This window comes from Alnus glutinosa, chromosome 4 (assembly GCF_958979055.1).
Source record: "Alnus glutinosa chromosome 4, dhAlnGlut1.1, whole genome shotgun sequence".
Lineage (NCBI taxonomy): Eukaryota > Viridiplantae > Streptophyta > Magnoliopsida > Fagales > Betulaceae > Alnus > Alnus glutinosa.
Window position 1 is genome coordinate 16,769,862 of NC_084889.1, and position 111,390 is coordinate 16,881,251.

The window sequence follows — 111,390 nt, forward strand, 5'->3', positions numbered from 1 at the left end:
TTCAATTGTGTCAAGTTTGATTGATCATTTGATCGTATCACGATCGATTAGACTAATGCAATAGAATCGATAAGAGTAATATACCAGGATCGATTGGATAATTTTATTGATCCTATCATGATTGATCGGAGTAGTACTTAGGATCAATCGCACGTTAGATCGACCTTTCACTATGTTAAGTTTGATTGATCAAACTCTATCACTATCGATCAGACTAATGCACTATGATTGATTGGATGTTCGATATGATTGATTAGAGTAATACACTTGGATCGATCAGATCTTCTATCGATCCTATGATCCTGTTATGATCAGCTCTAGTTCGAGATTAACTATTTAATCAAGCTCAACTCATAAATGAGACAATCTTGAAATCTCAAAGCTCGACTCGTTTCGATTACAACCCTAAATACAACTTATGTATTGCTATATATCTATATATATATATATATATAGGGTTAGAGTTATTATAAATGAAGTCATTTTTATTTTTTAAAACGGTTCTAATTTGGCATATATATATATATATATATATATATATATATATATATATATATATTTGGTAAAATGGCTCCAATTAGATCCCAAAACGGCTCGAATTTGATATGTTTTCCAAAAACGGCTCTAATTTGAGCCGTTTTTATTAAAATGGCTCAAAATAAATTGGAGCCATTTTAACAAAAATGGCTCCAATTTGAGATGTTTTTCTAAAACGGCTCCAACTAAAACGGCTCAAAAAGCCTTTTTTTTTTTTTTTTTTTTTTTTTTTTTTTTTTTTTTTTGTAGTGACAGTCATCGCAAAGCAACTAGACAATCAATGACTATTGTTTTACTCTAGACAGATCTGGCAACAACCGTGAGAAATTTTTCGTCTACACCTAGGATTTCGCCAAGAGGGCCCTTGTTTGGTACCTTGATATAAGAGGCTCTTTTCCACTTGGAATTAGATAATTAAGTAGGATTGGTACTGAAGTATTTAAAGCTCTATTGTTCCTCTAGTTCACTTCCATACCAAATCTCGTTTTGAGCTCTCATCATCACTGTTGTTTGGGGGAAGTGGAGCTCCTCCTTCCTCCCTCACCTTCCATTTCTCCTTTTTAGCCTTTTTTCATCATTTCTTTTTCTTGGTTTTTTTGCAACTTGAAAGCCCGATTTGTAGTGTTTCATCTCCTCTCTCAACCCATGCGCCACCCATCCTCCCTCACCAGCCTCCTCTACCTCCGACAATAGTCTTTTCTTCCTTGCGTGCACGTCACATGCCACCTAGGTGCACTCGTTGTCACCTCAATCAAGCATCTTTTTGGCATGCGCCAGATTAGCGGCTTGGTCCTTACTTCTCCTCTGGATAGACCATAGCTACGGTGGTACCCTCTTTTTTTTGTCTATGGAGATTCCGAAATCTAGTTGAATTCTCAGATGAGATATTCCCCTTATCTTCATCGACGGGTACCTTTCTTTTTGGACACTCCAATGGTGCTCAGCTCAAGCAGCAGCTCGAATTTAGCTGGTTATAGTGCTCACCCTCCTGCTTTTGCTTTAAAGCGCAAGTGCTGATGCGGTTGGTGTTTCAACAAGCAAATCTAGCTAGCTTTGGTCTGATGCTTCAAACTGCCATTCAAGGCGGCCTAGGAGCGAAGTTTTAAATTGACCGAACCAATCTTTTGACTCATTCCCAATAATTCTTAGGTTCAGGTTCCACTAGAGTTAAGAATTTGATGAGAATTGTATTGCATTTGATAAAATTAGATTACCTTGACTTTAGGGATTTGATGATATTGAATCATCATAAATTAATGGATTTCATTAGGATTATATTTCATATATAAGCTCTATAAATAGAGCCTTTTGTATTGTAAACTAATCAAGCAATAAGAGCATAATGTAACCATTTGGACTTTATCTTGTAGATGTAGGTCATAGACCGACTGAACCACATAAACTCTCTTGTCTCCATTTTATTATTTCCATTATTGTGTTTATTTTTCTATGTAATTATCTTTTCTTTCATGGTATCAAAGCTATAGGCTAATGCCAGTTGTTTGATACTAGATTAAAAATTTTGTTTTTTTGTTTTCATCTTTGTTTCTGGTTGTTTTCTTTCACGCATAGTCACGAAACATTTTGTTTATGTTCTTGATTTCTCTTTGAGTTTATGTTTGTCCCAACACTACAAAAAATGCTGAAATTCGCCGCGTGTCTACAATAGCGGTTACTGTAGCTACGCGGCCAACTAGCCACGTGTCTTGATGACCACGTGGCAAGTTGCATATGAAAAACAAGTGGCCACGTGTATTTTTTACACGTGGCCATATGGCCGCGTGTAATAAATCCACGCGGCCACTTGGACACGTGTATTTTTTACACGCGTCGAATTGGCCGCGTGCATAAATATACGTGGCCAACTGTTTCTAATTTCCCCCCTCCCCCTTTAACTTTTAATTCCCCCCCCCCTTTTTTTTCCATTTCCCCGCCCTTTATCTTTTCATTTCTGCCTCTCTCTTTTTCATTTCCCCACGCCCCTTTGACTTTTCTTTTCATTTTCCTCTTCTTTTTTCATATTTTTTCTTCATTCTTTCCCTTTTTTCATTATCCTTCTCCTTTTTTTTCTTCATTTTCTTCACACAGTCACAGAGAGGGAGATGGAAGAGGGAGACCGAGAGAGGTGGAGAGAGAGATTCTGAGATAGATCCGGCGAATGACGACGGAGCTGGAGTCCGGAGGGTCACGGCCCGAGAGGTTGAGCTTGTGGTTGACCGACTCTCAGAGATGGAGGAGATCCGGCTGACTCATGCTCGCCGGCCGGTTTTTGGTTTTTTGGTGTTGGTTTTTCTTTTCCTGCTTTCCCTTTTTCCCAAGCTCGCCGTTCCTTTTTTTTTTTTTTTTTTTTTTTTTTTTTTTTTTCACACAGAGGGAGACCGATCGGAGAGCTGGAGCAATTCTGAGATAGATCCGTGTAGATGATGGCACTGGAGTCCGGAGGATCACAGCCGGAGAGGTAGAGATTGAGATCGACCGATTTTCAGAGATGGAGGAGATCCGGCAGACTCACGCTCGCCGGACAGATTTTGAATCTGATTTTGGGTTTTTCTTGTTTTGGTTTGATGATTTCCGGCGAGTGGTTGAGTGGGCGACTGGGTTTTTGTTGTTTAGGTTTAATGGCCGGCGATTGGTTTTTTTTTTTTTTCTTCTTTTTCTGGTTTGATTTCCGGCGACTGGATTGTTGTAGTTTTGGTTTATTGATTTCTATCGAATTGGTCCCGGCCTGGATGTACGCCGGATTGAAAGAAAAAAAAAGCCTGGCCTGGATGTACGCCGGATTGGGAGAAGAAGAAAGGAAAACAGAACAGAAATTCTGTTCTATTTTTCTTTTTCTTTTTTTTTTTTCTCTTTTTTTTTTTTTAAAAAAAAAAAATCAAAATTTTAGCCGTGTGGCTTTAATTACACGTGGCTAGAATTGCCTTTTTTTTTTTTTTTAAGAAAATGAAATAGCATTTAGCCACTTTGGGTGGCATGTGGCTAAACGTCTCATGGCTAAATAGCCGCATATATAAAGGGACACGTGGCTAAAGTTGCATTTAGTAACAATCAGATTTACTGCGTGTAACCCATGTAGCTAAATGCACGTGGCTAACAGTTAGCCATGTGTATGACCCCCACACACGTGGCTAACTGCAAGTGGCTAACAACAATATTTTTTGTAGTGCAAAAAAAAAAAAAAAAGAAAAAAAAAAAGAGAGCTTTTGGATCGTGTTTTCATCACTGTCTAGAGCCGGTCCCTATCAAATTGATCGGTTTGCATCTGAGCCCATGCAAGTCCTTGTGCTATGACTCCTCACCACGTGAGCTCCTCCCCTTCGACAAGAAGAACCATTGCCTTTGCCCCCCCAAACCAGACTTAATTATCAGGCTTCACTACTGCGCCAACCATACTGTTGCGTAAAACTCCTTGCCGATGTGAGGTCAGAGAAATGGAGTTTTGCTAAAAAAAAAAAGTTGGAAATCACTATGAAGGTAACGAGGATGGAACAAGCTAGACTTTTGAATTCCAAAGCCCATCTTCATTTCTGCTGAGATTGGTTTTGTGATTATTTTTGAAGTTATTTATTTCTGTGTTGCTTCGACTGTTATGGGTTCTTTAAAAATTTGATATTTAGCCACATATAGTTAGCCACGTGTATGAGGGTCATACGCGTTGCTAACTGCTGGCCACGTGCAGTTGGTCGCGTGGGTTCCGCGTGGTTGATTTGGATGTCACTAAATGTGCAGTTAGCAACGTGTATTTTATACACATGGCTATTTAGCCACGTGTATTTTATACACATGGCTATTTTAGCCACGTGTATTTTATACACATGGCTAAATGTATTATTATTATTATTTTTATTAAAAAAAAGGAATTTTTTTTTTTTTTTGCTACGTATTCTTAACACACGTCGCAATAATCAGTATTATTGCTTAAAAAAAAAAAGAAGAAAAAAAGAACAGATCGATCTGTTCTTTTCTTTTTTTTTTTTTTTTGTTTGTTTTTTCCTTCCTAATATTGTATACGATATACGTATACGGCAACGACGCCGTTGAGATCCGCCCAGTGTATCCGGCGACGATGCCGTCGAGATCCGACGAGAAAACCCACGCCACCGATCGACGAAAATACCCACGCCGGCCACCGATCGACGAAAATACCAACGCCGGCCACCGATCGACGAAAATACCCACTCCAAAAATACTCAGTTGGCCAAGAATGAGTAAAAAACACCAACTACTCCGGCGACTAACAAAAAGGACCCAAAAGAAAGGTAACAAAAATACCAAAAATCACCATCAAAAGGACCCATAAACGACCGGCCTCTTCTCCATCATCGACGACTTTTCTTCTTCTTCGATCCCTACATCACCGAAACATCAAGGGATAAGAAAGAGAGATCCTTACGAGAGAGAGAGAGAGAGAGAGAGAGAGAGAGAGAGAACTCACTGGATCTCAGGCGAGGGCCAGCGTATCCGGCTAGTTTCTCCGTCACCGACGACGAAAACGAGTTTCTCTGTACAGTTGAGGCCGGAACGCGCGGTGGTCGGTGGTGTTGTGACACAGAGAGAGAGAGAGAGAGAGAGAGAGAGAGAGAGAGAGAGTAGATCGGAAATGAGAGAGAGAAACGAGTTTCTCCGTCCAATATTTATCATTAATTTTTTAATTTTCTTTTTTTTCGAAATATGTGGCCAGTTGGTGCGCGGGAATTGTCCCGCGCGGAGCACCTGGGCCAGTTTTGGCGACGTGGCTCAAATGCCACGTCGCCATTTTTAATTTTTTTACAATTTTTTCAAAATATATATATATAAATTAATGTATAAAATAAAGGAAAATTTTATTTCTAGTGAAAAAAAATAAAAAAAAAAAACATTTTAGCCACGTGTAATTAGTACACATGACTAACTGGCCACGTGTATTAATACACGTGGCTAACTGGCCACGTGTATTAATTACACGTGGCTAACTGCCATCTAGCTACGTGGCTACAGTAACGGCTACTGTAGACACGTGGCTAGTTGCATTTTTTTTGTAGTGTTTGTTTGTAGTTTGGGAAAAAAAAATCTCTTTGAAAAGAAAAAAGAAAGAAAAAAAAAATCGGTTAAAAGAAAGGAAGAAAAGAAAAATTCTCGATTCAAAGAAAAAAAAATAGAAAGAGGCCAAGTTGCCACCTTTAGGACCTTTGTTGGCCAACTTATTTGGTCTTGTTGGTCTACACCCATTCTTTTGACCTTTGTGATATTCTTTAAAGACTCAGGCCCAGTCTTTGTGGTATTGTTTAAAACCCAAGCTCGTTTCAGCCTATAGTTGGCTTTAATTTCAACCCATAGTTAGTTCTTATTTCAGCTCATAATTGACCCTTCTGTTTTGGTGTTTGTGGTAGTGTTTAAAACTCATGCCAATTTTAGCCCATAGTTAGCTTTGATTTTGACCCATAATTGGCTTATTGAAATTTAAGTCGCATCTTCAACCACTGTCGCCGACCACCTCTAGTCATCGTCGTCAACTGTTGTCATCAAGAAGAATAATTTATTGCAAACTCAAGCTTCCAAAATCATTACGCATTGAGTTTGAGGGAGAATGTTAGAGTATATTTGGATTACCCTGAAGTTAAGGATTTGATGAGAATTGTATTGTATTTAATAAATATTAGATTACCTTGAGTTTAGGGATTTGATGATATTGAATTACCATAAATTTAGGGATTTAATTAAGATTATATTTTATATGTAAACTCTATAAATAGAGCATTTTACATTGTAAACTAATCAAGCAATAAGAGTATAATGTACTCATTTCACTACAAAAAAAAAGGCATTTATGGACGGTTTTTTTCTAGACAGTTTTTAAAACCGTCTAGAAAAAAAAATTTGCAGACGGTTTTTTCAAAATCGTCTGTAAAAAATTTATTATGGACGGTTTTATTAAACCGTCCATAAAATTGCAGACGGTTTTAACTAAACCGTCTGGAATTTAACATTTCTAGACGGTTTTGGATGGAACCGTCTAGAAATTTATAGACTGTTTCATCCAAAACCGTCTATAAATGTTATTCTTAAGGAATTTTATGGACGGTTTTTACCAAACCGTCCATGAAATTTCATTTCCAGACGGTTTCATTTAAAACCGTCTGGAAATTTTTTTTTCATGCCATATCATCAATCCGTGTGATGTCCTCAAATTTAACCACATCCATCCAAATTTTTTCCCAGCTAAAATCACAACCGCCCATTTCCTTTACAGCCAAAAAAAACATATGTATATAGAAAAATCGATCTGGCCTGAAACATCACAACCGGCCAGAAACCCTCCCACCCATGGCCACCACTTCTCTTCATTTCAGCGTCAACCTCAGCTCCTCCGAAACCCAAACACACGCACTCACGCAAACCCAACAAAGAAAAGAGAAAATGGCCTCGCTATCGCTAATCCTATCCCCAAATTTCTAATCCCTAATTTCCTGATACCGAACCACTTTTCTCTGTCTCTGAGACTGAAACCCCAAGAATCCGAAACCAGAAATGGCCACCACGACCACGAAGAGCGTCAATACAGGCGGAGAGGATCGAGTCCTTGCCACGGCGCAGCAGATCGTGAAGAGCCTCAATGTGCCGAATGTACCCCAGGGTCCATGCCGTACTTCCATGGCCCACTCTTCCCGGCCGTCCGCCGCATTCCCACGCCCCTCCAAGGCCTTTTGACCTCTGCGTGTTCATCACCGACGGCGACGGTCCCTCCTGGGCCCTATCCCGTTGAAACCCCCAAGCAGTGGAACCGAACAAAAAAGGAACCGAACCGTCCAGAGAATTTTCATTATATAATCAATTATATTAATAAAAAGTAAAAGGGAACAGAAAAAAAAAAGAAGAGTAAATTTGGACGGTTTAGGACCAAACCATCCATAATTTTCTGGACGGTTTGGTCCCAAACCGTCCAGAAATTTATTTAGCGACGTTATATCCTAGACGGTTTTAAACCGTCTAGAAAAAAACCGTCTGGAATTGATTTCAGACGATTTTTTCGCATTTCTGGACGGTTTTAAATCGTCAAGAATTTGTTTTTTTTTTTTTTTTTTTTTGTAGTTTTGGGCTTTATCCTGTAAACGTATGTCATTCATTGACCGAACCAGGTAAAATCTCTTGTCTTCGTTCTATTATTTTCGTTATTGTCTTTATTTTCCTATGTGATTTATTTATTTCCATATATGTATGGTAGCCCCACTTTCTTTTGTTTTGTGATGTATGATGTATTTCCTCTCTTTCGCTTCTCCCTTCGTACAAAGAAAGAAAAGAAAGGAAAGAAAAAAGGATAGGCTTTAGCAATAGTTTTCGAGAAACTTCCAGAAGACTTCCTCAAACTCTGACTTGTGAGAATTCCAAAAGCATAGTGAAATGGATCACTCAAACTTTCTCCAACATTCTTTTCTAAGCCTAGCGTCTAGTAGCAAGATTAATATTCTATCCAGCTCCAGAAATTTCAAGAAGCTAGCCTCCTTCCAATATATATATATAGCAACATCAACAACCACCTGATCATCACCAGGAAACAAGACAGAAAACCGTAAAGCTCTCTCTCAACACATAACAAGCGAAGTACTAAGATGTCCCTATTTCAATCCCTCTTAGATCCTTTCCAAGGCTTTTTCAATAACTCGGATATCCTCATGGACTGGAAGGAAACCCGTCACGCCAACATCTTTGAAATTGATCTTCCGGGTCTTACAAAAGAGGACGTGAAGCTTCAAGTGCATGAAAACAGAGTGCTTCATATAAGCGGGGAGAGGAAAGACGTGGCAGACGACGACAAGGCCGAAAAGTGGCACTGCAAGGAGAGAAGCAGTGGCAGCTTTTCGAGGCAGTTCCGTTTGCCAGAGAATGCAAAGGTTGATGAAATTAAGGCTTCAATGCGTGATGGGGTACTTACTGTAACTGTCCCTAAAGATGAGACCAAGAAGAAGCATAAACAGCATAAGGCGGTTGACATTTCTGGAGATGAAGGACGTGGGGATCCTCCTAAAGGACTTGGTCGTTTTGTTTGCTGCAAAGCTTAAAAAACCTTGATCCGGTACTTTTATCTGTTGCCTTTGTGGATTGGTTGATGTAATTTTCTTTCTGATTATCTTGCTTCGCTGTAAATATGGATGCTTGCTTCTTCTTTTTCTTATTTTATATTGTGATTGTTTATGTTTTGCCTGTGTTGGTTAAAGTTGTAAATTTGTACTAAATATTTGAATATCAAATAAGTACATTTATTAAGCATTCTTTGGCGGCGGAAGGCCCTCTCTCTCTCTCTCTCTCTCTCTCTCTCTCTCTCTCTCTCTCTCTTTATAAAATACCCCTCCCCCCTTAAAAATTGAAAAAAGCAATACAGTTTAACACAACACTAAAAGTCACTAACGAGCACAAGCACCAAAATAGCTAGCATGTAGCGCGCGCCCGCATTCGGTTAATGAAAGGCGGAAGTAAAAATTTTCAATTTTTCGTTAAGAATTATTATATGATATATGACAAATAACAATAATAGTTAAAAGTGCCACAAACGGCACATTAGTAACTACATATTAAGAGTACTTAATTAGAACATGTTTAATTATGGATGCACTCTAAAAGATAGACATATTCAGAATATTTCGCAACAAACTAATGCACAAGAAAATTTTATCCATAATATTCTAGCAGCATATGGACCATCTTAACCTTCTTATGTATATATGTATTAACATCTATGTGATTGTAGTGTTATCACATTTACATAGGGGATTAATGAATCTACAGTTTCAGTATGCATAAGAATTACAAGTGAATTCTAACACTTCTATAAGTAGCTAATTTCTTCATAGGGTATTGATCTAATTTCTTCATACGGTATTAATGTAACTCTTTTTAGTAGTAATGGTTTAAATTGTATTTTTTCTTTGGAATTTTCTGCATATGCATGATGGTTGTATAATTTAGAGGATTGCAACTTTTTTAATGTCGGTAATCTAAGTTTTAGCACCTTTTAATTTCAACCTTTCATTAAGATTTTTTATTAAATTCTGACAGATGATATCAAAATGTCTAAAATACTCATATTTTTATTTTTTATTTTTTAAAATAAAAAATAAAAATACCCCTGGTGACCCACAGTCAAGGGTAAATTTTGTTTTGTTTTTGTTTTTATTTTATTTTTTCCAAAAAAAATTATAAATTTTAGTGGAGTATATGGGATAGTTAACCCTAAACACTAATGAAAGGAGTGAAATGAAAATGAATTGAAATATGGGATACTGATATTACAAAAATAAATAATTCGAGATTATGATTACAAAATCGTGCTTGGTAGATAAGTAAAGTTTTCCCGTTAATTAATTATATATTATGAAGGTTTTGATGATGTTTTCCATTGCTCAAGAGTTTACTTTGCCTGAAGGTAAGAGAAGCATCGTGAAGGCTTCCCATAGGATCGATAATCAAAAATTTTGTGGAATCTTGAGCATGTCAGGTAAACTGGATTTTCCTCAATTTTCTGAATTGAACAACAGTGGGCCGGGGTTGGAGTCTCGGTTCGTAGTAGCACAGCCCTGTGGAATGATACTTAGTGCTTGCTGCCACCTCTCTTTGGCTTCCCCCACCACCTGATCAGAATGTCTTTAACTTCGGACTTCAGAGATGAGAGAATGCCATGAAACTAGCAAATTCATTTTGTTCATAGTTTATATTCTGAAGCAATATATGTAACTTAATAGTATATTTTCATTGTCCTCCAGTGGAGATCCAGCGCATGAGATTGCACACATTTCAAATATAGCTCATATGGGGAACTGTATTTCCATTATTCGGGTTGTTCTATTTTCTTTTTCTTCTCCGACGATGCAATTTTTTATTTTTATTTTTTTAAAAATATTGCGGAAACAAATTACAGAAACAGGATACATTGAAAGACAAAACAAAACCAAACTAACAACTCAATAACCCAACCAAGATAGGCTACAAGCACTTTAGAACTCAGAAGGAAAATTAGGAAAGTGAAAGTCACTTAGAAATGCAGCCTGTTAAAGCCACGGCCCACTAAAATGGATAAAACAATCTGGGGTAAGAAAATCCCTATAAATTTAGATCTAGTCCGGCTCCCAATTAAGAAACCGAACAGACTAAGAAAAGGAAACTTAGATCTATTATAGCTTCCAAGGAAACCGAACAGACTAAGAAGACAAAATATTGGAAAAGCGATCTCCTACATAGACAAAGATTTTGAAGCCCAAACGGTTTGGGTAAAGCTGAAAACAACATAACAACATCAAACAGAAAAGCACAAACTAACGGAAAAAATCTATAAAACAGCAGCTTCGGCTGAGGGCGAAGCAGAGGAAGGCGGTGTGAGGAAGCTGTCCAACGCGTGGCATCCACGCGCCGGTGCGTGGATGCCGGAGGAAGAAGCAGTTGATGGCATTGGGAAGATGGGACATTGCAGGCTGGAACTGGCGGAGAAGAGAATATCTTGTTTTGAAAAAACTAATCTTCGAAACTTCACAGATCCAACAGTCGACGCAATGGATAGGACGACTGGCGAGGTGGATGATGCGACTGGTGAGGGGAGGAGACAAAAGCTGCGGTTTTATGAGGGTCCGAGATAAATCGTCAAAAACAACAACCAATAGATCTATAGAAACCTCTATAGGGAAAATGGAGTTTCTCTCTCGGAGAAGAAAGAAACTTAGTAAAGGCAATGGCTGTTGAATGTGAAGACTTTGCAAAGTAAAGAACAGAGAAAACAGAGAAAGCAAAGAATAGAGAAAAGCTGTCGCTTTTGTATATTGAAATATCTGGAATAATAATGAATACCAGAACAAGTTTCTGGATACATACAGAAAAGAGTCGGCTAACTAGAGTTGGCAACTAGAGTCATCTAACTAACTATGACATCAGCAAAAACTATTACATCCTCCTTTAATTAACCCACGTGTATAATACAGAGGAACTGATTCTATTATTGCTAACACTCCCCCTCAAGATGAAGGGAAGAGATTAACAACATTCATCTTGGAAATCAGATGAAAGAAAGGACCATGACCCAAAGCTTTAGTGAATAAATCAGCCAATTGATGTTGAGTCTTGACATGCAAGGTCCGAATTAAACCAGCTTGAATCTTCTTGTGAACGAGGTGACAATCAACTTCAATGTGCTTTGTACGTTCATGATACACAGGGTTAGCGGCTATGTGGAGAGCAGCCTGACTATTACAAAACAATAGAGCAGATTGAGGATGAGAAATATGCAGATCCTTGAGCAAACTGAATAGCCAAATTATCTCACAAGTAGTAGTTGCCATGGAACGATACTCAGCTTTAGCTGAAGATCGAGAAACGGTGACTTGTTTCTTGGATTTCCAGGAAATCAAAGAGTCACCCAAGAACACACAAAAACCAGTAACAGACTTATGAGTATCGGGACAACCAGCCCAATTCGAGTCGCAAAAAGCCTTAAGATGTAAAAGGGAATCAACAGGATAAAATAAGCCTTGAGCAGGAACTGATTTTAAGTATCTGAGAACCCGAACAGCAGCATGCATGTGAGGTTGCCGATGAGCATCCATGAACTGGCTAAGAATCTAAACGGAAAATGAAATATCAGGTCTGGTAATGGTAAGATATAGCAAGCGGCCTACCAGTCTTCTATAAGAAGTAGGATCCGGCAGTAACTTCCCAGAGGTGTGGCTAAGTTTGAGGTTGGACTCCATGGGAAAAGAAGCCGGTTTTGATGCCAATAGACCAGCATCCTCCAGAATTTCCAGAGTGTATTTCCTTTGGCAAACAGAAATCCCTTTGGAACTGCTAGCAACTTCAAGGCCAAGAAAAAATCGTAATGGACCAAGGTCTTTAAGCTTGAATTGTGTGTTGAGAAATGCAGTGAGATGAGAAACTTCCGAATTATCATTACTAGCAATAATAATATCATCCACATATACCAAAAGAGCAACAAAAGTGTCACCTTTAACTCGAGTAAAGAGAGAGTAATCGGCCTTGGATTGATGAAATCCATGCTACAGCAAAGTGGTTGAAAACTTGGCAAACCATTGCCTAGAAGCTTGTTTGAGACCATATAAGGATTTGGTGAGTTTGCACACCCGATGCTCCCTCTTGCTAGCAAAACCGGGTGGTAAACTCATATAGACTTCTTCATCAAGTTCTCCATGAAGGAAAGCATTGTTGACATCAAGTTGGTGAAGAAACCAATTCTTGGATGCAGCAATAGCTAACAAACACCGAACGGTAGAAATCTTAGCAACGGGAGAAAATGTTTTATAATAGTCAAGGCCTTCACACTGTGTATAGCCCTTAGCAACCAAACGGGCTTTGTACCTCTCAATACTCCCATCAGCCTTGAATTTAATCTTGTAAACCCAACGACAGCCAATAGCCGTTTTATGTGGAGGTAGATCAGTAAGAATCCAGGTCTTGTTCTCCTCAAGAGCACGAATTTCATCACTCATAACTTGACGCCAATGCTGATGCTTAACAGTTTGATGGTAAAATTGGTGCTCAACATTTGTGGAAACAGAAAAACAGAATGATTTATATGAAGAAGAGAGTTTATCATAACCAAGGGAGGAAGACAAAGCAAAAGGAATACCTGATGAAGATGGATGATTGGATGAACCAACATGATCAGTAAGATTGCAATGATATTGATGCAAATAACCTGGCATACATCGAGTTCTAGTAGATTTTCTTAAAGGAGGAATAGAAGGAATAACATCAGAAGAGGAAGGAACATTAGAAGGAGTAGGAGAAATAGGAGATGGAGATGGGACAGGAGAAGGAAAATGAGGGGAAATAACACGAGAAGAATCAGTGTGAATGATATAGTTGTTATCATACTCAGGTGTGTCGGGAAAAGAAAGAGGTAAAGTAAAAACACCATCTATAGTAGGAAAAGAAGAGATAACAGAATCTGGTTTTGGGGGAAAAACAATAGAACCACGAGATTGATCAAAGGGAAAAATGTGTTCATGGACAATCACATCGCAAAAAACAAAATAGGAATGAGATTGTAGATCATAAAGTTTGTATCCTTTGTGATTAGGTGAATAACCTAAAAAAATGGAAGGGCGAGCACGAGAATCAAACTTAGACCTATGTCGGGTTAAAGTTGAAGCATAGCATAAGCAACCAAAAACCCGCAAATGAGTGTAACTAGGAGGTTTGGAAAACAACATTTCATAAGGGGATTTATTATTTAAGAGAGGAGATGGAATTCTATTTATGAGATAAGTTGCTGTAAGAATACAATCATCCCAAAAAGACAAAGGCAAATGAGATTGAAAACGAAGTGCACGAGCCACATTAAGAATATGTTGATGCTTACGTTCCACCACAACATTTTGTTGGGGAGTTTCTACACAACTAAGTTGATGTAGAACTCCTTTTGAAGAAAAGAATTTAGCCATGTGGAATTCAGATCCATTATCAGAATGTAGAGTTTTAATTTTGGTTTGAAATTGAGTTTCAACCAAATTGAAAAAATTCTGAATGAATGAAGCTGCTTGAGATTTAGATTGCAATAATCCAAGTAAAACGTGAGTAATCATCAACAATGGTAAGAAAGTAAGAACAACCATTTATTTATTGAGTCGACAAAGGACCCCAAATGTCACAATGAATCAAATCAAACATTGCAAGAGAATGTGACATGCTAACAGGAAAAACCAATCTCTTTTGTCTAGGTAGAGGACATATAGAACAAAGACTATCACTAGAATCACAAGAGATGGCAGAATTATTTGTGGCTAACAATTTTATCCTAGAAGAAGGTAAATGGCCTAATCGAAAATGCCAAGGATCTGTACAAATAGTTTTAATCGAAGCAGAAAAAGAAGGAGCAGACTTGGTCGTCTATGTAAAACTTGAAGATGTTGCTGGATTTTGCACCAAGTAATACAAGCCATCTTGTAGTTCACCCAATCCAATCGTCATCCAGGTGGTTAAACTCTGAATGAAACAAAAGTTAGCAAACAAAATGAAGCAACAAGGAATAGACCTAATGAGTCTGCTAACAGACAACAAGTTGAATGAAAAAGAAGGAACACACAATACATTGGTGAGGACAAGATGGGCTGAAATTTGGACTGTTCCATTATGGGTAACAGCAGCAAATTTCCCATTTGGAAGTTTAACAGTGGTGGAAACTTTGGCAGTAATTGAAGTAAAAAAAGAAATAGAGCAAATCATGTGATCGGTGGCTCCTGTATCAATTATCCATTTGGAGGAAATAGTTGATACAGGAGATACCGAATGTCATGAAGAAAAGACAGAAAGTTTAGGATCAAGATTAAACGGATGAAAATTGAGAAAAGAAGATGGAGATATACCAGACATGTGAGGAATCAACTAATCACGATTGTCAGTAGTAAGACCAACGTGATGAGCTAAAGGAGAAGGAGCATTCTCAAGAGATGGAGGCTTAAGCATTGCAAGAAGTGTTGGCATTGCTCTGGAGTAAACTGAGGCACAATTTGAGGAGTGAACTAGGACACAAGTTGAGGAGTGAACTGGGACACAAGTTGAGAAGAAGAACCATCATCATGTGTTTGAACTTGATGAGCAGAGGAGTCACCAGTAATTCGGCTCTTAGTGAACTTAAATCCAAGAGGAAATCCATGGATTTTGTAGCATTTCTCAATGGTATGTCCAACAATACCACAATGGCTACAAGTAGGTCGATCCCTTTTGTAAGGTTGCTTGAAATTACTCTTGAAATTCTGATTAGCATCTGGTGTAGCAGAAGACCGAGATACTAGGGCAGAACTGTTCTGAAAAACGTTCTGATGAGTTGAGGCAAATTTGATCATTCTCTTCCTTTCTTCTTGAATGATCAAAGTAAACACCTTGTTCATCGGGGGAAGAGGATCATTCAACAACAATTTACCAGAGATATGGGAATAGGAATCATTCAAACCCATTAGAAATTGTAGAATATAATCCCTTTCCCGATTTTCCATAATCGTCTTAACAATTCCACAGGTGCACTTACAACCACAAGTACACACTGGAATTGACTCAAAATTTGCCAATTCATCCCAAAGTGCTTTAAGAGAGGTATAATAGGTATTGACAGAATTATTTCCTTGATTCAAATTAGAGATAGCTTTCTTTAATTCGAAGATACGGGTACCATTACCTTGAGAGAAGCGGTCTTTCAAATCCTTCCACATAATCTCAGCATTTGTGATGTAGAGAATGCTGCTAGCAATTTCCTTCGTGACGGAATTCATGATCCAAGAGAGAACCATGTTATTATATCGAATCCAATTTCTGAAAATTGGATCATCAATAGATGGCTGAGGCAAAGAACCATCAATGAAAGCTATCTTATTTTTCGCAGTGAGTGCCATGATCATAGATCGGCTCCAGGCACTGTAATTATCTCCGGTCAGGGGTTGATCAACCATAAGCGAACCAGGACTATTGCCATGGTGTAGATACAGGGGATTTGATGAAATATCATCAGAAGCAATGGCAGAATTGATAGAAGAAAAAGAGGAAGACATGGGAGGAATTACGGACTCCATGAAAATTGTGAGAGAAAAAGCTTAGAAAAGCTCTGATACCATGTTGAATGTGAAGACTTTGCAAAGTAAAAAACAGAGAAAACAGAGAAAGCAAAGAATGGAGGAAAGCTGTCGCTTTTGTATATTGAAATATTTGGAATAATAATGAATACCAGAACAAGTTTCTAGATACATACAGAAAAGAGTCGGCTAACTAGAGTTGGCAACTTGAGTCATCTAACTAAGTATGACATCAGCGAAAACTATTACATCATCCTTTAATTAATCCACGTGTATAATACAGAGTAACTGATTCTATTATTGCTAACAATGGCAGTGGCCTTTTCTTGAGAGAGAGATCGAGAGAGAGAGAGAGAGAGAAGAGAGCGTTTTCAAAATGCTAGAGCCTCTTAAGAGGCAATTGAATGCTCTAGCTTGTTAAGTGCATTTTGCAGGTTAAGTGCTTGTGGGTCAAAGTTTAAAGGAGCCCGAATGTCCATGGGCTTGGAAGGCTGATGTGGGCTTTTTATCGGGCCAACGGTATTACCTATCACCATGATCCATTAAGAAGAATGAAGTTATTAGGAAAAAATTGGAAATGCCGGCCTCTAGGAGACCTATGAAGGATATATATTACGTATAAAGAATTCTAGAAAATCATGTTGGCGCTTACATGGTTTTGAGAAATATATAATCTAACGCTGTTGACACACATAGTCAGCACAGGAGGCTTTAAGCCTCTGGCCGGTGGGATCCTTCACCACTAAAACCCAAATTCTTTATGGGTTGAAATTAAATATATAATTATTATTCTTTGCCCTTGAGAGTTGAGACTTAGTTGCTAAATCTACATGTTTGCATGTCAACCATTTGTGTGGAGAGTGCTTCTCACGTTTTCACATTTCTTTAAACGCAAGCATCAATTATCAACAACCTATAAAAGAAGACAAATTAAGACATAATTTCTATAAACCCGCACGTCTTTCGTACTAGTGAAAGAAACTCTAAGAAACATGAAATTTCTCTACTTGGCTCTCTTTGTTCTCCTTGTTCATTTGGAGTACTTATCGGCCGCTGACCCACTACTACTTGCATCTGCTAAAAAGGCTGTTTCTCGAAATCCTGCAGATTACTTGTCTTTTGATTACTACCTTAACACATGTCCGGACGCTGAAGGCATCATCCAGCAAATAGTGGGAGCCTGGATTCAGAAGGATTTCACCTTGGCTCCTAGCCTCATTCGTTTGCACTTCCACGACTGTGCTGTTAGGGTAAGAGACAGTTTTTATAAAATTAAATCAAACTCAATATTGATGAAACTATAAATCCTTTCCTCGCTTCTTCTTCTTCTTCTTCTTCTTCTTTTTTTTTTTTTTTTTTTTTTTTTGAGTTATAATTTGAAAATCAACTAATATTGAAACTGAAGAAATCATGTCGAATCATAATAAACTAGATAATTGGCTAATATGATGTGATCTATGACATCAATTTTGGTTTATATAACTCCATTATTTGTTAAAAACAACTTATAAATGCAAATGTTTTTCCAAATGGCCGACTCCAGTGGTAAAATATCACTTGGTCTTGGTGCCTCATGGAGCATTAGGTCAAAGGCTCGACCTCTTTTAGTGCAAATAATTTCTTGAGCTCACGCTTTGCATGGTGTCCTAGGGACTGACGATATTAGTTTCCTCTAATCAATCAAAAGATATGTTAAGTTGGTATATCTTCTTAAGTTTCGTATGTGGTATTTGTAATTCTTACAAAAGAAGGTTGTGCATTATTGCAGGGATGTGATGCATCCATTTTGCTGAACTACAAAGGAAGCGAGAGGACAGCTTATGTGAGCAGTACTCTGAGAGGTTTCCCAGTGATAGACGACATTAAGAAGGCCCTCGAGAAGAGGTGCCCTAGAACTGTCTCTTGCGCTGACATTCTCACCGCCGCCGCTAGAGACGCCACCGTTTTTGCCGGAGGTCCGTTCTGGCAAGTCCCGTTTGGGCGCAAAGATGGGAGAATTTCTATTGACAAAGAAGCCGAAGTGGTCCCTCAAGGGCATGAAAATGTTACTACCTTGATTAATTATTTCAAAGCTAAAGGTTTAGATATACTTGATTTAGTCGCTCTCTCTGGAGCACACACCATTGGTAGAGCTACTTGTGGTGCATTTCTGAACAGGGTCTATAACTTCAACGGAACCACAAAGCCTGATCCCTCACTCAATACCTCTTACTTGAAACTGTTGAAGAAAAGATGTCAACGCTCAACGGATCTTGTTTATCTCGATGTAATAACTCCGAGGACCTTTGACACTGTTTACTACACAAATCTTCAGAAGAAGGCAGGATTGTTAACAACGGATCAAGAACTCTATTCAGATCAAAGAACGGCTCCCTTTGTAGAAGCAATGGCATCTCAGCCCTTTCTCTTCGAGAACCAGTTTTTGGTGTCTATGGTAAAGCTTGGGAACGTCGAAGTTCTTACTAGGAATCAAGGTGAAGTTCGCTTGGATTGCAGTTACGTCAATAGTCGCTGAAGGGTTTCCATGGTCCATGTTATTTTCCGAGTTTTTCGCATTCAATAAAATTGAAGCTTGGCCTTGTGTGTCCCAAAATGTTAGACGATTACTTCGATTGGCTCCATATATGTAAGCGAGATCTTTTGTAGTGGTGCAATATGGTAAACATTATTAATTCTATTCCACTTTTTGAAGGTAATATGATGTTACACTTCATAACAACTATTAATGTTAATTTTCGTTATTATTTATAAATTACCACTTATTCCAAAAGCTTAAACTAGCTCTCATCCATAAGACTACATATAAAACGCAAGAATAATAAAAGATAAAAGGAAAATTGAAAACAGTAGAATAAGATAGTGAATTATGTATATATACATTAACATCATACAAAATTAGGAATATTCTGAAAATATATGATAGAAAATCCAGAAGGAGAGAGATACGAAAAAGAGAACCTTAGACACCCCAAAGAAAATAAATATTTCATAAAAATGGCATGAAATAACTTAAAATTGGGTTTCAGATATGATCGAAAACGATAGATTTTGAGCCCGAAAATATGCTCATGCTAATGACCATGGTGTGCGTGCCGAAAGGGCTTTCCCAATTGTTATGCGCAATTCTACTATTTTTAGCAAAAGTTATGCTTGATTTACTGTCACATGCACAGAGAACCTTTTCGCTAGGATCTCGTTGGAACGAAGTTGTATTTGTTTGAACAAGAATGGTTCTCATTCGTACGAGACTACCACATGTCAATTTTTCCATGTCAGCATGTCACGCCATCACCATGTCAATGAACCATGTTCGATGCCACATGCACTACAAGAAATTGTGCCATTAGTGACCCAAACCTCCTTGCTAATAATGGCTTATTACTGTCGACTGTGAAAAGTTGCCGCTAATAAATAACTATATATTAACATCGACAAAAATGTTGATATTGGTGTTAAAAAGAAATTAAAATTAGTGTCGACAAAATTGTTAACACTAATATGTCACCACTAATAACTTGGGCAGTTATTTTTTCCCGTGCATCGGTTAAAGTGGAAGCTATTAGCAACAACATTCTTCCATCAGCAGCGACAAAAGTCGACCCTAATAATAAAATATCAGTGTCAACACCAATATCATTGTTGATGTTATATCAATTCTTTAATTCTTTTATTAAAAAAAATTAAAATAAAAAACACATTAGCATCAACATGATCATGACCTATTATCAGTGTTGCCATTCAAGAGTCAACGTTGATAATAGGTCAATAGCGTCAAATTTTTAGGTCGACGAGATTGACCCTAAACAAATAAATAAAAACACATCAGTGTTGACATAAAAGTTAACACTCATAACCTATTATCAGTGTAGTCTCTTGAATGTCGATGTTGATAATAGGGCAATAGTGTCAACTTTTTGGGTGAGTACTAGAATGAACCAAAATAAAAATTCAAAAAAAAAAAAAAAAATTAACTGCACCATATATGGTGGTCACAATATTGACAAGTTGAAAACTAGTACCAGTAAGGGCCAAACAACTTCTTGTCTCATAATTGAGAAAGGAAATATTTGGTTGTCTCTTTCACAGATACAACACAAAATCCAAACATTAAATACCTCTCCATGAGGGGTTCTTGTTCTATCTCACAATGTCTAGAGACCTCAAAATGTCATAGATTAAGACATTCAATAAGGGTGTACAATACTCAAATTACCAAAGTCCCTAACTAATTGATGGCTTTTCAAAGTACACTTCGTAGACATGTTATGTTTTCTTTCTTCTACAACATCATTGATTGAGATAATTTTTTGAGCATCCTCCGATTGGAGGAAAGGACAAGCCCCAAATCCTTGTCTCAAAACAATTGTGATCTTGTCTAATTCGATCGACCATGATAAGATTGAATGATCAATCGAACTCTATAGATTTTGTATTATCCTTGTGTACTAGCTTGATAGAATATTTGATCAAACGTCCGATTGGTCCTTGTGCATTAGTCCAATCAAATGATTGATCAAAATTGAAACGACTAAAGGTTCGATTGAAAGTTTGATAGATCCTAGTGCATTAGTCTGATCTATAGTGATACGATCAAATGATCAATCTAACATTTAATCTTGTCAAGTTCGATCGGTCATTTGATCTTATCATGATCGATTGGACTAATGCACAAGGATAATACAAAATTCATGATCGATTGGACTAGTGCACAAGGATAATACAAAATTCATAGAGTTCAATTTATCATTTGATCATATCACAATCGATACGACTAATGCACTAGGATCGAGTAAATGTTCGATCGAACCTTTAATTGTGTAAAGTTCAATTGATCATGTGATCGTATCAAGATTGATCATTCTAAAGGACTAGTATGATCATCGTTTGATCGAACCATCAATAGTGTCAAGTTTGATTGAACCTTCGATCTTATCATGATAGTGGTGCATAAAGATCGATCTTATCAAATGATCCAAATTACTGACTAATTGATGTACTTATTATAATACACTTTGCAAACATGTCATGTTTGCTTTCCTCTACAAGATCATTGATTGTGATAATTTCTTGAGAATCCTTCCATTAGAGGAAATGACAAGGCCCAAATTCTTGTATCAAAGCAACTGTGATCTTATATTGTCCGATCAGTCTTGATACAATGAAATGATCAATCAAATTTGACACAGTTGAAGGTTTGATCAAATGTCCGATCTATCATGAAAAGATCAAATGATCGATTGAGCTCTATGGATTTTTGTAGTATCGTTGTGCACTGTTCAATTGTGGTACAATTGAAGGATTGGTCCTAGTGCACTAGTATGAATGATCATGATAAGATCGAAAGATTGATCAAACTTGACACGATTGAAGGTTCGATCCAACGTCTGATTGATCCTAGTGCATGAGTCTGATCGATCATGACACAATCTAATTATCAATTGAACTCGTGAAGATTTTGTATTATCCTTATAAACTAGTTGGATCCAAAGATTTGATTGACCCTAAGATTGTATCAACGTCGATTGGACTATTGTGTTGAGATGATACAAAACCAAAGAGTTCGATCAATACTTCGATCTTATCACAATCAATCGGACTAGTACACAAGGATCGATCCTTCGATCATACCATGCTTGGACTAGTGCACAAGGATAATAAAAAAGAGGGTAAATGTATCATAAATCCCCGAGTCAACGAGTGATTTGAAACCGCTCCATCACTTTTTAAAAATCAATTTTTACTCAATTTTTTTTAAGGATTTGAAAGCGGTCCTTTCGTGTGTTTTTCGTCTAAAATTTTGACATTCATTAGTGCCACGTCAGCCCTTTTGCCACATCATCTTAAAATAATATATTTTAAGTGTTTTATAAATTAAAATTTGAAAAATTAAATCTAGAAAAAAGAAGAAGAAGTTAGGAGCATCCCACCATTGGCAGTGGCCTGTGGTGGGGTGCACCCCTATATCTCTCCCTCTCTCTCCATTTTTCTCTTATTTCCTGGCTCTCGCAGGCATGAGACCTGTGCGTTCTGGAGCAAGTCTCTACTATCAACTGCTCTTCTTTCACCGACTCTTCTATCCTCCTCGCCGAGCTCGAGTCATGTTTCCACAAACTCAAATCCTTCCCACTCACTAAGCCTAAACCCTCAGCCCCACCTCCCTACACAAACACCTACTTTAACAACACCAACCGTAACAACTCTGATAAGGCTGACACGCAGTCTGATCATTGTAATGAGGAAGATGTTCTAATTTTCTCATATTACAAACAAGACCCAGATGAGAAAATGTGTTCCGAGTCGAAATCACCTTTTGGGTATGCCTTGTCGCCTCTTGATCCTTCCGACTTCTCAATGGAAAAATGGGGCTTTCCCAGGTGAGATAACGGGTTTAGGGCTGAATTTGAAACATGGGTCAACTTCATCTCCTTTGAATTCTTTCAATTTGTTGCTGGAAAATATGATTTTGTTGACTTCCAAACAAAACCCAGATAAAAATTAAAATTGAAATCATGGTCGTTTTCTTCACCCTTGGGTTCATCGAATTCATTGATGCTTGATGGATTCCCCTTCTTTGCCAAAGAAGGCTAGTTGCTTCTATTGTTCTCCAAAGAAGGCGTCTCACAAGAATAGTAAGGAAAATTAGGATACGGGTATTAGACCATTGATGTCATGCATGACATGCTTTATGTCTTTGGCTGTAGGAAACTAAATGGAAAATATGCTTTAAATGGGCCATATTCATTATTCACCAATGGTGATCATCCATGGAAGATTCTAGACTTATGAGACATCTCATAAATCTCGAGTTGGGTTGAAAATTTTCAAATCTCTTCTTCCCTACTGCATTTCGCACCATGAGAGAGCCAGAAAATGAGAGAAAAATGGAGAGAGATGCAGGGGTGGCTTTTTTTTTTTCTAGATTTTTTTTTTGAAATTTTAATTCGTAAGGCACTTAAAATATATTATTTTAAGGTGATGTTGCAAAAAGGCTGACGTGTCATTAATGGATGTCAAAATTTTAGACAGCAAACTCACGAAAAGACCGCTTTCAAATTCGCAAAATAAATAAGGAGTAAAAATTGATTTTTAAAAAGTGAGGGAGTGATTTCAAATCGCTCGTTGACTCAAGGATTTATGATACATTTACCTTAAAAAATACATAGAGCTCGAATGACCATTTGAACATATCACAATTGATCATACTAATGCACTAGGATTGATCGGATGTTCGATAGAAACTTTAATTGTGTAAAGCTTGATTAATCATTTGATCGTATAGCGATCGATCATACTAATGCACTAGCATCGATTGGATGTTGGATCAAGCCTTCAATCGTGTATCTAGATAATGAAAACGTAATTCTAGACCTATGTCACCATGCCACATATACAATTATGACCGAATTGTTAGATATAGTAATTGAAAGCAAAAAATTCAGATGCTCCTAAAGTGTATTACAAAGTCACTTTCTCTTGATAAATTATTTGCCCCCACAAAAAATGGTAAGCAAAGGGTTACAACAAATATTTCTCCAGGATACAATGTAGCCCATTAATACTCTGTTGTTTAGTTACTTTTCGCACAAACGAAGCTAAACCTAAATCCCACAAATTTACTATTATAGCAAGAGACAGAGACATGAAATTTAAAGTACATAAGGTGTTAGCCAGAGATAGAAGAGAGAATTTTTTTGCGTTTGAAAAATGGACTGCAATAGACTATGTATAGTGATAAAAATAGCAGTTATTATGTCTGTTAACCAGCAATCACTTAGTTTCGAAATTAACTGTTAATCCAATAGTCACTAACTACTATCCTAACAGATTGATCCTAGCTCCGATGCTAAGTACCAAGTGTGTCATCAAGGCGCCACAAAAGTGCCACTAGCACCCTATAGCCCACATGTATGCGGGCGTGGAAGTGTGTACGTTCGGCGCTTCGCACCATACTAAAGTATACGCACAAGTGTATACACCCAAACATTACTTTAAAGCAAATTTTTGAAGTGGATTGCCTTTTAAATGCCAATTTGACTTTTTCTTTTTTCCATGTGAGACTCTCTTCATTCAATTATCTTTAATTCCTTCCATTTAAAACAATCCCAAACCACAAAATAAATATATACATATTAATTTTGAAAATTATCTAATAATCCCCCACCATTTTCAAAATCAAAACACAACTTGAATAGAATAGGAAAACTCATGTATAAATGAAGGTGTCTTAAGGACTCGAACCTTCACTTAGTGATAATATGCCAGAGCTAATCAGAATACCATGGTAGAAAAGCTTTGAACCAGCAATCCTTTTTGACTAGCTAGACATATCTCACACATGCTTTTTCCTTTCTTTGGGTAGTTCTATAAACTGACACGTGGATTGGCATTGTGTTAATATCCTGGCTTCATGATCGCTCTATAGACAAAAACTTAGTCTCATAAAAGGCATCACCATCTCTGACGCTCATATTGGTAGGCTTATCAGAAGTTCCCTGTAACTGATACACTTCAACATAAATCTGTTATAAGCCTATTAAGTGGATAAAACACAACCTCCACTATAACATTATAGGTTCCAATCACCTTAACCTTGGGATGTTTTATTAGTTTAAAAACTAATTCAATATGTGGTACTTGCGATTACAATATACAGTGTACTTTATCTCATTGGACTCAAGATCTTTAGTTGAGTTTCCACTATTGGTGATAAAGACTTTAATCCCATCGCCTTTGATGTTTTCCACACCAAATCCTTTGCATGTCCTTCAGTCAGGGAATCTGCCAAATTTTGAACATATCTCATAAAGTCAACTGTAATTACTCTATCAGTGAGTAATTGCCTTACATAACTATGCCTTAAACAATATGCTTTGATTTTCCATTATAAACATGACTATAAGCATATGACAGTGTTGCCTAACTATCACAATGTAGAGATACAGGAGGCATAGATTGAGGTCACAAAGGAACTTTCATTAATAAATTTCTTAAACATTCAGCTTCTTTGCTACAAGAACCCAATGCCACAAACTATGCCCCCACGGTAGAGTCTGTAATTAGGGATTTCTTAAAACTCTAGGAGATAGCTCCTCCACCAAGGGTGAATATCCACTCACTGGTTAATTTCTTTATCATCGTTATCCGTGGTCCAACTAGCATCTGTATATCCTTCCGATATTGTAGGATACTTGTTGTACCATATACCATAATTAATAGTTTTCTTTAAATATTTAAGAATTATTTGTACAACAATCCAATGAATATGACTAGGGTTACTAGTATATCTACTCATTTTACCAACTTCATATGCAATATCAGGTCTAATGTGTCTCATTGCACACATTAAACAACCAATAACTCTAGTATATTCTAATTGGTCTACAACTCTACCAGTATTAGGATATAGTTTCAATCTAGCATCAAAAGGGGTAATCATGTGACGACCCTTTTTTTTTAAAACATACATAAATGGATCTTCATAGTGGCACGATTACTTGTCGCTCAGCCAACACAAAGTGCATGTTCCATAACATGTACCAGATATTCAAAGTTACTTCTAACACAGCAGAATATAAATATCAATGTGCAGCGGAACACATATCAAAAGCGGAAATACAACTAATACATAACAGTTATCAACAACAAGAGCCATTTACATGTCTAATTGATTAAAGCTTATAAAACATTTTACTATAATTACATACCCAAAATACAGGCTTAAAAATATGTATACCACATAGGACACGAGCCATAAATAAAATACCCAAAATGCGGACTACCTATGAGTCCATGACTTATGACTGTCGCGATGTGCTCCAATCATAGCATCCCATACGCTAGGTGGAGAGTCAATATCTATATCCGCAGAACCTGCAACCAAAGAATCAATGTCTGCACGGTTGCGGGGGTTTCCACATCCACACAGATGGAATTATGAGCCCACCGTCTTAGCATAAATAATTACACTAAGACCTCAGAGGTATACTATTCACTGAGTTTTCGCAAAGAACCAACATTTCCATTTTAGTCATGCGTACGCTATAACAGCCACCAATTTTATAAACTTTTGTTTGAAAGCTCTCATAACTGATATAGCAAGCACCGACTAATAGAAAACATTTAAACATACTTGGTAGCTAAGATTATACATAGAAGTTCTATTATAGAAACAACTACGTACAACCTCACCTACAATAATACGTTGTGGTTTGTTTGCTTAGTTTTACATACACGAGAGGATATTTGCATGCACATAACCCATAAGCTTAAAAATGGCATTTGCTTATCGGTACTAAGACATCCACATTACTAGAAATAGGCAACACTAAGCCTAAAACCTCAAAGCCAATTCCCTTTGAACGTCAATGTGATCATGCGAGTATTAGAGTTAGACTCTAATATGCTAGCATGTCATAACCGAAGAACAACGACAACTCGCGAAGCTTTACATAGACGTTAGCATCCCATAATACCAGACCTAAACCTTCTAGCAAATTGCCTTTGAACGTTAATGTGTTGAAGAACAATGACAACTCGCGAGGCTTTACATAGACGCAAGTATCTCTACATCTAGACAATGCAATCATCCATGGACTCTCAACTCAATGCATTAAAATCATGCAACTAGAAATATATATATATCATAAAAACAGCACACACAAACACACCATGATATATGTATGCATATGCCAAGCGAACGGGGACTCGTATCCCAAAGAATAGGGACTCATATCCTAATAGAACGGGGACTCGTATCCCAATTGAACAGGGACCCGTATCCCAATAGTACAGAGACACGTATCTCAATGAACAGGGACACGTATCTCAAAGTTAACATAGGGTCTGTAACTCTAAGAGAACAGAGACAATATCCCATATTAACGTCTAGTCCGTAACTCCAGAGAACAAGGACAGTATCCCAAAGTTTGTGCCGTTAAGCACGCAATGCATTATGACCCAATTTTTATAACTCATTAAAAATCCCAATCATTTACAATGCAACTATAGTCTACAAAATTTTCCAACCACCACGTACAGTCACTCAAATCATTCAAACTCCACATATCATATTCATATTTTCAAACATCTATCATAATCTCAAGATATTCAAAAGTACTCAAAACAACCAAAACAATTATAATCAACATACAGTTGGTTCAGATTTATAAAACATCATATATTTTGCAATTCATTAATATATGAAAATATTAATTTCTCAATGAGTAGAATACTTACCTTGGCTGCGCGGATATTAAGTACTAGGTCTCCTAGACACCACCATGCAATGCATTACTGTAAAAACAATACATTGCACATTATTGATAACTTCTGATATTGGACTCACATTTAGCTCTTAAATTGCTCAAGAGCTAACCCATGGAAAACCCAAAATATTTTAAGGGTTCCAAACATCTACCCATAAATCCTAGATACTAACTAAAACTCAAACAATACTAACCCAAAGTATTTACTAAGGGTTAGATATTAAAATCACCATTTAATTATTTACTCATAATATTAATTACTAACCCGTAATTAATTTCACTAACCCGTGAATTATTTTCACTAACACTTTTATAATAATATTATCCCTAAAATTATATTCACTAATCTCTAAATAATTTCTCACTAACATTTTCTCAATATCATTAACTCTAATATTATGTTCATTAATCATTTTACAACAATTACTAACTTATTAACATAATTTAACGATCTAGATTTTAATCACTTAAAAACCCCCAAATTAATTTAACCCATCAAATTAAGGTTTCTAACTTTAAATCATAATTTATAAAATACTACCCCAAACACAATATTATTAACCCAATAGCTTTTACCAAGGGTTAATCACATAAAAATTCAATTAAAATTAAATACCCAAAAGTTAGGGTTTGAGGAAACTCACCAAAATTCCACCAAATGTAAATCCAACACTTGGAGAGTGTTTAGCAAGCTCCACACGACAAATCCTAAGAATACATAAAATCAAACTCATATATCTTTAGATTTAATTTAAAATCTCAAAGACCAAGAGTTTGCGAAAATACCTTAATCCAATCTGTAGAAACGTAAATCGGGCTTCGTAGATCACGCTACCGAAGTCGGATGGAAGATCGGACCGTTGGATCTTCGTCGATCAAGGATTTTCTATAAAAATTCTTAAGAGAAAAATAAGAAGAAGAGGCACTGCCTCTACGGGAAAAAGAAAAGAAAAGGCCATTCGGCCTTTTCTCTCAACAAGGAGCAGTGCGCCTTGTTTTAGTGAAGGGCCACTTGGCCTTTCATTTTTCTTTTCAGTATGTGGGGTGCAGGTCGCCCCACATGTTACATTTTTATTTTTTTACTTCTTTCTTCCTTTGACTTTTCTTTTCTTTTTTTTTTTTTTAAAAAAAATTTTAATTTTTCTTTTACTTTTCTTTTCTTTTTTTCTGAATCTCATTTTTTTTTTTTTCTAATTCCTCTTCTTTTCTCTTTTCTAATTCTTTTTTCTTTTATTTGGACTTTAACAACATTCTCTTGTATTTTATTTTCTTGGCTACCATTTACAAGTCCATAGGATAAAAATAAAACACTTTGTTTTATTTTACCACACTAAATAAACTTATTTTTATTTAATCTTGATAAACCCATTCTATAAACTTTGGTCTATTAAAAATATTATCTTGCATTTCAAATACATCTAATTAAGTTTAATCAATTATTTACTCAAATTTATACTTTAATTACTAAATAATTTTCCGGGCATTACATCATGGGCTTACAATCAAATTACTTATAACTTTTAATTAAGACCCTTTTCAATATAATGTGCCTGATTAAGAATTAATCCATCATTATTTCTAATAATTCTAATACCAAGAATCACATCAGCAACACCCATATCTAATATTTCTTATAGGTTCCACCATCTTATCATTAATAAATGAAATTAATGTGAACCAATTTTCATAAAATTCTACATCTATAGATTCTATCACAGTATTTACCTCAACAGATTTGTTATGTTCAACAACTAAGAACCTATAATCCGTACTTTGTTGAGCATAACTCAAGAAAATACATTCAATGGCTTTTCATCCCAATTTCCTAATTTTTGGTTTAGGTAATCTGACAATAACCCTACACCCCCACACCTTAAAATATTTAAGGTTGGGTTTTCTTTTCTTCCATAATTCATATGGAATAACTTGGATATCTTATTTGGTGTTTTGTTTAATATATAACACGCTCTAAGAATGGTTTCTCCCAAAAAACTTTTATTAAGTCCAGAATTACAAAGCAAGGCAATAACCAATTCAACTAAAGTTCTATTTTTTCTTTTTGCTACTCCATTTTGTTGTGGAGTATAAGCAATAGATGTTTCATGAACAATGCCTACATATTCACAATAGGAAGGAAAATGGTATTCTCCTACGTTGTCGGATCTAAGACATTTAATTCTAACATCACACTAATTTTCAACTACTATTTTGTAAACTTTAAAAAGTTTCAGAGCTTCATCTTTTGAAAACATAAGATAAATATAACAATATTTTGAAAAAATTTCAATGAAGTTTACAAAATACTTTTTGCCTCCTCTTGTAGGATTGTTATGCATATCACAAACATCACTTTGTACAAGTTGTAACAATGTAGAAGATCTATCAATCTTTGGAAAAGGTTTTTTAGTTATATTCGTTTGCATACATATTCTACACTTATCAACCATATTATTTTCAAATTTAGGAATTAAATTTAAAACAATCATATCATTCATTCTTCTAGTATTAATATGGCCTAATCTATTGATGAGGTTCAACTTAATTATCCTTTCATACAGATAACCCTTCCCAAAAAAAGCATCTCATTTGATCAGCACCAATTGATCTGACTCAAAGACAAACTTAACTCAAATTTATTAAGAAGATCTCCAAACACGAGGTTCTTCCTAATTTCTAGTACAAAATACACATCAGTTAAAGATAGAACTTTTCCATAAGTGAATTCAAGATTCAATGTTACTTTGCCTTTGATAACAGTGGTGGAAGAATTTCCCATAAAAATTTCACATCCATCGTCTATTGTTTCAAAGGTCTTAAAGAGACTCCTATCCTTGTAGGCATCCTTTGTCGCATAGGAGTTAATCCACCATGAACCATCTTCCTCAAGTATGAAGATCTCAAAAATCATTGCCACAAACTCTTGAGTTAGAAGCTTGCAGTTTCTTCATTAGAAAACTGCAGTCCTTCTTGAAGTGGCCTAGCTTGCCACAATGGTAGCAAGTACCCTTCTTTTTCTTCTCATGGTTCGCACTCTATTCTTATTGTTATTCCTCTTCTTCTGATTGTGCCTTTTGAATTGAAATGGCTGCTTTGAAAATGTCCCTTCCTCCACCATATGCACTTTCTGTTGGCCTAACTGATCAACAATTATTCCTCCTTCTTATGTTTTATAATTTTCCTCTATTCTTTCCTCGAGGGAGGAAGTTTTTCAATGATGGATGAGACAAAAAATTCCTCATCCATCTTCATGTTATGCTAACCAAATTGACTTAAAATATGCGGAATTTTGTTAAATTGCTTAACAATAGGCCTAGCAATAACCATAATGTAATTCAAAATTTAGAGGCCAAGAACTTCTTACTTGTAGCATCTTCTAAAAGATACTTAGCCTCGAGTGCATCCTAGACATCTTTGGCTGTTGGTTTGCTTTGGTAGATGTTGAACAAAGAATCCACCATAGCATTGTAGATGCAATCATCTGCTCCCAATTCATCCTTGCTCGAGTATCCGCAATTGTCTCGTTGTCATGTACTGCAGGTTTGGGGGTTGATGAAGTCAATAGCAAGTTCTTTCAGAAAATCCAAATGCTCCTAAGGTGCGTTATAAAGTCGCTTTCCTTAAGAATTTTTTTGCCCCCACCAAAAATGGTATGCAAAGATTTACAACAAATATTTCTCCAGGATATAATGAAGCTCATAAATCCTCTACTGTTTAGTTGAGTTTTGCACAAACAAAACTAATCTGAATACCCTTAGATTTACTATTATAGCAAGAGAAAAAGACTGAAAATTTAAAATACAAAAGGTGTTAGAGAGCATTAGAAGAAGAGAATTTTTTTGTGTTTGCAAAATGGATTGCAGTAGACTATGTATATTGTGAAAAATAGCAGTTATTATGTATGTTGAGCAATAATCACTTAGTTTTGAAATCAACTATTAATCTAACAGTCACTAACTGCTATTCTAACAATAACAATCTGCCAACTATTATAAACTTCTATTTCAACAGCAATAAACTGTTAATTTAATAAACATTTAATTCAGACCATCAGATCAAATGATTATTTAGTAATAACCATTATATCGTAATTCAAAGTTGATGTGACCATACAGTTTACTTTAGTGATGGTCCAGTAAATCCATTTGATCTACTTAAGAAGTATCCTATGGTCTAGATCAAACCACCAGATCGAATGATCCTGACTGTCCAAAATTTGAATGGTCTTGATCAGATAGCTCCAAGCACCGATGCTAAGTGCCAAGTGTGCCACAAAAACACCACTAACGCTTTACAGCCCGTGCGCATGCTTATGCATCTAATGTTTCACAGCATACTAGAGTATACACACAAGTACATATAGACAAGCATTACTATAAAGCAAATGCTTGAAGTGGGTTGGGCCTTTTAAATGCCAATTTGACTTTCTCCTTCTTCTTTTTTTTTTCTTTTTTTCATGTGGAACTCTCTTCGTTCAATGCTTTATTACCTTCCATTCAAAACAATCCTAAGCCACAAAATAAATATATACATATTAATTTTGAAAAATCTTTAACACGATTTTTTTTTTTAGAGAGAGAGCGGGTGGAGATTTGCAATGGGAGCAGACCCTCTAGACCCTCAGCCTCAGGGATGGCAGAGACTATAACACAACCCCAACACCTTTGTATAGTTGAGATCCACGTACTAGAGGAGTTGGCAGGGGTGGCTCCACCCTCATGTCACCTCATACTATTGCGGAGCTACAGGGGTGGACTTTCAACCTCCACTGCCTCTCTTTGCGGGTTTAGAGGGTAATGGGAAGGGTGGATCTCCACCTTTTATTTTTCAAGGCGTAGATATTGGAACTGGTGCCCAAAACTCCAATTGCATTAAGTTACTTTTCTATAAATTGTATAATATTGAACATTGGACATATATATATATATATATATATATATATATATATATATATATATATATATTATAGCTTTACATGTAGATTTATGTTTGAATATTTCATATGATATACATGTAAGGTCCTTAAGTTACATTGTATTTGACTAAGGTGTGAGTAATGAGATTATCACATAGAAGATCATAGTCATAGGTCCTTGTAATTTATAAAAGATTGTTCGTAGTCGTAAATGGAACAAGGAACTCCATCTAGACTATAACATGTCAACTTTAACGATCTATCTTGATTATGACTAGTAGGAAGGGCTTCAGGTTGATATGTTGGTGTAAGTGCAAGGTAGTGTCATGCACTGAATGGACAACTTGAGTCATCATTCTTTCAACACTGTGATTAAGAATGATGTATGTGCATGACGACTTATAACAGTTACCCTAAATCCTAAGAATATTGCGAACTCAGATGTGAAATGCAAGTCACTTTGATGTACAAGAATGAGATCAAATCATTGGTCAACACTTTTATGTGTTGGGTGATTGCATGTAGCATTGTGGGAACACCTTCTTCAAGAAGGAATCCAAATCATTTGTCCTGAAATAAAGCAATAAGGAATATTCCCCTTGATGTAGATTTGATGAGGTTGATTATCCTAAAGCTCAGGCCTGAGTGTTTCAGTGATATTTAATGAAACTTTATTTTGTGCAAGGTGAGATGAAAAACTCATAAGGTACAAAAAAAATATATTTAAATCAGGAGTATTAAGGAAAAAAGGTAGTGAACTAAGTAACAGTGTATTGACTTTGGTTCGACTATGAAATAAGTTCATGGAGGGGTAATACGTAATAAATAAGTATGTCGTAGGGATTGATTCATTAATTTGAAAATACATATTAGAGTGCAGTCATATTTGTTTAGTGGAATCAATTTGTGATTAAATAAGGTCATGTGATATTGTCATATACCTATTTAAAACTAATTGTATTTTTTTCCTTTAGGCCCTTCTTTGAGCTAATGTAAATTGACCAGATACTATAAGCCTCGGTTATGTATTTATTTATGTTGGATTGTTTTATTTAATAAAACATGAGACAAAAAAATTTGAGCCTGCAAATTCATAAGCAAAAACTTCTAGTTTCCATGTGACATTACTACATCAGAGATAAATTCTCGCAGCGGAATATATTTTTTTTTCTAAAGTCTTAGGAATTGATAGCATAACACAGTAGAGCTAACTGAAATACCTCGATACATTTATTAAAAGTTACTTAGTGAAAATAAAATATGACTTCTAAACAACCAAGTGTGTGTTCATGTGCAACAAAATATCTAAAGTGAGGAAAATAAAAGAGACAATATATTTGTTGATAAAGTGGAAACTCTATGAAAAGAAAAACCCCTCTGGGGCAGCCAAACTCAGGAAATTAACTATCTAAAGACAAAGCAAGTTACAAAGCACTCGTACTCACAAAACCTATTGCAGTAGTCATACCTTTAACTATAACACGAAGCCCATCGTGGATGCTTACCAACCAAGTCTCCTACTTGAAGGGGTCTTTGATGAATTCATTTACCTTAGGGCCGACCCCTAAGATAGACTTCACACAAACAATGGTAGCACACACCTGCAATAGCTAGAGAGCTAGCAGATCTTCAATTCTCCCTAAACACCCTCTCTAAGCACTATGGAATTCTATACTGAATTCTTATAAATAACAAGCTTAGAGGCCTTTTTATGTAGGCTTTAGAAAACCTAATTCTAGACAAATTTAGACTCTGGCTGTCGAGCGTCCGGATAGAAGATAGCCTTGTTCGGACGGTCTTCTGCAACCGCTTTTCCAAAATATCATGATTTTTCCCAAAACAGGACCATGTCCGAACGGTCTTCGCTGTAACTCCTTTCCGCGCTTGTAAAGGAAACCCAGAATATTCTGGAATGCTAGATATTGTTCGGACAAGTTGCCAAGTCGTCCGGACGTCTTGCAGAAACTCCCCAAATAAGTGTCGACTGAAATGCAACTCCGAGTAGAAATTAGAGAAGCTTGACCTAGAGTCTGGACAGTGTTGCCCTGACATCCGGACGTCTTCAACGCTGAAGCTTCTAGACACTGTGGGGCATTCGGACGCCTTAAAAAGGCCTGTCCGAACAGTTGCACAGGAACCGGCTAGCTGACTTGGAATTTGCATGGAATCTTCATTAACATCTTCTAGAAACTTGTGACAAGGTACATGGCTTGAAATAAACATTGTTCATAAAACTTGAAGATTCTAAATAAGACCGATTATCCTGTTAAAATAGCAACCATTACATAAAGTGTTTTTGTCATCTAGAATGTAGCCAACATAAAATACTAACACTTAGGTTTATCTTTACATGCCATATGCACACTAGGTGCATCAAAATTAGTGCCACAAACGGCACATAAGTATACAACATAGAACATGCCAAACATGGCATTGTTATAAATATTTACAGGCCATAAAATAAAACACACATAAATACAACTAGTAATTTCTAAGCTAGCATATAATAGTTTGATAATGGTTTCAAAAACCATCAAAACTCGCATATGGGTCCATGCCTTCATCGTCCAGATCTGCATCAGTAACTACGCATATAACACAGAAAAAAAAAAAAAAAAAAAAAACTAATGATTAGATTATTTTTTTAAAAAAAATAATAATATTATTATTACTATTTTTTTATGGTGTAATTAAAAGAAATTAAACTTTTGATACAAAAAAAAAGAAAAGAGAGCTTGCAAAATAGAGGGACCTGTGGCTGTGAGTTAGCTTCATATATTTTTTTCTCTTTTATTATGGACGTCCTTAATTCGCGTAACGTGCAAGTTAGTTGAGCCTTCTTCTTCAAGCCATGTTTACCCTGTGTTCTGATTTAAAGACACTGTGGTCTCTCTTCTTCTTCACCTTTCCACTTGACAAACAGAAGCCAATATAATCAGCAACAGGTATCTCCTTCTTTGCTTTCTTAAAATCTTTATACCATTTTAGGTTTAAAATTATCTCTACTGATATATATATATATACACACATTTGGGTTGGAACACCACACCCACATAAGTCAGGACACATCTATTTCTTTTCTTTTCTTTTAATTTTTCTCTCTTCTTCTTTTTCTTTCTTCCTTTTCTTTTTTCTTCTTCGTTTTTCTTCCTTTCTTTCCCTTACCACCTGATTATAGAGAGACAAGAGAGTTTGAGATGAGGGAGAGATTGGGAAGCAGAGAAGGGGGAAGGAGGGGGGAAGATCGACCGAGTGAGTGGGGGAGGGAGAAGACCCAGCCGGTGGGCTGGAACCGGACTGGGCGGACGACGCCGCCAGGCCGGCAGGCAACGGCCCTGCGTTGGTGACGTCACCAGAGGGCGTTTTCCGGGCGATTTGTCCGGTACCCATATAGTAGGAAGCTCATTTTCTCCATGGGTAAGTGAAAATCCTAGTTCTTTTATCATTTGGGTTGTTTTTTTGACAGATTTTTGGGACAATTTCCTTGGGTAAAGCATATGAGTAGAGAGAAAAAAATTCTAAGTTGAAGAGAAGTTTTATTTGGTGATTTTGGATGATTTTGTGGTGTAATTTCCGGTTGAGTTTCTGTTGAACGGAGCTGTGGGCTTTGGCGACTGGGTACTATGTTATTTTGATGAGTTTTACATGCGGGTTTGGTTGATGAATGACTCGGTTGAGAGTGTGCCCTGTATTTCCTGTTTTGTGGGTTTTGGCCAACCGTGTATTGATGTTGGGTGTGTTTTTGTTCTGGCTGTGAAGATCTTGACAGTGGGGTGATCTTAGTTGATATTTGTTGATCCTTTGAGCTGTTCAGTCACTAAGTGATTGAAGAAGGATCCGGTCATATTTATGTGATAGTTTGATTAGACAGTGTTTGAGTTGTGACTTTTGTTGATCAATTGTGATAAGAGATATTATTTGGATTAGTGTAAGTGTATGCTTGGTTATGTGTTACGTAGGGAATTATATATATATATATATATATATATATATATATTTAAGAACTATTTTTATATTCTCTAATTTAGATAAGAAATTTTATACATGTAAAAATTTACTAAATTTTAAGATTTATGGTTATTTGTGATAACAAATATATTATATATAGGGAAAACTTCAATTTACCCCTATAAAGTTGTCACCGATTTGCAATTCAACCACCAATGTTTCAATTTTGTTAATTGCACCCCATTAAGTTTCAAAAATTTTTAATCCACCCCATTCCGTCCAATTGAGCTGTCTGAAGAAACGGAAGTGGACCCACGTGAGTGGCACATGCGATTTTTTGTCCAAAGTTGACAAAAATACCCTTACTGAAACGACAGCGTTTTGCCAAAACACTACCGTTTTATTAAGGGCATTTTCGGTAAGTCAGGACAATTTCGTTAATTCAGACGGATCAATTGGACGGATTGGCTGAATTGAAATTTTTTGAAACTTTATGGGGTGCAATTGACGAAATTGAAACATTGGTGGTTGAATTGCAAATCGGTGACAACTTCATGGGGGTAAATTGAAGTTTTCCCTTATATATAGGGTACTTTTATTTAAACTTTTATCTAAAATTCATAATACCCCTCTAAATTTAACCTTGTGATTTGTATAGGTAGAAGGACATTCCAAACTTTGGTTCATCAAGGTAAGGGGATACAACACCGAAAAACCCCCAACAAGATTTTATTACAAATCTTTGAGAAAATGTTGGGGAATTTTACGAAGCATTTACTTACGTAATTTTTATTTATTTTGATACCAAGCTTTTACTACCCATATGCTATTATTCGATAATTTTGTGCATAAATTACAGTTATGATTAAGAGCATTTTTAAAGTTATGATTTATGCATAATTAAAGTAATGATTATGAATAAAACATTCTATAGTTTATGATTTATACATTAATACAATTTTGAATGAAAAGAGGATTTAAAGTTTAAATTCTGTACATGATTATAGTTATTAAATCGGCTCTTACAGTTTAAAGTAAAATGTACAGTTATAGCAGAGCCTATAGAATTTCAGAAAAAGTTCATGTGCAGTAATTGTTTAACCCTGAGGCACTATTACAGTTATGATCGGTACCATATAGGGTAGCATGGCAAGCACACCAAAAGACGGTGTGTGCTACCGGTCGGGGTTGACCTTCACCTAGGGAAGTTCCCCAACCCGGCGACTCTCCCCTGTGACGACAGGCTAAGTCTATAGGTCCTTGGGACAAAAGCCAACGTGTTCCGCTCACGGGTAATAGCGGTGTATAGTCTATAAAGGGGTAAACTACAGTTACAGTTTTTAAGAGAAAATAAATGAAAAGGGTTTACTGGATCATTATAAATTTCTTATGCTATTACACATGTTCCTCATTCACTTGCCCATAAATTCTGTTTAATTGTTCATTAAGTTATTTTCCACCAACTGTCATTATGCATGACTTTAAAAAAATTATTATTATGGCATGAAAATTTTATAGCATGTTATATTTCTTTGGTGTTGTGCTTTCCTTACTGAGTTGTCGAACTCAGCCCTTGTCCTATAACCCTTTTCAGATGAAGGTTTACATCATTGTCATGAGAGGGGGAGTTCCGGTGGGACTCCTCGTCGTTAGTGATCCACAGATATGGCCGTATCAATGGGAAACTTGGACCCACTGCTTAGTTTATTAGCAGAAGATGTAGCCATTTGTAAATAGTAGCGGTTTAGTTTCCTAGGGACACCACCGTTGGCATGGACTGTAGAGCTAAAAGATTAAAGTAGTACAGTTTTATTTTGTTATGGTAACTGTACACATTACCGTCCTTTAACTAGATAGGAGGCTATCTAGCAATTATGATTTTTAGCTTTTGTATTACCTCCTTACTTTTGAGATGTAAATAACTTTTACCCCAGTGTAATATTTTTTTGTTACTGTTAATGATGATAGTATAATTAGTTTTATTACTTGTGTCTTAGGACTCTTTGTCTTTATTTTTACATAGACTCACTTAGTTCGCGTTTTCCCTTATATCCTAAAATGGGAGCGTGACAACATGGTATCATAGCAGTTGACCTGCTAAGAACCTAGGAAACATGGAAACCCAGGTTTAGGTTATGATGCATTACTACGCTCGTAATTGAATAATTTTATAAGTAATTATATAGGAACTCTAACTTTGATCCGTTTTAGAATTATGACGGAAGGAGGCAAGGAATCTTCTCAAGGCTTCGGAACTGAGAATTTCCAAAATATGGCACAAATGTTTCAAGCTATGGCCAGAGAATTCGTTACGGCCATAACCGACCTTAGAAGAGATGCACCTCGTGAAGAAGAATGTGGATGTCCGTTCAAACACTTTGAGCGTCTTCAAATTCCCTCGGTCGATGGAAAACGGGATCCCATGGAATGCGAGAACTGGTTGATCGATGTGGAGGAAATTTTACGACTTGCTGGCTGCATAGAAGAACAAAAGGTGCAGTACACCACATATCGACTATCAGGCGAAGCCAAAAATTGGTGGGTTGCCAAGAAAATCCGGCTAATTCAAGAGCTGGGTAATGAAGAAGCAATTTCCTGGCAGCGGTTCCAGAAAGAATTCCTTCAACAATATTTTCCTGAAATTCTCAGAGATGCGAAAGCCCGGGAATTCATGGATCTCACTCAAGGAAATTTGACCGTCGCTTAGTATGCGGGCCGTTTTAATGAATTAGTGTGTTTCGTTCCCTACTTGGTAGCTGACGAAGAGAATCGAGTGAGGAAGTTTGAACAAGGTCTCAACCCCCGAATCCATGATCGAGTGGTTTGTCTAGAGATTCGCGACTTTGTGGAATTGGTGAACAAGGCCTCTTTGGCAGTGGAAAGTTTAAAGAGGAACACTATGGCGATGGTGGAATCTTGAAAAAGGACTGCACCCCCACTGCATCAAAACCAAGTCGGATGGAGACGAAGACCGAATGGTAATAATCAAGAAGTCAGACCAAAAGGGAATGGGTTGAGTCCCTCAACCCGCACCCCTTGCCCTAAATATCAACGCTTTCACTATGGACCGTGTTGTATGGGGACTCATAGGTGCTACAAATGTGGACAGCTCGGCCACATCGCACGAGACTGCTCAAAAGGAGGCGATGTACCGTCCCAGGCAATGGATAACCGCAGACCACCTACTCAAGCCAGAGTTTATGCACTCACGTCAGGCGAAGCAAAGACTGAAAATGAAGTAGTTACAGGTATTCTACCCCTTTTTACTGGCAAGGCTGTTGTTTTGTTCGATTCTGGTGCTACCCATTCGTTTATATCAGTTAAGTATGCTAGGAGGTTTCATGTTAGCATAGAACCAATGGAAGTAGGAGTGCTGGTAGCCAGCCTAGTAGGAAAAACTGTGATATGCAGGTAAATAGTTTTGAACTGTCCAATTTGTATTGAGGGGAGGAATCTCACGGCTAATTTAATAGTATTTGATATGGAGGGGTTCGATATCATTCTCGGGATGGATATGGAGGGGATCCCTTACAATACGTTTAGAACTTTGACTGAAATTCTTCTAGACATTCATTAAAAGTCCTTTAATTTCCTTTACACTAATTACAATGAAACACGCGTAACAAATGACACAAAAGCATACATGGAAAGTTTACTAAATACAAGTAAATTTCTAAACATGTTATTTACAAAAGAGTACAAATATTAATAATCACAAAGCAATGGAACCTAACAACATTAACTTTAGATCTCTTAAGCTAGCAGTTAATCCAATCCATAATCTTCAGAATTTGCACAATCATCTATGAGATAGTGGTTATTACCACAACCCCATAGTTACATAAGTGAGCAAACTGTTCTTCAACAATATAATGTATTATGCTTTATTTAAGGAGAGAGCTAATATAATGATGAGATGACAATTTTGTATGCAAAGTGTTAAACAGTTCAATATAATCATTGCACTCCACTCGTTCTGAGCCATTACTCGATTAGCGACTATCTTGGAGACGTTCCTCCTACATTACTTTTTATTAGCATATTTCCACACTAACAGAGTACGTTCCACGTCACTCTTCTAGCACTTTGAGAGACGGTCCTCCCAATATTAATTATTATTGTTTTTGGTTCAGGCAACATTCCCATCCTGAACCTCTGGGAGATGTTACTCCCAATATTAATAGGTTTATTATTCACAGTATGCAATAATCATTTACACACATCCAATTAAAATAAAACATAAACATAACATTATTGAAATCAGTACTAGCCTTAGTAAGTATTTTATACTTACAGCCCTTTTGTGCAGTCTCAGTTCATTATCTGCAATAAATACATATATATGTGCATACAAGGTCAATATCATTACTTTTAGAAATTCATGCCTAAACATGACCCTTAATCACACATAAATATATTTTCCACAAATCACAACCCATAATATTCAACCCTTTTCCATAAAACACCAAAACATAATTCATTTTACAAATATCAATTTATTATCATTCGGGTAAAACACAACATAATAAACATTTGATAATTGAACTAAAATCCCACACCTAAATCACTTACATACTCATATATTCTCCATAACCCAAAATCAGCCAACACACCCGAAACACTATAACATAAAACAATAAAATCCAACCACAATAATTAGTACACATATATACATCCGGATGACATAACAAAACAGGGGAAACTATGCTTTACATGGATTCGTTCAAACAGTATAACCCAAAGCACGGTTCAACACCATACACAATCCAATTGAAAACCCATCTAGAAAATCATAATCAACTAACCAAAACACTGCTAACAGGGAACTCTATACCAAAAATATAGCCATTGCTAACTTCTAGAAATTACAACACACACTTAACTTCATCCGGTTAAAAAGGAACCCAACAACGTATTAAAATCAGTGACTATACGACTAACAAAACTCAAATCCATAACTCACCATAACACTCAATAACTGATTAAAACAGGGAACAACTAACAGGCTAGCAAGACCCAAAATACCCACAATCAGTCCATCAAACATCTCTAGAACATCACAAGCAACACGAACTTGAAATGAAACTCAGCCAAGAATAATCAACACCAAAATAGGGAACAACCAAAATATCATACACAGCTAAACAGGGAATCCAAATCCACAATAACCCAAAATCAGAACACCCAACAATAATATCTCCCACCAATTTTCGGTCAAAACACCACAAAACAATCCACTGGCCAGAACAACACACGCACATACCCACTGAAATTCATCAACACTCAAAACAACGGATTACACAATCATAATTGGCCGATCAAGGCACCAAAAACCTAAAGGCCCGAATCAACACAATCAGAACAAGGGAACACAAGTAATCGGCCGATAAACCTGACTTGGCCGATCGAAACCCAACACCCATTTTTCAATCAACACCTAATCAACAAGAAAACTCATAAATCAAACTATTTTACAAGAAATTACTTACATAGGGGGTTTCCGTTCTTCATAGAAAACTCCATCGAAAATTTCTCCTAACCGCCAGAATCGCGTCTTCGGCTCCACTGGCGTTGACCCATGAAGAGTCAGGTCTCACGGGTCGGTCAGATTTCTGGGTTTCACGATCGGAGCTCCTCCCGGGTCTGATGGGTTCAGCTCACAGATCCATCGAATCCTCTATTCTCAGCCTCTCAATTCGTCGGTTGCAAGGCTCATCGAAGGATCGGGTCATCTGTTTGGTCTTCCTGCCTCTCTCGGTCTCTCTCGATCTCCATCTCCATCTCTCCCTCTCTCACGATCTCTTAATCTCTCCCTCTTTGATCTCCCTGAATCTCTCTCTCTCTCTCTTGCAGACTCTCTTTTTTCTCTCAATCTCTCTCATTCGGTCTATGACTCTCGAGTGAAACCGAGAAATGAAGAACAAAGAAGATAAAAGAAGAAAGGAGAAAAGAGGATGAAGAAAGAAAAATAAGAAAGAAGAGGGGATTAAGCATCCAGGTGTGCGTGTTTTCATAGGGGCGGAGGCTTGTTTTATAGAAGATAAGATGAGATATTTTTTTTTCTAAAAATTACTAATTAAGTTTAGCAAAATATCAATAGATATTTTCTATGAAAACTTGGTAGTTAAGTCTTGTAAGATATTTTCACATCGGGTCTTTACCATTTTAATCTAACTCATTAAGATTATAATATAAGTCCATTTTGAGTCTAGTTCGTTTTATTGTCAATATTATTATCTCAATAATATTATAACACCATAAATATATATATAACACAATAATATTATTTATCAATATTTTTATATCAATTAGTCCACTGAATAATTTAGTCTGTCTATTTAGTAATCCAGTAATATTATTAGAGTCTAATAATATTATTCATTATTTATAAAATCAATGTTTATAAATAATAAGACTAAGGAATATTTATTTTCATAAATATTCATATACCCTTACTAATTTATCGGGGATAAAATATTGTGTCTGAAGCCACGTATTTTATTAACTGCTGGATGTGAATGTTGTTTCCTACAGTATTAAGCTGTTCGAGCAATGAGTCTTATGGATCGAGCGTCAACTCTAGACTTGTCTATTTTACTCAGTCTTAAATTCTAATTTAAGATATTTTATTTTATGACTTAAAATCTGGGGCGCTACAGCAACTTAACATAAAAAGACATCTTAGAAATCACTTATGGAATACTTAAATACATAGAAAACTTACCGCACAATTTTTGAGCAAAGTTGTCTCTCAAAGTGGAAGTGGTCAAATGGTAGAGTTTTAGGGCTGATTGAGTTTCTGATTTTTATCTATACCTTATGCTGTGAAAGAGGAGGGAAAGGGATGATCTTAAGCCTTCTAAAGGTGCTGGACAGTAGCTTGAACCAAGGGGGATATCAGGTTAAGCGAAACAGAAAAGTTCCACTCTTTTTCTCAAGTTAGCCCTGTGACTCTCCTAGGAAGCATCTCTCTCAATTGCATGGATTTTTTGAGTTTTTGAAATAATGCAAGGAGGGCCAGCATGCTATCTATTTATAGAGGACCAAAAGTTGGAGTTTGGTGAAGAAATCAAGCCACGTAGAGTGCTAGAAAGGCTGCTGAAAATCAAGAAAATGTAGCCTCTACTGTTGACAAAAAATCTCTTTCACACTTAAAAGTCAAACTTTTCGTCTGACTAGACTTAACTTTTAATTAGATTGCCTAAACTAAATAAATATCAACTTGTCTAAGTTTTGGAGGCAGTTAGGGCCGGCTGGTCTAAAGATTTTAATTCATTTATGCTAAAAACTTGACAGTTGGATTAATTAGGCACCGATTTTGGACAAAAAGTCAACTGTCACCAAATTGAATTCTGACTTCACATGATTCAAGTATAAACTTTATATATACTATATTGAGTCTTTATAAGCCCTTAAAACATATTTATCATGTCCAAATTTAGAAGTCAAATGTTTAGTAAAAAGTGCCACTTGGCACCAAAATTGTGACGACCTTTTTTTTTTTTTTTTTTTTTTTAATACAAAACATTTGCATAAACATTAATCTCTTAAAATATAAACGGATCTTCACAGTGGCACGACGATATGTCGCAAAGCCAACATATGGTACATACCCCATAATATGTACCTGGTAAATCAGAGTATAACATCTATCTACTATGCAGCGGAAAACATAAACTTAACAGCGAATATCACATCTTAAACATCTATCATAAATTAATCGTAATCAAGAGCCAATATTACATCTATTTATTTAAGTCTTTCCTCAAGTTAAATACATAACATAAATGACTATATACAATAACAAGTGACACAGGCGTCACAAGTTATAAACAAAACCCATAAAACAGAGGAGGCCCATGGTCCCGCAATTACGACCGTCACGGCGAGCTTCGGTCATAATATCCCAAGTGCACATCTACAACACCATCAACTACGATTGGAGTACCTACAGCCAAATGAACATTGTCTATACGATTGTGGGGGTTTGCCACATCCATATAGGTGGAATTATGAGCTCACTGTCTTAGCATAAATAAATATACTAAGACCTCAAAAGTATACTATTCACTAAGTTTTCGCAAAGATCCAACTTTTACTTTTTAGTCATACGTACACTATAACAGCTACCGATTTTATAAACTTTTGTTTGAAAACCCCCATAGCTGATATAGCAAACACTGACTAATAGAAAATATTTAAACATACTAGGCAGCTAAGATTATACGTAGAAGTTCTGTTGTAGAAACAACTACGTACGACCTCACCTATGATAATACTTTGTGGTTTGTTTGCTCAGGTTTACTTAACCCTTAAGTTAGAAAACAATGGCATTTAAATCATGCAACCATTCGATAGAAATATACATAAGCTCTTTTCCATTGAGACTCTTATGCATACTAATACGTCTAGCAAAAAACTACAATATACATATCATGAAAACAGCACACAATTTAAACAATACTATGCATGCTCATGATAGTCTTTTTATTCATTGTGAGGCTTACCCTCTCTTTCATTATTATGAGGCTCACCATATCTTCCATTATTAGGAGGCTCACCCTCTCTTTTATTATATTATGAGGCTTACCCTCTCTTCTGTTAATGTGTTCATGCTTTATGCTTTACAATTCAAACTTTATAACCTACTCTTTGTAAATTATGTTTTCTTCAAACAATAAATCAATCAACATGCATTGTTATCATTCTAATTTATATACTTTAAATCCCAATCGCAGCACACATTCAAACACTTTAAATCAATTCAACTCCTTTCATTCATGCATCATTTCATAACATCATTGATATTATTTGAACATAATTGAAACTACTCAAATCAACCAAAACAGATATATTCAACATACAATTGGTTCGGACTTATAAAACAACATATATATTTTGCAATTCATTAATATATGACAATAATAGTTTCTCAGTGAGTAGAATACTCACCTTGGCTGCATTGGACTCATGACTCGAACATCCCACTGGATTCTAATCATATGGACACAACATTGGAGAACCAATTAAAGTCTCCAATGATGACACGAGCCTGCAAACATTTATGGCGTCAGACTAGCTATTGAATCCCATACTTTATGACACAAATACTACCCACGTGTTCACACGTCGCGTTACCGCTTCTAAGTCTAGTTAAGTATTCTTAACTATTATTAGGTTATCATTTAGGTTAGGTTCTTATGATATCTTTGTTTATTGATACAAATATGTATTTACTATAATTATTAGTTTATCTATTATTGTTATTAACTGTAAGTCTTATAGTTGTTTATTCATTTAAGCTAACTAAGTGTATTTGGCCTATATACATATATATGTATAAACATCTATGTATAAAATGCTTATTAAGCTAAACCTAGTCTCATAAAACACTTACATATTTCACAATACGCATATAGGCACATAAATCATAAAGTTCCAATACTATTTGACTTTAGAGTCTGTTTGGGTATTCCCATAATGCCACTATTTCATATTTGTTGTCATAAGGTTATTTAGACTATTTACCATTTTACGGCATCGACATTTTAACCTTATATTTAATACCTAATCCTTTCTTAAACTCTTTACTTAGTTACTTGGTCTCCCATTACTCAATTAGTACCAAGACTAAGACCTTATCATCTATCACCATAACCTAATACAATATCATAGACAAATGAACTCAATCCCTTCTATAAATGGAAATAGCATGTTCTCTACCAAAACCTCATTACACCAATCAATAACTTAGTTAAGTCAAAGCATCCCCAAGTGAGTCATAAAGTCTCCAACCCTTCCAAAAATCATAGGTCATAGACATAACCAAGTAATCCTACCAACACTCTAAACCACTTAGTAATGTTCACAAGTCAATACAAACCTATAAATAAGTCCATACTAAATTAAAGCCTCAAAACATACTTATAACATTCAAACAACTTCATTCAACCTAAACTTTTCCCAAACCAATAATTAACAATATATCTATAAATATCAAAGTTCACTTCTCTATTAGTCATAAAATCACAAAATCACCATCAAACCAACAATCCATAACATTTCAATACAACTAAAATTACATACTCATCAATATCAACAACAATGGCCAATACAAGAATCACCAAGTCCAAACTTCAAAACACAACCCATAAGCAAACCACACTCTAATCTCAAAATAAATACTCAAATCCCTAGATTTTAACAATTACAATATAGGATCGATCCTCCAACAAATAACCAAGGATTAACTATGATCATTTAACAAACCATACTTTTACCTTCTGTTGCCCAGATAAACAACCCTAGAGGGGGGGTGAATAGGATTGATGGCAAACTTTTGTTTTAATGAAAATTATACTGAATTAAAAAATTCAAACAATATAAGATGCAGTTTAATGTTAAGAATATAAATGTGAGAACAATAATGAAGAGATAGGGAGAGAGAGAGATTCAAACTCAGCGATTTATCGTGGTTCGGTCCACCTGACCTACGTCCACTCCCCAAGCACACCACTTGAGATTTCAATCCACTAAACCAAACTCCTTGCAGGTGGAGTTAAAACCTTTACACTTCAAGAAAACACTACTCTTCTTCACAAGGTGGAAAATCTCCTTCACACCTCACAAGGGTTACACCAACCCTCTTGATACAATTGATTGTGGACCGGGTTTGAGATTTCTCTCACAATGACAATTTTCCTTTTTGAGAACGATATACAAATAAAGCTTTTACAACAATATCTCTCTCACTATAACTCTTGTATGAAATGAACTTGAAGGCTCAAATGAACTTGAATATATGAATGAAAGAATGCTTTGAGTTCTAAGCTTGTTTGTTTCTCACTTGATTGATAATGTTGAAATGAGAACTAAGGTCATGTATTTATAGGTCTAGAAAGAACATAACCGTTGGAGAGAATTTGAATTTTGCTAGCTGATTTTCAAAGACAAAATAATTACTAGCAGAATTTTCAAACTTTAGAATTAAATATTCAAAGACAAAATTATTACTAGCAGAATTTTCAAACTTGAAATCAGATTTTCAAAGACAATATGATTACTAGCAGAATTTTCAAACCTGAAATCATATTTTCTAAGACAAAATAATTTCCAGCAGAATTTTCAAACTTGAAATCTAATTCCTACGTATTTTCGTATTTCAAAAATTCATGTATGTAATGTATGAAGGGTCCTAAGTTCATTCTAGAGTGAGGAGCCTCAGGAGTTCAATCATACAGGAGCTTTACAAGAATACCCTAATAAAATACGGATTCTTCAATCTTTGAGTTCTTCAGTGCTTAAGGGTTTCTTGCTTTGAATTTCAAATGCCTTTGATTCTTTTTGGTCCTTTGAGAAAGTGTGTTCGAATGTTTCTTGCAACTATCATACTTGAAGTATATACATTAGAGTAACAAGATAGAATTTGTTATTATCAAAATATTTGCGACATAATTGGATTGACGCCATAGGGCTAACACCTTCAAAATCCCATATACCACATAACCTAATTTCCGCCCAAGTCCATAACCCATTTCATTATTACACCTTAAAGATCAATGAATATCATATCCAAATAAATCCCTAAATCAGTAGGTATTAATAAATTCAACACAAAGCCAACCTAAACACAACCAATCCACTTAGCACTTCAAACCCACAAGTTCCACAAATAATCCCAAATCAGCCCCCATTCGGTTTTTCTTCCAAAATCACAACTAACAATCATACATTCCCTCAATCGGTAAACATAAAAATAGACGAACTAAATCATGCTTCAAAACCCACGAAATCCATACCCATTTCAGGTATAAACCAAAATAAGAGGGAACCCATAAATTTCCACCCAAAGATAACCCAAAATTTGGATCCATACAAAACTAATAACAGCCCATACAATTTTCTAGTTCTAAGATCAATGGTGTAACGCCCCCAAACCCACTAAGGGTTAGGTTCGTCCATTTATCTTAACTAATATGCTGATTCAAATAAATTAAAATTTTAAAACTCAAGGCTTCAATAAATGCGGAAACGATGATTTCGAAAATTTAATTTTTAGAGATTCAATAACTGAGAATTTAAAGAAAAGCTAAATTTGTTGTGCAAGTGCACCTGTTAAGGTAACATAATGCAATGTTCTAATGCATTCCTAGATCCCATCCCGGCCGCCTAGGTTGCTCTGCTCATAACCTGAAAACAAAAACAAATAAGGGGTGAGCAAAAAAAATGCTCAGTAAGGAAATCCTCAACCATAAAACAGTTGAGTTAAATTCTTTTCTTTAAAATCTCCAAAATAATTTAATTATCCGATGCAGTTCAAAGCATAAATATCACTTATCACTGTTTACAAAAGATAATCTTCTTTAAAAGAATTCTCTCTTAACACATGGAATCCGAAACAACTGTCCAAACTTCTTGTGTCATATCATTTATCAATTTGAAATTCAACTCTCAATAACCAGGTTAAAACCCATTATTTTATACACAAGATATAATATATGCTTGAAACCAATCATTTCTCATAATAGGGCCCCTGTACACCATTACGCCCTGTGTAAAAAGGGTTGCGCGGTCTTTGCTGTGACCTCGGGCAGGTAATACTGTTTACCTGTGGCCACAGGCCCTGCCCCCGTCAGCTAATTAATTGAAGTGCACTTAGCATGACATAGAGACGGATTACCGCTTTCTCAACGTTCTTCAGCGGGTGCGCTTCCATCTCAAGCAACGGTACCGAGCTTAATCTCTGTAAATCTCTATAACTATCTCTGGGGCCAAAATAATAATCTCCTCCACACATGTGCCTCATTTATAAAAATCTCATTCTCACAAATTATTCTTATTCCTTTGATAACTCTGGAGGCCACGTGTGGGGAGAGTTTTGCTCTTATTTTCTCATTCATTTCAAAAAGCTGTAATTTCCCGTCTCGGGGACATTTATATCAACAACTTTCATCTCAAAACTATTTTTAAAACAGTCCTTCATACATCAATATAACTTTGAAATATAGAATGAGAACCATTAATTGCAATTATACAAATAAAAAGATAAATAATAAGACATGAATTAATTTTAGAAGGGGTAGAGGATCCCTTACTTGGACTTTCCATTAGCATCGGGATCAAGCTTTTACCTAATAAAACACAAGGATGAATTTAGTGGAGCGTTCTGATATTTCAATTTAAGACTTAAACTAAATTATCTTATGTGTACATTCTACATGATGTGTGACTATAATTCTCCAAGTTGTACTGCTCATGAATATAAAATCTCTAACCCAATTCACTGCAGATATCTGAAATCACTAATTTATGACTTCTCTTGAAACTCAAAAATAATCTAACTAACGCCACAACCTTAGTGAACTAAATCCTCAATAATCAGTAATTTTAATCATAAAAAGTAAGAAATCATTCGACCTATTCACAGAAATTCCCAAAATGAACTTTCTTAAATCCTCAAATCCATAGCTCAACACTCCATAAATATACACCCAATCAACTGACAGTAGAACCCCCAAAATCATAATCCAACCAAACCCCATCATTAGTCAATAAAATCCCCTAATCAATCCATAGAAAACTCCCATAAATCATAAAATCCTAATTTCACAATAATCCAATCAATCCACAAAATAAACCATCATAGGTTGTTAGAAATTACCCCAAGGATCCTTCACCGGAAAAGCCACCGACTTCGTCGGAAAAGCCACCGGAAAACGTACAGGAAGAACCGGGTCTTCCTCTCGGGTCGTCGGGTCACCGGGTTGGGTTTTTGCCCGGGCCTGCTCGTCGACCCACCGGAATTCCAGCTTCTGATACGCCGGAAATCGGACTCTAGACCACCTCTGGCGACGACCCTGAAAGTCGGGTCTCCCTCGTTCACTGCTCGGTCTGGGTTGCACAGTTCAGTGGGTTCACGGGTTACGGGTAAACTCTCTCACAGCCTCTCGTTCACTCACTGATTTCTCCTTCTACTTCTCTCTACTTCTCTCAGTTCCTGCCCCCCTTTAGTACTCGGTCTTTATCGTTGAATATTCCCTCTCCTTCAGCTCACATCTCTCTTACTCAGTCTCACTTTCTCTGTGTCTCACTGAGCTTCGGTGAAGAAGAACAGCAGGAGAAAGAATATAAAGAAGAAAAATAATGAGAAGGGAGAAGGTGCTTAGGAAAAGAAATAATAAACTAAAGAAAAAGAAGGAAGACAAAATGATGATGACCACATCATCCGAAATCATGGAGGAACAAGTTGGTTACTACAATATAATTTTTTTATTATTAAAGAAGAGTGGGAGAGGATAAGAAAGAAATGGGAAGGAGGAAGGTGCGGGAAGATAAGAAAGAGGGGAGAAAAAGAATAACTAATTAAATAAAAGGTGAAGACAAAAGAAGAAAGAAAGGAAAAGAAATGAAGAAGGGAGAAGACAAGAAAAGAAAGAAAATAAATATAATAATAAAAAGGTAATCAACTTGCTTGCAAGTTGTTTACTTTTTTATATATTATTAATAAATTATATATATATATATATATATATAAATTGGGATATTACAATCTTCCCTCCTTAAAAGGATTCCGTCCTCGGAATTCAAAATCAACTATAAAGTTTCCCTAAACAAAGAAACTAAAGCATATTTCATATTATCTTCTATTGTTGAAATTCCATCTACTTCTTTCAGAAATAAACTTGTTATAGACGAAAACCTCGACCATGATAAGCGGCTGTTCTATTCCTTACAAAAAGGGTGTAAGAAAATAATGCTTTATATAGTACCATGATCTATCTTATGAGTCGATCTACCGACTAAGGTAGATGTACCAACCTTTACTCGATATTGTCTGGCAGATCTGCGTATACTTCTTCATATACCTTGTCGAAGAAACAAGAGAGTATACTCGTACTTGAGCGGTGTCACATACTCATAAAGTGTATTCATCCGATAAGGTCTCACCTAACTTAGATTCAGTCTTCTACCTTAAGAATACGTAACTCTGACCTTGCTATCCGATGTTCCCAAAGAAAAGTCTTTCATCTTGTGTTATTGAAATTCCACCTCCCAAAACTAGGGAAGAATCTTATTCAAAGTTCAACGTCTCGATAAAAGGCCGTGCTTACAAATCCTTAGGGGTTGAAATTCCTTTCCATTAGAAAATCCTTAAACGTTATTACTAAATCCAACTGTTCCTATCCTCAAGTAAGACAGTCTTAATTCTTCAAACCTCAAAACATATATCATATCATTCATAACTATCCTTAATATCATGACAAAGGTATAAAGGCTTAAGATCAGGTCTTGTAATCATGATTTCTTTTGACAACAAAAAGTGTGTAAGACACTATCATTTCAAATCTTTTCTCCAATCATAGGTAAACCTCAAATTATAAATCAGGCAATATCCTTGCATTCCATTGCAAGATTTAACCTCGAAGTATACATCAATTAATCATCAACGGTATACTTAATATCTATTAAAGATGCAGAAATTCTAAGATCGTCAAGTATGAACATCAAGTCTGTAAATCAGCAAATTTCAAAATCTAAGGCTTAACCTTAAATAACATAATCAGTTTCCTTAATCATATTAACTGATATATAATTGATTCCATTTGCTGCCATGTAGCATTTCTCACTTTTCTAAAATCAACTAGGCATCAATATCAGAAATGCATCGAAACCTAGTCTCCACATTTGACCTTACCAATCATCATGATTCTGGTCAGAAAGAATATTAACAGTATTATCCCATAAAAATTATTTTGGTCTAAATAAACCTCAAAATGGGATTTAATCATAACACATCGTTTTCCAACAATAATTATGCAAATCATATTCCTATAACACCAAAAATTCTTCCAATAACAAAATCATATATTGTCAGTTCCATGATTTAGAATCATCTTAAAATATAAACTTATCACCAAAATCCGTAATCACTGGCTGCTATCATGGAATTGATTATTAAACCTTTAAACCTCAAACTCATCCCATATTACTCAGATTGGAAATCTTTCTTTAGAATCCCGACAGTTCATCAAAATTTCAATATACTCAAAAGTACTCGAATCATCCAAAACATATCATATTCATTCTTCCAAACATCATTATGATTGAAAATCTAAACATCATTTAAGAAATTCTCATTACAGGAAAAACTTCTTGTATAACATTTCCCTTTTGTGATGATGCTTTCTGATAATCTTGGTGGAGAGCTTGCCAAATGAGAACATGGAAGCCTCAAAGGAGAGAAAGATGGGGAAAGATGAAGAAAGCAAAGAAGGCGAGGCAAGCAATCAGGAAAAGATATGAGTGCGGTACTCATATCGTAGTGCTCTCTCTCTTCTGTCACAGATCGCCATCACCGGATTGAGAGTAGATGCCAGAAAAGCTTATGGTGACGAGAAGGAAGAGAAGGTCTTGCATGATCAAGAATAATCTTGCTTCTGGATAGCATGATCAAGAATAGTCTTGCTTCTGTGTCTGTGAATCAGGTTGTGATGCTGCATTTTTCTTGATTTAGGCTTGAGGTGGTGATGCTACATCTTTCTTCTCAAGTAGTGATGATAGGCTCAAACCAGAAGAAAAATGAGAACATGGAAGCCTCAAAGGAGAGAAAGATGGGGAAAGATGAAGAAAGCAAAGAAGGCGAGGCAAGCAATCAGGAAAAGATATGAGTGCGGTACTCATATCGTAGTGCTCTCTCTCTTCTGTCACAGATCGCCATCACCGGATTGAGAGTAGATGCCAGAAAAGCTTATGGTGACGAGAAGGAAGAGAAGGTCTTGCATGATCAAGAATAATCTTGCTTCTGGATAGCATGATCAAGAATAGTCTTGCTTCTGTGTCTGTGAATCAGGTTGTGATGCTGCATTTTTCTTGATTTAGGCTTGAGGTGGTGATGCTACATCTTTCTTCTCAAGTAGTGATGATAGGCTCAAACCAGAAGAAAAATTTTGGCTTTCAAAGTGTGAAGGGTTGAGAGCTGAAAGGTGTGCTTTGCAAGGGAGAAGATGAGTGAATTTATAAAGGAGATTTGAGAGGAAATAGGTGCGAGTGATGCTGTCAGTGAGTCACATTTTCTCCATGCCTTTCTAGAAATGCTCCTCCGCATGCGCATGATGAGACAGGTGAGGCGAGTAATCCGGGAGAAGATATTGAGTGAAACCGGGATTCGAGAAAAGTGAAAGGTGAAAGTTTGAAAAAGAGGGAAAGAGCTCACCATTCGAGGACTGTCTGTCAGTGATAGTTGCGGCTACGCTCAAAATGACGACTTTTAGACTGTATCTTGTCCACTGAATATTTTCTCTTTCCTTTTCTGTTCGAATCCTCCAAGGAATAGCTCCATTTCTTTCCTTCCTCCATCAGAGTTCTTTGAAGAATATCTTCATTTTCTTAGTTTTTCCCAAAATGGCTTCTTCCTGTTCTCAAAATAATTTTGATCTGAATGCTGTGCCTGAAGTACAACCAGAAATTTGGCACCCATCATTCCTATCTCAAAAAGGTGATCTTACCACTAATGACTCTATGATGCTAGATGGTGCAATTGTTACATCAGTGGCTAAATGCATCATTACACCACGAGATGAAAAGTTATTGGCAGAAAAGACTGATGCTGAAGCCATTAATGACTCCATGGCATTTAGTATCCAGGGTACTGCTACAGTTTCCAATATGGCTCGACGTCTGCAAGTTAGAGGGAATGAGGTTCGAGCGCTAAGAACTCAAGTTTTGATTTTACAGCGTTTGTTGATAGACTCTAGGCGAAGGAATAAAGATCTTCAGCAAGAAAATAAAGAGCTGAAGAAAGTTGTAGATTCATATGCGAATGACTTGGGAAAGAGATATACCGATTTGGAGCAGAACACCAACCGTCTTCGAGAACAACACAAGGATCTCTTGCTTGAAGTCCAAAATCTTAGGGTTTTTCGCCCAGAAACTTAGCCAGGTATTCTATTTGATCTAGCAATTTATTCACAAAAATGAATAACTAACTGCAGTATTATGTAATACCTGTAGGTCTAAGCATACCAAACTCTCTACGGATGGTGCAGAAAGATCCTGTTGCAAGTCTACTGTATTCCTTCCATCAGATGCAATCGATCTTGTTAAGGGTTGTAAGGAAAGAAGGTTTTCAAACTCTTCTTGTTTAAAAACTTTATAGCACTATGATCTTTCTCTTATCTTGCATATGTACTATTATCCTTATAGGTCAATGGATTTAGCCCTAACATCAATCCAATTCAATTATGACATTGATCAATCCTCAACTATGATAATTAGAGCGTTTCTCAAACTTAAGATCTTCCGAAAGTTTCACCCTATCATATGGATTATCTTATCCTCTAGAAAACGCCAAACATTCCTAAATTAATAAATTCTAACTTCACTAAAGTTATCAGATCATAAGACTATAATTGCTCCAAAGATCATCAATTTATTGAATCAACTTATTTCCTTATATGTCCTTAAAACACATGAATCAGAAATCTATAGATCAAATATCCATCTCCAAAAGGATACCAGATTCCAGATCATAGATATCTTTGTTTACATCCTCGAGTAAATCAAGAAATCTCAAACTTCAATATTAATCACTAAGCACATAAAATATCTACGTGATGCTTAATATATTTATTGACTTAATATCCATAAATCTGCCAAGTTATTAAGCATCCGAATTTCTATAATCTTTATCTCTAAAAGCATTTCATAAATCATGACTATACCTCAAAGTGTGGTGATCATCAATACCTAACCATCCAAAACAATTTGGTCTATAACCGATACAATTTGCTATTCCTCAAGAAAGATTGTACAACTTAACACTTAGGTAAACAGGTCTTGAGAACTTATCCCACTTTGTTATCGATCATAGTTTGTACCCTAATATTAGTTCCAACTTAGAGACCTCAAATTTAATAAAACCAATCTTATGGTCCACAAAGTCAATCTGCTATGATGCAAAATCCTATTCGCTCTCTAGATCTTATAGAAGTTAAACTCTAAAAAGATCCACTCCTACAGTCCATAGGGCAAGATGCTCTGCATTGATATTCAGTGTCCACTCCACCACCGCCGCTTTGTTGACGAGTTCCGTTATATTTCCAATTTCGAATGCAACCACTTGATTCGTGATCCTTGGCTGTAAGCCCCTTTCAAACTTTCTTGCCTTTAGGTCTTCCGTGGGTACTAAGTACGGCGCGAACCTTGATAGTTCTATGAACCTTGCTGCATATTGCTCCCCTGTCGACGACCCTTGCACCAGGTCTGTAAATTCTTGTGCCTTAGCCAGTCGAACTGACTGAGGAAAGAAGCGTTCCAGGAATGCATCTTTGAAGTTCTTCTAGGTGATTGGTACGCCTACGCCTACCTGTTGTTGCAGGTGGTCCTTCTTTGGTGTCCACCAACGTTCTGCTTCAGCTGTTAACTTGAAAGTAGCATAGCTGACCATCTGTTCATCCGTACAACACATAACCTCCATTAGCTTCTCCATCTGCAATACCCAGTTCTTTGCAGCTACCGCATCCGGAAGTCCTTCAAAACTAGGGGTGGTTGCTTATTGAATTGTTCAAAGTACAAACCCGTTGTTCTCCTTCATTCTGTCTCACCTCTCGGTTAGTATTTGCACCCATCTTCAGTAGGTCCACCAGTTGAGCAGCCAAAGCGGTCAAAGTCTCGGGGTTTCCGTTCGGCGCCTGGTTTCCCGCATTTTCGCTATTCTCGTTCTCAGGGAGATTTCCTTGGTCGCGAGTGTGGGGTGCCATCTTTACAATCAATGTTATAAGTGTTAGTGTTAAACAAAAAAAAAAAAAAAAAAAAAAAAAAAAAAAAAAAAAAAAACAAAATAGGGAATGATTCCCTAGCACTGAATATAAGACAAAAGGGGCTAACTCTGCTAGGCCGGAATGTGATTTCCCATTACCCCACTAAGTCTATCTTAATGATCTAGCTCGTAAAGTCTACAGAACCTTATAACCTTTGCTCTGATACCAAAACTGTAACGCCCCCAAACCCACTAAGGGTTAGGTTCGTCCATTTATCTTAACTAATATGCTGATTCAAATAAATTAAAATTTTAAAACTCAAGGCTTCAATAAATGCGGAAACGATGATTTCAAAAATTTAATTTTTAGAGATTCAATAACTGAGAATTTAAAGAAAAGCTAAATTTGTTGTGCAAGTGCACTTGTTAAGGTAACATAATGCAATGTTCTAATGCATTCCTAGATCCCATCCCGGCCGCCTAGGTTGCTCTGCTCATAACCTGAAAACAAAAACAAATAAGGGGTGAGCAAAAAAAATGCTCAGTAAGGAAATCCTCAACCATAAAACAGTTGAGTTAAATTCTTTTCTTTAAAATCTCCAAAATAATTTAATTATCCGATGCAGTTCAAAGCATAAATATCACTTATCACTGTTTACAAAAGATAATCTTCTTTAAAAGAATTCTCTCTTAACACATGGAATCCAAAACAACTGTCCAAACTTCTTGTGTCATATCATTTATCAATTTGAAATTCAACTCTCAATAACCAGGTTAAAACCCATTATTTTATACACAAGATATAATATATGCTTGAAACCAATCATTTCTCATAATAGGGCCCCTGTACACCATTACGCCCTGTGTAAATAGGGTTGCGCGGTCTTTGCTGTGACCTCGGGCAGGTAATGTTGTTTACCTGTGGCCACAAACCCTGCCCCCGTCAGCTAATTAATTGAAGTGCACTTAGCATGACATAGAGACGGATTACCGTTTTCTCAACGTTCTTCAGCGGGTGCGCTTCCATCTCAAGCAACGGTACCAAGCTTAATCTCTGTAACTATCTCTGGGGCCAAAATAATAATCTCCTCCACACACGTGCCTCATTTATAAAAATCTCATTCTCACAAATTATTCTTATTCCTTTGATAACTCTGGAGGCCACGTGTGGTGAGAGTTTTGCTCTTATTTTCTCATTCATTTCAAAAAGCTGTAATTTCCCGTCTCGGGGACATTTATATCAACAACTTTCATCTCAAAACTATTTTTAAAATAGTCCTTCATGCATCAATATAACTTTGAAATATAGAATGAGAACCATTAATTGCAATTATGCAAATAAAAAGATAAATAATAAGACATGAATTAATTTTAGAAGGGGTAGAGGATCCCTTACTTGGACTTTCCATTAGCATCGGGATCAAGCTTTTACCTAATAAAACACAAGGATGAATTTAGTGGAACGTTCTGATATTTCAATTTAAGACTTAAACTAAATTATCTTATGTGTACATTCTACATGATGTGTGACTATAATTCTCCAAGTTGTACTGCTCATGAATATAAAATCTCTAACCCAATTCACTGCAGATATCTGAAATCACTAATTTATGACTTCTCTTGAAACTCAAAAATAATCTAACTAACGCCACAACCTTAGTGAACTAAATCCTCAATAATCAGTAATTTTAATCATAAAAAGTAAGAAATCATTCGACCTATTCACAGAAATTCCCAAAATGAACTTTCTTAAATCCTCAAATCCATAGCTCAACACTCCATAAATATACACCCAATCAGCTGACAGTAGAACCCCCAAAATCATAATCCAACCAAACCCCATCATTAGTCAATAAAATCCCCTAATCAATCCATAGAAAACTCCCATAAATCATAAAATCCTAATTTCACAATAATCCAATCAATCCACAAAATAAACCATCATAGGTTGTTAGAAATTACCCCAAGGATCCTTCACCGGAAAAGCCACCGACCTCGCCGGAAAAGCCACCGGAAAACGTACAGGAAGAACCGGGTCTTCCTCTCGGGTCGTCGGGCCACCGGGTCGGGTTTTTGCTCGGGCCTGCTCGTCGACCCACCGGAATTCCAGCTTCTGATAAGCCAGAAATCGGACTCTAGACCACCGCTGGCGACGACCCTGAAAGTCGGGTCTCCCTCGTTCACTGCTCGGTCTGGGTTGCACAGTTCGGTGGGTTCACGGGTTACGGGTAAACTCTCTCACAGCCTCTCGTTCACTCACTGATTTCTCCCTCTACTTCTCTCTACTTCTCTCAGTTCCTGCCCCCCTTCAGTACTCGGTCTTTATCGTTGAATATTCCCTCTCCTTCAGCTCACATCTCTCTTACTCAGTCTCACTTTCTCTGTGTCTCACTGAGCTTCGGTGAAGAAGAACAGCAGGAGAAAGAATATAAAGAAGAAAAATAATGAGAAGGGAGAAGGTGCTGAGGAAAAGAAATAATAAACTAAAGAAAAAGAAGGAAGACAAAATGATGATGACCACATCATCCAAAATCATGGAGGAACAAGTTGGTTACTACAATATAATTTTTTTATTATTAAAGAAGAGTGGGAGAGGATAAGAAAGAAATGGGAAGGAGGAAGGTGCGGGAAGATAAGAAAGAGGGGAGAAAAAGAATAACTAATTAAATAAAAGGTGAAGACAAAAGAAGAAAGAAAGGAAAAGAAATGAAGAAGGGAGAAGACAAGAAAAGAAAGAAAATAAATATAATAATAAAAAGGTAATCAACTTGCTTGCAAGTTGTTTACTTTCTTATATATTATTAATAAATTATATATATATATATATATATATATATATATATATATAAATTGGGATATTACAAATGGGTTGGGTGAAATTACAAGGAAAAGCTATAGATTTTACCTTCCTTGACACCCATGGTCAGAAACTCCATTTTTCCATCTCCATCTTCCTCAACGGCCGGATCCTTCTTCTTTTCTCAAACTCTGCATCATCACTCTCAAGCTTCGGTCTCTCTCAACGTGTGTGTAAGACGGGGTGAAGGAGAAAAGGGGAAGAGGAGGGCAGCGTGCGGAATGGAGGAGAAGAGGGGAAGAAAGAAGAAAGAAAATGAAAAGGAAGAGGAAAAGGAACGTGCATGAGGGGAGAGAGAGAGAGAGAGAGAGAAAAGAAAAGAAAGGAAAAGAAAGAGAAGAAGAAAAAGAAAAAGAAAATAATGAGGGATAGGGTGACACATGTCACCCTGTGAGTGGTTGGGTGGAGATAATGTTATCTCCACCTAGCCAACCGTGTGCTGACACGTGGTAAGAGGAATCTCCTTTTATTTTTAAAGCCCCCAGCTTTTATGAATCATTACAAGACCCCACTAATTTAAAGATCCTATCTTTTGACAATTAATATTTAACCCTACATTTAATCTAACCATATTTCATCAATAAAATTAATTATTAATTTCATTAGGACACATTATTATTCTAACTCTATTATTTTATCTTAGATTTATTTTATTTCTATAATACAAGTATTATCACCAAGAACATAATTATTAGTCCCATCTATTTAATAAATAAAATTTATTAACTGTCAAATGTCCTATTTATTTTCTTGGTCTTTACAAAAATAGTCAACTAGAAATTTTACCATGTGATAGGTATTTCTATTGTGAGCATAATGGGCTTTGAATTGACTAAATCTGAGTTTGTTTGACTTGTTTTTGGTTCAGACACATCTCTCTAAACCATCTCTCTTTTGCATGGATGTTTGAGTTTTTGAAATAATGTAAGGAGGGCTAGCATGCTGTCTATTTATAGGGGACCAAAAGGTGGGGTTTAGTGAAGAAATCAAGCCATGTAGAGCGCTAGAAAGGCTGCTGAAATTCAACAAAATGATAGCCTCCATTGTTGACAAAAAGTCTCTTTCATACTTTAAAGTTCTACTTTTCATCTAACTAGACTTAGCTTTCAACTAAATTGCCTAAACAAAATAAATATAAACTTGTCTCAGTTTTGGATGCAGTTAGGGCCAGCTGGTCTGAAGATTTTAATTTATTTATGCTAAAAACTTGACACTCAGATTAATTAGGCATCGGTTTTGGCCAAAAAGTCAACTATCGCCAAATTAAATTCTGACTTCACAGGATTCAAGTATAAACTTTATATATACTATATTGAGTCTTTATGAGCCCTTAAAGCATATTTATCATGTTCAAATTTTGATGTCAAATGTTTAGCAAAAAAAGCCATGGCACCTGAATAGTCAACTATGAATCTAAAAAGTCAACCAGTGGTTTTCACTAAATTTTACCATGTGATAAGTATTTTTATTGTGATCATAATGGGCTTTGAATCGACTAAATCTGAGTTTGTTCAACCTATTTTTGGTTCAAACATCTCTCTCTAAACCATCTTTCTCTTTTGCATTGATCTTTGCATTGATTTTTGAGTTTCTGAAATAAATCAAGCCACGTAGTGTAACGCCCGGTAATTTCAAGCTCTTAAAAAATCATTGATATTGTTGAGGAGACAATATCCATAAGTTTTTATAAGAAAACTTAAAGTTGTTTTGAAAACTTAAAAGATCAAAACCTAAAAACCCTTAAAAACCTAAAAGTAACATTTAAGCTTTAAACTTTGATTGAACCAAAAATAGGTCAAACAGACTCAGATTTAGTTGATTCAAAGACTGTTGTACTCACAATAGATATATCTATCACATGGTAAAATTTTGTGAAAATTCCACCGGCTGACTTTTTGGATTTATAGTTGACTATTTAGGTGCCAAGTGGCACTTTTGGTTGAACTTTGACCTCTAAATTTAGGCTTGATAAATATGTTTTTATGGCTTATAATTACTCAATATAGTATATATATAGTTTACACTTGAATCCTGTGAAGTCAGAATTCAATTTAGTAACAGTTGACTTTTTATCCAAAACCAGTGCTTAAATGACCCAATTGTCGAATTAAACGAAAAACTGTCAATGAAAAATATCTCTATGCTTCTAGAAACATTTATGTATAAAAAACAAGAAGTATTAATGAAGGAAGAATATCACAAAGAGTAATCATGACAAGAAAGAAAAATCAATAAAGCAAGTGTGAACCCATAAAGTAGTTTAAAGATATTTTGGCTTAAAAGACAGAAACTTTGACTGGACCAGAATGTAGTTAAAACGAACTTGAAATGAGTTGAACCAAAGAGAAAGTGTTAGTCTTAAAGTCCTCTATCTACCCTCAAAATTTCACATCAATCGGAGTAGGTTTGACCATCAAAAAATTGCTCGGAGTAGGCTGCCCTCTAGTTGGACAAAAATCCTAAAATTCAAATAGATAATAAAGTAAGGACTAGTTTGCAAGAAATTATCTAATAAGTTAATTCTTTTATTACATTTTGCACCTTCTACCCCTACTTGGCTTCTATAAATAAGCATGTAAGGGTCTTTGTTTTTCAACACAAATCATAGACAACTTTCATGAAAACGTTTGCTTTGGTTTTCTCTCCATTTTTCTCTCCTTCTACCACACGACCACTTTGGTGTTCTTGAAGTTTATTTTTCTCTCCAAATCAGATTGGTAAGTAATCTTGATGCATGGAGTGACTTCTTAGATATTCCTAAGAAAGCGTTTAATTCACTTCCGCTATAATGAGTCCAAAAACTCAAAAGATATAGTTTGAATGTGAAACTTTCAAAGGAATATCTTATCAATCACTTGACACCTCTTCCTTACTATTTGATTTCATTACTTGTGTATTTATTATATAGCTCTCCATATAAATTGTTAAGATTCATGTTTGAGTATTATGTCACACATTTCGATGCTTAACCATGAATCAAAGTAGTGATTTTAATTGATTTAATGGCTTTTGTAAAATAGTGAATATATTCTTGTTAATATGTATCTATTTTATCATTTATTGCATTACTACAGAGTTGGTTCTATCACCTGTATCTATTTTATCATTTATTACATTACTACAGAGTTGGTTCTACCACCTATATCTATTTTATCATTTATTGCATTCCTACAGGGTTGGTTCTACCACCTTATTACCATATCCTTTGCATCATAATATCATCCTGTTAGGATTCATGTTTACGTGTTATGTCACCAAGAGCACTATCCTGTGTTTCAGTGCTTAAACATGAATTGTTGTAGTATTTATATTCTCATGTTATTGTCTTGTTTTACGCTTACAATTCTTGTGGATAATCATAATTGCTCTAAAATACTTATTAAAGTGCTTTAACTGAAAGACTAATGTTTAAACATTATGTCACCACGTTTCGGTGTTTGAACATAAAGCTTAAAATGTCAAAAGACTTATAAGTAATCACCTTTTAATATTGATGACTAAAAACAATGAATGAATAGATGTAAAAATAAACAGTTTTAATATTGGAAAAAGGACTGATGAATATATTATCTTCTTTGTATATATTTATTTATGACAAAAAAGGAGCTAAGAACTTATACCAAGGAGAGTAAGTATGGATGTACTTACTAAGGAATGATTTTACGTTTCATTAGGATTGTGTGGTGTGTGTTCATTGCATGGGTGTTTGTTCATGCATTGCATGTTGTGCCCAATTATTGAAATGGCTGAGGAGATAGCCATCAACAAGCTGATGAAGTAGCAAGTGGAAGGAAGGCTAATCAGTAGACCCAGGGGGTTCAAAGTGACTCAGGGGTGTCCGAAGTCCTAATATATAACTAATACTAAACTGGTAGGATTCTAGTAAAAACAGGTAAGACTTCAAAGTGTGAGGCAAAGGACGTGAACGGGTTCGGATACCTAAGAACGAGAGGTCTGAAGTAAGATGATCATAAAACACAAACTAAATGGTTACTACTATGCATATTCATACAAACTTTGCATTTGTATTATTTATGAACTGCTATTAATTTGATGGTAACTTAGTTATGAAAATGGATGACTCACTTGTTTGCCTATGTAAATATGATGACGTCATATTTGCATAGTTACTGATGTAGATCTGGAGAATGAAGGCATGGACCCATATGTCAGTTTTGATGGTTTTTGAAACTATTATCGAACTATTATGTGCTAGCTTAGAAATTACTAGTTGTATTTATGTGTGTCTTGTTTTATGGCATGTAAATATTTATAACGATGTCATGTTTGGCATGTTTTATGTTATGTGCTTATATGCCGTTTGTGGCACTAATTTTGATGTACCTAGTGTGCATATGGCATGTAAAGATAAACCTAAGTAACTTTTAATAAACTACAAAAGTATTTCAGTCAGCTCTAATGTGTTATGCTATAAATTCCCAAGACTAAAATATTTCACTGTGAGAGTTTATTTCTGATGTAGTAATGTCACGTGGATACCGGAAGTTTCTGCTTACAAATTTGCAAGTTCAAATTTGGGGCGCTACATGTAGAGTGCTAGAAAGGCTGCTAAAATTCAAGAAAATGATAGCATCCATTGTTGACAAAAAGACTCTTTCACACTTAAGTCCAACTTTTCGCCTGACTAGACTTAGCTTTCAACTAGATTGCCTAAACTAAATAAATATCAACTTGTCTCAATTCTGGAGGCAGTTAGGGCTGGCTAGTCTGGAGATTTTAATTCATTTATGCTAAAAAATCGACAGTTAGATTAATTAAGCACCGGTTTTGGCCAAAAAGTGAACTGTCGCCAAATTGAATTCTGACTTCACAGGATTCAAGTATAAACTTTATATATACTATATTGAGTATTTATAAGCCCTTAAAACATATTTATCTTGTCCAAATTTAGAAGTCAAATGTTTAGCAAAAAGTGACACTTGGCACCTAAATAGTCAACTATAAATCTTAAAAGTCAATCGATGGACTTTTTACTAAATTTTACCATGTGATATGTATTTATATTGTGAGCATAATGGGCTTTGAATTGACTAAATCTGACTTTGTTTGATCACTTTTTGGTCTAGACATCTCTCTCTGAACCATCTCTCTCTTTTGCTTGGATTTTTAGTTTCTGAAATAATACAAGGACAGCCAACATGCTGTCTATTTATAGGGAACCAAAATTTGGGGTTTGGTAAAGAAATCAAGCCACGTAGAGCATTAGAAAGGCTTCTGGGATTCAAGAAAATGATAGCCTCCATTGTTAACAAAAAATCTCTTTCACACTTAAAAGTCTAACTTTTCGTCTAACTAGACTTTTACAACTAGATTGCCTAAACTAAATAAATATCAACTTGTCTCAGTTCTGGAGGCAGTTAGGGTCGGCTGGTCTAGATATTTTAATTCACTTCTGCTAAAAACTTGACGGTTGGATTAATTAGGCACCAGTTTTGGCCAAAAAGTCAACTGTCGCCAAATTGAATTCTGACTTCACATGATTCAAGTATAAACGTTATATACTATATTGAGTCTTTATTAGCCCTTAAAACATATTTATCATATCCAAATTTAGAAGTCAAATTTTTAGCAAAACGTGCCAGTTGGCACTTAAATAGTCAACTATAAATCTAAAAAGTCAACAGGTGAAATTTTCACTAAATTTTACCATGTGATGCGTATTTCTATTGTGAGCATAATGGGCTTTGAATCGACTAAATCTGAGTTCGTTTGACCTGTTTTTGGTTCAGATATCTCTTTCTGAACCATCTATCTTTTTTATGGATTTATAAGTTTCTGAGATAATGCAAGGAGGGCCAGCATGCTGTCTATTTACAAAGGACCAAAACTTAGGGTTTGGTAAAGAAATCAAGCCATGTAGAGTGCTAGAAAGGCTGCTGGAATTCAAGAAAATGATAGCCTCCATTGTTGACAAAAAGTCTCTTTCTTACTTAAAAGTCCAACTGTTCGTTTAACTAGACTTAGCTTTCAACTACATTGTCAAAACTAAATAAATATCAACTTATCTTAGTTCTAGAGGCAGTTAGGGCCGACTGGTTTGGAGATTTTAATTCATTTCTGTAAAATACCGTATTTTTTGATATTTAATAAAATATCTTAAAATATGATTTAAGACCTAATAATAAGGTAAAAGGATAAATATGAACATTTATGAAAGTAAATATTCATTTTTTTTTTTAGAAGCATTTATAATTTCAATTCAATAAATGTTCAAACGAACCTTAAATTTTGGAACGACGGAAACAGGGCCAACGAACTCTGTTTTGGTCGATTCAAAAACTGGGACGCTCGTGTTGAAGTCCTCTAGCTACCTTCCAAATTTCATAATTTTAGAACTCCGTTTAGGGCATGAAAACACCCGTAAAAAACACTACCTCTGTTCTGGACGGAAATTCACATTAATCATTAATAGGCCCATCTTTGAACTTAACCCAACCCATTCCAGTTGCTATCCACAAACCCAACTCACCTACCACATGTCATCTTCCCATAGTCATGATTACTACATGAGTTATCACCCAACTCAACATGTGGAAGACCTATTTTTATGCTTTAAGAATGCCAGTTAATAAATCATCCTAGTTAGATATGATTAAATAAGATAGTGGAAGATATGATGATTCAACACCTAGTACAACCCACATATACTGAAATCATTACCCACCAACTAGTGTTGGAATTTTAGTGAAAGCATAGACCATGTGGTTAGCAATTTGATTATTTAAGTGTAAAGGCGTGGAAAGCCTTGATAATCCATGTGATAGGAATCTTCCCTTGATATCTGAATTTTCCAGCAACCCTCCAACACTTATGCACGAATTTCTTTCATTTCCTTGATGTTCTAAGACTCCTATAAATATGAGACAAACCTTGCCTTCCATTCTACCTTATGACAAGTGAAAATTTCATGCAAAAAAAATCTAGTCTTTCCTTTTTACACTACTTGGCCTAAGTGAGGATTGAGTGAAACTTTTCTGTTTCTCCCTTTTGTATTTCTGTCCAGCATCCTTAGGGGAGCTAGATATACCTCTTACCTTACTCTTTCATGGCCTAAATTTATAGAACAAAGATCAGAAACCAAAACAGCTCCCCCTCTCTACTCTTCTTGCTTGGCTAGTACCCAAAAAATAGAAAGAAAACCAAAAACTTTGACTGACCAGAACTGAGTCATAACGAACTTCGATTGAGTCGAACGAAAAAGAGAAAGTGTTTGTCTTGAAGTCTTCTATCTACCCTCAAAATGTCACATCAATCGGAGTAGTTTTGACCATCAACAAGTAGGTCGGAGTAAGCTGCCCTCCATTTGGACGGAAATTCTGAAATCAAACAGATGATAAAAGGACTTTCGTTTCAGAAATTATTTGGTAAGTTTTCTATGTGTTCAAGTGTTCCATAAGTGATTTCTAAGATGTATTTTATGTTAACTTACTACCTAAAATAAAGATCACATAAGAAATAAGGTTAAAAAGAAAAGAATTCAAGAAAAGTACCTAAAAGAACACGTATACCTCTCTTTGATTGTATTTATACTTCCTTTTATATTTTATTCTCCTCATGACTTCATGAGTTGATCATATTTATATTTCCTTTTATATTTCAATGTCCTCATGACTTCATGAGTTGATCGTATTTATATTTCCCTTTTTCATTTTCTTGTCCTCATGGCTTCATGAGTTGATCGTATTTATATTTCCCTTTTACATTTCATTGTCCTCATGACTTTCATGAGTTGATCTATTTTACTCTTATTGTCTTTATGATATATTTTAATCCTTCAAGTTTATATTTGGTGGTATTGGTCATATAGTCTCGTCATCAAATCATGAACCAAGGTTTTAAGATTGTTATAAGTGATCGTCTCAAACACAATGAAGTGATGGATAATAATAAATATAAAGAGATAAGGGTCCATAAACAAAGATTTGTTTGATAGATAATTGATATACATATTATTTTGTGGATGGATTTATATGCAGAAAAAGGAGCTAAGGAACTACACCAAGGAGTGTAAGTATGGATGTACTTACAGAGGAATGATTCTATGTTTCATTAGGACTGTGTGGTGTGTGTTCATTGCATGTGGTTGTTCATGCATTGCATGTTGTGTCCAATTAATAAAATGGCTGAGGAGATTGCCATCAACAAGCTGATGTAGTAGCAAATGGAAGGAAGATTAATCAGTGGACCCATGGGGTTCATAGTGACCCAGGGGTGTCCAAAGTTCTAATATATAACTAATGCTGGGACCGGTAGGATTTCAATAAAAACTGGTAAGACTTTAAGTGGGAGGCAAAGGACGTGAACGGGTTCAGATAACCTAGAATGAGAGGTCTAAAGAAAGATGATCATAAAACACCAAACTAAATGGTTACTACGATGCATATTCATACAACCTTTTCATTTGTGTCCTTTATGAACTGTTATTAGTTTGATGGTAACTTAGATATGAAAATGGATGACTCACTTATTTGTCTATGTAAATATGATAATGTCATATTTGCATAGTTACTGATGTAGATCCAAAAGATGAAGGCATGGACCCATATGCCAATTTTAATGGTTTTTTGAAACCATTACCGAAGTAATATGTGCTAGCTTAGAAATTGCTAGGCATATTTATGTGTTTTATTTCATGGCTTGTAATAATTATAACGATGTTTTGTTTGGCATATTATTATATGTGCCGTTTGTGGCACTTATTTTAATGCACCTAGTGTGGAAATGGCCTGTAATGATAACCTAGCAACTTTTAATTAATGTCGAGGTATTTCAGTCAGCTCTAACGTGTTATGCTATCAATTCCTAAGTCTTTGAAAGAAAAAAAATATATTCCCCTGCGAGAGTTATCTCTGATGTTGTAATGTCACGTGGGAACCAGAGGTTTCTGCTTACGAATTTACTGGCTCAAATTCGGGGCGTTACAATTTTTGCTAAAAACTCGACAGTTGGATTAATTAGGCACCGGTTTTGGCCTAAAAGTCAACTGTTGCCAAATTGAATCTTGACTTCACAGGATTCAAGTATAAACTTTATATATACTATATTGAGTCTTTATAAGCCCTAAAAACTTATTTATCATGTCCAAATTTAAAAGTCAAATGTTTAGCAAAAAGTGTCACTTGACACCTAAATAATCAGCTATAAATATAAAAAGTCAACCGGTGGACTTTTAACCAAATTTTACCATGTGATAGATATTTCTATTATGAGTATAATGGGCTTTGAATCAACTAAATCTAAGTTTGTTTGACCTGTTTTTGGTTCAGACAAAGTTTTAAGCTTAAATGCTAACTTTATGTTTTAAGGCTTTTAGGACTTGATCTTTTATCTTTTTAAAAACACTCTAGGTTTGGTTATAAAACTTGTGGATATTGTCTTTGCAATAATATCAATGAGTTCTTAAGAGCTTTAATTTGTTGGGTGTTGGAACCCTGGCTGTAATATCCCAATTTTTATAATTATATATATATATATATAATTTATTAATAATATATAAAAAAAGTAAACAACTTGCAAGCAAGTTGATTACCTTTTTATTATTTTATTTATTTTCTTTCTTTTCTTGTCTTCTTCCTTCTTCTATTCTCCTATTTCTTGCCAAGTGGCTTAATCATTAAGTAGAGGAACTTGCACGGCAAGTTGTTCTTGTCCTTTAATAATTCTCCTCTTCTTTCTTTTCGTCAACTTTCCCCTTCTTCATTACTTTTTCTTTCTTTCTTCTTCCTTCCGCCCAAGTCACGATCAGGGAAGAAGAGTGAGAGGGAGAGAATAGGGAGAGCAGAGACGAGATGAGACAGAGACAGAAGAAGAGTGAGAGATCGGTAGGGGGAGCTGAACCCGGAAGACCCATCAAACTGGTGCGACCCGCGACCGCGAGACAAACCCGACGGATCCGGGAGAACCCGTGCGACCCGAACCTCCTGGAGGTTCGATCCTCCATGTCCGGCGGCCAGATGCCAATTTCCAGCGAGCTAAGGTGACTTTCCGGCCGATCCACGAAGCCCGAAGCCCCTGACCCAAAAACCCGACCCGGTGACCCGACGACCCGAGAGGAAGACCCGGTTCTTCCTGTGCGTTTTCCGGTGGCTTTTCCGGCGAAGTCGGTGGCTTTTCCGGTGAAAGATCCTTGGGGTAATTTCTAACAACCTATGATGGTTTATTTTGTGGATTGATTGGATTATTGTGAAATTAGGATTTTATGATTTATGGGAGTTTTCTATGGATTGATTAGGGGATTTTATTGACTAATGATGGGGTTTGGTTGGATTATGATTTTGGGGGTTCTACTGTCAGCTGATTGGGTGTATATTTATGGAGTGTTGAGCTATGGATTTGAGGATTTAAGAAAGTTCATTTTGGGAATTTCTGTGAATAGGTCGAATGATTTCTTACTTTTTATGATTAAAATTACTGATTATTGAGGATTTAGTTCACTAAGGTTGTGGCGTTAGTTAGATTATTTTTGAGTTTCAAGAGAAGTCATAAATTAGTGATTTCAGATATCTGCAGTGAATTGGGTTAGAGATTTTATATTCATGAGCAGTACAACTTGGAGAATTATAGTCACACATCATGTAGAATGTACACATAAGATAATTTAGTTTAAGTCTTAAATTGAAATATCAGAACGCTCCACTAAATTCATCCTTGTGTTTTAATTAGGTAAAAGCTTGATCCCGATGCTAATGGAAAGTCCAAGTAAGGGATCCTCTACCCCTTCTCAAATTGTTTTATGTCTTAAATCTTGATCCTTTTAATAGCATATTTGCAATTAATTGTTCTCGTTCTGTATTTCAAATTTTATTGATTAATGAAGGACTATTTTAAAAATAGTTTTGACATGAAAGTTGTTGTTATAAATGTTAATCTTGAAATCACTGTTTTAAAAGAAGCTTTGGTTATAAAGGATTTTTCTAATTATTCGTAAATTGTGTAGTTGGTTCCCGAGACGGGAAGTTACAGCTTTTTGAAATTAATGAGAAAATGAGAGTAAAAACCCTCCCACACTTTGCCTCAAGAGTTATCAAAGGAATAAGAATAATTTGTGAGAATGAGATTTTTATAAATGAGGCACGTGTGTGGAGGAGATTATTATTTTGGCCCCAAAGATATTCACAGAGATTTACAGAGTTTAAGCTCGGTACCGTTGCTTGGATGGTAGCGCACCCGCTGAAGAACTTAGTGAAGGCGGGTTCCATCCCTATGTCATGCTAAGTGCACTTCAATTAATTAGCTGACGGGGCAGGGCCTGTGGCCACAGTTTACCTGCCTGAGGTCGCAGTAGACCGCGCAACCCTAACTACACAGGGCGTAACGGTGTACAGGGGCCCTATTATGAGAAATGATTGTTCAAAGTATATATTATATCTTGTGTATAAAAGAATGGGTTTTATCCTGGTTATTGAGAGTTGAATTTCAAAGTGATAAATGATATGACACAAGAAGTTTGAACAGTTTATTTACCAACCAATAAGTTTATGCTTTATGAAAAATGCAGAAATCATATTTGATATTATGGAAATTTCTGATTTCAAGTGTATTTTTTTTGTGTATACTCGTTTTAAAGAAAATGAATTTAACTCAACCGTTTTATGGTTGAGGGTATCTTACTGAGCATTTTTTTCGCTCACCCCTTATTTTGTTTTGTTTTCAGGTTATGAACAGAGAGACCTAGGCGGCCGGAATGGGACCTAGGTTAACACTAGGATATGCATTTATGTTTCCTTAATGAGTGCACTTGCACAATAAATTTAGTTTTCTTTGGAGTTTTTAAATGATAATGGACGAACCTAACCCTTAGTGGGTTTGGGGGCGTTACACTGGCCATCTTAACACAAAGACAAACTCTCTGCCCAAATCTTGCCACTACAGTCAGCCAAACAACCATTTTGCCGTGGCCATACAGAGCCGCACCGTCAGCCACCGCCTAGAATGTATCGGTCTCTTCCACCTAACACTAGCGCCTTCTTCTCTAGCGAATCCATCAATTTTGTCTTTTCAGACCACTGTGAGATCTCCTCTGGCATCCTCTAAGTCTCCGATGAACACGCCTTCACTATCTCTTTTGACCTCTGCCAGGAGCCCAAGCCGCCGACCTTCCAGTTTCGCGTCGCTTCCGTCGATCTCACGTTTCTCTCATGCAGAGATGCAAAGAATGGTTTCATTGTGAGAACAAAAAAAAAAAAAAAAAAGTTTGTGTGCGTGTAGTAGTCAACATGTAGATGCAAGGTTCAAGATCGTTTAAGATTGTGTTAGTACATATGCACGGTATGAAAAAAAAAAAAAAAAAAAGAAGAAGAAGAAGAAGAAGAAGAAGAAGAAGAAGAAGAAAGGACAAGAAAAGAAAAGAAGAAAAGTTGAAAAAAAAAATAAAAAAATCAAAAGACGCTAAGTTGCCCCATATTATTTTGGCCCATTGTTGGCTCATTATTTTGGTCATTGTTGGTCCAATTGTTGACCTAGACCCATCTTTTGGCCTTTGTGGTATTGTTTGAAGACCAAGGCCTGGCCTTTGTGGTACTGTTCAAACCCAGGCCCATTTCAACCCATAATTGGCTTTCCATAGTTGACCATTCTTTTTTGGCATTTGTGGTGTTGTTTAAACCCATGCCCATTTTATCCCATAGTTGGCTTTGATTTGGCTCATAATTGGCCTATTAAAATGTAAGGCGCATCAAGAAGAAGAAGAAGAATTTATTGGAAACTCAAGCTTCCAGATTGTGCCACCTTAAGTTTGAGGGGGGATTTTAGAGTATATTAGGAGATTTGATTTCAGAGATTTATTGCTCTTATTGTTATTTCCTATAAATTAGATTTGATGGTAATCAAATCTGATTGATTGTAATAAGATTTGATGGTAATCAAATCACACTGATTTGATTACCATACTTATCTACCCAAATTCTCCTATAAATAGGAGCCTAATGTATTGTGAAAATATTAAGGAATAAAAGCATAATGTAGCCCTTTGGGCTTTATCCTTTGGACGTATGTAATAGACTGAACCACGTAAAGTAAAATTCCTTGTGTTCTTATTTTATTATTTCCGCATTTTATCTTTAGTTTTCCATTCAATTATGTTTTCTATCATAGCATAAGGTGATTTGCTTAATTTTGGAAATGGGCAAGAGCATAGAAAGCACAATTGCTCAAGACAAAATTGTAGATGCTAGAGGATTCCATGTGCAAGATCTTGGGCTTGCTATACAAAGCACAATCGTGCCCAACCATACCTCCAAAATTTAGGATAGATTCCATTTCTTCTGCTCAATTCTCATGGCTAGATGAACAACTAACATATGTGGAGATTCCACCGAGATCTTCTTTGCAAAGTCCTGATGTGCTGTTGCAGGCAACCAAAAATAAAACCTTTACTTCTAAAAATACATATAGTAGTGCAAGTAAGGGTTGATCCCACGAAGAGTATTCAGTCTAGTTTTATGCTACGTGAACAAGGATGGGGAGGTTTGAGTATAACAAAAACAATTTTAAGAATAAAAACTAAGGAACAATTCAAATTAAAGTATAAATCAAAAGAACAAACATTGGTCTAAGTCAACATCCACCATCGGAATTTTACAACTGATCATCGATGCAAGTATATATCAATTCATGTTTTGAATATTCACCGTTGGAACTATTTTCTTATCTCTCCTTAGTCGCGGTTAATTTGAAGACAAGTGATCTAATTAACCTTAACTACTAAACAACCCAAGACAAGTGCTAAAGGTTTAATCTAGTAGTAGCCTTAAGAATTAGAGAGATCGATGAAGCTAAACAACACAAGCACAAGCGGTTGCATTTAATTTCGTCAAGCGTTCTTCCTAAGATCTAATAATTTCTGATGCAGCAAATCATTAAATCTTAGTTGCTTCACAAATTAGAGGGATCAAATAATTACGGATTTGATATCTAACCCAGCAGTAGATTGCAATGAATAATTAACTAGTAGGCCTACTAGTAATTAAATGAGACAATCATAAAAATAGGCATGGAAGAACATCCGATACTCAAAGCATAAATTGAATAATAAAAACAAATTAGATCTCACAGTTTTTTTGATTCCGAGGCTTCCATTCCTTCGTCCAATTATGAAAGTTTAGCCGCGCAGGGCCATGATTAAAACTCAAAGGAGAAGTTAAAGAAGAGGGAAAAGGATGATTTTTTCTAGTCTGATGATTCTCGCCCTTTATACATGTTCATCACCCATATTAGAAGCCTACAAAATCTCCTAAAAATATTCTAAAACTTATCTCCTAAAGATATTCTAAATCTTATCTCTTATTTCCTAAAGATATTTTAAATTTGACTAATTAAGGAAAATATTAAAAATAAAATAAAGTCCTAATATAACTAGGAATGTGGTATTTTCAGCTGGACTTTCATGTACAAGATTTGAAAACTTCCGCAAATAGACCGCATATTAGAAAGTCAACTTCAAGCCCTATTTCGACCTTGATTCAGTCAGTATCTCTCAAAACTCAAAACATGAAAGTTGTAGATATTTTTCTTGGTGTTCAATAGTATCTTGAATCATCTCAATCAGAGCTTGGATGAGAGAGTTATACCCAGATTACAAAGTGATGTCGAAACTGTCCAAAATCGCTCAATTAGCTTTATTTTGCATTTAACGCCTACATTTGCATCCTAAATCAAAATAAAATAATAATGAGTACATTTAGGCACCAAATAAGTATAAAAGACTAAACATTAAGGGAGAAAATATGACATTTTGCATTCTCATCAAGTCCACTAACCCATGAACATGGGTTTTTCTTTCCATGAGAACGTTCTTCAGGCCGGAGCTTCGAACTTGGGTGTATCGCAACAATGACACATCCCACAATGGTGATTTGCTTGATTTTAGAAATGGGCAAGAGCATTTGATTCCGTCTGATTTGTGAAATGGTTATGCATATGATTTTCTTTTGAATAAAACAATTTATAAATTATTATTTTAACAAAAAAATAATAAAGAAAATAAAGAAAAAATATAGAGTTAAGAATAGATAGTCAAATATATAGTGGCTTTTAAAACCCATTAGCTAAACTAGATTAAGTGAGTTTTGGTTAGCTATTTTAGATTGAGATATACATAATCGGATGAGAATGCTCTTATACAACAACTAGCTAGAACTTCTGACTTAGAAGAGAAAATCTATTATTTTATTTATTTCTTATATGTACCATATAAACATAATCTAAGAAAATGGTTACTGGTCATTTTTTGTGGTTTGTTTGGTTGCTAGTTTTATTTTTTGTAAGTACATTGTAAAAAAACGAAAAGAAGAAAACAAACTTATGGAACAAAGAAGGTAGAGGGAGTGTCTTTTCCAATACATGGAGGAAAAGATGTGGATAAAAGGAAAATGATGGAAATACAGCCAGAATGAATTCTAGTTGTTGCACAATTTGCCACATGGTGGGCACAGAAGTGTGCAATTCGGCTAACATTACTAGCTTTCCAGCTAGTTGTTGGTGGGATGGTGGAGAGAATGTTGGAGATGGTGGAAGCAATTCTCCAATCTGTAGTAATTGTTGGGTGTTGAAGCACCAATGTGACATTGAGAGAATCACCTTTTAAGATAAAAGAAGATAACCCTAACGAACTTGCCAGAAGAGCAGGAGTAGCCTCCCCATAAAGAGCAAAGCAGGGTGAGCTAATAAGGGAGATACATTTGATTATAGAACTAGTAGAGTCTCTACAGACTGTAGCTTAAGCAGAAAAGGTAGCTCTGGTTGTAGTATCATAGTTTATCTTGAAATAGGGAGGATATGGACTCTTCCAGACTTCAGGAGTTTTATCATATTTGGTTGTCCATGCAAAATAGTGCTCAAGAGCGGTCTTGTTGATTGTAGTTGATATGATAAGAGCATTTGGGATAATGCCATCATGATGAGCTTTATTCTTGGTAAACCAAAGGTAGTCACATGCAACAGAAGCAAAAATTTGGAACTTATGAGTCTCTGCTAGAGCTACGCCAAGCATACGGTGTGGATGGAGAATGATAAGGAGCCAATCTATCATGTTAGTAACATTTAATGCAATAGTATCCAAAGGCCAAAAATATTGGTGCCAAACCACACGAGCAATGGAACAAGTGAAAAAGAGATGAGAGAGAGAGTCTGTGGGATAAGAGCAATTGGTGTCTGATAGGGAAGAAGGTATGGATTGAGAAATTCGAAATTTGGTAGGAATAACATTCCATACCATCTTCTAAAGAAAAATTTTTAAACGATGGTTCAGCTTGGGCTTCCAGAGTGCTTTCCAACAAGATTTGGGTAGAGGAGAGGGTGTGGAAGGGGAGAAAGAGCTAATGAGGTGATGGGTGGATTTGGTTGAGAAAACACCAATGGTGGATGGGGTCCAAAGAAGGGAATCAGATTGGGGACGATTATTGATTTTTAAAATTTCAAAGATAATGGTGGGATCAAACAAGAAATGCAAGACATTTTGACTCCAGGACATAGTAGGGGAGTGAATTAGATCAAAAATGGCTAAGGGGTGGTTGGAGGGGATGGAAGGGAATCTAGGTTTTGGTGTAAAGAATGGGATAGTAGGAGTCCATGGTAAGGACCATATAGGAAGGCTTGAGTTATTATGAGGAATAAAACAAGCACCAGCATATATGATAGGGAGAGTTGCCTTGATGCCATTCCAAATCCAGGAGCCAGATGTGAGAGAAGAGGATAAGAAATTACCATACCTAATGTACTTTAGCTGAAAAAGAGAAACCCATAAGCTGTTGTGACTAGAGAGCAGTTTCCATCCCAGTTGTGATATCAGAGATAAATTCACATCTTTCATAAGTCTAAATCCAAGGCCACCCTGATCTTTTGGCAAACATAAGGATTTCCAAGATTTGAGTGAGAAGTTGCGGGTTTTATCTTTGGGGAAACCGCATGAGAAATTTTTAAAAGCACCATCCAATTGTTTACAAAGTCCATCCGAGAACATAAAATTACTTATGGCATAGGATGGTAGAGCAGAGACCACCACTTTAATTAGTGTAGTTTTTTACTTGCCGGAGACAAAGTTTTGGATCTCCAACCTTCGATTTTCCCATTAACCTTGTCTAAACTGTCGGAGAAAGCTGTTGTTTTGGATTTGCCATAAATGATAGGGAGACCAAGGTGTTTTTCTGTAACCGGTGTGATCTGCTAGGGAAGAATGTTCCTGATAGCTGAGATAGTTGAAGCAGCTGTATTCTTGCTAAATAGAATATTTGATTTGTTGGCATTGACTGTTTGGCCAGACCAAGAGCTATATTTATTGAGACAATCCTTATTAATAATAGCTTCACTAGAGGTTGCAGTGGTGAAAATGACTAGATCATCAGCAAATAAAAGATGGTTTAAAGGAGAATAGGATCTACCTATTTTGAAACCACTAAGACTTTGATGAAACAGTAGGGAAATAACCTCAGAGGAGATAGTAGAAGTTCGATGGAACATGCAACTTCAGATTGTGGTGGCAACATGTCAAGGATTTGTTGGTGCAACAAGGTATGGTGAAGACGCTATATGGGACGAAACCAGATGATATGGTAGACTTAGATTGGAAGGAGCTCGAGGCAAAGGCAATGGCTACTTTTCGTCTTTGTCTGGGAGATGACGTGATGTATCATGTTATGGACAAAGAATCTCCAGCGGCAGTTTGGTTGAAACTGGAAAGCTGATACATGTCTAAGTCGTTGATGAACAAGCTCTATCTAAAGCAGTGGTTGTACTGGCTAAAGATGGCGGAAGGCTCGGATTTGAGTCAACGCATCAATGTTTTCAATAAGATAATTGATGATTTGAAGAGGCTTAATGTGAAGTTCGCAGACGAAGACAAGGCGTTGATGCTATTGAATTCACTCCCAACTTCTAACACGTACGAGAATTTGGTTACAACTCTGACATGGGGGAAAGAGTCCCTAGAGTTAGAGGATGTTACAGAAGCCCGGCTGGCATTTCATCAGAGGAAGAAAGTCAGCGATGAGAGTTCTCAAGGGGAAGGGCTAATTGTGAAGGGTAAACATGAGCGTGGAAAGAGAAACAACAAAGGAGGGTCGAGTTCAAGAAGTTCTGGGTCAAAGTCCAGAAAGAGGAATGACATCAATTGCTACAAGTGCAAAAAAAGAGGGGACATGAAACGAGACTATCCAAACCTGAAGAACAAGAAGGACGACGAGAAAGAAGGAACCTCAAGGTCTGCAAAAAATTAAATGGACTTCTAATTTATACAAGTGTGTGTGAACAGTGTACAACAAAATATTAAATGCAAAATTTAAAGGAGACAAATATTTTGTTGACGAAGTGGAAACTCAATTAAGAGAAAAACCACTCCGGGGCAGCCAAACCCAGAATATCCACTATTCAAAAGACAAGACTAGATACAAGATAGTAACACTCACATACCCCTGATGCAGTGGTCGTACCTTACTTTCTAACGTGTAACGCAACACGAACGCCTCCGAACCAGGCCTCCTACCTGAAGGGGTCTTCAATGGAATCCTTTGCCTTAGGGCCAACCCCTAAGATAGATTTCACAGCTGATCAAATCACACACTGGCAAAGCTAGAGAGCTAGCAGATCTTCAATATCTCCATAAACACCCTCTCTAAGCTGTGGAGAATTCACCACCGAATTCTATGTTGAAAGCATGCCTCAAGCCTCTTATTTATAGGCTTTGGAAACCCAAAATCGAGTCAAAAACGGATTCTGAGGCACGCGCATCCGGATGGGAGCCTTGGGCCGTCCAGACGGGCTAAGTTTTACTTGTTCGAAAAGTATTCTGGAATTTTCTGCAGGGCCGTCAGGACGGACAAATCTTTCCGTCCGGACGGGGTACGTGCGGAAGCTTTTAGTGCCCGTTCGGAAAGTCAATTGATAGCATTTTTTGTCAGCTTTCCAACGACGCCGATTTCGTCCCAATCCAATATTTGAGTAAAACGTTATGATCAAAATACCAGAGGGAGTCCGGACAGCTTGACCGAGCGTCCGGACGGTAAACTGCAACCGCCTTTCAAAAGTAGCACTAAAAGCTTCCATAACAAGGCCGCGTCCGAACGGTTTTACCCTAACGTCCGGACGGTTGCACTTCGGCTGCACGAAATTACTATAATAAGGCTTGGAGGGTCCGGACCTTGAAGGGTGACGTCCAGACGGTTGAACTGGTGCACTCAATTTCCATATATGAAGCTGGATCGTCCGGACCATGAAGACTGCTGTCCGGACGGTTGAACTTTGTATGCACGTCTTGCCTTATAGAGAACATCATCCGGACGGGATCACACATCATCCAAACGGTAGCAGCCGTCTTCCCATAACTGTGTCTTGAGTCAGAAACCCTAATGCTTGTCAAACACTGAATGGCGTCCGGACGGTATAGCCATGTCGTCCGGACGGATGTGCTGGAACACTGGGGTCTTCTCAAACTCTGAAGAGCGTTCAAAAAATTTGCCATTACGTCCGGGCGGATGCAACCTTGAACTGTTCGAAGCTTCTAGACACTGATGGGCGTCCGGACGGAAAGATCTCGTCGTCCGGACAGATGTTGCTGACTGATGAGTGTCCGGACGGAATACCATGTCGTCCTGACGGCTGACAGGGAACCGAAATAAATCCTTGAAAACTTCACAGAATCTTCTCGAAGAACATAGCTGAAGAGTAGACTCTGGATAAAGCAGCATCCCTGTGAAAGTAGCAACATTACATAGAAGTAATTTTGTCCAACAGAATGCAGCCAACACAAAAACTAACAAACTCCCCCTTTGGCCATTCTGGGACAAAAATCACTTGACCGGTTAAAAATACAATCCCGGCCCAAATCAAAAATTACTCCCCCTTTTTGTCACAAAGGGTCAAAGGGTAAAACAGAGTAATGAGAAAAACCACACAACAATTACTCCCCCTCAAAGTCTCAAAAGTACAAGGGTAAACAGAGTAATAATATCCACAAACAAAAAACTTTCTAAAATCCAAAACAATAGGAAAATAGAGAAAAGTTTGCAAGTGGCTCAAACGAGAGGAACAGAAATCCTCCAAGTACCAAATCCTACTGATCCACTGAAATCAAGTAATGGAGCGTCCGGACGAATGGAGTTCAGCAGTTTGGACGGTTTCCTTTTTGGAGTCTGAACGGACGGCTTTTTGTCGTCCGAACAGGATCCGTTCCACGTCTGGACGTGAGCTGTCATCCTCGGGCGGACGGGTAATTTAATTCGTCCGGACGTGTGTAACCATTTTTCTCCTTTCTGAGGCAGCGCTCGTCCGGACGTCATCAAAACACCGTCCGAACGGGCACCCCACAGAGGCTATAAATAGCCCAGATCGCCGATCTCACTCTTCCATACCCCACAAAATCCTTCATTTGGCACTTTGTGAGTGATTTCTTGAGTTTTTGGAGTGATCTCATTTTTTTGTGTGCATTCTCACTCCCATTCCAAGTATTTTCTTTTATTGTCTTATTTCTTTCAGTTTATTTTGCAACTGTTAGATTTTTTTTTGGAATGTTTTTTTTGGGGATATCTGCCATGCTGAAATTCTTTGGACTTAATTGTGATATTCTCTGTTTTTATTTTTTACAAAAGTCCTTGTTACTGCTGTTATTCTGCCAAATTTTTATTACACTAACAAGAATATTTTTTTTTGGATTATTTTTGGAAAAATTCTTATTGGTTCTTTTGTAGAATCATGTCTGCCATCAGCTCCCAGCGCCGGGTCCATTAGAGGACAGAGGAAGAGCAGAGTGCTTTCCAAGCCAAGATCATGGACCGCAATGTCCTCGCTGAGCGAAACGTCGTTCGTGCTGACATCATGGTGCCTCCATTGGATAGCATTTATGAGACTATCCAGACCTATCACTGGGGCTACCTCTACACTTGTGCTTACATCGTCCTCACCAAGCTAGTTAGGCTCTTCTATGCCAACCTTGAGGTGGCTCAAGATGATGAGCATGGGATGGTACTGCAGTCCACTGTTGACGGACACATCATCACTGTAGATCCCTAGACCATCAGTCGGTTCCTCAGAGTACCAGTCCTTGATCTACCTGCTAATCCTTACAATGAGGTGGTGCTTCCTCCATCTATGGACGATCTCCAAGAATTCTTCCATGTCGTTCCACAGGGTGAGGGGCGTCCAACTAATATTAGGATTGGTGCACTAGCTACGGCTCATCGTATGTTGGCCAAAATTATTCAGCACAATCTCTGGCCAGTTGCCAGGCGCAGTGATCTGATACTAAAGAGGGCACATTTTGTTTATGTTGTTCATCTTCGCTTGCCTTTCTGTCTTTGCAAGCATATTCTGGGAGTCATGCTCGAGGCTCATGATGAGAGCAATACCGGTCTCCCCTTCGGCTGCCTAATCACTCAGATCATCCTTCAGTCGGGTATCAATGTTAATGGAGAGCCGAGGATGAAGATCCAGCAGCCCCTCAGCAAACAGACATTGATGAAGTCGAATGCGCAGCTGCGACGAGAGGATTCTGATGATGACATGCCTGCTGCTATGCATGTTGCCTTTCCAGACGTGGCTTCATCCTCTCATATCGTCCCGCCATCTGAGCCAGAGGCTAATTATTCTCAGATCATGGAGGCCTTAACTGCCATTCAGGGAGGAATGTCCACCATGCAGCAGTCCATCTCCTCCTTGCAGCTCGAAGTGTGGTCCATCAACAAGCGGGTGGAGCAGACCCATTTGGACCTTCAAGAGTGCCTTCGAGTCCATCATCCGGACAGCAATGATGATGAGGATACTGCAGCTCAGACTGTACACATGCCAGAGGATGTTTGATTTCCCTATGTTTTATTGTTTTTTTGTTAGTTTGGGACATTTTGTTATTTTCTGTTATTTTGTTAAAAACTTAAACTAATATTGCTCTGATACCAATTGAAAAATTAAATGGACTTCTAATTTAACAATGTGTGTGAATAGTGTGCAACAAAATATTAAATGCGGAATTAAAGGAGACAAATATTTTATTGACGAAGTGGAAACTCAGTTAAGAGAAAAACCACTCCGGGGCAGCCAAACACAGGATATCCACTATTCAGAAGACAAAGCTAGATACAAAGCAGTAACACTCACATACCCCTGATGTAGTGGTCGTACCTTGCTCTCTAACATGTAACCCAACACGAGCGCCTCCCAACCAGGTCTCCTACCTGAAGGGGTCTTCAATGGAATCCTTTACCTTAGGGCCAACCCCTAAGATAGACTTCACAACTGATCAAATCACACATTGGCAAAGCTAGAGAGCTAGCAGATCTTCAATATCTCCCTAAACACCCTCTCTAAGCTATAGAGAATTCACCACCGAATTCTATGTTGAAAGCATGCCTAGAGCCTCTTATTTATAGGCTTAGGAAACCCTATTTTGAGTCAAAAATGGATTCTGAGGCACGCGCGTCCAGACAGGAGCCTTGGACCGTCCGAACAGGCCAAGTTTTACTTGTCCGAAAAGTATTCTGGAATTTTTTGCAGGGCCGTCCGGACTGACAAATCTTTCCATCCGGACGGAGGCCGTACAGATGCTATTAATGGCCGTCCGGACACTCAAATTACAGAACTATTTCTTAGCTTCCCAATTAAGCCAATTTTGTCCCAATCAGATATTTGAGTAAACAGTTATGACCAAAATACCCGAGGGTGTCCGGACGGCTTGACCGAGCGTCCGGACGGTAAACATACAATCCCTGTCCAAATCAAAAATTACTCCCCCTTTATATCACAAAGGGACAAAGGGTAAAAAAAAGTAATGAGAAAAACCACACAACAATTACTCCCCCTCAAAGTCTCAAAAGTACAAGGGTAAACAGAGTAATAATATCCACAGACAAAAAACTTTCTAAAATCCAAAACAATAGGAAAATAGAGAAAAGTTTGCAAGTAGCTCAAAAGAGAGGAACAAAAATCCTCCAAGTACCAAATCCTACTGATCCACTGAAATCAAGTAACGGAGAGAAATCCGTAAAAGTTGGATTTGTACTACTTCGGCTTCTAGGTCAGGAAGCCGGGAACCACGACCTGAAAATCCTTCAATCTATTGATTTTGCAAAGCCTGAAACTGGTTATCTGCAGATTGACATCCTCTAAGCAACTGGTCTGCAAGATAACTGAGGAGAGTCACTACTAAACCTCAAACTAATGCAGATCTAAGGGAATGCTACGGAAGGCTCTGCATGAGCTAAGGGGAAAAAGCTCATCTTAATCTTGAGACCTTTGGAATTTGAACATCCAACTTCAACAACAGTCAGTTTTCCAAAGGATCCATCTGTCAAACATTGTGCTGGGAGCCGCTGGATATCATATTCCTGAGTCAAAACAACCAGAAATATCTCCATAAATACCATTAGATCCTGTTAGTTCCAAATATAATGTGGTATTTAACACGTTTGTCAAATAGATGCCAGAGAGAAATATAAGCAATGCAGCTACTCATAAGGCATAAATATATCATGATCAGCCCAACACACAGACAGAGAAGGATTTTCATGCACACTATCTCAATAAAATATCCCAACAAATATTCCAATATTCTAAAAGCACAAAGACTTAAAAGAATAACGGAAGACACAATGAAGATCATGGGATGAAAAGAGATGTGCAAAAAATGCCAAAATCTCAGGAGAAATCCATGAGAAAAACACACAAGATGCCATGATAAATCAATAAAAATGCAAAGATGTGTATATGGTAGAGAAAGAGACACAAGTCTTAAACCTATAGAGATCCTGTCCGAATGTGTCACTTAACCATCCGGATGGCAACTACTAGGTCAGCATATGGCGAGACTGCTCTCATCTGGACGAAGAATAGGTCTGTCCGAATGCTGAACTTGAAAATCTGAAACTTGAGGAAAATATGCAGAAAAATATTTTTCCCAAAAGTTAGCTTCAGAACACGCATGTATAATAAACTGATAAAGCAGTCAAATAGCATTGCAAAATATGCAAAGATATAAATGAGAGTTAAGTATTCAATAAGCACAAATTTTCCTGCAGATAGAAATTTTAAATAGATTACTCAACTCATGCAATGCGTGTGTGTGTGTGTGAAGACTTTCTCAATAAGGTATGAAATTCACTGATATGACAAAAAGCAACCATATTTTCCAAACAAGAGAGAAAATCAATGAAAGATCAGCCAAAAGTCAAACCTTATCTTACTACGGCCTAGCCACCCTCATCTGATACACCCCCCCTAAGATGCAGCACCTAATTGTTTTACTTGTGCCATGAAGGACAAAGTAAAATTTTTACTTGCACGTAGAGGGCAAGGCATATAGCAAATTCAGCACATAAACATTGAATATACAATTTAAAAGCGCATAATGCATATGATTTATTGCTTGATTCTTATGGTGCTGCAACCTAGAGAATGCTAGAATTTTTAGGCTTTAAGTTCAACTAGCATGTGGTCAATTTGACCATCTTAATCAAAGACCTCTTCTCTTATCTAGAATTTCTAGAAGCAAAAAGTCAGAGAAGGAAAAGATGTACCTTAGGAGAGTCTTAGATAGTGCACATTTTCATCGCATGAGGAAAGTAATTATCTATCATTAAGATGCAACAGGAAAACTTAGCAGATATCATGCATAAACTCTCAATCATATATAAGCATATTTAATCAATGTACAATGAATTGAGATATCAGGCAAAAACACATGCAATATCTGAAAAGCTATCAAAAGAAAGAAATAAAGTTCCGTATCTGACATGCACTAGGATTTAGGAACCAAAATCCTAGGCATGGGAAGACTTCACCTTTACTAGGTGAGTCCACTCCCCCTCAAGGGGTGAATGGTCTCATCCTTCTTGACCCATACCTGCTTGACTCGTGGTGGTAGCTTGTAGGTCTTGCCCATGTTGTCCATTCTCCTTAGCATACCTTGCATCAGGCTCAGAAACCCTTCATATTCATGGTAGCTAATGGGCTTTTGCGGCTTTCTCTTATAGTGCCTTGATTTGTTCTTCTTTGATTTGCCACTCTGATAGGCAGGAACAAACTGCTGCTGATGTCGTGGAGCCTGAAGCGCCGTAGGAGGTAGAGTTCCTGATGTAGCTCTAGTTGGCAACTTCCTCTGAACCTTCAACTTCTGGAGTTGTGGGCATTTGGATCGGATGTGACTGGTGATGCCGCAGTGATGACAGGTAGGCAAGCTTCTTTTGTTTGAATACTTCTTTGTATTCTCTGCAAAATTATGATTAGCATTCTTACAAATAACATTGCCTTTAACTTTTATATGTCTCCTATGCGGAGGGACATATTTTGCTGAGGAAGAATCATCAACTTCACTTTTCCTCATAGCATCCTGCTTAATCCAAGGCCTGTGGGATTTCAACAAATAACAATTTGGCCTAATATGACCAATTTTTCCACAATTATGACAAGTAGGAAAAAACTTACCTCGTGTTCTTCATTCCTTGGGCTTGGGCATCACACAATTATTCAAGCAAAAATTATCCAAACAAGCAGTGTCTACTATCACAGGCTTAATAATAATGGAATCTAATTCAGAATCAGAAGCATGTGAAGTAGAATCACTCAAATCATTAACAATTAAACCAGGCTTATTAGGAACATCTGAATGAATACAAAGCATGCTCTTCAAATTATCACTTGATAATTTTTTCAAGAGATCATCAGATTCTTTTAATTTATCCTCAAGTGTATCAATAATGTTAAACAACATGGTATTTTCAGATCTCAAAGAGTCAATCAAAGCATGTGATTCAGACAATTTCATAATTAATGACTCTTTTTCTTGCTTCACCTTCTTAAGCTCTTTATGTGAAATTTTAGAATGTTGAGCATTCTTCAATTTATTAAAAACCTTAAAGAGCTTAATATCAGAATCCCCATTAGATAACTGAGAAGAATTCATGGTAAAAGGTGTAATCAAAAAATAGAAGTCACAAAGAGATGAGGATCACACTTAGAAAATAAATCCTAAATAGAGTGTACCCGCTCTGATACCAATCGAAAAATTAAATGGACTTCTAATTTATACAAGTGTGTGTGAACAATGTACAACAAAATATTAAATGCGGAATTTAAAGGAGACAAATATTTTGTTGATGAAGTGGAAACTCAATTAAGAGAAAAACCACTCCGAGGCAGCCAAACCCAGGATATCCACTATTCAGAAGACAAGACTAGATACAAGATAGTAACACTCACATACCCCTAATGCAGTGGTCGTACCTTGCTCTCTAACGTGTAACCCAACACGAACGCCTCCCAACCAGGTCTCCTACCTAAAGGGGTCTTCAATGGAATCCTTTACCTTAGGGCCAACCCCTAAGATAGACTTCACAGCTAATCAAATCACACACTGGCAAAGCTAGAGAGCTAGCAGATCTTCAATATCTCTATAAACACCCTCTCTAAGCTGTGGAGAATTCACCACCGAATTCTATGTTGAAAGCATGCCTCAAGCCTCTTATTTATAGGCTTTAGAAACCCAAAATTGAGTCAAAAATGGATTCTGAGGCACGCGCATCCGGACAGGAGCCTTGGGCCGTCCGGACGGGCTAAGTTTTACTTGTCCGAAAAGTATTCTGGAATTTTCTGCAGGGCCGTCCGGACGGGCAAATCTTTCCATCCGGAAGGGGTACGTCCGGATGCTTCTAGTACCCGTTCGGATGGTCAGTTGACAGCATTTTTTTTCAGCTTTCCAACGACGCTGATTTCGTCCCAATCCGATATTTGAGTAAAAAGTTATGTTCAAAATACCAGAGGGAGTCCGGACAGCTTGACCGAGCGTCCGGACGGTAAACTGCAACCGCCTTTCAAAAGTAGCACTGAAAGCTTCCATAACAAGGCCGCGTCCGGACGGTGTTGCCCAGTGTCCGGACGGTTGCACTTCGGCTGCACGAAATTACCATCATAAGGCTTGGAGCTTCCGGACCTTGAAGGGTGACGTCCGGACGGTTGAACTGGTGCACGCAATTTCCATATATGAAGCTTGATCGTGCGGACCATGAAGACTTGTAATACCCTGTATTTTAAGAGATTGAGTAAAATATCTTAAAATACGATTTAAGGCCTAATAATAGGAATAACATACATATGAATATTTGTGGAATAAATATTCATCAAGATAGGTATAAATATTTAAGAGATTAAATATTTATTAGAAATATGTGTATAAGTATATAAGAGTTAAAATAGATTAGAATTAAACTAAGTCTAATTCGATCGATCGATTATAGAATCGATCGAGCGATTGTTTAATGTCTTAAAATCGATCGTGCGATTAGAGAATCGAACCCTTATTAGAAGCCGAAATCGATCGATCGATTAATTAGTCAATCGGGCGATTTAGTTATATAGATGCTGAAACGGATGAAAATTTGGCTAAGTATATTGGATCGATCGAATATTTTATAGTGTAAAAAGTAGATCGATCGACCTACTGTTCAATTGGATCGATCGAATATTTTATAGTGTAAAAAGTGGATCGATCGACTTTCTGCAGAAAACAGATTCATGCACCGAATCTCCGAAAATCTGGTATTTAATACCAAATCTCCCCAAATCTTCTCCCCAGCCGTTGGATGCAATCGTTTTGGAGCAATCTTGGCCGTTCATTTCACTATAAAAGGAGCCTAATCCTTTCCTTTGATCACACATCTCCTTCCTCTCCCAAAACTCTCCCAAAACTCTCCCAATCTCTCTCTCAAATTCTATTTCTCTCTCTCTCTCTACTTTGGGTCCAGCAGTGAAGGAAGAAGAAATCCGAAGTTCTCTCTCTCCCGTAGGTAAGTCTTTCTCTCAAGCTCTTTCTCCTTCTCTATCTCTCTGTCTCTCTCTCGACTCTACTGTGAAAAAAAAAAGAGAAGAAGAAGAAGGAAAATAGGAAGAGAAGAAGAAGAGAAAAAGAAGAAGAAGAGAGAAAAGAAAAGAAGAAATATATTTGGTTTTTAATTAAAGTTTTATTTTAATGTTGTGAATTTATGAGTTATTTGCTAAAGTAATCTAATGTGTTTTAAGTTGTGTTTTAAATGGAATTTTCAAAGTGGAGTGATTAAATATAAAAATACGTCGTTATGATGCCCAAGTAAAAATACATTATTTTACAAAAGAGCCGTTATGCTGCCCAAATACTTTTAAGTATTTAAGGCATTTAATATATATATATTAAGCCGTAATTCTGCTCAATTTTTATAAGATTAAAATAAGAAATAAGCACGAAGTTATTTTATTTCACTTATTTCTAAATTATAATATCCATTAATTATATTAACGAAGTTATTAAGTTTATTTGATTTAAAATAAGCCATATGTTGGCTAAAATCTATTTTGGTATCTCACTGTTTCAGTTAGAATAGCTGAAACAGTACATGCATCAATATTATTTTAATTAAAGGTTCAAGCTATTTCGGGTTGCACAAATTTATTGTAAAAATCATGGGTTTTAACTATTATATCTATTCTTATAAAACTGGTATTACGAGATCTATTTTAAATAAATATTTAAAGGCCTTGATAAATGCCGTAATAAAGTCCGCATAAAAAGATTAGTGATAAAATGTAATTGGATTAATTTTACATGCTGTTGCCATGACAGAATAACGATAGAAAAGTAAGTTAAGGTTTGGAGGTTAGGAATAGGAATAGTGTTGGAGTGTATTATTAATGAATTATATTAATTCACTATTGTGTGCATTAAAATGTATTGCAGTGCATCCTTGTGTGTTCGATTTATGATGTTAATGAAAGGGAAAAGAATGAAGAAAACAAAAAGAAGGAACACCTTGTTGCTCTCACGAGTTACATCTCTTTTAAAAGGAAATGAGAAAAATACTCTGTTTCATGTGCTACAGCAAGGGTGCAGTTTTAGCGCCTTTTCTAGAAGCCTTTGTCACCAATTGTATGGAAACCTTTTTGGAAGCAAAAGAAAGGTAAGTATCTCTATACTTACTGAGGACGAAGCTGGTTGATTTTCCTATAATATTATGTTTACTGTTTTATTTACTTGTTTGCGCATGTGATTTTGCATATTTTATTATTTCTAATAACTTGTCTAATAACAAGCTGTTGGATCAAGATCCACGGTGGGTATGCGAGGCTTCACGTGAGTTCCAAGGTTCTCAGTGAATGAGGAGGTACCTGAAAAGATTAATAAATACAAAAACTGGTGTACCAAGGTCACCAGGGAAACCAAGGTTTCCAGGAGCCAAGGCTCCCAAAGATTATAATTAAAAGTTAAGTGAGGAAACCAAGGTTTCAAATAACACGCTAAACGTGCCAAGGCCAACAGAGTAGTGGAAAAAGGGAAATACCTAAGACTCTACACTTAAAACTTTCATACAATTGCTTTATTATCATATTTATATTCACTTCATGACTGCAGAACATGAATTGCGTATACTTATGATCATGAAGCTATATTGCATTGTGTTGCATTCCATAAATAAACTAGCACTCATATTATTATTGGAAACAGTGGACTCACTTTTGTGTTTTATTTCTATGTAAATATGTATACTGGTGCAGGTTTATAAACAAGGAATAAAGCTCAAGAGGTTTTAAAGCTAAGGACGCATAGTTTGCATTTGTTTGTAGTTTTCTATGTTTATAATGCTTTATGTTGACAAGATTGCTAATAATTTCCATGTATTTTCTTGTGTCACAGTTGACACATGTTTACATGTATTTGTCTAAACATTTTCTCTATGAACGTCTAGAAGTATTTAAGTTAGAAGCTCTGTCGTGTTATTTATTCCAAACCAATTGGATATCTTTTTATTCCGCTGCTAAATCTTAACTCTGAAGAGGTTGCAGTAATGTCACGTGAAATTTGAAAAATTTCACTTACGCCTTTTTGCAAAAGGCGGGGCGTTACATTTTGGTATCAGAGCGGTCAGCTCTGAGGACCCTGAGACTTGATCCTAGAAATCTAGGAATAACACAAAGAGCTATAGGAAATATGAACTACTTTTCTCTGAAAATGCTTTCTGTGGTAAGGTATTGTTTGTCGAATGTTATGTATGCTTCCATCCTTGATGATGTTTGAATGTATGCCTCTCAACGTTTTGCAAAAAAAAAATGAAAACATATTGATCTAATTTGCATACTAAATGAAATGCTTTTATTATGAAATAATTTTCAAAATGAGGAAAAATGTTTTAAGAATAAACTTTCAACATTTGTTACCTTGATTGCAAAAATAAAGTTTAGATATAATAAAACAGTTTAAGGATGAAACTTTGGGAAAATGATAACTATATCGTATTTATATTCGTATATCTATTATATAACAGCAACGAAAACAAATTCACTGAATAAGAGGAAATCAAACTCTTATCCTAGAAAGAGAATTAATACTTATCCATACGTTAGTAAAATATTTTTAAAAGGATTTTGAAAAATAATGAGAAATACTCGTTCATGTATTACTAATATGTTTCAAAAGGATTTCAAGATTTTGGAAAACGATGGAATTTTTATAAAAGCAAAGGTTTAAGCTTTTAAGATGTGTATCTTAAAATATGTATGATACATAATACCGCTTTTTGATTTTTAAATGAATATCATAATTTTTATACATATTGAATGGGTATTGCAAGTTTATCTGATTGTATTAATATTTGATAAGCATTAGTTATCAAGATCTAACAGATTTAGATATCTTAGTGCAGAGATCCCCTACTCTGATAATGATCTGAGTGTAAGACGGATAAGAAACTTGAGGTATGTAAATAGAAGTAATTTCATGATTAGGACAATTTGATATTTAGTTTTATCTTGAGGTATAGTCATGAAATGCTTTTGGAGATATAGATTACAGAATCCAGATGTTTAGTACTTTGACAGAATTTGTGGATATTAAGTTGGTAAATTTATTAAGCACTCTGCCGATATTTCATATGCTTAGAGATAATATTTTGGTGACCATAAGGATAACCTATGGATCAAAGATAAATTTTGAGACTTTGAAGTTTATCCGATTAACCCTAGATACGATATGGCTAATGGGTATCTATTAATTCAAATCCGATATATATATATATATTTTTGAGGAAATTAGTTGATCAAATAAGTTGATGATATTTGGAGAGATAATCTTCCTATGCATCTGATGGATTTGGAAAGATTATATATTGATGAATCGTTGAGGTTTTCTAGAGCTTAAGTTAAGAATTAAATATGTGATTTATTTATTCTCTTTGAAATCCTTGCTTGATGGATGGATATGTTATTTATCAGAGTGGCGCAATGGAAGCATGATGGGCTACACAATTAAGTTGAATTGATATTTAGGATCTAATCTAATGATTTTTGAGGATAATAGTATGTATACAGAGATAATAAGAAGATCATGATACTATATAAGAATTGTAAGAATCAAGAAGAAATTGTGGTTCAAAGGACTATGGCAATCTTAGGAGATCTGGGATATTAAAATAGAACGATATGTAGAAAATCATTATTTTCTTGCAGCCTCTTGACAAGACTGATTAAATGTGATTGAGGAAATGTAATGAAATCACAAAGAGGATTGCAATACTTTGTGGTATGGATTATTGATCATCCAGATATTTTCAGATCTTTATTGCTAAACTTTTGATAATAATAATAAGGTATGATACCCAAGAGATTTTTGGATCTGTGAACTTTGAAGTTATGTAGACAATGAGTTGCTGATTTAAATATGGAGATAGGAATTTTGGAGTTAATCTTTTGAAAGATATTGATATTCAAACCTTCCCTTTTGAGGTATAGATTGATTTGCTTTTAATTCTAAGTCATAAGAATCGCAAGATGATAGGTCTTATATATTATGACTGACATTATATTCATTGTATTCTTTTGTATCACCTGAATGGTAGATTAATTATCCTTGTTACTGCGTTTGTTTGATTGATTGATTAATTGATCTTCGTTATAATTGAGCAACGGTGAGGACGACATCGACAAAGGCTTGCAACGTTCAGAACCCAGAAGGATTTTTCACATCATTAAAGATAGCGAAAACTCTTACGTCTTGAAGGGCTGGGCCTTGGAAAAAGGTAATGTTACTTTATCCTTCACAGACACCCAAACCACTGGGTTAGTGAAACCCCAAAAGGAAGCAACGGTCAGTAAAATTGGAATCACGCATCCTTAATGTGAATACCTACGCTTTCACCAAGAAGACCAAGAGTTGATACGAGGTAAGATTGCTATCGGTTAAAGTGTACACTGTAAGTACGTAAACCCCTTGGATATAATTGAGTAGAGCGAGTACTTGACTTTTGGATTAAGAATTTATATCCCTAAGAAGTACATTATTAGCATGATAGCCTTAATTATATAGAGTCAGTACACACCAAGACTTTCTGGTATAAATGGAGTTATGAAATTGGTATAACTTTGGAATTCTCGATTTCTCAGTTTTAGTAATGATAAATTTGAGGATGAGTTAGCATTCATTCCGATTCATAGTATTTTGGATTGATGCTTAGTGATGAGTTTCAATTGCTTTGGCTACAAAGCGGTGATTATAGTAATTATGAATCTTAGCCAAATGGATAGAGGAATCCCATGATGATATTTTGGGTAATCTGAGATAGATGATTTTTATCTGAGGATTTACAGAGAATAAACATTGATTTTATGATATTCGTTAAATATTGAAGGTTTGAGGATAAGTTGATATTTTGAGGTAATCTTTAATTTCTGAGTTATGAGCTATGATTCGAATTACTAAAAGGATTTCTGATGATCATGTAGAAAAGAAGAACTCGAGTGTTATATTATTGGAGTTCATGGGAATAAAATTATTCTTTCATGGATTTATAGTTTTAAGTGTTGGTTATTTGGAATCACGATAGAATGAATATGGCACTATGGAGATTAGGTTATGATATACCACTTGCATTGATGCTTAGTTGATCCTTAGGAAAGTGAGAAATGCTACGTGGTAGATAAAGGAAGATTGTTTCTAAACCAGGTAATTGCTTTTGAAGTTAGAAGTGATACCTTGTTGATTTTGGAGTAACTGTTTTCTTGAATAGACTATTAAGTAAATGTTTGGCTACTAACAGATCTATGTCAAGGTTAGACCTTGCAATGGAATGCAAGGATGGTGTTTAATTGAGGTTTATGAACTAATTTGAAGATAGAATTAAGAGACATTATTTTCTTACACCCTTTTTGAGGATAAAGAGGAACATGAATTAATTGAATAAGGGTTATTGTGGAACTTGATATTGAAGCCTTACACCTTTTCTTGAAGATAAGTGAAATAAGGATTATTTGGTAGAACTTGATGTTAAACTGGACACCCTAATTAATGGTATCATGAATCTTAAGAGTAATCATGATTGTTTAGACCAAAGTACCTATGCTAATGCAGATATGAATTCAAGGTGAACTTTTGAGATATATGATGTCAACCTAGTTGATTTGATGAGGCGACTAGCTATTTGAATTTTGACATTTGGAGAACCTCAAAGATTAAGACACGACTCAAGGTCAAATAACAAGGAAATCTGTAAGCCGCATTTGAGGATAATTGAGATAAGTGATACGTTGATTTGAAATTCTGGCTTAGTGTAATTTATTATCATGATATGTGTTTTGAGGTCTAAAGAGATAAGACCGGATTTATGTTCAAGGATTTTCTAATGAAAATTCCGACCCTTAAAGATGACTAAGGACATGCTATGACAAGACGATAGAAAATATGCATTATTTTCTTTTAAGTAGTGATAGTTAGAGTAAATTGTGTTCAACAATTAAATTCTGCGTCTTAAAATCTGACCCGTGATTTAGAAATATAAATCTTTGTTAGGAAAACTTATCGGTTTTCGAATTTCGAGGACGAAATTCCTTTAAGAGGGAAGGGATGTAATACCCTGTATTTTAAGAGATTGAGTAAAATATCTTAAAATACGATTTAAGGCCTAATAATAAGAATAACATACATATGAATATTTGTGGAATAAATATTCATCAAGATAGGTATAAATATTTAAGAGATTAAATATTTATTAGAAATATGTGTATAAGTATATAAGAGTTAAAATAGATTAGAATTAAACTAAGTCTAATTCGATCGATCGATTATAGAATCGATCGAGCGATTGTTTAATGTCTTAAAATCGATCGTGCGATTAGAGAATCGAACCCTTATTAGAAGCCGAAATCGATCGATCAATTAATTAGTCAATCGGGCGATTTAGTTATATAGGTGCTGAAACGGATGAAAATTTGGCTAAGTATATTGGATCGATCGAATATTTTATAGTGTAAAAAGTAGATCGATCGACCTACTGTTCAATTGGATCGATCGAATATTTTATAGTGTAAAAAGTGGATCGATCGACTTTCTGCAGAAAACAGATTCATGCACCGAATCTCCGAAAATCTGGTATTTAATACCAAATCTCCCCAAATCTTCTCCCCAGCCGTTGGATGCAATCGTTTTGGAGCAATCTTGGCCGTTCATTTCACTATAAAAGGAGCCCAATCCTTTCCTTTGATCACACATCTCCTTCCTCTCCCAAAACTCTCCCAAAACTCTCCCAATCTCTCTCTCAAATTCTATTTCTCTCTCTCTCTCTACTTTGGGTCCAGCAGTGAAGGAAGAAGAAATCCGAAGTTCTCTCTCTCCCGTAGGTAAGTCTTTCTCTCAAGCTCTTTCTCCTTCTCTATCTCTCTGTCTCTCTCTCGACTCTACTGTGAAAAAAAAAAAGAGAAGAAGAAGAAGGAAAATAGGAAGAGAAGAAGAAGAGAAAAAGAAGAAGAAGAGAGAAAAGAAAAGAAGAAATATATTTGGTTTTTAATTAAAGTTTTATTTTAATGTTGTGAATTTATGAGTTATTTGCTAAAGTAATCTAATGTGTTTTAAGTTGTGTTTTAAATGGAATTTTCAAAGTGGAGTGATTAAATATAAAAATACGTCGTTATGATGCCCAAGTAAAAATACATTATTTTACAAAAGAGCCGTTATGCTGCCCAAATACTTTTAAGTATTTAAGGCATTTAATATATATATATTAAGCCGTAATTCTGCTCAATTTTTATAAGATTAAAATAAGAAATAAGCATGAAGTTATTTTATTTCACTTATTTCTAAATTATAATATCCGTTAATTATATTAACGAAGTTATTAAGTTTATTTGATTTAAAATAAGCCATATGTTGGCTAAAATCTATTTTGGTATCTCACTGTTTCAGTTAGAATAGCTGAAACAGTACATGCATCAATATTATTTTAATTAAAGGTTCAAGCTATTTCGGGTTGCACAAATTTATTGTAAAAATCATGGGTTTTAACTATTATATCTATTCTTATAAAACTGGTATTACGAGATCTATTTTAAATAAATATTTAAAGGCCTTGATAAATGCCGTAATAAAGTCCGCATAAAAAGATTAGTGATAAAATGTAATTGGATTAATTTTACATGCTGTTGCCATGACAGAATAACGATAGAAAAGTAAGTTAAGGTTTGGAGGTTAGGAATAGGAATAGTGTTGGAGTGTATTATTAATGAATTATATTAATTCACTATTGTGTGCATTAAAATGTATTGCAGTGCATCCTTGTGTGTTCGGTTTATGATGTTAATGAAAGGGAAAAGAATGAAGAAAACAAAAAGAAGGAACACCTTGTTGCTCTCACGAGTTACATCTCTTTTAAAAGGAAATGAGAAAAATACTCTGTTTCATGTGCTACAGCAAGGGTGCAGTTTTAGCGCCTTTTCTAGAAGCCTTTGTCACCAATTGTATGGAAACCTTTTTGGAAGCAAAAGAAAGGTAAGTATCTCTATACTTACTGAGGACGAAGCTGGTTGATTTTCCTATAATATTATGTTTACTGTTTTATTTACTTGTTTGCGCATGTGATTTTGCATATTTTATTATTTCTAATAACTTGTCTAATAACAAGCTGTTGGATCAAGATCCACGGTGGGTATGCGAGGCTTCACGTGAGTTCCAAGGTTCTCAGTGAATGAGGAGGTACCTGAAAAGATTAATAAATATAAAAACTGGTGTACCAAGGTCACCAGGGAAACCAAGGTTTCCAGGAGCCAAGGCTCCCAAAGATTATAATTAAAAGTTAAGTGAGGAAACCAAGGTTTCAAATAACACGCTAAACGTGCCAAGGCCAACAGAGTAGTGGAAAAAGGGAAATACCTAAGACTCTACACTTAAAACTTTCATACAATTGCTTTATTATCATATTTATATTCACTTCATGACTGCAGAACATGAATTGCGTATACTTATGATCATGAAGCTATATTGCATTGTGTTGCATTCCATAAATAAACTAGCACTCATATTATTATTGGAAACAGTGGACTCACTTTTGTGTTTTATTTCTATGTAAATATGTATACTGGTGCAGGTTTATAAACAAGGAATAAAGCTCAAGAGGTTTTAAAGCTAAGGACGCATAGTTTGCATTTGTTTGTAGTTTTCTATGTTTATAATGCTTTATGTTGACAAGATTGCTAATAATTTCCATGTATTTTCTTGTGTCACAGTTGACACATGTTTACATGTATTTGTCTAAACATTTTCTCTATGAACGTCTAGAAGTATTTAAGTTAGAAGCTCTGTCGTGTTATTTATTCCAAACCAATTGGATATCTTTTTATTCTGCTGCTAGATCTTAACTCTGAAGAGGTTGCAGTAATGTCACGTGAAATTTGAAAAATTTCACTTACGCCTTTTTGCAAAAGGCGGGGCGTTACAAGACTGCCGTCCGAACGGTTGAACTTTGTATGCACGTCTTGCCTTATAGAGAACATCGTCCGGACGGGATCACACATCGTCCAGACGGTAGCAGCCGTCTTCCCATAACTGTGTCTTGAGTCAGAAACCCTAATGCTTGTCAAACACTGAATGGCGTCCGGACGGTATAGCCACGTCGTTCGGACGGATGCGCTGGAACACTGGGGTCTTCTCAAACTCTGAAGAGCGTTTGGACGATTTACCATTACGTCCGGACGGATGCAACCTTGAACTGTTCGAAACTTCTAGACACTAATGGGTGTCCGGACGGAAAGATCTTGTCGTCCGGACAAATGTTGCTGACTGATGAGCGTCCGGACGGAATACCACATTGTCCGGACGGCTGACAGGGAACCGAAATAAATCCTTGAAAACTTCACAGAATCTTCTCGAAGAACATAGCTGAAGAGTAGACTCTAGATAAAGCAGCATCCCTGTGAAAGCAGCAACATTACATAGAAGTAATTCTGTCCAACAGAATGCAGCCAACACAAAAACTAATAGTCTACAAACATGGTGGAGTATGATTCAGATGTTGCTGATGGTGATATGCTCTTTGTTGCTTCTACTTCAGAGCATCTGGTGGATTATTGGCTTTTGGACTCAAAACAGATTTTTGTTTGACTCCAACAAGTCACTAAATTTTGGTATAGTTACTATGGGTAATGGTGCATACTGCCAAATTACTGGGATAGGAAGTATCAGAATTAGGACTTTTGATGGTGTGGTTACAACGTTATGTGATGTTAGACATGTGCCGGAAGTAGAAAAGAATTTGATTTCATTAGGCACTTTAGACTCTAACGGCTTTAGTTATAAGTCTGGAGGTGGGGTAATGAAAGTGGTTAAGGGTGCAATGATTGTAATGAAGGGAGAAAAGAATTCCAAAAACATCTATAAATTGTTAAGAAACACAGTTGTAGGTGGAGCAGCTTTCGTGGAGTTTGAGTCAGATAATACTATTTTGTGGCATATGCGTTTGGGTCATATAGGTGAGCGGGGCATGTTAGAGCTTCATAAGAGAAATCTGTTGAAGGGGGTTAAAACATGTAAACTTGAATTTTGTAAGTTTTGTGTTCTAGGAAAACAGAGCAGGGTACAATTCAAGTCAGCCACACACAAGACAGAAGGTGTTTTAGACTACATCCATTCTGACGTTTGAGGGCAGTGAGAACAGCATCACGGGGAGGACAGGTATATTTTCTGACTTTTATTGATGATTTTTCTAGAAAGGTTTGGGTGTATTTCATGCGGCACAAGTCAGAGACGTTTGCCAAGTTCAAGATGTGGAAAGCTGAAGTGGAGAACCAGACCGGGAGGAAGATCAAGTGCCTCAGGATAGACAATGGGACTGAGTACACGAATGATGAGTTTAGAGTCTTTTGTGAGCAGCACGACATAAGGAGACACTTCACTATACGTAAGACACCACAGCAAAATGGTGTGGCGGAAAGGATGAACGGGTCGATTGTAGAGAGAGCATGATGTCTTGGGTTGAATGCTGGACTTGCGAAGAATTTCTGGGCTGACATCAGGAACAACGAATCTCTTTATGATAAACAGATTCATTTTGCAAGTTCGTTATTACGGTTAATTCCTACAAAGGATCGGACTAATGACGTATACAATACTTGAATTCCCGATGTAGATGCTACATAGTTGGTTCTCATCTTTCAAAGACTATGAGTGTAATAGGAGCATCCATCGACAAAAGAATCACCCTAAGATGATCATCTCATGGCTATTGAGAACGAATCAAATTAGATGGTTCTATTTCTCAACCAGTCTGACTTGCTCCTACTGAACCAGGGTCGAAAAGACCTTACTTTTGCATGTCACCAGATTACTTAGCAAGAGCTCCTCAAAATGTGCATGAACAACTTCAGGCACAACTTGTCGTCGATACTCTTGCCCCAAACCTTTAAGGGATTCAACGACTTGTGCACTAAAGCTCATGATGTGGAAGCATATCTTAGCAAACGATGGTGTCCTACGAAGTACTTGAAGTTTGTTCCATTACCTTATTAACAAAGTAGACGAATCACTCTCTTTCTCTATTATAAAAAAAATAAAAATAAAAAAAGGTGCCCTCTTGCAACAAGAGCTTCGGTTCCTACCTCTCCCGAAGCCTCCAATGATGCACATTTTTGGGACTCATCGGCAAACAATGCACTAGTCACATCATCCAAGTTATGCTTATCAACCGTGGAACAACTTTAAGTTGTAACCAAGCTATCATAACTATTCGGCAATGTACATAGCAAAGTCACCGCTTCTGTAACACACACCTTGAAGCTGAAAAAACCAGGAATGAAGCAAAGGAGTTGGTGAAAAAACCTACTGAAAAATCGCACAAGGATGAAAGTTAACCTTATGAGGAGGTGGGTAAGCCACACAAGGAGGCCAAAAAGTTGCAAAAGGCAGAAAGTTGCACAGGGTAGAAGGAAAAATCTCGGAAGAGGGCAGAAATTTACTGATGGTTTGGTTGAAGACAGAGAAAATTTTCTAGAGGAAGATGAAATTGGAAAGGGGTGAAAATAGATGACAAATACCTAATTTTTTCCTTACTCGTGGTTACAGAGAAGGAGGAGGTTCTCTCTCTACGAGAGCCATTGTTTGGTCGCTAGTAAATGCTTAACACTCATTTCTTATGGCATGTTTGGATGCAAATAGAATTTGAATTCTATTTGCAACAGTGTTCGGGTTTTTCAAAAACAAATCAGATTTTATCCAACTTTTTATAATTTTATCTTAGAAAGTGAAACTATCCAAACATATTTTTCAACTTTATTAGTCTCGGAATTCGCGTACTAAATTATAGTTGAATTCAGATTTCAAAAAATCGAACACCCAAACATGCCTACCTTCCATTTAACTTCCGCCACGTAGCCTTATGGAATATCTTCTCGATTACTCTTCGTCTTTCTCCAGATGATGCCAACCTATCCTGATTTGATGACACTCTGCTAACCCACGTGATACCAGCTTCCCATGCGATTTCACTACTCAATGCTTCAGCTCCATTAACACTCAATCTCTCTTCAAAGGATCTATATATCTTTGAACTCACCTCCATTCCTCTACAACTGAGCAAGATGGTGTGACATTATGTTGGTGCTTACCATATGCTGTGTAATACCCTGTGTTTTAAGATATTGAGTAAAATATCTTAAAATATGATTTAAGGCCTAATAATAGGAATAACATACATATGAATATTTGTGGAATAAATATTCATCAAGATAGGTATAAATATTTAAGAGATTAAATATTTATTAGAAATATATGTATAAGTGTATAGGAGTTAAAATGGATTAAAAATTAGATCAAGTGTAAATCGATCGATCGATCGATTATAGAATCGATCGAGCGATTGTTTAATGCTTTAAAATCAATCGTGCGTGGTTGGAATCGATCGAATTGATAGAATGGGAAATCAATCGATTGATTAAGTAATCGATCGAGCGATTTATATAGGTGCTAAAACAGATGGAATTCTGACTAAGTATAATAAATCGTTTGATTATTTTATAGTGTAAAAATGCGATCGATCGACTTACTGTTCAATGCGATCGATCGATTATTTTATAGTGTAAATTTATCTTCGAATGCGATCAATCGACTTACTGTTAAATGGAATCGATCGATTTTTCTACAGTGTAAAAATGCAATCGATCGATTTTTTGTAGAAACAAATTCATGCACCAAATCACCTGAGATTCGATTTTTAATACCAAGGCCCCGTTTAGTAATCCCCTTCCCCTTCCCTCCCCTCCCTTTGGGGAAAATTTTTTTGTTGAGTAAAAGTAAAAAGTGATTGATGTGATATAAAGTAGAAAGAATTTATATGAAAAAGTAGAAAAATTTTGTATTGTAGTGGGTTTTTTTATTTAAATAATAATAAAAAATTGTTGATGTGATATAAAAAGTAAAAATGTTAAGAATGTTTTGAAGTTGATGTTTTTTGAAAGAGGTGAAAATAAAGGGAGGGGAAGGGGAGGGGGTTATTAAACGGGGCCCAAATCTAAACAATTCTTCATCCCAGCCGTTGGATACGATCATTTTGGGTCAATCTGGGCCGTCCATTTCGCTATATAAGGAGCCCATTTCTTTTCTTTCACAATCACTCATCCTCTCTCAATTTCTCTCCCAATCTCTCTCAAATTCAGGTCTCTCTATCTCAATCTCTGATCGTCTCTCTCTTGGTTTGGGTCCAGCACAAAACAAAGAAATGAAGAAAGATCATAAGGTAATCTCTCTCAGATTCTCTTTCTCTCTTTCTCTCCCTCTCTATTTCTCCATCTCTCTCTCAGCTCTACCTGCAGAAAAAGAGGAAGAAGAAGAAAAAGAAGAAAAGAAAAAGAAAAATGATATTTGGTTTTTAATTAAAGTTTTGTTTTAATATTGTGATTTTACGAGTTATTTGTTAAGTAATCTAATGTTTTTAAGAAGTCTTTTAAATAAGGTATTTCAAGCGAAGTATTGAAATATAAAAATACGCCGTTATGATGCTAAAGTGAAAATACATTATTTTACGAAAGCGCCGTTACGCTGCCCAAATACTTTTAAGGGAAAAATATATTTTAGCCCCCCAAACTACCACCCTTTCTCCGGATGGCCCCCCAAACTACCAATACTTAGATTCTGGTCCCCCAAACTACCACTTTCTAAATTTTTGGCCCCATCCGTCCATTTATGCCGTCAATTCTAAACATAATTCCGAAAATAACCCTCCTCCACTTTGAAATTCTTACGGTTAAGGGAGGGGTATTTTCGGGTTTTTGACCAATTTTTGTTAGAATTAACGGCATAAATAGACGGATGGGGCCAAAAAATCAGAAAGTGGTAGTTTGGGGGGCCAGAATCTAAGCATTGGTAGTTTAAGGGGCCATCGGGAGAAAGGGTGGTAGTTTGGGGGGCTAAAATATATTTAACCCTACTTTTAAGTATTCTAGGCATTTATTATATTAATGTTATTACTCTGCTCAATTTTTATAAGGTCAAAATAGGAAATAACCACGAAGTTATTTTATTACACTTGTGTTTTAAAGTATAAAACTCGTTAATTATATTAACGTCTTTATTAAGTTTATTTGATATAAAAATAAGTCAAATATAAACTTAAATATATTTTGGTATCTCACTATTTCAGTTAAAATAACTGAAACAGTACTTGCCTTAATATTATTTGATTTAAGGTTAAGTTATTTTGGGTTGCAAAACTCTATTGTAAAAATTACGAGTTTTAACTATTTTATCTATTTTTATAAAATGGGTATTTTGGCTATTATATATAAATGCTATTATAATGCCCACATGAAATATGTAACATTATAATTAATCAATTTTATATGCCGTTATAATGTCCAAATGACATTATATTAATTAAAGATAAAAAATGGAAAAAGAAATATTATGCTTAAGGATCTTAATAAATGCTGTAATAAATTTCGCATAAAAGATTAGTAATAAAATGTAATTGGACAATTTGTAAATGTGGAGATAATTAGGAAATTATATTAAGGTTTAAAAGTCAGGAATGAAAATATGATTAAAATGCATTTTTAGTGAATTATTCTAATTCACTATTTGCTTGTATTGTATATGTATATATTGTAGTGATTATATCTGTGAACGTTTTCTTGAAGCCAGAAGAATTATTGTGAGTATTTCTTACTCACTAAGGATGATACGTGTGGTTTAGTCTTTAATGACTAGTGATTGATGTTTTACTTAATTGTATGCATATCTTGGCATTTGATATGTTTAACATGCTCTGGTTGGAATTATGTATATAATGTTGTTTGCATGATCATATTATGAGTTACGAATGGGTTGATAAAAAGACTGAAGGTTTAGGTACCAAGGCGTCAGTGAATTGAGTAGACCAACGGATGAAATGAGGTTTACGTACCAAGGCGTCAAGCAATTGATTAGACCAACGGGTAAACCGAAGTTTAGGTACCAAGACATCAATACATAGATAAGATCAACGGATAAACCAAAGGTTGAAGGAATAATGATAATAAGTTGGCGGGCACAAGGCCCACAGTGGGAGCACAAGGCCCCGTAGTAGACTAGCAGGCACAAGGCTCACAATAGAGGCACAATGCCCTAAGAACCAACAAGCTTTACAGTTTAAGGAGCACAAGGCTCATAGAGACCCCATAGCTAAGTACAAAGCTTTAACAAGAATGAATGCAAGTATATGACTTAAGTAAATAAAGAGTTAAAGTAGATAAATGAACTTTTAGAACAAGGTTTTAAAATATTTAATTGCTCTGGGAAAGAAATGATATTGAAAGAGATGAAAGAAGGGTTTTAGGGATTAAAAAAGTAGTGTCGTGACTCCATTTTAGAAAAGGGAAAAAAGAGACAAGATTGCTACGATCGGCTAAAAATACAAGGTAATAAAAAATGGTTCCAATTTAAGGTTTTAACTTATAACTTCAAATCTTTTCATTTTATTTCAATTTTGATCGCGACTCTCATCGATTATTTTATTTAGAAAATAGAAATAGAAATTTTTGGTTTTTGATAAAAAAAATATATATTAATAATAAAAAATTATACTTCACCAGTAGCTATGCTGACATTGGTTTCTGCCAGACAAACTGAACAAGACGCTGTCTTCTGGCCGGCCTCAATTGGATATCGGATCTGGCTTATGTGCTGTAGTAAACTACAGCACACATGCTGTAAAAAAATTGAATGGCTCAGATTTAACTACATAATTGAAGGGATCATATCTGTTCCAAGACTTTTGTCCACGTCTCTTCCCTCTATCACTGCTTCTCCTTCATTTTCTCCATTGTTGCCGAATGAAAATCATACACCAGTGGTAAGTCTTGCAATAAGGCGTTGCTTGGGAACATGGTCCATCCAATAATGGTTTCACCAGTTCCAAGAGTCAGATATCTGACGAACCAACGATCAACGGAGCCGATCATGTTAGTCAAGACCCAAGAAACCTGTTGTGTACTGTCCCAAGGGCTGCTGGACCACTATTTCCTACTGAAGTTGAAACCACCACACCCTTCTTCACAGCACGAAATGAAGCTATTGCGGTTGGATTAGTTTCTAATGGCATATCATCAACTCCAATGGAGATGATAATCACATCAACGCCATTTGTAAAATTTCTTCAAAAGTTTGGGCCTCAGCCCAAAACTTCTTCAAAAGCTTGAAGAGTCTCTCTCTCATAGACACAATTCTTTACCTCCTTAAAACAGTCTAATCCTCCTCTGTTATTTAACTTCCTCTCTGCATTTTTCAGTCTTAACCGAAAATTCTGTGATTGTTAGAGTTGATGAAGGCATAAAGATTGGTTGATGAAGGCAAGAACATGGTCCAAGGTCATTAAGAGTCACAAAATTTCAAACTTTTTTCTACAAAATCCCATACCCATCTGGTGGTTCTTTGCAAAATCTTTTTTTTTTTGCTTCATTTTCTTTGGGCTTTGCTGGTGAGGAAGATGATGGACGGCAGAGAGAGAAGTTTTACCGAAGAGAAAATAAAGGAGAAACAATGATAGAGGGAAGAGATGTGGACTTTTATCTTGGAACAGATCTGAACCCTTCAATTATTTAGTTAAATCTGAGCCATTCACTTTTTTTTTACAGCATGTGTGCTATAGTTTTAACTATAGCACACAAGCCGGATCCGATCGAAATCTAACAGCCTAGCAACCCTGACTTTTCCTTTTGGTATCAATGGTTTTTTATTTTTATAGTGGTGGATTATAACAGAAAAAATCAAAACTGAGAGTTTTGCATAGGGCTAGCAATTTTGACACAACCCGACAATCCGACACGAACACGACACGAAATTAGCAGATTTGGGTCTACCTTAAACGGGTTTGGGTCATAAACGGGTCAACCCATTTATTTCGGCCTGGCGGGTCACCCGTGAGTGACCCGCCAGACACAATTAACTTCTTATTCTTTTTCTCTTCTTCTTTTTTTTTTTTTTTTGTAAAAAAAAAATTATTAAAAAAAAGAAAAGAAAAGAAAAGAAAAAAAATGGAGAATGGCTGAATGGGAAATTCTGAAATTGGGGGGAATGATTTGTTTTAGCCTTTTAGACTTTTAGACGAAATCAAAACTCAAAAGATTCAAAAGAATCAAAACAGTGAAAACACAAAATAGGAAAAGTGAAATGTGAAAACCCTAACTTCTTCCTTTTTTTATTTTTCCTTCAGCCTCCTGCCTCACCTCGCCGCGCCGCCCTCTTCTTCTTCCATTTTCTTCTTCTTCAGCTCCACGCCGCCGCCCCTTCTTCTTCCTCCCGTGAGGCCCAATTGGAAAGTGGACCCGCTCAACGCTCTCTCTCAGTCTCTCTAGTCTCTACTCTCCGCTCGGCCCTTGCTGCCGACTGCCGACATCTCTGCTCTCCTCGTCTCTCTTCCGCTCTCTCTCTCTCTCTCTCTCTCTCTCTCTCTCTCTTCAGCCGATGTCGCATCCGGTACGGCCGGGTCCGCCGGTATGTTAAAAGTTGATTTCCATTTTTAATTTTTTATAGCCTCATTATTGTGGGTATTAAAATCATAATCGTGATGCTTGCCTGCTTGTTCAAAATCTATTCATAATTTTTTTTAGTGTTTTTTTTAGCTTTGTTTATTTGTTTGAGTTCTTCATTGATGGATCATGTTCTTTGTAACAAGTTTACAACAGTTTTTGCCTTTATCACTTGGGGTTCTTAACCGAGCCATTTTGCCCTTGTGTAACTCTTGGAGAGGTCTGATTCGTCCGAAGCCTTTTTTTTTTTTTTGCGTTGTTGACGATTTAAAGGTACTTTTATTCAGAAGTGGTTCTTCATCCATTTAGTGCAAATGTTCAGTCAATATTGAGAGCGATTGAAATATGTGACAGTGACACTGCTAAAAGGATATTTAATAGAATTGAGAACATATTAGACAATGATTAATTCCTTTGTTCTCTCAAATGCGCACTGCATCTATTTTCTTCCTTTTAAGTTAAACGGGTCGTGTTGACCCGATTCGACCCATTATGTTAAACGGGTTTCACGGGTCGTGTCGGGTGACCCGTAAAATTATCTTGTTCGTGTCGTGTCTGGAGCCTCGACCTGTTAGCGTAAACAGGTCGTGTTTGGGTCTAGCTTAAATGGGTCGCAGGTCTTAACGGGTCATAAATGGGTCGTGTCGGGTACCCGTTTTGCCAGCCCTAGTTTTGCATGACCCAAGTGACAATGAAGTTATGAGTAGACTTTGTTTCTTCTTTTTCTTTCTTTTCTTTTTTGTATCTTTGTTTTGGGATGAAGGAGGTGAGTTTGATAGACAAAAAGTTAGAATAATAACACTCTTTTACACTAATTTATCACATTAATATCATACTAATGTCACACAAATATCATACCGATTGACATAACGTATTTTAATTGGCTTATAATTACAATGCTAACCACTTTAAAAAAATATATATAAAAACTACTTAAAACATGACATAGTATGACGTATGTATAATAAATAAGTACAAACAATACAATACTAAAAAAGAAAAAAGAAGAAGATATATTATAGATTTATTTGACTATAAAGAAGTGACTTTAACTCCAAGGGGTTGGCTTAGTTAGTGGTGAAGGCCCTAGACTTGGTGGCATGCGCCATCAGGTGTTTACGATTCGAATCCTCTTGAATGTAAATATATAATTTCTTGGTACGTACCATGCCTGCGGTGAAACCGAGTCTAACCCGATCGGTGTTGGGGGAGCCTTGTACTTGTTCAAAATTTTCCCTTCGGGGGTTGGTACATATAGGGTTTAAAGGCTCTGCTTTGGAGGAGTTCTTGGTTATAAAAAAATTAAAAAAAGAAAAAAAGAAAGAAAGAAGAAGAGTGACTTTTATTAATTAGCTAGCATATACTTCTGGAGCATATCCAACGTAGGTAACAAGGCTGCCCTCTTGCATGCTTTTACTAAAGCGATATTAACAAAGCTCGTTATGTTTTAGTAGAGCTTTTTACAAGAAGAGGAGACAAAATACATGGTATGTATAAACCACCCATGCCAACTCAAGGGTCATTGGGTTTAGTTCCTGGTATTTTCTGTGTTCGATCAACCGCTCGTATAAATATGATGCAACTTGAAATGAACATTTATTCTCGATCTGCATTAATTACCAAATCTTCTTAATCACTAGTCAAATTAAGAAACATGAAATTCCGCTATTTGGCTCTCTTTGTCATCCTTGTTCATTTGGAGTTATCGGCCATTGAACCTGTAACTGTGGCTGCTCATGCTCAAAACGGCGCCCCTTCTCCAAGTCCTGCAGCTGCGGCACCTGGCTTGTCCGAGGACTTCTACAGTGACACATGTCCGGATGTTGTGGACATCATCGAGCAAAAAGTGGGAGAGTGGATTCAGAAGGATTCCACATTGGCTCCTAGCATCCTTCGTTTGCACTTCCACGACTGTGCTGTTAGGGTAATTGAGCACTTTCTACAAATTAAATCAAACTCTTTGGTTAAACTAAATCCTTAATTTTGAGTTATCTATTTTATTATGATTGGACATAATTTCTTCTGTTTCAATGTAAGTTGCTACCATATTCATTAACATCGATCGTGGGATAAAAATGTAGTTTCTGATGTTACTGAAATCATTTTTTGTTTACGTACATAAAGAAACTCTCACAAAAAGCACCATAAAAGAGAAAGAGAATGATTGAGTTTGCAGATGATATTAATTTCCTCTAATCAATCAAACATATGTTGGTATATCTTCTTTATAAGTTTCTTGTGTGCATGTATTGCAGGGATGCGATGCATCTATTTTGCTGAACTTTAACGGAAGCGAGAGGACAGCTTCTACCAGCACTACTCTGAGAGGCTTCCAAGTGATCGATGACATTAAGGCAGCGCTAGAGAAGAGCTGCCCTAGAACTGTCTCTTGCGCCGACATTCTGGCCGCCGCCGCAAGAGAGGCCACCCTGCTTATTACCGATGGTCCCTTCTGGCCAGTCCCGTTTGGGCGTAAAGATGGGAGAATTTCTATAGACGAAGAAGCCGAAATGGTCCCTCATGGGCATGAAGACCTTACCACCTTGATTAATTTTTTCGAATCTATAGGTTTAGATATGCAAGATTTAGTCACTCTCTCTGGAGCACACACCGTCGGTAGAGCTTCTTGCGGTTCATTTCTAAACAGGCTCCATAACTTCGAGGGAACCGGAAAGCCTGATACCTCCCTCAATACCACTTACTTGCAACTGTTGAAGAATAAATGTCGACGCACGACCGACCTTGTTCACTTCGATGTAACAACTCCGACGACGTTTGACAATGTTTTCTACAAAAATCTTCAGAACAAGGAAGGATTGTTAACAACGGATCAAGAACTCATTTCAGATCGAAGAACGGCACCCTTTGTAGAAGCAATGGCGTCTAAGACCTTTATCTTCGAGAGCGACTTTTCGGATGCTATGGTAAAGCTTGGGAACGTCCAAGTTCTTACTGGGAATGAAGGTGAAGTTCGCGTGAATTGCAATTTCGTCAATCCTCGTTGAAGGGTATACAGGACGCGCGTCCATGTTATTTAATTATTTTCCCAGTTTCATATTCAATAAAATCGAGGCTTGGCATTGTGTGTCTCAAAATCTTTGGATTACTTCCATTGGCTCCATGTATTTCTTTTTATACACCGGTGGTGCAATATTATGGTAACAATTTTTAATTTTATACGACTTTTTCAAGGCATTGATGATGTTATACACTTCATATATAACAACTATATATTAAAGTGAATTTTCATTATTATTTGTAAATCGATCATAATAATTAACGGATAACCTTGAATAAAATCTCACATTTTGAGAAATGTTACACACACACTCTTATACGTACTCTCAAATATATACATTTGAATATGGTACTAAAAATTAGAAGTGTACATGTGGATGTGGATGTGGATACAGTTATTTAAAATATTCATAGACACATTTGCAAAATGTGGATATCATCACTTTTAGATATTTACATCTACATCTGCATTAATCGCGTCCACACGATTATTACGGTTATTATACGTTATCCTCATATTAGGTATTGGGTCTATTTTAGTCTTTTGAACCTTCTTTAAGTCTCTATTAGACTATTTTAAACGATTTTCAAAATAATTTGGGCCAATTTTTAGTATTTTTGGCTTATTTTAATTTTTTTTAAGCTCTAATATTTTGAAAAATATATTAATTTCACATTACTTTTACATTATGCGGCATACCCTAAAACCGCTATCTACATCTATATGTATGGATATATGATAGTTGTAAATAGTGGATGTGAGTGGTTAATATCCACCCGCATGTACACCCCTACTAAAAATTACCATTAGATTTTGGATTAATCACTACTGAATTTTAGATTCAATTGTAATTTTTAGTACTACATAAGAGAGTGTAAAGTGAAAGTATGTATAGCATTTCTCATAATAGTTACATGCAATGCACTAATGCACACCAAGCCTTTTTCGATAATAATTTACAATCTATATAAGTATTTATAGATAATATAGTAATTTAATCAAACAACAATTTTAATTAATTACCCTTTTTCATGCATTCCAAAATTTTGATTTTACACTAAAATGAAAATATATATATATATATACATATACTAATTTAAAATGTTATGTTATCTAATCAGCTTAACCATGTTGAGACCTATTATAAATTGATATATTTTTCTTTTTCAGATTAGCTAATAGAGCCGGCCAAAATTGTTAACTACCATGCAATAATGAAACCCATATGTTTACAACACTTGAGAGTATTTTTTTTTTTTTTTTTTTTTTTTAGGTATTTAAAAAACTCTACACATGAACACAAATGCTCCAGCAGTATTTCAGTTTAAAAAGAACTCAGAAAATGGTGACATCTTCCTTATACTTTATTTATTTGTCAAGATTTGTTTGAATAAATCGTTTTGTAAGCTTCTTTGATTTTAGAGGGGAATAAAGACAATGGCATATTTTGTTAATTAAGTAGTGCATGTTGGTTTGATTTTGCTATTTCATTTGTACTATTTTCTCAACCTTGTATATCCACTCAATAAGAATATTAGCAGCAGCTTTATAAACCTAATACATTTTACACTTCATCCTACCCCCATCTCACGGGATCAACCATCGTTAAAAAAATAAATAAATACCAATGAGTAATATATTGTTAAGAGTGTATAAACAAGACAGTTATTAACCGCTAACGCATAACTGCATAACCGTAAATAACTGCAACCGAAAAACTGCATATATAACCACCTAAGTCGGTTGAGGTTAACGATTTTAGGAATTAACAAAAGCAGTTAATAACCTAGTAACTAGGTTTATAATATATAAGAGTAATTACTTTTTTCCTCCATCAACTACCGGCCATTGTCAACATGTTACCACGAACTGACACCTCAACCAAAAAAGAACATGGAACTACTATTTTCATATCGTTAACCTCCTTCTGTTAGGGAATCTCGTTAAATCGGAAGGAATATTCCATTTTTAGATGTTAAATTTTGTTTAAAAATAAAAATGCCATCAAACAGTAATTTAATAAAAAATGTTAAACCGAATTTTTTTAAAAGAACCAAAAATAGGAAGAAAAAAAAAAAAGAAAAAAGAAAAAGAAAGTGGGGGAGGGGGGCTGGCCCGCGAGCCACTCTTAGAAAAACCTTTTGCCACCCAAGAAAAAGTAATTACCCCTAATAAATATTAGACATATTGAAAATAATAATAATTCTTACAAAAAAGAGAAAATACTAATAATTAATTTTTTTATATTTTATTTTTTTTTAAGTACAATGGAAGGGAATAGCACAAAGCTATGAAACATAGAAGGAGGGGGAGTCTTTTCCTATACATGGAAGAAAAGAAACAAATAAAGGGGAAAGTATAGGAATGCAACTAGAATGGATTCTGGTTGCAGCTCAATTTGCCACATGATGGACACAAAAGTTTACACTTTGATTAACTTGACTAACTTTCCAACTAGCTGTTGGTGGGATGATAGAGTGAATATAAGAAATAGTGGAAGCAATTCTCCAATTTGTGTAATGGCGGGTTGTTGAAGAGTTAGTGTGACGTTAAGCGAATCACTTTTTAAGATAAAAGAAGATAAGTCCAAAGTGGTCGCCAAACGAGCAACCAGTAGAGCAGCAAGAGCCTCACCATAAATTGCAGTACAAGAAGAACTAATAAGGGATATACACTTTATAACAGAACCAGTAGAGTATCTACAAACTGCAACTTGAGCAAAAAATTGAATCTCTGATGGTGGTATCATAATTGATTTTGAAATAAGGACGAGAATGACGCTTCCAAACTTTAGGAGTTTTGACTAGTTTAGTTGTCCAAGCTAAGTAATATTCCAAAACAGTCTTATTGATAGTAGATGATATAACAAGAGCATTCGGGATGAGACTGTCATGATGTGCTTTATTCCTGGTGAACCAAAAATAGTCACATGTTACAGCAACAAATATCTGGAACATATTAGCGTCAGCCTAAGGATGCCAATCATGCGGTATGGATTGAGAATAATAAAAAGTCAATCTGTCATGTTAGTAACATTTAAAGCAATGATATTCAATGGCCAAAAAGATTGGGGCCAAATCACACGGGCAATAAGACAAGTGAAAAAGAGATATGAAAGGGCGTCTATGGGAAAAAAACAAAGAGAACAACTGGTGTTAGAAAGGGAAGAGGGTATAGCCTGAGAGATCTGGAATTTAGTGGGAATGATGTTCTAGACCATTCTCCAAAGAAAAAGCTTTAATATGTGGTTCAGATTAAGCTTCCATAGAGCTTTCCAACAGAGATTGGGGAGAGGAGAGGGGAAGGGAGAAGAAAAAGAGTTAAGGAGATGATGGGCTGATTTGGTGAAAAAGACACGTGGTGGAAGGGGTCCAGAAAAGAAAGCCAGAATGGGCCAAGGATGAATAATGATTTTTAAAATTTCAAAGAGTGACGGGATCGAACAAAAAGTGCAGAACATTCTGCTTCCAGATCATTGTAGGAGAGTGAATAAGATCAGCAATAACCAAGGAGTGGGAAGGCAACCTAGGTGTTGGTAGGAATTTTGACAAAGTGGGAATCTAAGAAGAAGACTAGTAGTTATTGTGGGAAATAAAACAAGCTCCAGTAGATATGAGTGGCAATGTAGCCTATACCATTCCAAATTCAGGAACCAGATGTGAGAGAAGAAGATAAGAAATTACTCCCTGATAAAAATAAAATAAAATAAAAAGAAAGAAGAAGAAGAAGAAAAAGATAAGAAATTACCATACCTTATGTATTTTGTCTGAAAAAGAGAAATTAAACCTGTTTTAGTTTTGGTAAAAGTATAACATTTAAATGCATTTCGAGAGCGCACAGATATTTTATAGTATGTGCAGGTCTGCCATGGCATCCAATTGAGTCCCCCTTTGTAGAAATGGAAGGAAAGATAGTTATACTTCGGTGGTAGTGGCAACTAAAGAATATAAGCCAGTTATTTCGGAAGAATAAACCCTATTGATATTAGATATGAATTTGATATTCTTTGGGCTATATAACCGAGGAAACATATGATATTGTTGATGCAAAAATTTGGATGTGAGACGTGTCAACTCCTGGTTGGTCTTCAGACCCCGAATAAATGGAAGCGAAAAACCCTGAAGCAACCTCCTCTATGTCCTACAAGACAAAAGGAACGGCGGAGTTTCCGGCCGAGCCCCCTCCGACGATCAAATTAGTATGAGCTTAATAAGGAGGAGAACGAGAGAAGTTTGTTAAAATTAGCGAGTTTAGAAGTTTTCCTGTATTGTATTTTTCTGTATTGACTATCTTT

The 111,390-nt window shown here is 36.2% G+C and overlaps 3 protein-coding genes and 3 long non-coding RNA genes across 9 annotated transcripts; 3 read left to right on the top strand and 3 right to left on the bottom strand.

The window, feature by feature from the left end:
- Window positions 1–8,034: 8,034 nt before the first annotated feature.
- Window positions 8,035–8,710, top strand: LOC133867034 (18.1 kDa class I heat shock protein-like). Its single transcript, XM_062303705.1, has one exon. It carries the CDS (start codon window positions 8,124–8,126, stop codon window positions 8,571–8,573), a length of 450 nt encoding a protein of 149 aa, XP_062159689.1. The 5' UTR covers window positions 8,035–8,123; the 3' UTR covers window positions 8,574–8,710.
- Window positions 8,711–17,009: 8,299 nt separating this feature from the next.
- LOC133865509 (peroxidase 7-like) lies at window positions 17,010–18,792 on the top strand. The gene is made up of 2 exons (XM_062301933.1): window positions 17,010–17,323; window positions 17,842–18,792. Exons 1-2 carry the CDS (start codon window positions 17,066–17,068, stop codon window positions 18,586–18,588), a joined length of 1,005 nt encoding a protein of 334 aa, XP_062157917.1. The 5' UTR covers window positions 17,010–17,065; the 3' UTR covers window positions 18,589–18,792.
- A 5,750-nt stretch (window positions 18,793–24,542) lies between these two features.
- LOC133867114 (uncharacterized) lies at window positions 24,543–28,346 on the bottom strand. Of its 2 annotated transcripts, XR_009899996.1 has the most exons (5): window positions 28,124–28,346; window positions 27,982–28,045; window positions 27,309–27,365; window positions 25,853–25,964; window positions 24,543–24,851 (listed from the first exon to the last, which is right to left on the bottom strand). It is a non-coding gene; the product is annotated as an uncharacterized LOC133867114 (long non-coding RNA). The 2 variants fall into 2 exon arrangements; XR_009899995.1 differs by lacking the exon at window positions 24,543–24,851 and having other exon boundaries at window positions 25,646–25,964; window positions 28,124–28,341.
- Window positions 28,347–33,627: 5,281 nt separating this feature from the next.
- On the bottom strand, window positions 33,628–42,185 carry LOC133866876 (uncharacterized). Its single transcript, XR_009899937.1, has 4 exons — window positions 41,687–42,185; window positions 40,492–40,520; window positions 35,002–35,160; window positions 33,628–34,834 (listed from the first exon to the last, which is right to left on the bottom strand). It is a non-coding gene; the product is annotated as an uncharacterized LOC133866876 (long non-coding RNA).
- Window positions 42,186–43,888: 1,703 nt separating this feature from the next.
- On the bottom strand, window positions 43,889–59,112 carry LOC133865522 (uncharacterized). 3 transcript variants are annotated; one of them, XR_009899760.1, is made up of 8 exons: window positions 58,859–59,112; window positions 57,916–58,344; window positions 57,350–57,385; window positions 49,858–50,291; window positions 49,292–49,327; window positions 48,309–48,386; window positions 45,150–45,249; window positions 43,889–44,166 (listed from the first exon to the last, which is right to left on the bottom strand). It is a non-coding gene; the product is annotated as an uncharacterized LOC133865522 (long non-coding RNA). The 3 variants fall into 3 exon arrangements; XR_009899762.1 differs by having other exon boundaries at window positions 57,916–58,349; XR_009899761.1 differs by lacking the exon at window positions 58,859–59,112 and having other exon boundaries at window positions 57,916–58,410.
- A 46,619-nt stretch (window positions 59,113–105,731) lies between these two features.
- On the top strand, window positions 105,732–107,082 carry LOC133865631 (peroxidase 7-like). Its single transcript, XM_062302051.1, has 2 exons — window positions 105,732–106,001; window positions 106,333–107,082. The coding sequence occupies exons 1-2, from the start codon at window positions 105,732–105,734 to the stop codon at window positions 107,080–107,082; spliced, it is 1,020 nt and encodes a 339-aa protein (XP_062158035.1).
- The last annotated feature ends 4,308 nt before the right edge of the window (window positions 107,083–111,390 follow it).

What these genes read in the sequence shown, in the direction of transcription:
- LOC133867034 (XM_062303705.1), top strand. Translation starts at nt 8,124, where the DNA reads ATGTCCCTATTTCAATCCCTCTTAGATCCTTTCCAAGGCTTTTTCAAT.
- LOC133865509 (XM_062301933.1), top strand. Translation starts at nt 17,066, where the DNA reads ATGAAATTTCTCTACTTGGCTCTCTTTGTTCTCCTTGTTCATTTGGAG. An exon ending in TCCACGACTGTGCTGTTAGG is followed by an intron (nt 17,324 to 17,841) that starts GTAAGAGACAGT and finishes GCATTATTGCAG; the next exon opens with GGATGTGATGCATCCATTTT.
- LOC133865631 (XM_062302051.1), top strand. Translation starts at nt 105,732, where the DNA reads ATGAAATTCCGCTATTTGGCTCTCTTTGTCATCCTTGTTCATTTGGAG. An exon ending in TCCACGACTGTGCTGTTAGG is followed by an intron (nt 106,002 to 106,332) that starts GTAATTGAGCAC and finishes CATGTATTGCAG; the next exon opens with GGATGCGATGCATCTATTTT.